This window comes from Hyla sarda, chromosome 4, assembly GCF_029499605.1.
Source record: "Hyla sarda isolate aHylSar1 chromosome 4, aHylSar1.hap1, whole genome shotgun sequence".
Taxonomy (NCBI): Eukaryota; Metazoa; Chordata; class Amphibia; order Anura; family Hylidae; genus Hyla; species Hyla sarda.
The window spans coordinates 379055425-379199603 of NC_079192.1; the positions used below are offsets into that span (position 1 = coordinate 379055425).

Consider the following 144179-nt stretch of genomic DNA (forward strand, 5'->3'; position numbering starts at 1 on the left):
AAAGGGGTTGTGAACAGCACAAAAAATATATTGTATATATATTGTCATGTAGTGGATTGTCCAGTTTTTGATGTACTTATGTCTGCTTCAATCTAAATTATGCTGTGCAGAAACTTCTTGCTGTGAGAGGGGAGGAGAGAGCTACAAACAAGTGAGTGATCCAGCTCACCTTCCCTGATGTGCGGCACTTGGACCGGTGCCGGGCAAGGCATCCAATATTGAAGAAAGAATATACGGAGGGTCCAGCACTTCGTATCAAGCAGCTTTATTGAAGATACATCACACCATAAAAACGACAGTCAGTCAGACATGTTTTGAGCGCAAGCGCTCTTCCTCGGTGACCACCGAGGAAGAGTGCTTGCGCTCGAAACATGTCTGACTGTCGTTTTTTATGGTGTGATGTATCTTCAATAAAGCTGCTTGCAACAAAGTGCTGGACCCTTCGTATATTCTTTCTTCAATATGGGAGGAGAGTGCTGTCTCATTCAGTGTCTGGACACAGAGCTATTCACATGGAAATATTGAAAAATAAACTGGATTTTCTTTTTTTTTTTTGTGGGGTGGGGGTGTGAAGATCATTTTAGTGTTTACAACCCCTTTAAAAGCTTTCGTACCTGCATCATTAGTGCTGCCATAGGAGGCATGTTAATAACTCAATACACTGCTTGCACCAAACTGTACACTACTTACAAGGGTAATAAAGGGTTTCACTCAACCAAATATCACATTCAGTTATCTATGTGACCTCAGGATTCCAAGAAGCAGCTTGGAAACGATTGCAGTCTCTTTGTAGGAAGACCAGGAAATATTCTTGAAATACATGGTATTTCGTAGCTTAGTGGCACTTCCATCCAGTACAGCGTGATTTTCTTGACACTAGCCCACATTGTTGGACAGTTCAGACCTATCCACAACTACACGTTGCGCGTGTCATTCCAAATCATTGGGGCTCTTTTATTAATACTTATATAAGTGGATGAGTCCAAGTACAACAGTCACACAAACTTGCAAGACCCTAGAAAGTAGAGGATCCTACACAATATAAACCAGGCCTCTAAAACAGGCCTTTCAGGATGCATATCAGTTGCTGTGTGATGCCTTCAGGAGTTAAGGACATCTATGTAGACGACGTTTTTCCATTGAAGTCACTTGCTGAGTGGGTAAGGCCATATAGTTCCTTGATGCCGTATCAACTTGATCAAATTCTTAAGATCTTATCTTCTTCCCAAAAGCAGCGGCCAACAGCTACCTCGTGTTCTGAAGCTCCTCCCTTAGCCAGGTGGGTAGCGTCTGACCCATCTTGTACAGAAGCTTGGAGAGCTCAATGTTATGGTCCCTATAATAATCTGTCAAGAAGGCTTGTGACTGAAAAAAGAAAAAGGAAGTCAAGATTACTCAAGGAAATCTGAACATTGACCGCTGTATATAGATAAACAGACTGTGTTTATTCATGCAGTGAATATTGTGTCTTTTTGTGTGACAAAGTGCATAAATATTGTCATTTTCACCACTGTATTGCAGACATTTTAATATATGACACACTCAAAAGGTGTTGTCTGGACAAAAAACAAACAAAACAAAAACAACATATTCCAGGGCTGAAGGTGGGTTCAAAATAATAAACATGCTATACTCACCTCCTACTGTCCACCACAGCTGATTCTCCACTGGTCTCTGCTTCTTCCTGGTTCCTGTGTAGTCCCATCCACACAGAAACTGGTCTGCTTGGCCAATAAGTGGCTGTAGTAGTGTCCACCTTGGTTAGTGATTAACTGAGCAGGCCAATTCCTATGAGTTGGGACATCACAGGAACCCAAAAAAGAAGAGACCAGTGAAGGACTGGGAGCATCGCACGGCACTTGCAGGGGACCGGAGGGCGCAAGTATAACATGTTTATTTTTATACCACCCCTCCACTCTGGAGATAATGTTGGTTTTACATACCATTGACTGGAGGGGGATATGTAATGATATAGATTTTTTTTTTACCCAAAATTTTATTTTTTGGTGAAGTATCAACACTGTCCCCCCAACAGGCCACAAAAGGCCATTTAGGGACTTATTTTTTATATCACTCACAACTAGAGCTATCATATTCCTGTCAGGGCTTACTGTGGGCCATGTGACCTTTTACTTAGCAATCGGAGGTTGCCAGAACCAATGAAAGCACTGGCCGGGCAACTGCCTCCATTGCATACATAACACTGTGAATGGAACAATCTTGGAGTCACAAATGGTAAAATACCATTGCTGCCCCCTCTTTTGGGTCCCTCACTGTCTCTGACTGTACCTGACCCATTACACAATCTCCCATGCAGCTCTTGTTCTAGAATTCCATAAAAGCAGAGCCCTCTAGAATAAAGCACATTATGAAAAGGGACCAAACATGTGAAGAAGGAAGAAATGTCGGCACTGCCGCACTCACGGTACTGCTGGAGTATACTGGATCACTGCACAATCAGGTCCAAATGCCACTTATCCGGTGCTCAGTACGCCATAAGCATAAGCGTAGGTAACTTGAAAGAAGAAATCGCAGATGGCACTCACGGAACAGCAAGATGTTTTATTCGGGATCGCTGGTCCACACAACCTGGTTGTGTGGACCAACGATTCCGAATAAAACTTCTTGCTGTTCCGTGAGTGCCGTCTGCGATTTCTTCTTTCCCATTATGAAAAAGGGTATTCCACTGAAAAAAAAATTCTTAAATCAACTGGTGCCAGAAAGTTAAACAGATTTGTAAATTACTATTTAAAAATCTTAATCCTTCCAGTACTTATCAGCTGCTGTATGATCCATAGGAAGTTCTTTTCTTTTTGAATTTCCTTTCTGTCTTACCACGGTGCTCTCTGCTGACACCTCAGTCCATTTTAGGAACTGTCCAGAGAGCACTGTGGTCAGGCAGAAAGGAAATTCAAAAAGAAAAGAACTTCCTGTGGATCACACTGCAGCTGATAAGTACTGGAAGGATTAAGATTTTTCAATAGAAGTAATTTACAAATCTGTTTAAATTTCTGGCACCAGTTGATTTAAAAAAATAAATAAATAAAAATAATGTTTTCCATAGCAACCAGATTGCTTCTTTAATTTTTAACAAGGCCTCTGAAAACTGAAAGCAGCAATCTGATTGGTTGCTATGGGCAACTTTTCTGGACAGGTTTTGATAAATCTCCCCCCATAGTGTCAACCATGATTTGTTTATGGAAATAGTAGATTGTCCAGCACAGAAGCTCGGTAAAATCCTTATATCTTTATTAGTTTCCGAACACAGGCATACAGGAAAATCAGGTGACGCGTTTCGGCTATCTTCCGTAGCCTTAGTCATATGTATGTATATATGTATGTGTATGACTAAAGCTACATAAGATATCCGAAACATATTACCAGTTTTTCCAGTATGCCTGCGTTCGGAAACTACTAAAGATATAAGGATTTTACTGAGCTTCTGCGCTGGACAATCTACTATTTCCATTGTTGAATATGAGGAGTTGGTCCGCTCCAGTCTGTGCTGCAGTGGGGCTTATACCAGGGGTGAGCTGGAGTGTTCTTGCTTGTAGATTTGTTTATATCTTATTAAAGCCCTATACTAAAACCTGTTCTAGTTTTCTAATCTTTATTTTCAAATTATTATTTTTATTTCACTTTTACACATTATTTCGGGAGCAGTCATCTTGCCTGAGCTTTTTTTTTTTTTTTTTTACAGCACTTAGAGATGTACATTACCCCATGAACCCAAACAGCAATCATTTGGAGATGACCACTTAACGGGAATAAGAGGTTTCTGGGCATGCTCTGTGACCTGTGCAGAGGTCATTCCACAGGGGAGGGGAGGCTGAGCTGTGAACATCACCTATTGTGTTATCTATATACTGGTGTCTCCTTTGATTGTAACCCTATCTGTGATGAATAAAAAAGCTGGAAATTTTTCTGTACAGAACAGGAAGTCTTAGCTTAGTTTTAAGCCCTTCCGGCCACAATGGAAATGGCAAGATTTTCGCATTATTTTGTATAAAGAAAAAAAAAAAACTTTAATTTAAATTAAAAACATGATTTAAACAAGAAGTCATTTTCACATTCCCTTTGAGGAGTTGAAAGCAGAACTCTGCCATAAAAAAATAAAATAAAAAAAAAAGCCTTTGTGTGTGAACATGAAATAAGGGTGAAAAACAGGAAAACAGTGCAATATAACAAGTTACTAACAAAACAAATACAAAATACAATGTGTACTTGGACTTTGTTAATTAATGGAATGTCACTGAAAATATACGGATTAGTGGTGTAAATACCATAGAGGCAAATACTACAAGGGCCTGTGGTGAGAGTAGGCAGAGCCATGTGCTGCTTCCTGTATCACAGTGGTAGCAGATACCTGCAATTGCCAATAGGGGGAGCTCAATGAACACGTATAGAGTTTCATAGAGTTCAATCCTAGCAGTGTAAGTGCATATGTGGTTAGGCTCCTAATGGTAGCTGCATGCAGTCAGAATTATAGAATTTATCAAGGCAAGAGGAACTCCTCTATAGATCAAGAAAGTAGACAAGAGTTAGTAAAGTGATTTCAAAAGAGTGTGCCTCCAGCTGTTGAAAAACCACAGCTCACAGCATGCCCGAACAGCCTTTCGGCTGTCCGGGCATGGTGGAAGCTGTAGTTTGCAACAGCAGGAGACACACTGTTTGGAAAAGACTAAGCTAGTAACTCAAGGACCTGACCTGTTGAATATAAAGGGGTCCCAACCCCCAAAAAAATAACTAAATATAATGTCATACAATCACTTGTTGTTTACTTTAACTAAACTTAACCCCTTAAAGGCCAATTTTCATTTTTGCACTTTCGCATCTTCCTCCTCCCCTTCTAAAAATCATAACGTTTTAAATTTGGCGCCTACAGACCCATAAAAGGGCTTGTTATTTGAGTCAATCGTACTTGGTAATGACATCACTTATTTTCTAACAATTTGCGGCAAAACAAAAAAGAAAAAAAAAAACATATGTTTTGAGGTGAAAAATTCAAATATGCCATTTTCTAACTTTTGGGGGCTTCCATTTCTACGCAGTGCACTTTTGATGGGACTTTTTGATCGCTTTAAATACATTTTTTTATGATTTATGAAGTGACCAAAAATACACGATTTTGAGATTTTTTTCTGTGTGTACACCATCAACTAAGCAGTTTACCTAAACACGTGTTTATACCACACGTTTAGGTTTATTTTTGATTACATTGTTTTATTTAAAAAATGGGAAAAGGGACATTGCTATTTCATCGAGATGGTCCTGATCAGCTCCGCTATGCTGCCGGGATCGTTTTGCTTTAAATTTTTAGACACTGCAATAAACTTTAATCGCAGCCTCTAAAGCTTCTGATAGCAGCCGGGACCCAACGGGCTTGAAGCATGCCCAACTCGTGAGCATGCATCAAACAACGGTAATGGGATTCAGGACATACAGGTATGCCCTGCGTCCTTAAGTACCAGGACGCAAGGGCGTACCCATACACCCAGTGTCCTGAACGAGTTAAAAAGTACTATTTGACAAACATCTGACACCTGAGGAGTTCTATTCCATGGGAGTCAGGCTGCGGAGATCCCACCGATCCCGAAAACAAAGGGGTAGAAGCAATCAGCTGAGCTCTGCGCCGCTTCAATTCCAATCAATGTATAGATTCGTAAAAGTTCATATACTGCTTTCTTGTCTAGCAGAAACAAAGAGTCACAGTGCTCAGCAGAGCTCTTCTACCTCTTATTTAACGATCAATGGGGATCTCGGCACCTGGACCCTCCACCGACCAAAACTTCACTATGACATGTCAGAAGTTTGTCAAAATGATACACAGTACTAATCCACAGTATTAATAGAAGTTGGTAGGTAGTAGTAGTTTGTCACACTGAACTCTTGGGACTTACATCGGAGTCCATGTCTGGATACTTCCTCCCTTTGCTCTTTCCCAAACATTTGGTTTTCCCACCATCCAGAAGTTGGCACCAAAATCCCTTCTTGGCATCAAACCTGGAAAAAAATAGTAAGAAGTGAATTTGAGATAATTGCAATAATCACATGGCCGCGTTGCCAAATAAAAAGCGTTAAAATGAGGGGAAAGTTATATTTTTGAAGGCAATTAACAATTTTAAATGAAAAATACTAAATGCCGGAGCCAACATGCTGAGCCATTAAGACATGTCAAGAGGGTCTTCAGTGAAGTGCCAAATGTCCTTCTGAGTGGCAAGTATACTTTAATGAGGCCACATAAAAAAATAATGAAATTCAGATGAATTTTCTATTTAACAGTTTAACCCCATGGTAGCTGGTTCGTTTTTTAGTCAGCTTTTGGCCCGTTTTGCAACATAAGTGTCTGGGGTTGGGGCGTGCGGGGGTCTGACCACTCGTCCATCTCTACTTTAGAGATGTATGAACGGGGTGTGTCGACCCCCAATCCATGCATGAGGAGAGCCGGAGCGCGGATTGGACCCTCGCAATAAGACACTTATCTGACTTAATAAACAAGTTCAAGGGGGTCCTAGATTGTTTTTTTGGGGGGATACTAGATTTATGGAGATAGAATGTTGTGGATACTAGATTTATGGGGATAGAATGTTGATCCAGGGATTTATTCTGATGCCAAATTGGAGTCGGGAAGGAATTTTTCCTCTGTAATGGGGCAATTGGCATCAGCCTCATGGGAGGTTTCACCACAGTAGGGTTTTAGGTTGAACCGGATGGAATCTTGTCCTTTTTTCAACTAACTATGCTACTATGTTACTTTGTGATGATTGCTATGATCCTACTTTTAACGGTGCATTAATGATCACTTCTGACTATCCTTTTATTTTACGCTATGCTGTCACATATATGAAAGTTTTGTATGGACGGCACAACTTCTAAACTTCTGGATGTCAGAAGCCATGAACAGCTGAGCTGGCCAGCCATTTTAGACAGACATAAAACTATTATAGGGGTGTTCTGGTATAACAAATATATTGCTGGGGTTGGTGTGAAGATAAAATTATACTCAACTACCCCAGTCCCCAGCAGCTCCTGTTCCAGAACCTTCTGGTCCTCCGCTGCTCGTCTCTTCAGAGACTAAATGCTGGAACAGGACCTGCCAGCTCAGTTAATCCGTGGCCACATCGGTGCCATGTTTCTTTTTAAAATCGACCCCGAATTCCGTGCAGATATATTTCATATTATATCCTTTAAGTGGCCTGGGTCAGTTTCTCTGTTACAAAGCCCGAAATCCATTGTATGGACAAATTGAATTGTAAACTTCTAAGCGCTTGCGACCTCCACTGATATTTCCATCTTATAAAGTAATGGGATACCTCTAAGATAAGCCATCACTTTATGATTAGTGGGGGTCCGACCACTGAGACCCACACCAATCCTGAGAATGAAGTGTCCGTAGCACTGGTCTATGCTGCATCTCTATCTAAGGCTACCTAGCTGTGCAGGAACTACAGATGGCTCCCTTCACCTAAATGGCGATGTGCTGCATTTCCCTGCACAGTAGTCTGCCGGGCTGTGACTGTGCAGAGAAAAATCTGTGAAAGGGAAAAAGCACGAAACCAGAATTGTTGACCCTTGATTTTCAGAACTGGTGATGGCTTCATGGATTGGACCCCCTCGATCATACCAAGATGCCATCACTTTATAAAACAAGAATACCCCTTTAATTCTATAGCTAGGCCAAAAAAAAAAAAAAAAAAGCAGGGGATTTGGGGCGCTACATAGATACTTTATGGACTGGGCACAGAATTTTGGATCAGTGTTAATTTAAACAAACCCTATAACCTAAAAATACAAGTGGGACACATAATGACTGATTAGGTACATGAACTTACGCCAGAGTTTTGTGGTAGTCTATGACATTTGCCACTCCAAGGAATTTTTGAACAGATTCCATTACGTTGGCAGGCTCAGTGCGCAGCAGCTTCCCATCTAAAACCAATATCTATAAAGAAAACAATTTCATTTAGAACTTTTTTTTATTAAACTTTTTATTTTTATTTTATATAAATAATTACTAATTAAAAAAAGGAATCAGAGCATTTCTTATAAATTTCCTTTTTCCATTATCTATGATGATCAAGGCACCACAGACCCCCAAACACTAAGATAAAGATACAGAAGTGCTCAGCTTCAAGGGGGTACTCCCCCCTAGACATCATAAGATGTCTGATCGCAGGGGTCCCACCGCTGGGGACCCCCACCATCTCTGCTGTGGCACCACTGTCATCCGGTGCACGGAGCGATGACTGGCGATGCGGCGCCGGAGGCTCGTGATGTCACTGCCAAGCTCCTTGTGATGTCACGGCCACGCCCCCTCAATACAAGTCTATGGGAGGGGGAGGGGGCGTGACCGTGACGTCACAAAGGGGTTTGGCAGTGACGCCACGAGCCTCCGGTGCTGCACCCAACATTCAATACGAATGCCAGGTGCAGCAAGGAGATCGCGGGGGGGGGGGTCCCAGCGGCAGGACCCCCACAATCAGACATCTTATCCCCTATCCTTTGGATAGGGGATAAGATGTCTAGGGGCGGAGTACCCCTTTAATGCTGGGCCCCATTGGCTGTTATAGGTTCTGCATGGCTGATCCTTAGAATGGTGGCTTTGGCAGTGTAAATGCTCATACAAACACAAAAAGCCCATACACCACTCTACTCGGCTAAGTAGAAGTGATCACAGCTCAAGGGGGCGCTGTTTTGGCTGTGTGCACTTCAGTGGTCAGGGGGGTTATGGCCCGGATAAAGACTTCTGGCATATTACTATAAAATGTCAGAAGGTATCTGAAATGACAAATGTACTTTATGTAGCACATGGTGTAATAAAGACTATTTTCAGATGAACACCCTAGAAATATCCTTTCCTCGTAGACATGGATTCTACGCAGAAAAGCCACAGCACATATTTATGGGGATGGGGCTTTCAGAACCCATTCACATATAAAGGAAAAAACCTGCTAGCAGTTTCAGGGCACACAGATGATTTCCAAATCCACAGTACGCCTATTATCTTGTGAAACTGCTGCAGATTTTACCCTTTGCAATGCCAAATCCACATGTAATACTCACAAATTGTTTGTTGCTATCAGCCTACATACAATAGTGTAAAAGTTAAAGGGGTACTCCACTGGCCAGCGTTTGGAAGTAAATGTTCTGAACGTTGTTTTTTGCGCTGTGAGGGTCGGCCACGCCCCCGTGACATCAAGGCCATGCCCCTTCAATGCAAGTCTATGGGAGGGGTGTGACGGCTGTCACGCCCCTACCATAGACTTGCATTGAAGGGGCGTGGCCTTGATGTCACGGGGGGCATGGCCGACCCCCACAGCGCAAAAACAGCGTTCGGAATATTTACTTCCGAACGCTGGCCAGTGGAGTACCCCTTTAAGGCATCTCTAACTCACCTGGTTAGCGTGAAAGTGGTTTAACCATCGTTCGATATGAGTGGAATACCATCCTGGGACAAGGCACCTGCTCTGCAGCGCCCGTAGCTTTGGTGAAGCATCTGATCCAGCAGTGATGACTTCTTGGAAAGTGTATTTTAGGGCCACAGGGTCATCATGGGCCCTTTGATGCTAATAACAAAACAAGAAAAATATGTCAGGCCACCTACTTGTTTCACAGGACATTCTATAACAAAAGTTTTCACATTCTATAAGACTTGTGGTCCGCACAATCTATGCAGATCAAAGGGGAGGGGAACTTTTTTTTATTGTGCCGAAGGCCAATTGGATATTTCTGAGATCATTTGGGGGCCATACAAAATTATCAATGTAAAAATTAGCCACTATAGTTGATCAAACATTTTATTAACTTCCCTTAATGTAATGGCTGGAACCGCTTCTTTTTAGTGAGGCATGTGATGTTACCTATTGCTACTCCCAATGGTTTTTCCAAGATTGTCAGTCAGTCGGGAGGTAGTTCGACATCCCACCCCCTTCCCTCATGTAGCTTGTCCCCTGAAGGTATCTTTTGCCTACTGTACATAGGACCTTCCTGTTGGTAGTTTCCCCCCCCTGTAGTAAGCTTACACCCTATAGGTAGGAACACCCCTTGAAAATAAAATGGAATAGAAACAAAAAAATAATGCAGCTTCCTGTAGCCCCTAGAGGCAGAGGGCTTCGTAACGTGCGCAATGACATCACTCATTGTCCACCTACTGGAGTATGATGTTCCAGGCATCTAGTGGCCACAGTGTCACAGGAGGCCGGTGTTCATCCTAGGAAGAGTTAGAAAGCTCCTGGAGGTGCTAAACCACAGGAGTCCTTACTAATCCAATGAGACCAGTATACGTAGGGTTAAATAAATTAATTCCGCTAGATCACCTTGGGTGATCCAATAATGCCCTAAATCTCCCATATACCTACATACAATAACTTATCTTTATTAATTTATCACACCAAAATAAAGGGAGTTAAAATTATTGGTCTATCTCCTCTGTAGAAGTCTTCATTAATACTGATGGTGCATTTCACTGTGCTACCGAATGTATAAATAGCTGTGGCTGAAGTCCACACACTATATGTGTATAGGAATTAGACGATTATTAAAGGGGTTATCCAGGAAAAACATTTTTTTTTTATATATCAACTGGCTCCAGAAACTTAAATTGATTTGTAAATTACTTCTATAAAAAAATCTTAATCCTTTCAGTACATATGAGCTGCTGAAGTTGAGTTGTTCTTTTCTGTCTAAGTGCTCTCTGATGACACCTGTCTCGGGAACTGCCCAGTTTAGAAGCAAAACCCCATAGTAAACGTCTTCTACTCTGTGCAGTTCCCGAGACAAGCAGAGATGACCAGAAGAGAGCACTGTTGTCAGACAGAAAAGAACAACTCAACTTCAGCAGCTGATAATTATTGGAAGGATTAAGATTTTTTAATAGGAGTAATTTACAAATCTGTTTAACTTTCTGGAGCAGGTTGATATATATATATATATATATATATATATATATATAGATATATATATAGTTTTTTTTCCTGGAATACCCCTTTAAAACCTCACACCATGCCCCCCTCACAGCCACAGGAGTCCATACACCATTTTCCCCACCAGAATGCTGTGGCACCCGTAGCAGGTTCATGCAGCACTTTGGTTGGGAATCACAGGTGGGACACAAAAAATGGTCTGCAGGCCGGACGTTCCTCACCCCTGACACAGAAGTGCATGTAAATGGGTTAATTACCTGATACCAGGAGTAAGCACGGTCTGCAGGATTAATAAGGATTGTAATGAGTTTAGCCTTAGGCAGAAGTGCTGCCACCCGACGAGGAACAACTTCTGAGTCAAAGTAGTTGGCGCTCTTTTCAAAATAGAAGTCCGATGTTGTGTTCGATGGAATTGGAAAATACTCCATGTACCTAGAGAATAGGCAAGACAAGAAACCATTCACCTTCAAGCCATGTGTGTATGGTGGAAACCCTCATTCTAGTCATAGTATTAAATTGGTTTTCGGTCTGTAAAAATTGTTAAAAGTTAAATGCTGTTGACTAGACAAATACTAATGTATTGTCTGCAGCAGAGAGGACTGTAAACCAGACTAAGGCCCCTTTCACACTATACATTCATCCGTTTCTAAAGATCTGTTATATGTTCCGTTATGAAAACCCTGAAAATCGGCAGTAAAAAAAAATCCCATTATAGTCTATGGGATTTTAACATTATCCGTTTTAACCCATCATAGCCCGTTATTTTTTGACGGGAGAAATAGTGCACGCACTATTGACTCCGGTCGGCTCATTAAAGTGAATGGATTTTAGCGCCAGTCTGGCTGGGGTATGGGAGTGCCCGGTTTTCCCCTCCCCCAGCCGGATCCGGCAACCGTAGGCTGCAATCGTGGTGTGAATGCAGCCTAAGATGGCAGTCCCAAGGCCATACTCCAGGCATTTATTTCCTGGCAGGTTAGGTTTCAAATCCTGGGCAACAGATTGGGCAGACTCATTGACCAGCAGAGCAGTGTCTTCTATCTGCATTGTTTGTAAAGACAAGGAGTGATTAACAGCAACACTTTACAGCCTGTAATAGAAAGGCATGAAGGCAACTGAAAATTGACATGATGTATGTGAAAGAAAACCGTAACTGTAGCTCTTTACACTCTTAAAGGGGTACTCCGCCCCTAGACATCTTATCCCCTATGCAAAGGATAGGGGATAAGAAGTCTGATCGCCGGGGTACCGCTGCTAAGGGATCCCCGCGATCTTGGCTGCGGCATCCCAGACATCCGGTGCACAGACTGGTGATGCTGGGTGGAGGCTCGGGACGTCATGGTCACGCCCACGCCCCTCAATGCAAGTCTATGGGAGGGGGCGTGACGGCAGTCACGCCCCCTCCCATGGATTTGCATTGAGGGGGGCCTCGATGTCACGAGCCTCCAGCACTGCACCCAACACTAAACAAATGCCGGGTGCGAGCCCCCCGCTGATCAGACATCTTATCCCACATCCTTTGGATAGGGGATAAGATGTCTAGGGGCGAGGTACCCTTTTAATTCTGCCCACAGCAAGCTCTGGCAGCATTAAAACAAAAATTCTGCACAGAGCCGAGAAAGAATTGAAAAAGGAATCCATCTCCAGTAAACATCCTTCATTTTATCGCAACATGTACATTATATAGAGAATTATACTACCGTATTTATAGATATGCAGCCAGTAAAATGCAACTTACCAGTCAATCCCTTTGTGGTAATTCTGCCCATTGAAGAACTGGATTTCCTCAAAGGTCTCAGAGCTGGGGTAGTTACTGCTCAGATCCGGGTGCATTCCCAGGAAAAGGTACAATGCAGTGGTTCCTGAGGAATGTGATGGAAACAAGGTTCATATCACAGATCGCAGCATTCTGTGAACGTAACATTGCACTGATCCCCGTCTTACATCTCTTGGAATGATTCCCCATTGTGCTGACAGACAACCCCGACAGCTAAGCCTGAGACCATTATTTAAGGATTTCTACTGCGGTGTGTCTGGAGAGTTACTTTTTCTGTATCAGATTTTACAGTATAAAGGCTAATGCTCCCGAATTCAAGAAGTCAGAGCTGGCGCTGTGCGGGGTAACAGCAGGGGGAGCAGAGTAAAGCGCCGGTTACCACAGGTCATAAGATGTTTCCGAGCTCAAATCTTACCGGAGAAGTAATGCTACATATTTTCCAACTTACTCAACTGGGTCATAAATGTTTGGTTACACTCATAGGATATTAGGTAGTGTCTATGCCCCCAGTCTGTACCCTCAGCTACAAAGAGCACCCCCTCGAATGCAGGAGGACATAGCATATCTTCACAACGGATCTCAATGAGCAAAAAGTCCAAATAGAATTACTACCAGGCCTACGTGTAGTTTGCAGATATAGATGTCACTTGAGGCTGAACGGGGGGTAAGTATGGATTGCAGTCCCAGGGTGCTACACGGCCGTAAGCAAACAGGACATAACTTCAAATAGAAAAATGAAAGATCGGAGCACTCAACAGGGAATCCTGATGCATAGACAGCCGCTGTTTCACGCCACAAGGCGTTTCATCAGGCTCCCGGTGACCGGGAGCCTGATGAAACGCCTAGTGGCGTGAAACAGCATCTGTGGTCCGGGTGTATCCTCCTACTGTCCCAGCACAGCTTGTGACACAGGGGTAATGTTTGCTTCAATGTTCCACGTTTGAATCAGTTCCACTATGCATCAGGATTCCGTGGTGAGTGCTCCGATCTCTCAATCTTCTATTTATAGTTGTGATCTCAATGAGCACTGTGTACTGCTGTTTCCTGCGGTGGTATTGCAGGGAAACCGAACACTTTGGGTTCATGCATACTGCGGAAATTTCCGTACGTAGAATTGCACCGTCTGAAACTGGAGGTTCATTTTGTGCATTGTTCATTTTTGCTGTGAAAATTAACCCTTGAAATTTAAAGTCCCATTGACAATGGGCAGAATTCAGTCAAAAGAATTAACTTGTTATAATAGTCTATGATCCCTTTCAATGCAAAGAGGTCTGTCCAAAAAGCAGGCAAATATTGCAATGTGATTAATGTGAGCGTGAGCTTGCGGCACGAGCGACGTTTGCTTTCGGCGCAAGCGACGTTTGCATACGGTGCGAGTGATGTTTATGATGTTTGCTTACAGCGCGAGTGATGTTTGCTTACGGCGCGAGTGATGTTTGCTTACAGCGTGAAACTTTTTTTGCTTACAGCGCAAAAGATGTTTGCTTACAGGGCAGCGCAAAAGATGTTTGCTTACAGCATAAGTGATGTGATGTTTGCTTACTGCATGGGTGATGTTTCGTTCACATTTTATATGTATGCTGCACACATACCAGAATATTTAATTCGGCTAGAAATGTGTTGCTTACACAATATCCATTGTTCACACTACACAGATTAATGCTATGTGTCCGGTATATGTAGTGTGTGTTTAGGGCAGTGTTTCCCAACCAGGGTGCCTCCAGCTGTTGCAAAACTACATCTCCTAGCAAGGCTGTCTGGGCATGCTGGGAGTTGTAGTTTTACAACAGCTGGAGGCACCTTGGTTGGGAAACACTGGTCTAGGTTATGAAAGCGGGAAAGTGCAGCAGTTGTATGCTATATACGAGGTATACGGCATTTGTCCTATTGTCCAAATAACGTGTGTGTCATGGTTCTAATATGTTAGCGGTGCCTGTGCAGAATGAATAGTGTGTGAGCAGTCATGTGAATAAATGCTTAGGGGGTGGAAAACTGGGCAACTTCTAACTAAAATCACCAGGTATTGTTTAGAATGGTCCTGCTGGGGAAGTTTTCACCGAATTACGGCCTTCATGTGTTTACACACACTGGGGGAGATTTATCAAAACCTGTGCAGAGGAAGAGTGGTGCAGTTGCCCATAGCAACCAATCAGATTGCTTCTTTCATTTTCCACAGGCCTCTAAAGAGGCCTGTGGAAAATGAAAGAAGCAATCTGATTGGTTGCTATGGGCAACTGCACCACTCTTCCTCTGCACAGGTTTTGATAAATCTCCCCCACTGTGGCCAGACTCCATGGAAAAATCTGCTCTATGACCTTAGTGTGTGAATACAGCCTTACCTTTCAGACTACGGAGATCCCAAAGTCATAGGAAATGTATCATTTCTCGATATGTAGAAGCATTAATGGCTATATCCTCCAGACATGAGTCCACTCCAGCACCCTCGCATGGCGTTCATTATTCAGTCTCACTCCTAACAAGCATCCGCTACAGCTGCCACTATGCACCCGCACTACCCAGCAGCTGTGCCAGCTTAAAATAAAACCCACAACAGAACAGGGGGTACCAGCTCCACATTCTGTACAATGCCATCCCTAGCGCTGACCACTTTTTTTTTTCCCACACTAACTCGCACACCTCCCGACATCCTGTACTAATCCCGACTCCCACTGTGAACACGCCACATCCTGTATTCATCTCGCTTTCCCCTCTTTTCATACTCATCCTCTTGTAATCCTTCCTGCCCCTCTGCGCTAGCTAATAATCCCACCTCCCATGGGACATATATAACATCCAATGGTTCGAGGTGTGATATGCTTGCAGATCCCCCCCCGCCCCCCGTGCACACATATGCGGACCATTACTGCAGACAGGCATCTGGCAGCTCTTAAAGAGACATACCTGTTTTCTGAGGTCCGATTATGAGCAGCTTGGGGAAGCGGTCACAGGTTTTCTCCTTGGACCAAATGTCTTTATGCCGCTTATCCTCACAAGGATCCTGCAAGGAAAAAAAAAACACATTGCAATAGTTATAAGCAGACACAGAGAGTCTATCTGAATCTGGAAAAGTTGGGTGACAAAAAAGGGTTCTTAAAGAAGTACTTTAGAGGTTAAAAAAAAATAATAATAATAATAATAATAATAATAATAAAAAATGTTTTTAAATTAAATGAAGTCAGTGATACAGATTTGTAAATTAAAAATCTTAATTCTTCCAGTACTTATCAGCTGCTATATGTTACAGAGGAAGTTGTGTAGTTATTTCCAGTCTGATCACAATGTGCTCTCTGCTGACACCTCTGTCCGTGTCAGGAACTGTCCACAGTAGGAGCAAATCCCCATAGCAAACCTCTCCAGCTCTGGACAGTTCCTGGTAGATTGGAAAGAACAATACCACTTCCTCTGGAGCATACCACAGCTGATATGTACTGGAAGGATTAAAGGGGTACTCCAGTGGAATTTTTTTTTTTGTTTAAATCAACTGGTGCCAGCAAGTTTAACAGATTTGTAAATAACTTCTATATACAAATCTTAAACCTTCCAGGTTTTCTATGGGGGGATTTGCTCCTGCTCTAGACAGTTCCTGACATGGACAGAGGTGTCAGCAGAGAGCACTGTGGTCAGACAGAAAGGAAATTCAAAAAGAAAATAACTTTCTGTGGAGCATACAGCAGCAGATAAGTACTGGAAGGATTAAGATTTTTAAATAGAAGTCATTTACAAATCTGTTTGACCACTGGTGTCAGAAAGTTAAACAGATTTGTAAATGACTTCTATTTAAAAATCTTAATCCTTCCAGTACTTATCAGCTGCTGTATGCTCCACAGGAATTTCTTTTCTTTTTGAATTTCCTTTCTGTCTGACCACAAAGTTAGACAGAAAGGAAATTCAAAAACAAAAGAACTTCCTGTGGAGCATACAGCAGCTGATAAGTACTGGAAGGATTAAGATTTTTAAATAGAAGTCATGTACAAATCTGTTTAACTTTCTGATACCAGTTCATTTAAAAAGAAAAAAAAAAAAAGTTTTCCAACGGAGTACCCCTTTTAAGATTTTTATATAAAAGTAATTTACAAATATGTATAACTTTCTGACACGAGCGGATTTCAAAATGTTTTTTTTTTTTTTTTTTTGCGGAGTACCCCTTTAATATAGTTTCGACAGGGATTACTCACAGCTTTCCAAGACAGCAAAGAGGCAAATCTGATAACCCTTGTTTTGATGCAAAAGACAGACTTTTCAGTAGTCTAGGAAAACTGGGTAAAAACCCCTGTGTTAGGATCGAATCGAATAATCGAATAATCAGAATTATTAACAAAATATTCCAGTAAACCCTGAGCAACAACCACGGTTTTGCAATGTGGTACGTTGTTATTTAACCATTTTCATCGCCTCGTGTCGCAGAGGTGAAACCTGCTTTGTAAATACGCGGCATTTTACAGCTCACTAGTGCTACGTGTAGGGGAATTAGGTGTCGAGCTGATGTAGGAAAGGGCTACAGATGTGCAGGTTAAAAACGTGTTTCATCTGTGTGAATCGCAAAGCCAAAAAAAAATAGGGTGTGAATATATCTAGAATCCAATAGTTAAAGGGAACATGTCCAATAAAAACAGTATATTCCTGTATCACTTTTTAAAGGGGTACTCCGGTGAAAACCTTTTTTCTTTTAAATCAACTGGTGGCAGAAAGTTAAACATATTTGTAAATGACTTCTATTAAAAAATCTTAATCCTTCCTGTACTTATTAGCTGTTGAATGCTACAGAGGAAATTCTTTTCTTTTTGGAATGCTCTCTGATGACATCACGACCACAGTTCTCTCTGCTGACGTTATTATAATAATAATAACGCTTTATTTATTGTTGTCCTTAGTGGGATTTGAACCCAAGTCCCCAGCACTGCAAGGCAGCAGTGCTAACCACTGAGCCACCATGCTGCCCTTAGCATACATCTGCTATGCATGGTTGCTAAAATGGACAGAGATGTCAGCAGAGAGCACTGTGCTCGTGATGTCATCAGTGTTCCAAACAGCTGCTGAATGCTACAGAGGAAATTCCTTTCTAAGAAGTACTGGAAGGATTAAGATTTTTTTAATAGAAGTAATTTACAAATATGTTTAACTTTCTGCCACCAGTTGATTTAAAAGAAAAAAGGTTTTCACTGGAGTACCCCTTTAACCTGTTAGTGCCTGTTTGTGGTCAAAAGCTGAGAATGCAGAAGGAATTTATCATTTGCAAGTTTTTTTTCAACCATAATTCAAGCTTGTGCTGTAAATCGTTCAAATCGCACCAAATTTTTAGAAATCGAATATGATAAATGTTGCTAAAATTACACTGCAATTAAATGTATCCCTTTGAAGAGTTAGGCTGCATTCACATCTCGTTTTTGCAATACGGTTCCCGTATCAGGTTTTTTGTAAAAAAAAACGTATGTCTCAAAACCGGACCAAACCGTATACAACCGTATAGACCTCTGCACGGTTTTAAACCATATACGGTTTGAAAACGGATGTCCGGTTGTATACGTTTTAATACGTTTTTTGGAAGAAAAAAAACTGATACGGTTTTATGTTTGTCCTTAATAAAATAAAGTTCTTCTTGTTCTATTTGTGGGAAGAACTTTCGGCGTGCACTGCACATGTGCAAACTGCTAAACCGTATTGTGCAAACCGGATGGAACCGTACGCACATACGGTTAAGTACGGTTCCCATAGACCACCATTTTTTTTTTTAAAACTTATACGGGTTGTATCCGGTTTTTCACCCGGACATAGAAACCGTAGTAGACTACGGTTTTGTGTACGGGAAAAAAACGGATAAAGCCGTAAATGATGCAAAACGTACACAACCGGATGCTACGGTTGGCATACGGTTTTCTATTAAATGTCTATACATACGGTTTTCAATACGGTTCCACATGTTTTTTTTAATGGAAACCGGATACGGGAACCGTATTGCAAAAACGAGATGTGAATGCAGCCTTAGGGGTCATTTGTAACAACATCTGGCATGCCCCCCCTGAGACTTGCTGCGATTGTGAGAAATAGCCAGGTAAAATAAGTGGTGGCGCGTGTTTCACTTCCCAGCTGTCAATCGAATCAGACTCTCACACTGCATTAGTCTATGACAGTGTTTCCCAACCATGGTGCCTCCAGTTGTTGCAAAACTACAACTCCCAGCATGCCCGGACAGCCTCTGGCTGTCCGGGCATGCTGGGAGTTGTAGTTTTGCAACAGCTGGAGGCGCCCTGGTTGGGAAACACAGGTTTATGGAGTGAAAGACTCTGATCAGGCGGCTAGCCAGGCAGTGAGGCGCATGCTGCCGCACACTTCAGCCAGCTATTACTCACAATTACAGCAGGTCTCAGGACCATAACCATAGTTGTTAGACCGTGGTGATGGAAAAAAAAACGAAAAAAAAAAAAACATGTTAATGTTGTCATCCAGACGTGTCAAAAGCTTATACTGAACAGGGTTACGAGTCCTAACCCAATGAAATGCGCGGCACCGAGCATCACTGCCTGGCCGGCTGATTGGACTAATTCATTTCATTATATTCTATGGAGTAAATGAGTCAGATTTGACTGACAGCCAGGCAGTGACGAGTACTGCCGCACACTTCCCCCTGTTGTAGCTTGCAATCGCAGAGAGTCTAAGGACAGAGACCCTGGCCGATCTAAATTTTTGGATGGCATGTCAAAAATTTATGTTATTGACACAAAAGCTTTAGGGTGGGTTCACATGTGCTGCATTTTGCTGCCTATTTGCTGCTGAGTATTTGCTTACCTATTGGAGTCCATGGGTAGCAATATCAGCTGCGTATTTTGCTACCCATTGACTTCAACGGATGGGATAATAGGCAGCAAAATATGGCACGTGTGACCCTACCATTAAGAGGGGATTGATCCAACCTTGTGTAGACAAAACGGTGGAGTGGTTGCCCATAGCAACCAGATTGTTTCTATTTTTGAAGTGGCTTCTGAAACACGAAATGTTCACATGCCAGAATTTCTGTACGGAATTCAGCAACAGCGTTGGAGTCTATGAGACGGCGCATTGTCGAGTGGTCCTAGCGCCGCCATGACAGTCTGCGCGCATTCTGACATGTGAACATAGCCTTAGGGCAGGGTCACAAGTGCCGTACTTTGCTGCATATTTTCTGCAGCCGATTTTGCCACCCATTGACATAATGGGTAGAAAAATACGCTGCAGAAGATTCTCAGCAAAATTTGGTACGTGTTACCCTTCCCCTTATCTCTTTGGTTGCTATAGGCAACTGCTGTACTGTTCCTCCTCTCTATCTTAGTTTTTATAGGCCCAAATTGTCAGCCTCCTTAAAAAGGGTGTTACCTCAAGATTAAAAGTTACCCTGTATCCACACTATAGGGGTACATTTCTTATTAGTAGGGGGGGTCCGACCATGACTTCACATGTCGTTCTTATGATCAGTGGTAGTATCACCCGCCTCCTATTTATGTAATCCTTTAAACTGTGTACCACCAAATGTTGCAAAACTACAACTCCCAGCATGCCCGGACAGCCGTTGGCTGTCCGGACATGCTGGGAGATGTAGTTTTGCAACCTCTGGAGGTCCACCATTTAGAGACCACTCCTTTACTGGATTAACACAGACTAGAGATGAGCGAATTTACAGTAAATTCGATTCGTCACGAACTTCTCGGCTCGGCGGTTGCTTATCCTGCATAAATTAGTTCAGCTTTCAGGTGCTCCGGTGGGCTGGAAAAGGTGGATACAGTCCTAGGAGACTCTTTCCTAGGACTGTATCCACCTTTTCCAGCCCACCGGAGCACCGGAAAGCTAATTTACGCAGGCTAAAGTTAGCAACTGCCGAGCCGAGAAGTTCGTGACGAATCGAATTTACTGTAAGTTCGCTCATCTCTAACAAAGACTGCTCTAAATTCCCCGTTTTTGCTCTGCAAGTCAATTACTGGAAGAACAAAAGAAAAGTGCGTTATATGGTCGTCTGTAAATAAACTACAGGCGATCAGAAAGCGGCTGGGAAAAAAGAAAAATGCAGAAAACCGAATATCTATGCAGCTTTGCCCATGATTTAGAACAGACTCCAATCAAAGCGCACTATATTAAGGATCTGTTATTGTAGAGCTCCCCTTATATACTGATGTATGGTCACCTTGCGCTATAAATACGAGTAATGATTCCCTCATCGCTCTGTATCACCATGTACTCTGCTTTGTTCGGCGATGAGATGATAGATGTGCGTAGTAAATAACCCCTCACCTTCCCTCAGGAGCTGCGCTCAGCAGATCTGGACGCTGTTCAAGCTCCAGTCTGTTTTTATCTTGCCATGGGACAAATAATTGGAAGGAGACATAATGGACCCGTAACCTTCATACAAGGCGTGGGTTAAAGGGTCTCCAGAGGCTTGGGGTACAAGTGATGTGGGAAGGGGGGGGACAAGGCAGTAATGTGTCTCTACCTGAACGCAGTAAAGACAAAACCCCCGCTGATGTAAAGACTTGGATTAAAGGGGTTATCCAGGAAAAAACTTTTTATTTATATATATATATATATATATATATATATATATATATATATATATATATATATATATATATATATATCTCAACTGGCTCCAGAAAGTTAAACAGATTTGTAAATTACTTACATTAAAAAATCTCAATCCTTTCAGTACTTATGAGCTTCTGAAGTGGAGTTGTTCTTTTCTGTCTAAGTGCTCTCTGATGACACGTGTCTCGGGAAACCGCCCAGTTTAGAAGCAAATCCCCATAGCAAACCTCTTCTACTCTGTGCAGTTCCCGAGACAAGCAAAGATGTCAGCAGAGAGCACTGTTGCCAGACAGAAAACAACAACTCAACTTCAGCAGCTGATAATTATTGAAAGGATTAAGATTTTTTTTTAATAGAAGTAATTTACAAATCTGTTTAACTTTGTGGAGCCAGCTGATATATAAAAATGTTTTTTTTTCCAGGATAACCCATGTAGTTCATCATTGATGGGAAGTCAGAGTTTCCAGATATAATTATTTATTAGGGAGCAGCGCTGTTAAGTGATAAGAATATGTTGCCTAGCAACCAGGGATGTGGACTATCAGTGACAGCACTGGAACCTCTATACTTTCAAATTACCCTCAGGAGAGAGGTGTACCGCCATAAACACAATGGGGGAGATTTATCAAAACCAGTGCAGAGGAAAAGTTGACCAGTTGCCCATAGCAACCAATCAGATCACTTCTTTCCTTTTTAGCAAGGCCTCTGCAAAATAAAAGAAGTGATCTGATTGGTTGCTATGGGCAACTGGTCAACTTTTCCTCTGCACTGGTTTTGATAAATCTCCCCCAATAACGCTTGTAAACACTCCCAATTTTGCAAGGTCCATCCCTGGGCCACCCAAGATTTTCATACCTCAGGGGTGTTTCCCAAGTAGGGACAGGGCCCGAATGTCTCGATTTTGGCATCTATGCAAATTTCATTACGTATTTCGTGCAGATCTAGATTTACCAGTCTGCATTATTTAAGTGCTGCATTAATAGCGGAGAATTTCCCGCAGGCACTCACGAGCTGACATACAGAGCTAAATAGTAACTCTGTGACTGCCGGCAGCGTATCCGCAGCGTCCAATACGCTGCGGATGCGCTGTGTGTGACCCTACCTATAAAGTGTAATCTTACAACACTTTATAGGGTGCAATTTATTAACTGAGTAGGCCAGCGTCAAAAGGATGATGTTTTTCTAGTGCCAAAAGGTTTGACTTTTTAAAATTTTATGACATGCTAACCAAGTGGGCGAGGCTTAGCTGATAGGGGCCTGGCCTCCAGCACCTACCAGATTTACTAAAACTTATGCCTGCAAACTGGCATAAGTTTTTGCTGAAATCCACGCCAGCTCAAGCGTGCACAGGACAGCCACAGACTACCAGATTTATTATACCGGCATGTGAAATGCTGGTCTTACTAAATTTCCTCGTTATACTTATTTAGTGTAGGACAATGTAAAGGTGATTGTACACATTACAGGACTGTTGGCAGAAGCCGCCAATATTGGTGGGACCGGCAGACAATCTAATGTATATGGCAACGTTGAGACTCTCACCTAACAACACGTTAGGGAAAAGTTTGGATATATAGTATTTCGAAAAGCCTTTTGTTCTAATGGGAAATAAAACACTAATAAAGGTGTCTGGCAGTGGCTTTCCCCTCCTTTCCCCACCTAGAACACAAGTACACTCAGATGAATTGAGTGTGCATAGGTGTCAACCAAATGGGCATTCTGCTGAAAGCCATAAAAAGTGTAGGAATAGAGAGGGCGCTACCTAGCGCATTACCACTAAAAACCAGGGTGAACAGAGGTAATTACAAAGCTCACCCAGAATGTTACACTCGCCAAGTGTAACAATGGAAAAGGGCTTGTGTGTAAGTATGCCGGCAGCCGGTCCACCTTCGAAAAGATGCACAAAGAAACAAGGAGCCTCCAAGGAGGTGGCGGACATCAGGAGGCGCTGGACACACTCGGAGGGTAAAATCAACTTTAATCACCCATCATGCAACGCGTTTCACAGATTATCCGCTTCATCAGGCATCAATGCCTGATGAAGCAGATAATCTGTGAAACGCGTTGCATGATGGGTGATTAAAGTTGATTTTACCCTCCGAGTGTGTCCAGCGCCTCCTAATGTCCGCCACCTCCTTGGAGGCTCCTTGTTTCTTTGTATAAAAAGTGTAGGGCCACCTTAAAGGGGACACCCAACTTTCCAAAATTTAAATCAGCATGTGTCCCAATTTTTTTCTCTGTAAGGTTAGTCCATCATAGTGTTTCCCAACCAGTGTGCCTCCTGCTGTTGCAAAACTACAACTGCCAGCTTGCCCGGACATACAAAGGCTGTCGGGGCATGCTGGGAGTTGTAGTTTTGCAACAACTGGAGGCACGCTGGTCGGGAAACACAGGTCCCATCAATTGTGTTTTCCTCACCTGCCACAAGGGGTCCTTCTCCTCTGGAAAAATCTGGAAATACTTGTGCGCCAGCTGTACAGGAGGCAGGGTCTGCAGTTTAAGGTTTGTCCAGGTGTTAAGAAACTTCACCAAGTGCTTGAAGGTGTAGAGTCCCAGGCGGTCATTGCCATAGTTCGACAAGTGAGTCATGAAAATGCTGATCTGAAATAAGACATCACAGGTCAGGAAAGAGAGAAACACAAAATAAAGTTCAGATAAAAGATCAGAGTGTGGCGTACAGATGTTTTTCATACAAACTTTCTGCGACCCACCCAGGATTGTTTCTTCTGACGTCTCCTAAATGTTAGGCGTAGACAATGATGACTACTATCATAAGGCATCTCTGCATCTTGCTGGGGTTTAACATTGTACTTGTATTTTTGAAAACCTAACACCAACTTTGACAGGACACTTATTCATCGGAAGTGGTCATTGGGCAATACTATCCAGCCTTGTGGTGTTCATAAACAAAATCTTTCAAAGACTGTAAAGGGGTACTCTGCCCCTAGACAGTGACCAGACACCAGCGATCATACATCTTATCTGGTATCCTTAGCAGTCGGACCCCCCCCCCCCCCCCCCCCCCACGATCACCTATTTATCACCAATCCTGCGCTTGCCTGCTGTTACTATTTTCACCACTAGGGGCATACTGGTTGGCATACAGCTGTACCTACAGACCTGAAACGGAGCTGCAATGAGATCATCCCCTATTGGAGACAAAACGTAACAGACTTAGTATTGTGTAATGATCTAGGCAGATGGACCAGGTATTTTAAGTGCACTTCTAGGCTTCCTCTTACGTCAGTATATACCTGGCAATTGAAAATGTTGTGGTGTGCTTTATACACATTGGCTAATCTGACAAGTAAAGCTGCAGTGTAAAGCATGGTAAAGGGACAGCAACAGCCTGAGCTTCCAAAAAGACAGTAAAGAATCTTTTTTAAACGACCTCCGACTTCGACGGACAATGCATTAAAGTGCAGTCACTGACCATAACTGTGCCCCTATGGAATACAGCTAAAAGGGCATCCAAACAACCAATACTAGACTAAAGAACCAGTCTGGCATTTAAGCTGAGCTCCATTGAAGAGGCTGATCTGCAATACCACACACAACCTGTGTATAGAAGCCAAGCTGTTTTGGGAAATAGCAGCCATGACTGCTTAAGGGACCTCTTAAAACACTACAGGACATCTCTCCATATTGTGGGCTTCTTCAGGCTCTTTGACAGATATATACATTACAATGATCCTGTGGTTACAGCTACTGCACCCACAAGTGTAAGAAAAAGTGAAAGTGTAAAAAAAATGTTCAAAAACATATTTTTTAACAAACCAGAGAAACGTTCCCACCAAAGGCTTAGTTCACACTAAGCCAAAAGAAAAAAAAAAAAAGTGGCAGTAAATGTTACAATGTGAGGCCTAATACCTGGCATTATTAAATAAATAAGTAAAAATACATTTAAAAAAATAAGTAACATTGGCCCTGATTTTCTAAGAGTGTTGTGTAGTTTTGTTTGTGGGTTTTAATTCCCTTCAATTTTTTTCCACGGTATTTACTAAGGTTTCCCTTTTCCCTACATTTTTTTAATTATTGTTTTTTTTTTACACATGCTCTGATGTCGGGTTCACTCCACTTAAATCCACTACATTTTCTGCGGAAACCTTAGTAAATATGTTGGGTTTGTGTGTAAATGTCGGGGACATGCCCCCTTTTTAAGGCCCACAACCACTTTTCTGCTGACCACGCCCCTTTTTTGGGTTTTCCCAGTAAAATGCAGAGCTAGGCTGGGTTCACACCACGTTTTGTACTTACGGTTCTGTATATGGCTGGGGGGAGGGGCGGGGGGCGGGGGGGAATCGCGGCGCCCGGACTCAGCTGTATTCAGGAACTGTATTTAATGCATGTCTATGAGCCGGCCGGAGTGAACCGCAGCCTCCGGTCGGCTGCGTTTTCGGCCGTATGCGGTTTCCCGACCGCAGGCAAAAACGTGGTCGACCTCGTTTTTGCCTACGGTTGGGAAACCGCATACGGCCGAAAACGCAGCCGATCGGAGGCTGCGGTTCACTCCGGCCGGCTAATAGACATGCATGAAAACTTTAGCTTGTACTACAAAAAACATCATCTATGGAAAAACAAACACTGTGACTCCAAAAAACTAACTAAAAAAATCAATCAACCAACCAGTTAGTGTGTAACTGTAGTCATGGCCCAACATAGGGAAGTCCTAAGGCTGTGTCGACACATTGTGGTACTGCAACCAATTACTGCAGGCATTTTTTGCTCCCAATGTGTGAATCCATGTAAAAAAAAATTCACGGTAAAATGTGGTGCAGCAACTTGTGAACATAACCTAAAGGGGTTAAATGTAGCATGAGGCCCAGAGGTCACGACAAATTTTGAGGGTTAGAAATCCAATAATATAGCCAGGAACTTGCAATAAATAAAATCCCTGCAGTTAAATCAGAAGATACTGGCGTCTTTATGGCCACCAGCGCCAGCTGCACCACAGGACCATGTCAGGGAGCTGGCTTACACACAAACATATTATATATATATATATATATATATATATATATATATATATATATGTGTGTAAGCCAGCTCCCTGACATGGTCCTGTGGTGCAGCTGGCGCTGGTGGCCATAAATATATATGTATATATAATACTGATATCTAGCGAGGACATCAGAATGCCCTATATTTTTGTAATTGGTCTCACATACTCGCCAATTCCAGAAATGAACTGGGTCACGTTCAATTCCCAGCGCACAGCAGTACAGGGACTGATGGGTTTACAGCCTTGAGCTTCTGTATGGCTCTTGCAATTTTTATGCTTTAAAGTAAAAAGTGCCAAATGCGATTACATTATAGACGCCGACTCTACTGCAGCGTGATCGCACATATGGCACATTACGATGAATCTCCATGGAGCCTCAATCCAAGGAAATGTCTCCTGCTGCTGAGGAATGGAGAGGTGAGGAGCGGAGATAATCTGTGCAGCTCTATAATAGAGACTTGTCTTGGTAACAAGTGGTCTTGTACTGTGTAACCACTCACTGCATAATGCAACCTCTGCAGGGGCGTATACAGAGATAAGGGGGCACAGAAAAGATTAGAATGGGGCTTATCACCACATAGAACACCTGGAACAAGGGGATTTGTGCCCCCTTGCTGCTCCCACCTCTTCTACTTTCCAAGATCTTTGGGTTACCATCTCATTTTAATTGTTGGTCCTATGGATTCTCGCATCCTAAACTATTGCGCATCTTGAGTGTCGAAGATTTTTAAAAGAGTAGCACAGCCATAGAACACTTATTCCCTATCCACAGGAACGGAGGGATCACGTCTGTCGACCTCTTAGTGAAGTCGACGACACAAACATTAGCCGCACAGAGCTGTGGCAGTTCAGGAGCCCCGTATGGGTGATCTCAAGGGGTCCCAGTGGTCGGACCCCTATCCCGATACTGCAGATAGGGGATAAGTGTTCTATGGCTGCAGAACTCCTGTAACCCCTTGCCGTAAATGGCCGTCCATCTGCGGCTCCTGAGGTATGACGTGCGCTCAGCAGGTGAGCGCGCATCATACCCGGTGGGTCCCGGTTGCTATAAGCAACTAGGACCCACGGCTAATACCAGACATCGCCGATCGTGCTGATGTCAGGCATTACCCTTTAGACACGGTGATCAAACAAAAGTAAATATTGCCGGTTAGCTCAGTGTGCTGTTCGGGACCGCCGCGGTGAAATTGCGGCATCACTAACAGCTTGCAGAACGCGAGGAGGATCCCTACCTGCCTCATCGCTGTCCGATCGCCGAATCCAGGAAGGAGCAGACAAGCGTCAGAAACACTATCAGAAACAGTATCAGAGATCAATGTCATACATGTTATAATCCCCTACAGGAGCTATAACATTGCGGGGAAAAAAAGTGGAAAAAAAAGTGAATAAAGATCATTTAACCCCTCCCCTAATAAAAGTTTGAATCACCCCCCTTTTTCCATAAAAAAACAAAACAAAAAAAAAACAATTTAAATAAAAAATAAAAAAACATATGTGGTATCGCCGCGTGCGGAAATGTCCGAACTATAAAAATATATAGTTAAACCGCACGGTCAATGGCGTACGCGCAAAAAAAATTCCAAGATAGCATATTTTTGGTTGCTTTTTATATTATGAAAAAATTTATAAAAAGCGATCAAAAAGTCCGATCAATACAAAAATGGTACCGCTAAAAACTTCAAATCACAGCGCAAAAAATTAGCCCTCATACCACCCCCTACATGGAAAAATTTAAACGTTAGAGGGGTCAGAAGATGACAATTTTAAACATAATTTTCCTGCATGTAGTTATGATTTTTTCCAGAAGTACAACAAAATCAAACCTTTATAAGTAGGGTATCATTTTACCAAAAAACTGCGTAGAAACTGCGTAGAAACGGAAGCCCCAAAAAGTTACAAAATTGTGTTTTTTCTTCAATTTTGTCACACAATGAGTTTTTCTTTTGTTTCGCCGTAGATTTTTGGGTAAAATTACAAAGTAGAATTGGTGGCACAAAAATAAGCCATCATATGAATTTTTAGGTCCAAAATTGAAAGGGTTATGATTTTTAAAAGGTAAAGAGGAAAAAATTCAAGTGCAAAAACGGAAAAAACGCTCAGTCCTTAAGGGGTTAAGGGTAGGGATCGACCCGATAATCCCGATTTTGGACATTATCGGTATCGGCAATTATTTTGCCGATATGCCCATAATGCCCGCCCCCCGCCGCCCCATAGGCTCCGCCATCCCGTGTTATAATTTCCTGTTACCGGGGCCCGCACTACTCCTGCGACGTCGTGTACGCTGCGCAATGATGAGTGACGTCACCATCAGTGCGCACAGTGACAGCTGAGGACGCAGCCGGAGCCAGAAGTAACGCGGACCCCGGGAACAGGTAATTATAACACCGGGGATTGGGGAGGCAATGAGGCAGCGGCGGGGGCGGTGCGGAACAGGTAATAATAAAACCGGGGATGGGGGAGGCAATGGGGCAGCGGCGGTTGGACTAGGGAGGACCCCAGGACAGGCAGAGAAGCGAGCGGCGGCGGTCTCTGGCCCCGCAAAAGCCGCTGCAGTTCATTGATTTTAAGTGCCCGCTTTAAATCATTGGGGGGGGGGGGGTGTTAAATAGCCAATAACTTATACCGGAATATTGGTATAAGTTATCGGCTATCGGCCTGAAAGGTTACAGGTTATCGGTATCGGCCCTAAAAAAATCGATATCGGTCGATCCCTAGTTAAGGGTAAAATAAACACTACACAGGTTTAGTACAAATTATTCTCATGGATTCGTAAATGGAAAATCTAGCAGTGTTGGGTCATGATGCAGAATTTCCTTTTGTATGCCATGGGTATAGCCCTGTTCAGTGAGGCCAATCTGTCCCAGGCTACCCAATACAGTTTTTATGTAAATAACTGATAGGTCACTAACTTTTCTTCTGCTAAGTTGATTTCAAGTCTGCACTGTAGTTTATTCCAACTGAAAACAATAGGCATATGCAGGAGCCAATCTGTGGTGTTATTATGCTATTAAAAGGGGTATTCCCGTATTTAATTACCGTATTTATACATTGTCGAGTCCGAGGTTACTTTAAAAGGAAAAAAAACAAAAACATACCTACCTCACTCCCAGCTGTGGCTTCTTCCGGTCCTGTCTCTTCACCCTGCCTCTAAAATGATACATTGGAGCAGAGCCTGCCCTCTTAGCCAATCACTGGCCAAGACGGTACACAGCTGCAGCTAGTGATTGGATGAGTGTGCAGGTACTACTCCAGCCCATTGTCTCGGAAGCAGGGAGAAAAAGAGATAAGCAGCGGATGACCAGAAGTCCCTGGTACATTAACTGTGGGGAACTGGGATAGGTAAGGATCACTTTTTTTTCCCCGAGGGCTCAGCAAAACATACATAAATTTGTATATATAAATAACATTAATACTAGAATATCCCTTTAAATCCACAGTATGTCCATCTAGATCATGATCTGTTCTCAAACTTCTTGATCCCCATGTCAAGTCCACAAGGAACCGTATTGCTGCAGATTTTGCAATGGATTGCCAGCAGCAAAGTCTGCTTAGAGACATGCGACCTGGTATGGATTTTTTCTCGCAGTAATTTCCCAGCAAATCTATCTAGCATGCATTTGCCATAGGTGTATATTCACACTATGTGGCAAAATACATAGCAGAAATTCAGAGAGCAGACTCAGATTTCTGCAGGGTATTTTGACATTTTGGACTCCATTTTCGAAAGCAGATTCAATGGGGCTCCATCTGTGTCCTCATCTCAAGCGCTTCCTTCCGAGCGATACTAACTTTGGATAAAGTAATTTAAGTACCCACTGCAGTTCACAGTGTGAAATGAAACATGTATTCCCATAGAAAAGATTGCACACTTTTTTAGGCACATATTTTGGTGTCCAATTTGAGCCATATTAGGTACAGAATGTGTGTGTTAAGGGTTAGTTTACACAATATAGAAAAGCTGTGGAGACTTTACCTGTGGATTTGGGTAAGTTAAATCAACAGTGGATACAGACAAGACTTTGTTAGAACAAAAGATACAAATGGCTGACGGGCCGTTTCACATCGCCACGGGTGCTTAATTGTGACCTCTCATGAGGTCAAGAGTAAGTACCCTTGGCGGTGTGAAACAGCTTGTGGGCCTTTTGTATCTTAGACCCATGTTTAAGAAACTGCAATGCTACGTGGTGAGTGCCATCTTTTGTTCTAACAAGGAGTGATGTTGCAGAAGTGTATGTGATTGAGCACCACTGAAGAGTTAGAGTTATTTGGGACGGAGGAAAGTGATACCGCACAGTTGGAAAAAACATACAGTGTGTAGGGCAGCAGTGCCGTCTGGATTCTCTTTGATAGACAAGTGTCCACAGTGAAGGACTTTCCCAACCGACCTCAACCTTTTCAATGTAGCAGGACTGGAATCTACATTGAATCACACATTGATTTTGCTGCAGAATTTTCAGTGAGCTCCACAGTGTAAATTTCCATCTTAGCCCAATAGTAGTAGATAGGTACCATTGTCCCCGTTCGCTTCTATTGAAGTGTGACATACCCAAGTTACATGAAAGGACAACTTGAACAAGGTTACAACTAAAGAAGTCGTATCACCCAAACTTTAGGCCAGAACTTGACTATGAAAAAAGTTGGATGTCGCTGCAGTGTTTGATGGAACTGCAATGATCATTTCAGAAATTCCAGAAACCAAAATCTCCAAAAATGTCTTTTTGTTCTTTCTTGAAACATAACATAGAACCTATAAGTGAGGCTGTTTGCCAAGGTCTCCGCTCTCTGACTTCATTCCAGGTAGTATGCCCCCATGGTCCTATAAACACCAACCAGGAAACCAAGTTCACGTTCCTGTTATCTAACAGGAATATATCAGAGAACGCTGGAACAAAGATAAGGTTATTGGTGTGCTGCAATGTATATGATCTGGAGAGGAGTCTGGGAAACAATTACTCCTTCATCAAATATTGATAGAGCATTTAATGGCTTTTTATAGTTTACGACAGCCTGGCAGCTTATTGATCTGATTGACTGGAACTGTCTTAACGCCAGCACCTGGGATTGGCAGCTGGGACGTTGCAGCCTCATGTATTCCGCTATATATCTGAGGTTTTATACAAAGCCACAGTAAAAGGGGTCAGGCTGCAGCACTAGATCACACGCAGGACACAAATAGCTGCACAGGGACAGGGATGAGCAGTACAAATGATATCACGAGGGGATACAAACAGACACGGAAGACAAACAACACAGCTGGCGGCAGAAGCCCACACCCAAAGACATCATTTTTCTTTCTTTGGAACTCACAGGATTTAGCAGTACGGTGAGGAAGAGTTCGCCTCCATTAATAATCTTATCCAGTTCCACAGGACCCCCGGGATATTCATTATAGAATATAGTGTGCGTGAAGAGGCCGCAGGTTTGGCGGGGTAGGACCTATGGCAAAGAAAGCAAATTGTTAAAGATGAGCACGTCCTCCTCGAAGTGACCAGAAGGTTTATCCTGCAGGTGGTAAAATTTTAATACCAAAGCCACAATCATTCCAAAATTCTATATTTCCTGAACTCTGACCTTGACTAAGTCCAGAAGTCCTACAGAGAGTGAATAGAACTGTGGCCAAGCATGCAGGCTACTGTTCTATTCACTCAGGGTGAGGGACCCAGCAGTCAGACCAAAACAGATAACGCCCCCTTCCATAGACATGAATGGAGGGGGCATGGAGTGACGTCACGAGGGGCGTGATGAGACGTCACGTCTCCATCTCGGAAACTCAGCATTTCCGGGACTGGAGCAGCACCGGCACATAATGTCGGGTGCTGCATGGAGATCAGGGATCAAAGGATAGGGGATAATATGTCTAAGGGTGGAATACCCCTTTAAACATTAAACCAAACCCCTTAACTAAGTCCTACCCCTCAGAAGGTCCCAAGTCTATATAATTAAAAACATCAAAGTACTAAGTTCAGGAAGATGATGAATTTCCTATTTTTCATTCATATGAGTAAGGTCACACCACATCACCATCATATATGGTCAAGTTACATGACTGATGCTTCTCCTCCATCTGAACTCCCTGCAGAGTGGTGGTACTGCTGACTGGCACCTGACAAAAAAATAATGTGTGACGGTCTGCAGTATTACCACTCAGTCTGGTAAAAGAAGAGAAAAAAGGTCCTACATTTCTTACTTTAGAAGCTGCAGTGGTAGAGGTCATAAATGGACAGTGAAGTCAACGGAGCTTCCTAAGGTATCGGTTAGAAAGATGCCTATGATGGACTCAATACTTGGCACCTGTCACTTATAGGCTAATATGATATCTGTTTGATTAAAGCGGTAATCCAGGGAACTGGACTTATCAGAGACGTATCACCTATGTACTGGATAGGGGATAAATGTCTAATTGTGCTGGGACCTCCAGTGATCTCCTATAGGTCCCTGGCTCTTTACCAGTCTTCGGCACGCTCTCCGGTCCCCACCTTCCTGGACAAGAGCAAGTGACGGCATGTTCAGCCAATCACTGGCTGAGGCGGGACATTGCTGCGGACTGCCAGTGGGGGCTGTCACTTGCACTTGTCCAGGAAGGTGGGGTCAGAGAGCCCCTTTTTAACCCCTTAAGGACCAAGCCCATTTTGGCCTTAAGGACCAGGCCAATTTTATTTTTGCCTTTTGTTTTTTTTCTTTGCCTTCAAAAAATTATAACTCTTATATTTTCATCCACATGAGGGCTTGTTTTTGCGTCACCAATTTTACTTTGTAATAACATCACTTATTTTACCATAAAATGTACGGCGCAATCAAAATTTATTTGTCTGAAATTTGAAAAGAAATACGCAATTCAGAACATTTTTGAAGGTTTTGTTTTCACGTTATACACTTTGTGTAAAAATGACATTTTTTTTATTCTGTGGTTCAATACGATTAAATTGATACCCATGTTATATGCCTTTTTATAATTGTACAGCTTTAAAAAAAATCCTACTGGCCCTACTTTGACCACCTATAAATTTCTCATTTTTCCGTATGCGGTACGAGTGCAAATTTTTTTGTGCCGTGATCTGTAGTTTCTTCGGTACCACTTTTGCTTACATTTTACTTTTTATAAAAAATTTTATAAACTTTCTTTGGGAATAAAATGTGACAAAAAAGCAGCAATTTTGGACTTTCCCTAGAGGGGACTATTTATAGCAATCATTTGATTGCTAATACTGTTCAGTGCTATGCATAGGCATAGCATTGATCAGTATTATCGGCAATCTTCTCTGGTCTGCTTGATCTAAGACCAGAGCAGAAGGCCCCTGGAGACAGCCAGAGGCAGGTGAGGGGACCTCCGGCTGCCATGCTGGCAATCCAATCATCCATTTTAAGTACCGCACTGCTGCGATCTGTATTGACCACGGCATCTGAGGGGTTAATGGCGGACATCAGTGCGATTGCTCATGTCTGCTATTACCGGCGGGTCCCTGGCTGCTGATAGTATCAGTTAAGTATCACTGCACCATGACGTACATTTATGTCCATTGTCGTTAAGGGGTTAAAGGATTCTGGAGGTATGGATTAGCGTAATGTACTGGTATGGAATAGCGTAGTGAACTTTCAATTTTTGCACTATGCTGACATATACAAGCCAGACGGTCCAAAAGGAAACTTTTGGCCTTTGTCATACAGGGTGCACCCCTATGGACACATTTTCCAAATAACACACTAAATGTAGGGAAAAGAGGTGCATGTACCCTAAAGTACATATATAGATCTTTACATAGTTTAGCGATTGGTGCTAAAAACTATAAGAATTCTTTATGACAAACCATAATGCCACTGTGGATGAATCCTCTTCGGAACCGTGCAGGTTTTAGGTGTGGATACTCCTCGGTACTCGTAACTTTTATTCCCCAGATTTGCTTCCAGGCTTCGTATAGTTGTACATGTATGGGGTACACCCCAGAGTGATGAGGGGCCACGGCGTACCCCATATCAGTTGGTATTCCTTGCTCCTAGAATGCAAACAACAGGTTATTTTCTTAGAAGAAATCCTGCTTTCCCTTTTTGATGTTCCAAACTAAAAAGCTTTAATACAAACAGAAGGCAACAGAAGAAAGTAATGAAGATAACATGCTAGAAACAATCCTCCTGACCCATAAGAACGGCTGAAAGGGGTACTCCACTGGCCAGCGTTCGGAAGTAAATGTTCCAAACGCTGTTTTTCACGTTGCAAGGTCCGGCCACACCCCTCATGACATCATGACCACACCCCCTCAATGCAATTCTATGGGAGGGGGCATGACAGCCGTCACCCCCCTCCCATAGATGTGCACTGAGGGGGCGTGGCAGTTATGTCACGAGGGGTGTGGCCGACCCCCGCAGCGCAAAAAACAGCTTTCGGAACATTTACTTCCGAACGCTGGCCAGTGGAGTACCCCTTTAAAGTCACACAGGCAGGCAAGGGATTTGAGAAGACTAAAGACATTTAGACCCATCTTCAAGAAAGCAACGAGCCATTCTGATTCACACTCACCACAGCAAACTTCCGGTTTAAGGCCATCTGCTCTGCTAGCACCGACTGGTTGTGGAAGAGGTGAGGCTGCATGTGACTCCACATGTGAGGGAACCACCAGAACTGCTTCACGTAAGAAAGCAAAAGGTCATCTCCTTCATCTTCAGCATCTGTACCTGAGAGAACAGACCAAGTATGAAAACTAAAATGGCCATACAAGCAAAAAATCCTTCAACTTGCACTAAATGTTTTGTTATGACTCCCATAAAAGGTCACAGACACACAAGGCCCTTTTGATGGCTATAGAGAAGACTTTCCAAGCATTTAGAAAAACTAATCTTATTAAAAAAGTTTCAGAAAGGGGTGTATAAATGGGAAGGGGTACAGATTCTCCATGGTTGCCCAAAATATCCTTCAGTAGACTGTAAGGAAACGTCTATGGTGGTCTATAAACTGACTATAACCTGATACAGGAGGTAACAGATCAAATAATCTCCTTCACAGATCTATCCTTTTCACGTATGTGTTGTACTTTATTTTTTTTTCTACACCTTAAAGGGGTACTCTGCTCCCCAGCGTCCGGAACCATTAGTTCCGAACGCTGGATGCAGGCTTCCAAGGTCACCCCGCCCCCTCGTGATCTCACGCCCCACCTCCTCAATGCAAGTCTATGGGATGGGGCGTGACGGCCGTCATGCCCCCTTCCATAGACTTGCATTTAGGGGGCGGGACGTGATGTCACGGGGTGGGGGGCGAGCCGTGACATCACGAGGGGGCAGGGCAACCACGGAAGCCCGCACCAAGCGTTCGGAACTAAACCCCTTTAAGGTTATGCCTACATATGGTGCATATTTTTTTTTTGTGGGGGGGGGGGGGGGGGGGGGGGAGGGGGGGAAACGGTACAGCAGCAGCAAAATGGATGAAATTTTACAAAATTTTATCCACATGAAGTCGCAATCTGCAATGAAAAGTACTGCTGCAGAAACACCGCAAAACAAAATAAATAAATAAAAAATAAAAAAAGTTTAGCGTTTTTTGCATTTGCATTTTTTCCTCGTTTTCTAAAAGGCCATAAGTGAGCTTGTTTGACTTATTTTACAAAAAAACAAATACAAAAGTAATATATACACACACACATATATATCTATATATATATATCAGTAAAAATGACATGTAATCTTTTTTCTGTAGGTCAATACATCTTCATACGTCCTTTTCCTCGTATTAGGATTTACATGTATATCCTAACGTGGGAAGGGTTTATACCCTTGACAGTAAAAAAAAAAAAAAAAAAATGTGGGGTAAAATAAAATAAATAATGCAATTTATTTTTTTTGTTTGTTTTTACATAGTGCACTTTACAATAAAGCTGACATGTTAGTTTTGTTCTGTGGATTAGTATATTTACAGTGGTACACAATTTTGTTTTATTTTACAACTAAATGTGACATAAAAAAAATGAATAGGGTATATACCACTCTATTCTGACCCCTATAACTTATTTATTTTTCTGTCCACATTTTTGCGCCATTAACTGTAGTTTTTAATGGTACAATTTTGTGTGTAGATTGAGATGTAGATTCTTCTGATTTATTATGTGAAACAAAAACAAACAATCATGACATTTGGTCTTTTATTTATGCTGTTCACCGTGTAGTTTTGATAAGGTTTTATTTTAATGGCACGGACAATTCCACACAGGATAATACCAAATAGGTTTCCTTTTGTTTGTTTATATTTTTATTTGAAAATATTTGAGAAATATTTATGGGAATAAACAAAAAAGGAGTGATTTAAAAAAAAAAAAAAAAAAAAAAAAAAAAACATTAGGGGACTTGCATAAGCAATCACCCGATTGCTCATAAAGATCAACTTAATGCTATAGCAGTGTTTCTCAAGCGCGATCCTCAAGTACCCCCAACAGGTCATGTTTTCAGGATTTCCTTAGTCTTTCACAGGTGATATAATTATAGTAAGTGAATCAGGAATCCCCACAGGTGAAAGACTAAGGAAATCCTGAAAACATGACCTGTTGGAGGTACTTGAGGATTGCGCTTGAGAAACACTGTGCTATAGCATTTCACTGATCCATTAGAACGCCATTCTATTGCTACAGCCTGCAGAAATAGACGGGTCATGGCAATTTAAACAGCATGATACACTCCCTAGCCTAAAGTTTACACAATGTAAGAATTCGGGTAGGTTCACGCGTAACTAATCATACGCAACAGATTTTGATCCTGTTGACTTTAATGGGTCTACAGAAAATCTGCAATAGTAGCAGATTTCTGGATTTTCTGTGGACCAATTAAAGTCAACGGTATCAAAATCCGCTGCGGCTTTCCGTTGCAGGCTAAACCGACCCCTAGACATATTTAATAAATCTGCCCCACTAACTTTTCTTTATACAACTCTGCAAAAAAAAAAAAATTAAAAGCAAGAAAATCCCGAACAAAGTTGCAAGATTTGAAGGGGGCTTGCCATTGTGGAATTACCTAAATAGCTACATCATGTACACCAGCAAATACAGACAGAAAATTGAAGCATTTTTTATTTCATAAATACAATTATCATAAATCCTTAATTCATAGAACTCACCAGTGTGAAAAAACTTTCCAGAAAAGCCAAGGTTAAAAGTGAAATTGGGGATGTGCTCTCTCAACTTATTCTGGGTATCATAGAGGGCCTAGAGAAAAAAGTGGGGTCAGTCACTTTCGGATACACACTTAACAAAAGTCTACTCCAGAACGAGAACAAATAGACTAAAAAAAAAAAAAACTCAACGAACGGCTCCTACCTTCACATCTTCCACTTTCATGCGAGTTCCCTCCTTGCCAACGAAGATATCATCAATGTCGACGAGTACATAGCGATTCAGCGGAAGAGACAACCTCTTTCCGGTCAGGAATGACACAGCGTCCACAAATATTAACTTATGAAGCCAAAAGTTCAAGTTGTTACCAAAAAGGACCCTTTGGATACCATCATGTAGCCCCAGATCCTGTACCACAGTCGTGTGTAGGGCCGCGTCCACGCTCAGGTGAGGTATGGTCTCGGCCGACTTAGTCTTGGCGAGAAGAATCGGTTCATATGTGGAATGATTGGACTGAAAAACGGTCCAGTCTTCTCCCGGTAGATCGCCCTTTTCCACCTGGTTGGGCTTGGTTATATACAAGAGAGGAGACTTGGGGTTGAGACTGCAGTCTTTGAGGCCTAGATTTGAGTGAAGATATAGGGGGAATCCTTTAAGTTGTGCACTCAGTAGGCTGTTTTCGTTGGCCTGTGGTGGAAAGAGAGAAATTTATGTCTAATGTAATCATGACCGCAGCTATTTTTTGGCAGAAGATGATTAAATAATGCCTGGTCAGCACGCCAAGAAGCAGGCAGCAGGAATAAAGGCTCACTTTGTAGTGTAGGCCTACGCTATACATCAAGAATGTAATTCTATACATGCTGAAAATCCATTACCCCCTATCCATCTCTTCTTGAGTCCCGTCCTATTCCATTTACAACAACACTTTAGCACTGTTTCTGTTTACACTGGAGATATCGCTTATGCACAAATACACAGCTATGCTTACCCAGCACCAGAATTATTCAGACCAGCTCGGATAGGGCACAAACCACAGAGCCGCTTCAGGTGACAACAAGGAGAATATTTGCTACATTTTGCAGCTTTCAGATACAAGAAACTAAATTGCAGATGATTTTTTATCACTTTTCCTTGACAAACATCACACATCGAAAGAGGAAGCGGTTGTGTGGTGTGAATAACACTCCTACTCCTACTGGTAATGACAACTCTAAAAAGTTCTCTTCTGCTGGATAAGTACAACGCTGACCTCAGGCATATCGATGATCAGCTTAGAGGACGGATGAACATTAGATATGCTGCAATAGGACAGTCAATTTGTCTTAAGGGGCAAAAATAGAACTGACACTTCCTTTTGTTTTGTAAGAGTTACACCTCATTCTTGGGTGTCCTCAGATGGTTAAAGAAGCATGCTGTATTTATTTCTTATATAGTTCAGAATAGGCTATTAAAGAATAATGTAGAGCTACCTGTGCACGCCTTTTGCTTACCTACCCGTTTTAGCTGATGTGGCAGGCAAGAGATTTCACCCATACTGATTGCACATTCTGTCTTAGAAATAATTTCCTTATGCTCCCTAATGATTTCTCATGAACCCTCTGGCTTTACAGAGAGAGGGATGGAGCCTGGTGATCTAATGACCTGGCAAAACGTTCAGCAGGTGAGACTCATAAGTAAGTTGGGTCCGTTCACATCTTGTGCAGTTTTGATGCAATTTCTTATTCAAAGTGTATTCTTTAGAGAAATATTGGCATGAGGGGAAAGTGTTTTAACTTATAATCACAACTGAGTTGTGTTATGAATATCTGAAATCTTCAGGCTATGTTCACATGTTGCATTTTTACCACATTTTTTTTTTTACCTCAGGGGAGGGGATATAAGAACTATCTATCCTGATCCCAGAGAAATAACTGCAGCCACAGTATACAAATAGAGCTGGGAAGGGTCTTTCAGCTTCTAGGCGGGATCTGGAAGATGATTATGTCATCACCACCAGATCCCGCTTAGAAGCTTAACCCTTTAAGGATCAAGCCCTTAACGACCAGAGCGTTTTTTGCACATCTGACCACTGTCACTTTAACCCCTTAAGGACACATGACGTACTGGAACGTCATGTGTCCACTCCCGATCTATAACGCGGGGCCACGGCGTGGCCCCGCGTCATAGCGGTTCGGGCCCGGCCTCTAACAACGGCCGGGACCCGTGGCTAATAGCGCGCGGCATTGATCGCTGTGCCGCGCGCTATTAACCCTTTAGACGCGGCGTTCAAAGTTGAACGCCGCGTCTAAAGTGAAACCGAAAGCATGCCGGCTAGCTCAGTGGGCTGTTCGGGATAGCCGCGGTGAAATCGCGGCATCCCGAACAGCTGACAGGACAGCGGGAGGGCCCCTACCTGCCTCCTCGCTGTCCGATCGCCGAATGACTGCTCAGTGCCTGAGATCCAGGCATGAGCAGTCATGCGGCAGAATCATCGATCACTGGTTTCTTATGAGAAACCAGTGATCAATGTAAAAGATCAGTGTGTGCAGTGTTATAGGTCCCTATGGGACCTATAACACTGCAAAAAAAAAGTGCAAAAAAAAAGTGAATAAACATCATTTAACCCCTTCCCTATTAAAAGTTTGAATCACCCCCCTTTTCCCATAAAAGAAAAAACACAGTGTAAATAAAAATAAACATAAATGGTATCGCCGCGTGCGGAAATGTCCGAATTATAAAAATATATCGTTAATTAAACCGCACGGTCAATGGCGTGCGCGCAAAAAAATTCCAAAGTCCAAAATAGTGCATTTTTGGTCACTTTCTATATCATGAAAAAATGAATAAAAAGCGATCAATAAGTCCTATCAATGCACAAATGATACCGTTAAAAACTTCAGATCACGGCGCAAAAAATGAGCCCTCATACCGCCCCATACACGGAAAAATAAAAAAGTTATAGGGGTCAGAAGATGACAATTTTAAACGTATAAATTTTTCTGCATGAAGTTATGCATAAGTTTCTGCATAAGTGCGACAAATTCAAACCTGTATAAGTAGGGTATCATTTTAATCATATGGACCTACAGAATAAAGGTAAGGTGTCATTTTTACCGAAAAATGTACTACGTAGAAACGGAAGCCCCCAAAAGTTACAAAATGGCGTTTTTTTTTTCAATTTTGTCTCACAATGATTTTTTTTCCCGTTTCACCGTAGATTTTTGGGCACAATGACTGACGTCATTACAAAGTAGAATTGGCGGCGCAAAAAATAAGCCATCATATGGATTTTTAGGTGCAAAATTGAAAGAGTTATGATTTTTTAAAGGCAAGGAGCAAAAAACGAAAATGCAAAAACGGAAAAACCCCCGGTCCTTAAGGGGTTAAGCATTAATAACTCTGGGATGCTTTTACTTTTCATTCGTTACATATTCTACTTTATGTTAGTGGTAAATTTTCGTCAATACTTGCATCATTTCTTGGTGACAAATTACAAAATGTTATGAAAATTCTATAAAATGTTGCATTTTTCTAACTTTGAAGCTCTCGGCTTATAAGGAAAATGGATATTCCAAATAAATAATATATTGATTCACATATACAATATGTCTACTTTATGTTTGCATCACAAAGTTGACATGTTTTTACTTTTGGAAGACATCAGAGGGCTTTTTCACAAAATTTTTAAAATCGGAATTTTTCAGGGACCAGTTTAGTTTTGAAGTAGATTTGAAGGGCCTTCATATTAGAAATACCCGACAAATGACCCCATTATAAAAACTGCACCCCTCAAAGTATTCAAAATGACATTCAGTAAGTGTGTTAACCCTTTTGGTGTTTCACAGGAATAGCAGCAAAGGGAAGGAGAAAATTCAAAATCTTAATTTTTTTACACTCGCATGTTCTTGAAGACCCAGTTTTTGAATTTTTACAAGGGTAATAGGAGAAAAGGCCCCAAAATGTGTAACCCAAATTCTCTCGAGTAAGGAAATACCTCATATGTGTATGTCAATTGTTCGGCCGGCGCAGTAGAGGGCTCAGAAGGGAAGGAGCAACAATGGGATTTTGGAGAGAGTGAATTTTGCTGAAATGGTTTTTGGGGGGCATGTCGCATTTAGGAAGCCCCTATGGTGCCAGAACAGCAGAAAAGCTGCCACATGGCATACCATTTTTGAAACTACACCCCTCAAGGCACGTAACAAGGGGTCCAGTGAGCCTTAATACCCCACAGGTGTTTGACGACTTTTCATTAAAGTCGGATGTGTAAATGAAAAAAAAAAAAAGATTTTCACTTAAGTGCATTTTCCCCAAATTTACCATTTTTACAAAGGGTAATGGGAGAAAATGCCACCCAAAATTTGTAACCCCATCTCTTCTGTGTATGGAAATACCCCATGTTAGGATGTAAAATGCTCTGTGGGCGAACTACAATGCACAGAAGAGAAGGAGTCATATTTGGCTTTTGGAAAACAGATTTCGCTGAAATGGTTTTGGGGGGCATGTCGCATTTAGGAAGCCCCAGTGTTGCCAGAACCGCAAAAAATAAAAAAATAAATCACATGGCATACTATTTTGGAAACGACACCCCTCAAGGAAGGTAACAAGGGGTACAGTGAGTCTTAACACCTCACAGATGTTTGACTACTTTTTGTTAAAGTTGGATGTGTAAATGAAAAACAAAAATGTTTTTCACTAAAATGCAGTTTTTTTTCCCCCATTCCCCATTTTTCCCCATTGTTCTGGCACTATGGGGGCTTTGTAAACACACGTGGCCTTCAATTCCAGACAAATTTTATCTCCAAAAGCCCAATGATGCTCCTCCTCTTCTGAGCATTGTAGTTCACCCCCAGAGCACTTTGCATCCACATATGGGGTATGTTCTTACTCAGAAGAAATGGGGGTTACAAATTTTGGGGAGCTCTTTTACTATTTTCCCTTGTGAAAATGAAAAATTTAGGATAACACCAGCATTTTAGTGAAAACATTTTTTTTTCCCATTTTCCCATCCAAATTTAATGCAAATTCTTCAAATAACTGTGGGGTGTTAAGGCTCACTATACCCCTTGTTACGTTCCATGAGGGGTGTAGTTTCCAAAATGGAGTCACACGTGGTGTCACGATCACACCCTATCGGTCCAGCCAAGACGCTAGAGAGAGTGTGATGGTGCAAGGGTTAAAGCCACCAGACCTCTGGGTATCCACTACTAGTCCCAGCAAGTCACCAAATTAACCCTTAGATAAACGTGTTTTACCAGAGCTGCCTTCAGAAAGGTGAGCTCATATATTTAGAGATCAAAGACCAGAGCGGATTAATTAAACATTTAATCTTATAAAAGGTATCACTGTGCTAAATATATAAAAATACAGGAACAAATGACATACAGTTACAAAAATGTATAAAAGAGTTTAGCAAGGCAAGTTCAGAAAACAAAAGATGAAGTTCTTACAGCATGATGGTATAGCAGTTCCAAGAGAGTGAGTTTCAGCTGTTCTTAGGATGGTCTTGTCAGCTTGTGGCTCAGCTTTTTAACAACCAACTTTGAGTCTAGCATTGTTTTTAAATAACATCTGTGCTTTCTTGGGAGGGAGACTCCATTCCCCCCTCCCCTCTGGTCCCACCAGGGGGTCTTCTCTCTTCCTGGCCCCTTATCTGTTTTATTATATGATGGGACCAGAGTGCACAACTTCAAAGGCGATACCAAGACAGCCAGACCTCCAATAAAATGCAATACACAAAACACAGTCTGAATGACCCCTCACCCATGTCTTAGTTTATACACAGATATAATTTATAATACACATATAGGATTTTAATAATCAGGCCTTGGGCCTGACACGTGGGTAATAATTTTTTTGCATTTATGTCAGAACCGCTGTAAAATCAGCCACCCCTGTGCAAATCACCAATTTAGGCCTCAAATGTACATAGTGCGCTCTCACTCCTGAGCCTTGTTGTGTGTCCGCAGAGCATTTTACGCCCACATATGAGGTATTTCCGTACTCCGGAAAAATTGTGTTACAAATTTTGGGGGTCTTTTATTCCTTTTATCGCTTGTGAAAATAAAAAGTATGGGGCAACACCAGCATGTTAGTGTAAATTTAATTTTTTTACACTAACAGGCTTGTGTAGCCCCCAACATTTTCTTTTCATAAGGGGTAAAAGGAGAAAAAGCCCCCCAAAATATGTAGTGCAATTTCTCCCGAGTACGGAGATACCCCATGTGTGGCCCTAAACTGTTTCCTTGAAATACGACAGGGCTCCAAAGTGAGAGAGCACCATGCACATTTGGAGACTGATAGGGGTGGGGATTGCATAGGGGTGGACATAGGGGTATTCTACCCCAGTGATTCCCAAACAGGGTGCCTCCAGCCTGGTCAGTCAGTGGCTGTCTGGAAATGCTGGGAGTTGTTATTTTGCACCAGCTGGATGCTCCGTTTTGGAAACACTGTTGTACGATACGTTTTTCATTTTTATTGGGGGGGGGGGGGGGGAGACAGTGTAAGGGGGTGTATATGTAGTGTTTTACCCTTTATTATGTGTTAGTGTAGTGTTTGTAGGGTACATTCTCACTGGGGGTTTACAGAGTTTCCTGCTAGGAGTTTGCACTGCAGCGAAAAATTTGTTGCAGCTCAAACTTGAAGCAGGAAACTCACTGTAAACTCGCCCGTTTTCACATGGGGGGGGGGGGGCAAACCTCCAGCTGTTTCAAAACTACAACTCCCAGCATGTACTGACAGATCGTGCATGCTGGGTGTTGTACTTTTGCAACAGCTGGAGGCACACTGGTTGGAAAACCTTCAGTTAGGTTCTGTTACCTAACTCAGTATTTTTCCAACCAGTGTGCCTCCAGCTGTTGCAAAACTACAACTCCCAGCATGTACTGATCGCCGAAGGGCATGCTGGGAGATGTTGTTATGCAACAGCTGGATGTACGCAACTAAAACTCCCAGCATGCAGAGACAGCTGATTGTTGTTAGGGCATGCTGGGATTTGCAGTTTTGCAACATGTGGTGGGCTACAGTTTAGAGACCACTGCACAGTTATCTCCAAACTGTGGCCCTAAAGATGTTGCAAAACTACAAATCCCAGCATGCCCAGACAGAAAACAGCTGTCTAGACATGATGGGAGTTGTAGTTTTGCAACATCTGGAAAGCTACAGTTTAGAGACCACTTTATAGTGGTCTCCAAACTGTAGCCCTCCAGATGTTGCTAGGCAACTTACCAGCTTCCGTAGGATCCAGGGAGCAGCATCGCTGTCCTCTGCTGCCGATGGGTAAGTGGACCTTCGGCACTGGTCACCGTCGGTACCCCCCCTCTGTCCGGGCTACAGTGGGTGGGCAGAGCGCGGGAACCAAACGTTAAATTCCCCCCCCCCCCCCCCCCGATCTGCTATTGGTCGTCACTTCCTAACGACCAATATCAGGGATAGGAGGGGTGGCACCCCTGCCACCTCACTCCTATCCCTTTAGGGGGATCGTGGGTGTCTTGGAAAACCCTGATCCCCCTTATTTTCCGGGTCACTGGGGAACCGTATAACCCGGAATCGCAGCAAATAGCCGGTGTGAATTCAACGGCGATTTGCGAAGATCCCCGACATGGGGGCGTCTCAGGACCCCCCTGGGCATTTGCACAGGGTGCCTGCTGATAGATATCAGCAGTCACGCCGGTCCCTGCCCGGCGCGGACCGAAATTCCCACGGATGTACAGGTATGCCCTTGGTCCTTAAGTACCAGCAAGCAAGGGCATACCCATACGCCCGTGGTCCTTAAGGGGATAAAAACCCTTTTTTAGCTCTATATACTGTGGCTGCAGTTATCTCTAGAAAGTCAGCTGATATAGAACTGACCACTTCCTCTGACAGATTAAAGCACTATGATTTCCAGTCCTGTGTGTCAGACTGCTGATCACATGACCCAGTTACTGTGCTGGAATGAAAAATAGTGCTGTAGGTGATCAATTCAGTAGGGACACAGTAGGGATATAGGTTAAACTTGATGGGGACTGGTCTTTTTTCAACCTTATGTTACTATGAGTGAGTAGGATATGAAAAAAAAAAAAAGAAAAACACAACTCTAGTGTTTCTTTAAGGATACTTTCACATAGGGCTGGGCGGTATGAACAAACCTGTGTATCACGGTATTTTTGTAACTTTCGGCGGTTCCACGGTATATAACGGTATTTCCTCCTCCCCTACCCCGCCCCCCCCAAATTAATTATCAGCCCAGCGCTGCCCCCATCGGGGTAAATATTCACATGTCACCCGCTAGCGCTGCCCTCCTCGTGCTGTTAGATGTGGCCGCCGGCACTGACACAAGGTAAACAAAATAAACTAACGCATGTTCCGACGTCGGCCTTACGCTGGGGACGGGAACGTCGGACAGCCGTCAGCCTATTACCGGATGCAGCGATGTTCCGCCCCGGCCGCTGATAGGCTGAGCCCACTGTCATGTATGGAGCTCTGGACGGCTTATTACATGACAGTGGGCTCAGCCTATCAGCGGCCGAGGCGGAACATCGCTGCGGCCGGTGATAGGCTGTCGGCTGTCCGACGTTCCATTCCCTAGGAAGCAGATGAGGCTGGTACCGGACCAACGGGAGGTGAGTTAAAGTTTATTTTGTTTATTTTTTGCAGCCCGGGCATAGGGATACCACACAGTATAGAGCAGTGGTCTTCAACCTGCCGACCTCCAGATCTTGAAAAACTTTTTCAACTTCTGGAGGTCCGCAGGTTGAAGACCACTGGTATAGAGTGTCAGCGCCAGCAGCCGCAACAAACAGGAGGACGAGGAGGGCAGCGCATGCAGGTGACATGTGAGTATTTACCCCGATGGGGACAGCGCTAGGCTGATAATTAATTGGGGGGGAGAACAGCGCTCGTGGGCGACATGTGATTAGTTCCCCGATGTGGGGACAGCGCAGCGCTGGGCTAATTCATTCATTCCCAAGGGGGAGGGGCCAAACCTGTATTGCGGTATGGGTTAAAATTCTTATCATGCAGCACAAAAATTTCGGTATTCGGTATGAACCGGTACACCGCCCAGCCCTACGTTCACACGTACACAGATTGGATGCGCAGGATTTGATGCTGCAGATTTCAATGTAAACTGAATGACTGAACACAGCTTCTAATCTTCAGTTACAAATCGTGCGCCTCAAATCTGTGCAGGATCCTGTACATGTGAACGTACCCTTATACAACAAAAATTCACAGTCAGCAATGTGTGCAGCATTATGACCATCGATGTCCATACAACTTTCATCGCTGTCACCCAGTAGGGGACTGGAGGTGGCTCATGTGTCTGGCCAGCTCAAAGCATGAGGAGGCCATATATATATATATATATATATATATATATATATATATATATATATATAAAAAAGTCTCCTGAAAACAGAGCGCCGGGGAGACATCTCAGTCCTCACACTTCATTTGTCGTCATTAGGCAAAGACAGCCAAATTACCAATATTTTCCAACTTTAGGACATAGATCTGATCTGACCTGGAATATTGGGGGACATTTATCTATAGCAACCAGATTACTACTTTTATTTTTTGGAAGGACTCTTAAAAAAAAAAATAAAAAAATAAAAAAACACGATTGGTTTGGATAAATCTCCCCCCATTGTCCCTATAAGCCTCATTCTCACATGGGTCTCATACGGCCAGCCTGGAAAATCGTACACAGCATGTGGGATGGGTAATGTCCCCTTGTCTACCAAGGTTCCGGTTTAGGTGGCCGGACAGAAATTACACTGATATAAAAGTGCGTCCCCTCCCGGTAGAAAAACATTAGATAAATAAGGTGATCCAAACTAATTCAGAAAAGAACTTGTATGATTTTAGTTCTTTTCCTCCCTTCACATAAAAGGGGAAGGCGAAGCCAAGTCATGCAGAACATGGCAGCATATTATGTCACATACATGAATTTCAAAAGGAAGGATAAAATCTGTTTATTTTTCCCTTCACCAGAGTGGAGTCCACAGGATTACTTCTGAAAAGTTATGTAAACAGGTGGCCCTACATAGTCCGACTGCTAAAGTACAGATCTTGTTACAGAGAAATCTGATGACATTGTAGGTCTCATGTTGTGCAACACAGTCATAGCTATTACATGGGGCTGCACCGAGAGGTAGAACTCCTGGGCCTTAAAGGGGTATTTCAGGATTGTTTAATTTGACTATGCTACAGGGGCTGTAAAGTTAGTGTAGTTCATTATATAGTGTCTGTACCTGTGTGTGATGTTTTCTCACAATTCTTATGTGATTTTCACCCCAATATTTATTTTTACCAGCATACAAAATGACTGCAATGCGGCCGAGACCTGACATTACTAGTCAGCTGATGACAGGGAGCATGTCTGCTTCAATGGGTGGACCGATCGCTTGGTGGGAGAGAGATCAATCTGCAACTAATGCAACAGCTGTAGGCACCCTGATCGAAAACCACTGGTCTTTTGAATGGATGCAGTCCAATGCGTTAGGGCTGCATGATATATCGCAAAAGCAACCGAATCGCGATTTTTGCGATATAGCGATACGCCCCCCGGGAAAACTTGCGCTTATCTGCTCGGGCCGGCTCCCGTGTGCTGCTGCAGGTGGGGGGCAGGCCAGAGCAGGTAAAAACAAATTGAAATACTAAAAGTCAGTGTTTCCCCACCAGGGCGTCTCCAGATGTTGCAAAACAACAATTCCCAGCGACAAGGGGAGAGGGAGAATGCGACAAGGGAAGAGGGAGAATGCGACAAGGGAAGAGGGAGAATGCGACAAGGGAAGAGGGAGAATGCGACAAGGGAAGAGGGAGAATGCGACAAGGGAAGAGGGAGAATGCGACAAGGGAAGAGGGAGAATGCGACAAGGGAAGAGGGAGAATGCGACAAGGGAAGAGGGAGAATGCGACAAGGGAAGAGGGAGAATGCGACAAGGGAAGAGGGAGAATGTGACAAGGGGAGGGAGAATGCGACAAGGGGGGGGTTGAGAATGCGACAAGGGGGGAGAGGAGATGCGACAAGGGGGAGGGAGAATGCGACAAGGGGAGGGAGAATGCGACAAGGGGAGGGAGAATGCGACAAGGGGGAGTGAGAATGCGACAAGGGGGAGGGGGAGGGAGAATGCGACAAGGGGGAGGGAGAATGCGACAAGGGGGAGGGAGAATGTGACAAGGGGGAGGGAGAATGCGACAAGGGGGAGGGAGAATGCGACAAGGGGGAGGGAGAATGCGACAGGGGGAGGGAGAAAGTGACAAGGGGGGGAGAATGCGACAAGGGGGGGGGAGAATGCAACAAGGGGGGGAGAATGCGACAAGGGGGGGGAGAATGTGACAAGGGGGGGGAAGAATGTGACAAGGGGGGGGGAAGAATGTGACAAGGGGGGGAAGAATGTGACAAGGGGGGGAAGAATGTGACAAGGGGGGGAAGAATGTGACAAGGGGGGGAAGAATGTGACAAGGGGGGGGAAGAATGTGACAAGGGGGGGGGGGAGAATGTGACAAGGGGGGGGGGGAGAATGTGACAAGGGGGGGGGGGAGAATGTGACAAGGGGGGGGGGGAAGAATGTGACAAGGGGGGGGGAAGAATGTGACAAGGGGGGGGGGGAAGAATGTGACAAGGGGGGGGAAGAATGTGACAAGGGGGGGGAAGAATGTGACAAGGGGGGGGGAAGAATGTGACAAGGGGGGGGAAGAATGTGACAAGGGGGGGGGGGGAAGAATGTGACAAGGGGGGGGGGAAGAATGTGACAAGGGGGGGGGAAGAATGTGACGGAGGGGGGGGTGTGACGGGGGGGGGGGGGAAAGAATGTTGACAAAACCCCTGCGGAAGTCGCTTGGAAGCAACATAAGGCTTCCAAGAACATGTTATTGTTGTGGACAGGAATAGGGAAGTTGTACAGTGACTTTGCTACATTACCATCGTTTACTTACGGACAGGTGTGTTGTTCTCAGTGCCATGTTTAATATTTTCTGTGTAGAGACCTCTCAACGTAGGTGCATAAAGGATGGTGTTGCGGCGCTCACCCTTGTAGTCTGTAATATCGGACAGACTGAAGCAAAACATAAAAGTAATAAACCAAAAGGCGATTTATTAAAAAGATATGAGCGCTACAGGACTACGCATTTCAATGGGTGGGACCCCTCTTCCTCAGGTCCAATTATTACTATTATGGTTTGCTTCGGTCTGTCCGATATTACAGAATACACTGGCGAGGGCCGCAACACCATCCTTTTTGCACCTACACTGAGAGGTCTCTACACAGCTGCATAGAACCACCAGGACAAGATTCCAGTGACGGGACGGATGGAGGCAGCACCCTGGTCTAATTACCACTGACAGGGACCCATACAAGCTACAGGGGGTGTTATGCTCTAAGTACAACACCCCAAGGTGAGCACACTTCCTTTACTCCTGTTTAGCACTAGTGGGAAGAATTGCTGCACTTTTGTCGGCTTCCTTTTTTTTGCATATTAATACTGGAACCTATGTTTAATATTTTGCAATGATAAAGTCTACCATATTCTATTCACAATATGTGTGTGCCTATCTTCATTGTAGGGGCAATAAAGGGGCATTCTGTGTGTGTGTGTGTGTGTGTGTGTGTGTGTGTGTACGAGGATAAAGTGTGCTTCATTATTGCAAGGGGGTATTACTACTACAAGTGCCCTAAAATAACACCATCACTCTTTGGGGCATTATTACTGTGTGTCAGAAAAAACGAGCATTATGATAGTGTGAGGGGACAAACATGGGCTTAACTACTGTGTGGGAGGACAACTACTGTGTATGGGGCAGTATTACAGTATGGGGCACTTAGAGTGCAGAGCGAATATGGGGCACAATACAGGAAACTATTACTGAGTGGGATAAAAAGGAGGCCATATGACATTATTTAAAGGGGTACTCCGACCAATAGCAGCCGGCAGAGGAGGGGTTAATGTCCCCTTCTCTCAGCTCTGCTAGCCCACCGAGCTCAGTCAGTGGGCAGAGCTGAGAGAAGGTGCCAATGACCCCCCCCCCCCCTCCATTTAGCGTTGATGATGAGCCCCCTGGCACGACGGCGGAGACGCAGCCAGGCAAGGCAAACCCCCCCCCCCATAATAGTGACTCAGTGGCCGACACTAGTAAGAGCATCCGTGCCGCTCGTAATAGGAGTCCGACCGCCAGACAAGCGTACCGGAGCTCCCTTCTGGTAAACCTGTCTGGAGACCCCCAGAGGGATATCAGCCACGGATTCCTGAGTTTGTTGGCAACTCAGGAATCCAGATTGACATAGTCAGATACACTGAAATTGACTTTTTTCGTTTTTATTTCAGTGACGACTTTGTGGATCTAATGGTGGAGCAAACAAACTTGTACGCCCAACAGTTCATTGCCCACCACCCTGATTCACTTTTGCCTAGGTTCAATGGATGGCACGCCATCAATGCCGCCGAAATGAGGACATTTTGGGGCCTCGTGCTGCATATGGGCCTGGCAAAAACAAACAAACAGTGTCAGGCAGTACTGGAGTGAGGACGTCCTCTACCAGACCCCACTCTATAGAATGGCCATGATATGGGGACGGTTCGAGGCCATATGGAAATGTCTGCATTACTCTGATAATGCGGTATGTTCCCCCCAAACGTATCACTCAGGGAGCTCTCAGTAGATGAGTCTCATCAGTTTTAAGGGGAGACTCATCTTCCGCCAGTATATTCCCTCGAAGCGGGTGCGGTATGGCGTGAAACTCTACAAACTTTGTGAGAGTACCTCCAGGTACACTTACAAGTTTAGAGTATATGAGGGACGGGATTCCCGTATTGAACCCCCAGACTGTTCCCCCACTCTGGGTGTTAGCGGGAAAATCGTTTGGGACCTTGTGCACCCATTGCTGGATTAGGGTTACCACGTGTACGTAGACAACTTTTATACCAGCATCCCTCTCTTCACATCCCTTGCCGCCAGATCCACGTCCGCTTGTGGGACTATACAGAAGAACCAGAGAGGCCTCCCTCTAAATTTTCTCCAGACACCTATGCCCAAGGGTGAGTCCCGTGCCCTTACCCATGAAAACCTGTTGCTGGTCAGGTATAAGAATAAGAGGGATGTCCTTATGCTGACCACAAGTCATGGTAATGGCAGCTCACCTGTCCCTGTGCGAGGGACCACAAGAAAGGTCCTCAAGCCCGATTGTATTCTGGAATACAATCGGTATATGGGGGGGGGGGGTTCTTATCTCTGATCAAGTCCTCAAGCCATACAACGCCATGTGGAAAACCTGGGCATGGTACAAAAAAGTTGCGGTCTACTTGGTACAGGTTGCCATGTACAACTCTTTTGTACTGTACCAGTACGCTGGCAGCACAGGGACATTCCTCCAGTTCCAAGAAGAAGTCCTAAAGGTCCTGATCTTTGGTGACCGGGAAAGAGCAGGCCAGAATTCCCAAGGAACTGGAGTTATAGGTGCCAGGATCGTCCCAGACAAACACTTTCCAGATGAAGTCCCCCACACTGGAAAGAAGGAAACAATGCAGTGTTTCACAAGATGGGGATACGGAAGGATACCACCACTCAATGTGACACTTGCCCCGATCATCTGGGCCTCTGCATTAAAGATTGCTTCAGGGAGTATCACACTTTCATGGAGTACTACATTTTCCCTATTCATTTTCATTTCCCACAATTTGACCCCAGTGTGCCAAGTCCAGAGTACATTCCAAATTTTAACCCCATAAACCACTTAATTGCCCATAATACACTTTCATAAAATAAAACAAAAAACAACTAAAGGATGGCCACACACATCACATTCCCAGAATAATGATTCAGAGTATAGGGTTTGGGGCGGGCATATTTTTTACTTTGGTTATGCTCTTTGTCATCATTCTGGGAACATAATTGGCATATATGGGGCACATATGGGGTATTTCCATACTCAGAAGCAATGGGGTTACAAAATTTGGGGGGCATTTTCTCCTATTACCCTTTGTGCAAATGAAAAATTTGGGGTAACATCTGCATTTTTGTGAAAAAAACAACTATTTAGTCATTTTACGGCCCACTGTTCAAAACACCTTTGAGGTGTAAATACTCACTGTACCCCTAGTTATGTTCCTTGTGGGGTATAGTTTCCAAAATGATGGCACTTGAGGGAGGGTCCCGCTGTTCTGGCACAATGGTAGCTCTGTAAACGCTCAAGGCCCCTGACCGATTCCAATCAAAATTCTCCAAAAGCTGAATGGCGCTCCTGCTCTTATGAGACCTAGTCTGCACCCGCAGAGCAGTTTACATCCAAATATGGAGGTATGTCCTTACTCCAAAGAAATGTATTTATAAATTGTGGGGGACATTTTCTCCCGTTACCACTTGTGAAAATGAAAATTTGGGGTAACCCCAGCATTTTAGTGTAAAAAATCTAATTTTTCCTTTTCTAATCCCAATTTAATGAACATTTATCAAACACCTGTGGGGTGCTAAGGCTCACTGTACTGCTTGTTACATTCCTTGAGGGGAGTAGTTTCCAAAATAGTATGTCATGTGTTTTTTTTTTCTTTTTGCTGTTCTGGCACAAACTGGGTCTACAAGAACAGGAGAGTGCAAAAAAATGAAGCTTTAGAATTTTCTCCTTCACTTTTCTGCTATTCCTGTGAAACATCTAAAAGGTTAAACTTTCTGAATGTCATTTTGAATACTTTGAGGGGTGCAGTTTATAATGGGGTCATTTATTGGGTATTTCTAATATGAAGGCCCTTCAAATCCACTTCAAAACTGAACTGGTCCCTGAAAAATTCAGATTTTGAAAATGTCGTGAAAAATGTAAAAATTGTTGCTGAACTTTGAAGCCGTCTGATGTCTTCCAAAAGTAAAAACATGTCAACTTTATGATGCAAACAAAGTACAGGGTGGGCCATTTATATGGATACACCTTAATAAAATGGGAATGGTTGCTGATATTAAACTTCCTGTTTGTGGCACATTAGTATATGTGAGGGGGGAAACTTTTCAAGATGGGTGGTGACCATGGCGACCATTTTGAAGTTGGCCATTTTGAATCCAACTTTTGTTTTTTCAATAGGAAGTGTGTCATGTGACACATCAAAACTTATTGGGAATTTCACAAGAAAAACAATGATGTGCTTGGTTTTAACGTAACTTCATTCTTTCATGAGTTATTTACAAGTTTCTGACCACTTATAAAATGTGTTCAATGTGCTGCCCATTGTGTTGGATTGTCAATGCAACCCTCTTCTCCTACTCTTCACACACTGATAGCAACATTGCAGGAGAAATGCTAGCACAGGCTTCCAGTATCCGTATACACTGCTATATACTACTATATACACTGCAGGAGAAATGCTAGCACAGGCTTCCAGTATCCGTAGTTTCAGGTGCTGCACATCTCGTATCTTCACAGCATAGATAATTGCCTTCAGATGACCCCAAAGATAAAAGTCTAAGGGGGTCAGATCGGGAGACCTTGGGGGCCATTCAACTGGCCCACGACGACCAATCCACTTTCCAGGAAACTGTTCATCTAGGAATGGAAATAGCAATAGTCATGGAAATTATACCCCCCAGACTAATACCATGATAGTATAGATGATGATACGTGTAATGCAGCTGTACTTTTGGCTGCTCTTTATCAGTCTTTATCAGCAGGAAAATAGTTTTATCTTGCGGTCAGCAACAGTCAGATAGGCGTGGCTGGGGATCGTAATGCCCCACCTCCGCCACTCCTATCCCCTGTAAGTGAGCGCTGGACCACTGTGTGATTGACACACAGGTCCCCACCCCCGATGTCCATGATGTGCGGGCCGTGACTCCACTGAGCCTATACATATAATGTGCACCTTTATGATATACAGTGCCCGTACTCCTTTCTTCTCCTGGTGCCGGAGATGCGCTGCTTCTGCTTTCACTAGAGGCACAGAGCTCGCTCCCTGCCTCTAGCACTGCGCAGGTGCACTGAGCTGTCGGCAGACAAAGGGAGCGAGCTCACTGCCTGTAGTGAAAGCAGAAGCAGCGCGTCTCCGACACCAGGAGAAGAAAGAAGGAGTACGGGCACTGTATTTCATATATCATAAAAGATGTGGCCGATAATCACGATTTTGGGCATTATCGGTATCGGCAATTATCTTGCCGATAAGCCGATAATGCCCCGCCCCCCGCACCGCCCCCACCGCACCGCGACCGCCACCCCCTCGACCCGACCCACCGCACCGAGTCGCACCCCCCACCGTGATGCTAGGCGGTATACCAGTATGGATTTTTTCCCATACCGCTATACCGGTCGGGCCCCTCCCCCACCCTCCGAGTCAATAAAAAAATTAAACTTACCTGTAATGGGGGTGGTCCAGGCCATCCTTCCTTCATGTAGTGTCCGGGGGCGTTCCGGGTGGAGGGTGGTCCGGGCTGTCCTTCTCCCACGGTCTTCTTCTCCACTCCGGGCAGGCTCCGGCCTAGTACGTTGCATAGACGCCGCTACGCCGTGACGTCAGGTGTGTCGCTGCGCACGGGCGTCACTGCGCAGCGACGTCTATGCAGCGTACTAGGCCGGAGCCTGCCCGGACTGGAGAAGATGACCGCCGGAGAAGAAGGACAGCCCGGACCGGACCACCCTCCACCCGGAACGCCCCCAGACACTACAGGAACGATGGATGGATGGCCCGGAGCACCCTGGCAGGTAGGGGGAGAGAAGTGGGTGGCGGCGGCAGTCTATGGCCCCGCAAAAGCCACTGCAGATCATTGATTTCAAGCGCCCGCTTTAAATCAATGATCTGCAGCGGTGTCGCAGGGGGTTAAATAGCCGATAACTTATACAGATATTCCGGTATAAGTTATCGGCTATCGGCCCTAACCTGCACCGATTATCGGTATCGGCCCTAAAAAACCGATATCGGTCGGTGCACATTATATGTATAGGCTCAGTGGAGTCACGGCCCGCACATCATGGACATCGGGGGTGGGGACCTGTGAGTCAATCACACAATGATCCCAGCGCTCACTTACAGGGGATAAGCGTGGCAGAGGTGGGGCATTACGATCCCCAGCCACGCCTAACCGACTGTTGCTGACCGCGCGATAAAACTATTTTCCTGATGATAAAGAGTGATAAAGAGCAGCCAAAAGTACAGCTGCATTACATGTATCATCATCTATACTATCATGGTATTAGTCTGGGGGTACAATATCCATGACAGTTGTGCTATAAATCACCCCCATTTCCCAAATTCCATATAAAAAATATATAAACATTATAAAAATCAACATATGTGGTATCGCCGCATGTCCGAGCTATGAAAATATATTGTTAATTAAACCGCACAGTCAATGGCGTACACGCAAAAAAATTCCAAAGTTCAAAATAGCTTATTTTTGGTCACTTTTTATACCATAAAAAATGTATAAGATGCAATAAAAAGTCTGATCAAAACCAAAATGGTACCAATAAAAACTTCAGGTCATAACGCAAAATATGAGCCCTCATACCGCCCTGTACGTGAAAATTTTTTACAAAGTTATAGGGGGTCAGAAGGACAATTTTAAATGTATTAATTTTCCTGCATGTAGTTATGATTTTTTCCAGAAGTCCGACAAAATCAAACCTATATAAGTAGGGTATCATTTTAATCTTATGGACCTACAGAATAAAGATAAAATGTAATTTTTACCGAAAAATGCACTGCATTGAAACGGAAGCCCCCAAAATTTATAAAATGGCATTTTTTTTTCTTAAATTTTGTTGTACAATGATTTTGTTTTCCGCTTTGCAGTAGATTTTTGGGTAAAATGACTGATGTCATTACAAAGTAGAATTGGTAGTGAAAAAATAAGCCATCATATGGATATTTAAGTGCAAAATTGAAAGGGTTATGATTTTTAAAAGCTACGGAGGAAAAAACGAAAGTGCAAAAACAGAAAAACGCTTGGTGCTTAAGGGGTTAAGGTCATAATGGGCTGTGTCCTTAACCCCTTAAGGATCAAGCCCATTTTGACCTTAAAGGACCAGGCCAATTTTATTTATGCATTTTCGTTTTTTCCTCCTCGCCTTCTAAAAATCGTAACTCTATATTTTCATATGAGGGCTTGTTTTTTGCGCGACCAGTTGTCCTTTGTAATAACATCACTAATTTGTGTGGGGAAATTAAAAAGAAAACCGCAATTATGCTAATTTTGGAAGGTTTCGTTTTCACGCTGTACAATTTACGGTAAAAATTATGTGTTCTTTATTCTGTGGGTCAATACGATTAAACCGATACCCATGATTACCGTATTTTTCGTCCTATAGGACGCACCGGCGTATAAGACGCACCCAATTTTTAGGGGCAAAATCTTAAAAAATAAAGATTTTGAACCCAATAGTGGTCTTCAACCTGCGGTCCTCCAGATGTTGCAAAACTTCATGCTGGGAGTTGTAGTTTTACAACATCTGCAGGTCCGCAGATTGAAGACCACTGCAGGAGGAGGTAATACTCACGTGTCCCCGCCGCTCCGGACCCGTCACCGCTGCCCTGGATGTCGCTCCATCGCTGTCACCGTGTCCCCGTCGTTCCGGAACATCTCTGCTGCCGGCCGGGTATCCTCGCTCTCCGTCGCCGCCATCACGTCGTTGCGCACGCCGACGTACGTACGCGACGACGAGGAAGGAGAGCGCCGGCATACAGGGGATCCCGGCACGGAGAAGACACTTAGGAGGCAGGTAAGGTCCCTCCCGGTGTCCTGTAAGCACTAACCCGGCTATTCAGTCGGGCTGTTCGGGACCGCCGCGGTGAAATCGCGGCGGTCCCGAACAGCCCGACTGAACAGCCGGGTTAGTGTCACTTTCCCTTCAGACGCGGCGGTCAGCTTTGATCGCCGCGTCTGAAGGGTTAATACAGGGCATCACCGCGATCGGTGATGTCCTGTATTAGCCGCGGGTCCCGGCCGTTGATGGCTGCAGGGACCGCGGCGATAGGGGTGCATTCGCCGTATAAGACGCACCGACTTTTTCCCCCCAGTTTTGGGGAAGAAAAAGTGCGTCTTATACGGCGAAAAATACGGTACATATTTTTCTATTATTGTTGTGCTTAAAATAAAAAATAGAAAACAGCAAACTTTTTAACGAAATTAGTATGTTTACAATCCCTTTATTTTTAACACCTATAACTTTTTCATTTTTCTGTATAGCGGCGGTGTGAGGGCTCGTTTTTTGCGCCGTGATCTGTACGGGATCATTAACATTATATTTTATTATTTCGGACATTTACGCACATTTATTTTTTTTAACACTTTTTGGGGGGGGGGGGGGGGGTAAAATGGGAAAAAGGGACATTTTACATTTTTATTGGGGGAGGGGATTTTTCTAAATGAAAAAAAACCCCTTTTTTTAACTTTTTTTTTTCAGCACTTTAATAGTCCCCATAGAGGACTATCTATAGCAATCATTTGATTGCTAATACTGTTCAATGCTATGAATAGGGCATAGAACTGATCAGTGTTATCGGCTATCTTCTGTTCTGGTCTGCCCAATCTCAGACCAGAGCAGAAGAAGCCGGGAAGGCGGCGGAGGCAGGTGAGGGGACCTCATGTTAGCTTATATGATCCCCACGGTCATGCCGTGGGGGATCAGATCAACATAAAATGTAGCCGAAACGATCGCGGATGTCGGCCATTACCGGCGGGTCCCTGGCTGCGATCAGAAGCCGGGACCTGCCGCGCATGACCAGATCATCCTCCGATGCTTGCGGTCATGTACAGGACGTAAATGTACGTCTTGGTGCGGAGTACCACCGCACCCGGAAGTTCATTTACGTCCGTGGTTGTTAAGGGGTTAAGAATTGTTTTTTATCCACCAGAGTACCCCCTAAGTCTATTATATCTGCCCAGAAAATAAGTAACAGCATAAGTTGTTGTTCTTTAAAGGGTTGTTCTCATCAGAGACATGACACTACTGTCTGAATGGTGCCATGACCCTGGTTATACTAAATGGCCATCCTCACACCCTAATATGCCTTTAGGCCAACAGGGCCAATTACACATTGGTCTAACATCACATATGTCCTAGCAATAAATAATATGCGTTTGGTCACCCTGTACATTAGTAACAGAAGGGGTCAACTGACTAATCCTTCAGCCTATAGTTATATTATATCCATGGCCTTGACCTGCTATATACTAGGCTGTAGGCATATAGCCATGGTGGGCCTTGGAACGATTTTTAGGCCCTCTTTGGCCTGGATCGGTAGGAGCCCAGCAGGCAATCATCCCTGTTTGCCACGGTGATCACAAGGCATAGTCTCTGTGATATAATAGTAGGATACTGAGGGTTAAAGGGGTACTCCGCCCCTAGACATCTTATCCCCTATCCAAAGGATAGGGGATAAGATGTCAGATCGCCGGGGTCCCGCTGCTGGGGACCCCGGGGATCACTGCCGCAGCACCCCGCTATCATTACTGCGCAGTGCGAGATCGCTCTGCACGTAATGATGGGCAATACAGGGGCCGGAGCATCCTTACATCACGGCTCCGCCCCTCGTGACGTCACGGCCCACCCCCCGTCAATACAAGTCTATGGGAGGGGGCGTGGCGGTAGTCACGCCCCCTGCCATAGACTTGCATTAAGGGGACGGGCCATGACATCACGCTGCTCCGTCCCCCGTATTGCCCGTCATTAAGCACAGAGCGAACTAGCTCTGTGAAGTAATGATAGCGGGGTGCTGCAGCGGCGATCCCCGTTGTCCCCAGCAGTGGGACCGCGGCGATCTAACATCTTATCCCCTATCCTTTGGATAGGGGATAATATGCCAGGGGCGGAGTACCCCTTTAAAGAGCACCTGACAGCTCTACTCACATGTGTATTTTAGCACATACTTGTGTGGTGCCGGGGTGGAAGGATGCAAAGGGGTGTTGCGGGGTGGTAGTGTAGGGTATTGGTATTAACCCTTTATACAAATGGTAGGGAAAAATAAAATCATGTCCACAGCAGATGTTGATGAAAACCGGAGTAAACTTTACTGCATATTTTATGCAACTACATGTAACAAAACGGTCTTTGTATAGAGGACCGGAGTTTAGGTTCCTCACAGGTTTGCTGGGACTTCTGAGGGCAATGAGCTTTGATTTGCTAGCCCCTGTGCTACTGAATTTATGATAATTGAGTTGCAGTAGTCACACAGGATTTTTGTAGTTTTGAGCTGGATAACTCACGGTTTAGTGGCTTCGGAAGATAAGGCCCATCTTGAATTGATGATTTGTGCTGAGATTAGTGCTGCTTGTTAGTCCGTCAGGAAGAGAGAGAGTTTAGTGGCAGCAGCCCCTTATATATTGAGGGGGTGGGAAAAAAAAGCTAATTGGCTAGCCAAACCTAGGGCTGGGCGGTATGACCAAATACGTGTATCACTGTATTTTTTTTTAACTTATGGAGCGCGGTGTTCGGCTCCCCCTCCCCCAAATCATGTGACCCACCAGCACTGTTCTGCACCCCCCCCAATAAATGATCAGCCCAGCGGGGTACTACTCACAGATGTCAAGCACTGCCCTCCTCCTCTTTGTTGGGGGCTGCCGGGCGCTGGAACTCACTGTACGCTAGTGGTCTCCAACCTGCGGACCTCCAATTGTTGCAAAACTACAACTCCCAGCATGCCCGGACAGCCAGTTGGCTGTCCGGGCATGCTGGTAGTTGTAGTTTTGCAACAGCTGGTGGTCCGCAGGTTTGAGGCCACTGCTGTACGCTGTATCCCTATGCCTGGGCTGCAAAAGATACAGAAAATAAACTTTTAACTCACCCACCTCGGCCACAGGTCCTTAAACCATAGCATAACAAATTAAAGGCACGTGAACTCTAAGGTCCTATACAGAGGTATCCTAGATTAATTAAATATATAAATACATATATTAAATATTACCATATTAAGAGGAGACTAGGGGTTAGCCCTTCAGGAGAGCCCATTAGCATGGAGGGACTCTGGCTGAGGGGACTCCAGACAAAGGGACAGGACCAAGTCCTGTACCGGGATACCACACTTGTATATTAATAAAATAACATTTATATTACTTTGTGCAATTCCTTCATTTTTCCTTTTAGAAGTTTTATGAGTAACTTGACAAATGGGCATTATCATTTTCCTGTCTGACACTATACAGTCTGATGAAATCAGCAGACTTGTGTAAGGACATGCCCCAATCTGGTAACACCCAATTTATGTTTACATTTCTAGGAGGAAAAATGAGGAATTCAAAAATATGGGGAATGCAAATGTGTTCTAAAGTGTTAATGTCAAGAGCCAATGGCATGCGGCCATTTAGGTCAATAGGAGTTACACAAATTGCATAAAAGTCGGCTCAGATGTTTTCAGCTACCTGACACTTATCATAGCAACAAGCAGGCCAGATGGGGGCCAAGGACCTAGTACCAAGATGAAAATACCCCTTGAAAGAGGTATTCCAGTGAAAACCTTTTTTTATATCAACTGGCTCCAGAAAGTTAAACAGATTGGTAAATAACTTCTATTAAAAATCTAAATCCTACCAGTACTTATCAGCTGCTGAAGTTGAGTTGTTCTTTTCTGTCTGAGCACGGTGCTCTCTGCTGACACCTCTGTCCGTCTCAGGAACTGTCCAGAGCAGGAGCAAATCCCCATAGCAAACCTCTCCTGCTCTGGACAGTTCCTGAGACAGACAGCACTGATGGCAGACAGAAAAGAATAACTCAACTTCAGCAGCTGATAAGTACTGGTAGGATTAAGATTTTGTAATAGAAGTAATTTACAAGTCTGTTTAATTTCTGCAGTCAGTTGATATATATATATATATATATATATATATATATATATATATATATAAAAAGTCACCGGAATACCCCTTTAACCAGGGTGACAACCTAGACTTGCTGACTTAAGTTCAGTAATCTCAAATTGTGGCTCTACAGATGTTGCAAAACTTAAACTCCCAGTATGCCCGGACAGCCAACGGCAAAGGACCTAGTAACAAGAGGGGGCCAAGGACCTAGACCTTTAGCAGGGTGCAGAGATGTGGAATTCCTATGTCCCGATGCTCGAGACATGCAGTTTCGGGCATCGGGTAGGTGAATTTTTCCGACCCTTAGTCCTGCTTTGGGCAAGCAGGTCTGGACCAGACAAGCGTGGTGGCACTCAGCAGTCTGTATGGAGCGGGCTCCGGACTCGTGCCCGCTCCATATTCTGCAGTCCCCGGCTGTTCTCAGTAACTGGTGGGCTAGATCGCAACCCCCCCCACGGCGTGATCCACTATGGAGTGGCTCTGCCATAGATCGAGCCTGGCTACACTAGGCTCTATCAATGGATTGCAGAGCACACAGATCAATGGAGTTCAATAGAACTCAATTGATCTGTATGAGGAATCTAATGATTCCTCCTAAAAGTCTAATAAAGTGTAAAAAAAAACAATGTTTTAATAAGTTTAAAAGACACACATTAACCCCTTCCATGTTAAAGGTTCAAATCACCCCCTTTTCCTATATAAAAACATATAAACATAATAAAAAGAAACATAGTATCGCTGCGTGCGTAATTGTACGAACTATTAAAATATAACATTATGTATCCCGTACGGTAAATCACTTAAATGTAGAAAAAAAATACCAAACCACAGAATGGCAATTTTCATAATATCCCAGGAAAAAAAAGTTAAAAAGCGATTAAAAAGTCAGATTAATACCGAAATGGTACCGATACAAAAAACCTATTATGGCGCAAAAAATTAGCCCTCATACAGCCTGGTATGCAAAAAAAATTTTTTTTTTAAAAAGCTACAGGGGTCAAAAAATGGCAATAAAAAAAAATTCTAAAAAGTCAAGAATTTTTTTTTAAATAGTAAAACATGACGGAAACTATACAAATCTGGTATTACTGTAATCAGGCGCCTAAAGTATCAAAAACAACATGTTAGCTCAACCACAAGGTAAATGGCGTAGAAAAGACGACAACCAAATCTGCTAAATTATCTTTTACTATTTCAATTTCACTTCACCGAATATATCTTTGGTTCGGAGAATGTTATTAAAAAATTAAAAGGTATCATTATAGTAGGTAGTTACGGCTATTATAGGGCGAAATTTGGCCCGGACAAGTGGATCGTCATGAGGGACAAGTAGATTTTGCTCCGTTTTAGTCCCAAGGACAAGTAGTTTTTTTTATTACATTTCCACACCCCTGAGGGTGACAACTAGAGATGAGCGAATTTACAGTAAATTTGATTCGTCACAAACTTCTCGGCTCGGCAGTTGATGACTTTTCCTGCATAAATTAGTTCAGCTTTCAGGTGCTCCCGTGGGCTGGAAAAGGTGGATACAGTCCTAGGAGACTCTTTCCTAGGACTGTATCCATCTTTTCCAGCCCACCGGAGCACATGAAAGCTGAACTAATTTATGCAGGATAAGTCATCAACTGCCAAGTCGAGAAGTTCATGACGAATCAAATTTACTGTAAATTCGCTCATCTCTAGTGACAACCTAGACTTACTGACTTTAGTGCAGTGGTCTCAAATTGTGGCTCTCCAGATGTTGCAAAACTTCAACTCCCAGCACAGCATGCTGGGAGTTGAAGTTTTGCAACATCTGTAGGGACACAGTTTGAGACCACTGCTTTAGCGGTTATCTCTCCTCTTTAATACTTAAAATCTGCCGTAATTTGCAATTCAACAACATATACTCAACAATTCCACAATAAACGTTTTTGATTGGCCTGTGTAATTATCAGGAGGATGAGAAGCGCCCACAGGATGAGCAGCGGTAAAGGTTCTCCGCAAATAGATTATTGCACTGCCTTGTTATTTGCAAAACAGGTGGCAGCTTTTTTAGAAGCAACATCCTACTGATCCATTAGGATCTAAAGGATGCATATGACAGAAAAGTATCAAATGAAGAGGTTAAAGGGGTATTCCAGGCAAAAAAAATTTTTATATATCAACTGGCTCCGGAAAGTTAAACAGATTTGTAAATGACTTCTATTAAAAAATCTTAATCCTTCCAATAGTTATTAGCTTCTGAAGTTGAGTTGCTGTTTTCTGTCTAACTGCTTTCTGATGACTCACGTCCCGGGAGCTGTCCAGCTCCTATGGGGATATTCTCCCATCATGCACAGCTCCCGGGACGTGACATCATCATTGAGCAGTTAGACAGAAAACTTCAGAAGCTAATAACTATTGGAAGGATTAAGATTTTTTAATAGAAGTAATTTACAAATCTGTTTAACTTTCCGGAGCCAGTTGATATATATAAAAAAAGTTTTTGCCTGGAATACCCCTTTAACTGCAGTTTTGTGAATATTGTATTAGCTCACATGAGGATTTTATGACTCTACGTCATTGTAGACAAAATATTCATAGCATACAGGATACAAGGGAAAAAAACTCTCTTAATGTAATGTGTTAGAGTACAGTACTTTATGGGATTTTGGCTATGCTGAGGGGGTGTAGTGGTCAGCACAATGCTAATGGTACCCGAACCCAAACTGGGTATGAATGGAGTGTACGTGACGTAACTAAGGATCAGCCCACAATACATTAAGAAAAGATTGCATTAACGTATAAACTTATACATTAAATTCTTCATTACACATCGGACTGCTATAAAACTGTGTAAACACTTTCAAAAACTTTACAATCTAAGTTGCATATACACTGTATACTATATAAGTGCCTTCACAAATATATGTAAGAAATGGAAGGGTTAATACAAATATAAAAAGAGCATTCGTAAGCTCATGTACTCTGTGCGTGATAACTGCGGCACTGAAAGTTAAATAAAATAAAAGTCTAAACCCATCGAGCATAAATAGGACTTAAAGGCCATGTGTTGTCTAGTAGACTGGGAGGGAGAGGAAGGGAAACTGAATGAATGGAAAGACATCAGCTGAAAGGGGCCGTCCGGCAAGACCCTGGTCCAAGAACAATGTCCCTTTTACAGCTTTGTCAGAGGATTAAGGCCACTCAACTGGACTAAATAAGTTGTGTCTTGGGGACAGAGAAGAAAAGAGAACGAATGAGTCGACCACAAAAGAAACACATCCATGCTTTGAGAAACCAGATTTCCATAGACTGGGGAATTTCAGGGCATCGATCCTACAACTATCAGACACTGAGAATTAGAGTAGTCAAGTATTGTACCAGCAATGGATGCATGGTCTCTGAGGCTGTGTATCTAAGATCTAAAATCTAGAAGAGACTTAGAAGAATATAAACCCATGACCACCTTACCTTGAAGAAACCGATGATGCCCACGCCATACTCCACACAGTACTTGTCCAGTAACTCTCGGTTCCATGCATCCAGGTTAACATATTTTAAAATATTTTCATATACGATTAGTGCAAATCGCCCCCTATCTTTATCGGTGAGTGTAGGCATATCACCCTTGCCTGGAGCTATCTCGGTCCGATACTTAAAGCGGCTTGACTCCAATATTGCCACTATTTCCTGCCCAAGTTGAGAGTATAGGCTTTCCACGAAGACTAGCACCAGTGGGTCCGTTCTAGACATGTCCATTGATCTCATGGGCTTCACAGGGAGCAGACGTGAAGGGCTAATCTTGGGCTCATCACAGTCCTGTGCCTCATTAACCGAAGGCTCCAGTCCCCTTTTCCATCCATAGAGATAATAGGCTGAGATGAAGACACTCAATAGACAGAAGGCAAACAGAAGTAAGAGAACTAGTTGTGGGCTTACTGGCCTCCCAAACCTGCGTAACTTCAGCGACAAGCTCATGGTCCTTGCACCTTCCCAGGAGGAGCGGCACAAGAGCTCACTAACACAAGCCCACACACCTTGGTTATGTAGAAAGTACCCTTAACTCATCCTGTTCATGTCACCATGGCATGTCCATCGAAAGTCCAAGCCTAGGATGAATCGGGTACACAAGGCTTGTAATTCGCAGGATTCTCCGGCAGCGTTGGGGAGATGATGTGCCGGAGAAAGGCTTACGTGTAACTGGCTGCCATTCATCATTTGTGGAATCAGGATTGCAACGGTGCAGGATATTGATGGAATTCATTGGCTGTAAGAGAAAACATCAAAGTTATTAGCATCAAAAGGGGGTCCGACAACTTCTCGAGAGTTCAGTCAAGTGATAACTTAAGCAGTACATCAAACAAGCATAGTCCGTAACATTGGAAGCTTGAAAGACACTCCATCCGCTCATATCTTTTCTCATGTACATGAAAACGGTTGTAACTCACAACATCAGTAAATCCTTAGATATTCAGAAAAATAACTTCAGGAACTGGAGAAACAACATACAACATTAAACAGTTTTCATCAATGGTAAGACAAAAAGATAAGGCCAGAAGCCAAAGCAAAGCAGACAGAAAGTAGAACAGTGCTTTCCAAAATGTTTGTCGCAACACAGTGTGTCGGCGGCAGTGAGTAAGGCGTCGTCCTGTCCCGTCCCGAAGCAGTCGGCTCTGGTCACTGTTCTTAAGTGGCCATGGTCCATTATGCCTGATGTTGCACTGGCAGCCGATGCTGTGGTCACTTTAAATCAGTGAGCAATGGTGACTTAATCCCCTGATGTTGTGTCTGAGGAGTGGAGCAGAAGGACGTTACTCATCAGGAGATGAGTGAGTGTCACCTAGACTGCACCTGGGCCTGCCGGGGTCAGGTGATAAATCGGCACAAGGGGTGAAGATGTTTAATAAAATGGCACAGGGGATGATGAAGGGGGTTAATGAAATGGCACAGGGGGTAATGAAAATGGTTAATAAAATGGCACAGGGAGTGATTAACAGGGTTAATGAAATGGCACCTGGTGTGATAATGGGGGTTAATGAATGGGTTAATGCAGTGGTTCACAACCCCAAAGGGTGAAAATATGACCACGGGTACCCCTCGCGCGGAACTTACGTGCGATAAGTACCCGCGGACAAAAGTCATAAAATTACTTATTTTCATAATGGCGTGTGCTTACTTTTATACTAATGCAATACTTAATCCCCTTGTGACATTTTCCCCCCTCCACTTTTATCGGATATGGCAAAAGGGGATCAGAGGGAGGGGTGAATAATGGCACAAGAGATTAAGATATGGGGGGGGGGGGGGGGGGGGGAGAGGATAATCATTACTCACCCCCCCCCCCTCCATATTAATCCTCTTGTGCCATTATTCCCCCCTCCATCTTAATGCCATTGTGCCATTATTTATCCCCCCCACCCATCCCCACCTCATCTCCCCTGGGCTAATATATACATATACATATATATATATATATATATATATATATATATATATATATATAGACACACACACACACACATATATACAACTCCCATACACTTATTTTTAACTTTTTTTTTATTTTTTAACATTACCAGGCCTGTTCGGGTATATAGCGTGTCCCGTGTGGCCTGTCCGGGTATACAGCGCATCTCAGAGTCCCGTTTTGCGGGGCCGCACTGAGGTGTGACGTCCTCCTGTGCTATGCGGCACCTCCATGCAACATCAGGGGAGGTCACACGTCTCACCAGTAGCCACGGTCGCGATACTATACACGGAGAGCTGCCGCAGCCATTCTCTGCTATGCACTGACAAATACTGGCCAATGCATGGCCGGTATTTGTCAGCTTATTGGCGAACCCCTGCACAACCCGTGGTGTACCCCTAGGGGTACGCATACCACCGGTTGAGAACCCCTGGGTTAATGAATTGGCACAGGGGTGATGAAGGGGGGGGGGGGGGGGTTAAGTGGCACTCCACTGGGCAGGGGACAATAGCTCGTCCCATTCACTTGAATGAGGCTATATTGCAGTTCTCTGCACAGCCATGTGGGTTGGAACATCACTGTGCAGGAGAAAAATAGTGCATTCTCATTATCATTGGTTGTCCTAAAGGTCAGACCCCCATCGATAAAGTGATGGCATATCCTAGATGGTGACACTTCTTTAATTTATTGTTGGTAACTGATGAACTACATAAGATCAAGACCCCAAATACAGTGGTTGTATGGGGCCTCCCGACAGCTTCACAAGGCAGATGTGAGAGAACAGGGAGAGAACAGTTGGGTTAGCTGGATTTCAACATGCTCAATCCATTTGTTTGTGAGATAAGTCGTTGCCGAAAGGTGTCTGGCTGCAGCTTTCTCCCATTGGAAATACATGCATGCTCAGCTATACAGAGTGTTCATCTGTATGGGTGGATTGCAAGATGTATCCTGAATGAAAGGAGGAATAGGATTTGGGCCAATGCGTGGACATCACCAAACAGAAATCTCTCCTTTAGATGTTATACATATCAGACTAATGTTAGCCGGACGTGCCGATTTTGGTGGGGCTGGGTGACTCTCTTATAATATTAGTTGTTGGCCAATAATAATCTGATAACAGGAAAAAGAGTGTTGGGCAATTCGAATTATACGGTGTCCAGTCCTTTGTTCTCAAGGGAGATAAACCACCTCTAGACGTGGTTGCCAGTGTCTTATTCCCCTGTAACTATTGAGAACGCATGCATGTTCAGCTGAACTGAATGTTCATGTCTATGGGGTAGTGGGGACAAACAGCAATAGGGTGAAAGAGCACTTAGATCCTGAAGTCCAATAGATTAAAATGAGTTACCACAGCATGATGTGCCATGTGGTTGGAGAAAGCCTTGGTCCGAGTTGGTTAAAGGGGTATTCCAGGAAAAAAACATTTTTATATATATCAACTGGCTCCAGAAAGTTAAACAGATTTGTAAATTACTGCTATTAAAAAATCTTAATACTTTCAGTACTTATGAGCTTCTGAAGTTAAGGTTGTTCTTTTCTGTCTAAGGGCTCTCTGATGACACCTGTCTCGGGAAACGCCCAGTTTAGAAGAGGTTTGCTATGGGGATTTGCTTCAGAGAGGACTTAGACAGAAAAGAACAACCTTAACTTCAGAAGCTCATAAGTACTGAAAGGATTAAGATTTTTTAATAGAAGTAAATTACAAATCTGTTTAACTTTCTGGAACCAGTTGATATATATATAAAAAAGTTTTTTCCTGGATAACCCCTTTAAGGTCTAATTATATTCATGAAGTACCCCAAACAGTGTCTACGGCAGAATGACTGATGTAAACCTAGGCCTATAGTAGGGGTGTGAATCGCCAAGGATTTGGTGATACGATTCAAATCGCGATACCAGTGTAGGTGACGATACATCGCCCACCAGGGAGCATTCACAGATCCCTTTAGACGCTGCTGTCAGCTTTGACAGCGGCGATCTAGTAGTCCAACGCGCACTTTTCTCATTCTATCCCGTCCGGGCTGCAAAATAAAAGAAAACACACTTTCTCTTACCTGCCAACGAGCCCCCGGAGCTCCGGTACACTCCGGTACAGGTGTCCGGTCCCCAGGCTGTATTCTTCTTACTTCCTATTAGCCCGGCACGTCACACGGAGCTTCAGCCTATCACTGGCCGAGGCGGGACATCGCTGCGGCCGGTGATAGGCTGAAGCTTCGTGTGACATGCCGGGCTAACAGGAAGTAAGAAGAATACAGCCCGGGGACCGAACACCTGTACCGGAGTGTACCGGAGCTCCGGGGGCTGGTTGGCAGGTAAGAGAAAGTGTGTTTTCTTTTATTTTGCAGCCTGGACGGGATAAAATGAGAAAAGTGCGCGCAGAACTACTCCTTTAATAGCCAGCCGCGGCGATCGCCGCATGCTGGCTATTAGCGGCGGCCCCCATGCAGAGTACGGAGCGGGCAGGAGTCGGAGCCCGCTCCATACACCCAGAGCGCCGCCGCGTCAGATCCGGCCTGCCCGGCTCCACAAATGTGGAACCTGTATCTCCTGATACCTGGGACATGCTGTTCCGGGCGTCAGGAGATACAAATTCCACATTCCTAAAAGAATCGATTCAAAATTATTTTGAATCGATTCAGTATCGCCAAGTGAAAAAAATAAAGATAATCGCGCAAATCAATTTCATTTCTTCCATCCCTAGCCTATAGATATAATCACATCCCAATGGCATTCATGGGCTCACATGTTCCGCCAGGTTCTGTGGTCTATGTCGCGCCAATACATTTCCCAGCTCGTAACGCCATCTCGCCATATCTGCTGATGGATTTCATTATATCAATGTAGCCGCACACACATTTCAGTAGCTTTTATTCTTCTTGCATTCACCCACAAGCTACTATCAGACCCGGCAATTTATGACATTGAAATGTTTCAGGGCTGACACTAATGAATGGAATATCAACCCTAACACTCATATACTGCCCACAGTGTTATTACCGCTACAGACGAATTTCCATTTATTACTAGGAATTAGTGTCTGAGCAATTAGGTGGCATGAAAATTTCTGGCAGGGCACCCCATAGCTTTAGTTTACGGCACAAGCCTCCTGGGGCTCCCCATTTTTGGAGAAACTACAAGTCTCAGCATGCATGCAGCAATCACATTCAACAGATGTTTACCGTGGCTTTGGGTGAAATATTACCCAAAATGTAGCAGATGACGGGAGTATTTGTAGTCTAACTTTCCTTCAGAGAACATTTTGCACGGCAATTCCTATTATACTACTGTAAACCCAAAAAAGCACAAAATGGATCAAAGTTGGGTTTGGCAAGGTTGGTTGAACAACAAATGTTTATGTTTATGACATATTTTTTTTTTTTTTATTTAATTTTTTTTTTAGGACATTGCGTGTTCTGTACAGCTTCTGTCGTCTACATAGACCAGTGTTTCCAAAAGAGGGTGCCTCCAGCTGTAGCAAAACTACAACTCCCAGCATGCCCGGACTGCCAAAGGCTGTCCAGGCATGCTGGGAGTTGTAGTTTTGCAGCAGCTGGAGGCACCCTGGCTGGGAAACACTGAAATAGACAGTGATCACAGCTCCCAGCAGATCTTTATTACTTTTATATGTAAGGATTTGCTTTATCTGTATTAGTTATCTACTTTTTCTTTAATCCTGACTTTTTCCTATTTATGGATGACATTTTAGGGCTTCAGAACCAATTACCAGGTTTCCATAGAGTCATTGTCTCAACATACAATGGTTTCAACATACAATGGTTGTCCTGGAACCAATTAAAGGGGTTATCCAGGAAAAATTTTCTATATCAACTGGCTCCAGAAAGTTAAACAGATTTGTAAATTACTTCTATTAAAAAATCTAAATCCTTTCAGTACTTATGAGCTTCTGAAGTTAAGGTTGTTCTTTTCTGTCTAAGTGCTCTCTGATGACACCTGTCTCGGGAAACGCCCAGTTTAGCAGCAAATCCCCATAGCAAATCTCTTCTAAACTGGGCGTTTCCCGAGACAGGTGTCATCAGAGAGCACTTAGACAGAAACAAACAACCTTAACTTCAGAAGCTCATAAGTACTAAAAGGATTAAGATTTTTTAATAGACGTAATTTACAAATCGGTTTAACTTTCTGGAGCCAGTTGATATATAAAAAAAAAAAAAGTTTTTTCCTGGAATACCCCTATAATATCGTAACTTGAGGGACCACTGTAAATAAAAAATTAGACATGTTGGGTTTCAGTTCAGTCAATTCTTCATTGTAGCAACTTACTTTCTTCGTTCAAGTAGAGATTGCAAATTTACTGTGATTCGATTCGTCACGAACCTCACGGCTCGGCAGTTGCTGACTTTAGCCTGCATAAATGAGTTCATCTTTCAGGTGCTCCGGTGGGCTGGAGACCCTCTCCTAGGACTGTATCCATCTTTTCCAGCCCACCGGAGCACCTGAAAGATGAACTCATTTATGCAGGATAAAATCAGCAAACGCGAGCGGTGAAAATCGCTGTAACTTCGCTCATCTCTACTTTCAGGGCAATAAATGTGCACTGATTTATTGGGATGGGGGGGGGGGGGTAGGATATAGTGAAGAGAGATGGTTATCTGATAAACAAGAGTTCGACTGATAGCTTAGTAAACTATAGCAAATATAAAGGCCCTTGTACAAGTCAGAAAAACAAGGCAGCGAAAAATCTGGCAAATTAGTGGAGTCCAGCAGTGGATTACTCCCGACACGATGAGAAGCAAAACTAGTTCGGTAATCGATCAAATGGTAAACTAGTAAGGGCTGGTTCACATCACGTTTTCCGCAATACGGCACCGCACACGACAGGGGGGAGCTAAAAACCAGCGCTCCCGTATTGAGCTGTATGCGCTCCCGTATGTCATTCACTTCAATGAGCCGGCCGGAGTGAAACGTTCGGTCCGATCGGCTCATTTTTCCCCCGTATGCGCTTTTACAACCGGACCTAAATCCGTTGGTTGACCACAGTTTTAGGTCCGGTTGTAAAAGCGCATACGGGGGGGGAAAAATGAGCCGACCGGACCGAACGTTTTACTCTGGCCGGCACATTGAAATGAATTACATACGGGAGCGCATACAGCTCAATACGGGAGCGCTAGTTTTTAGCTCTCCCCTGCCGTATGCGGTCCCGTATTGCGGAAAACGTGATGTGAACCAGCCCTTAGTTATGTCTAAACCCGGCCGGCATTACCCTTTTCGGCTAGGTTCACACTAAAGAATTTTCATCTAGAACAATTCCAGCTGGAGATTTCGAGTGTGTCCAGTGATGACTGAATCAGTTGGCACTAGGATTGTATAGACATTGGGGAAGATTTACCAAAACCTGTCCAGAGGAAAAGTTGCTGGGTTGCCCATAGCAACCAATCATATTGCTTCTTTCATTTTTGAAAAAGGCCTCTGAAAAAATGAAAGAAGCGATCTGATTGGTTGCTATGGGCAACTCAGCAACTTTTCCTCTGGACAGGTTTTGGTAAATCTCCCCCCATTGTCTTTTACCATAGACCCCAATGTCTTCCCTGCAGATTCGGCCTAAAGAATGCCCAACATGAATCTTTTGGTAGCAGAATTTCCTCTGCAGAATATCCGCCGCTGAAATTCCTTAGTGCGGACTGTGCAGTGGAATCGCGCTGACAGCAATGGGACAGGAAAAATTCAAATGGGAATTCTGTTCAGAAATTCCGTCGTGTAAATAAGTAGTGAGTGGGTGAGGTAACACTCACACTACAGAATTTCTGAGCAGAGAAATTCCTCTCATTGGATGAGATTTATCAAGACCTATCCAGAGGAAAAGTTGCTGAGTTGCCCATAGCAACCAATCAGATCGCTTCTTTCAATTTTCAGAGGCCTTTTCAAAAATGAAAGAAGCGATCTGATTGGTTGCTATGGGCAACTCAGGAACTTTTCCTCTGGACAGGTTTTGATAAATCTCCCCCCATTGTCTTTTACCATAGACCCTAATGTCTTCCCAGCAGATTCGGCCTAAAGAATGCCCAACATGAATCTTTTGGTAGCAGAATTTCCTCTGCAGAATATCTGAAATCCGCTGAAATTCCTTAGTGCGGACTGTGCAGCGGAATCACGCTGACAGCAATGGGACTCTGCTGCTACGGAATTTCTGACAGGAAAAATTCAAATGGGAATTCTGCTCAAAAATCCCATCGTGTAAAAAGTAGTGAGTGGGTGAGGTAACACTCACACTACAGAATTTCTGAGCAGAGAAATTCCTCTCATTGGAGGAAAAGTTGCTGAGTTGCCCATAGCAACCAATCAGATCGCTTCTTTCATTTTTCAGAGGCCTTTTCAAAAATGAAAGAAGCGATCTGATTGGTTGCTATGGGCAACTCAGGAACTTTTCCTCTGGACAGGTTTTGATAACTCTCCCCCATTGTCTTTAATGTGTATTTTGTTGCATCGTGCACAACACCACAGAAATTTCAAGCATAATTATTCTTCCTGTGGAATCCGCATTGCCGTCTACGGAGATGGTGCACATCAGAGTGGTCCTAGATGTGCACGGAATGTCGGTCTGGAATTTCTCCAGATCCATTTTCCATAGTGTGAACCTGGCTTAAGGCTATTTAGAAGCAAATTTGTGAGATGCTCCTGAGTGACACAGTAGTATTGATTTATAAAGCCCCATCGCCATCATAAGAGCCTACGTACTGGAAAAAAAGGCTGGCGTACACTATAGGCCAAACGGCTTAAAGGGGTACTCCGGTGGAAAAAATGTTTTTTTCTTAATCAACTGGTGCCAGAAAGTTAAACAGATTTGTAAATTATCTGTATTAAAAAATCTTAATCCTTCAGTACAGTGGTCCCTCAACATACGATGGTAATCCGTTCCAAACGGACCATCGTTTGTTAAAACCATCGCATGTTGAGGGATCCGTGCAATGTAAAGTATAGGACAGTGGTCTACAACCTGCGGACCTCCAGATGTTGCAAAACTACAACACCCAGCATGCCCGGACAGCCAACGGCTGTCCGGGCATGCTGGGTGTTGTAGTTTTGCAACATCTGGAGATCCGCAGGTTGTAGACCACTGTTAGAGGAAGTTGTACTCACCTGTCCCCGCCACCGCTGCCCTGGATGTCGCCGTCCATCACTGTCGCCGCGTTACCGAGGTGTCCCCGACGCTCCGGCAAGGCCTCTGCTTCCTCGGCATCCTCGCTCTCCGTCACAGCCATCACGTCGCTACGTACGCCGCTCCTATTGGATGACGGGACGGCGTGCGCAGCGACGTGATGACGACGATGGAGAGCGCCGACGATGCAGAGGATCCTGAAGAGGACGCGCCAGAGCCCCGAGGACAGGTAAGTGATCGTCAGCACAGGGCACGGGGCACCGTAAACAGCTATCCGGTGGTAGCTGAAGCAGTCTGCGCTACCGGATAGCCGTTTATGCGATGGCCCCGACATACAAAAGCATTGTGTATGTTGATGCTGCCTTCAACATGCGATGGCCTCTGAGAGGCCATCGCATGTTGAAATTATCGTATGTCGGGGCCATCGTAGGTCAAGGGGTCACTGTACTTATTAGCTGCTGAATACTACAGAGGAATTTTTTTCTTTTTGAAACACAGAGCTCTCTGCTGACATCACGAGCAAAGCGAGTTCCATTTTAGGAACTGCCCAGAGCAGCATATGTTTACTATGGGGATTTTCTCCTACTCTGGACAGCTCTTAAAATGGACAGAGATGTCAGCAAAGAGCACCGTGTCGTGATTCAGCAGAGAGCTCTGTGTTCCAAAAAGAAAATAATTTCCTCTGTAGTATTCAGCAGCTAATAAGTACTGGAAGGATTAAGATTTTTTTAATAGAAGTCATTTACAAATCTGTTTAACTTTCTGGCACCAGTTAATAAAAAAATAAAAGTTTTCCACCGGAGTACCCCTTTAATTTGCCCAATGGAGGCCAAAAGAGTCCCGTTGACCTTGGTTAAGCCAGTAAGCCTTTTTTTTTTTGCATATGAAATAACGTAGTAAGCAATACCAATGCTATTGCATAGACAGTTATACATTTTTTTAGAGAAACAGAACATGTGGTTTATGGCTTTTTTTTATATAATAGAATTCTATGAGCGACGTATGTCTATACAGTGGGATACTTCAGATATATTTTGAGAGATCTTCCTTGGTTGTTTTTTTTTTAAATAGAATTCTATGAGCGACGTATGTCTATACAGTGGGATACGTCAGATATATTTGGAGAGATCTTCCTTGGTTGTTTTTTTTTTAAATAGAATTCTATGAGCGACGTATGTCTATACAGTGGGATACGTCAGATATATTTTGAGAGATCTTCCTTGGTTGTTTTTTTTTTTTAAATAAAATTCTATGAGTGACGTATGTCTATACAGTGGGACACGTCAGATATATTTTGAGAGATCTTCCTTGGTTGTTTTTTTTTAAATAGAATTCTATGAGCGACGTATGTCTATACAGTGGGATACGTCAGATATATTTTGAGAGATCTTCCTTGGTTGTTTTTTTTTTTTAATAGAATTCTATGAGTGACGTATGTCTATACAGTGGGATACGTCAGATATATTTTGAGAGATCTTCCTTGGTTGTTTATTTTTTTAATAGAATTCTATGAGTGACGTATGTCTATACAGTGGGATAAGTCAGATATATTTTGAGAGATCTTCCTTGGTTGTTGTTTTTTTAAAATAAAATTCTATGAGTGACGTATGTCTATACAGTGGGATACGTCAGATATATTTTGAGAGATCTTCCTTGGTTGTTTTTTTTTTTTAATAGAATTCTATGAGTGACGTATGTCTATACAGTGGGATACGTCAGATATATTTTGAAAAATCTTCCTTGGTTGTTTATTTTTTTTTTTTACAAAAGTGTAGTTAAAAAAATTGATTGTAAGTTTCACTGCGGACGTCCCGTCCGCAGTGAAACTTACAATCAATTTTTTTATTTTTTTAACTACACTTTTGTAGATGCTAAATTCGTGGATGCTAAATTCTGCCAATACTTAATATGCTGTCAGTTTGAAAGTAACAGATTAGCATAATTCCCTTTTAGCCCTATATTATCCCTGGTAGATTTCAATGGCTCCATCATATCACCTCTCCTCATTTACAAACCCCCTTTCAGCGTCAGATTAGGCATGGAGCACATACACAATGCGGCCCGGCTGGAATTCCTAAACCCTCATTACTTGAGGCTCATTTGCATTCTAAACTCCCAAAACAATTTTTTTTCCTTTCCGCCTCCCGGTCCTCCACATGAATCAAACCTGCCTGGTGACAGGAGAAAAAGAGAGGGAGCGACTATCTAGGTCATGCGCCCTCAGGGGAGAAGCCGGCGAGATACTTCTTGCTGCGTCTCCACACCTTGACAGGTGCTTCTCAGAGATCTAATCTCTCACTGCCAAGTGGCCAGGGCAGGACTCCCCAAAGCATTTCGAGAAGGCCACCGTATACGCTTCCCAGACACCTACACGACTAATGCGCATTTGTAAGGGCATCCTAAATCCGCCCTGCAGCTTTCTCCCTCTACTTACCGAATTAGCATTCTGCAAACACGGCTCCATACTGCACCCTAATCCTGTCCTACAGAGCTCATCTACCCTAGCAAAATCCCACACGCTGCTCTGCCAATGCTCATCAATGCCGCAACAAGCCACTACTCCACTTGAGGGGGAGGCTGGAGATAGCAGCGCCGGCTCGTATTTATATTCCATACCCTTAGAGCACAGCACAATACAGAAGCATGTAGTGTAGAGATGAGAGACAAATTATTATTCCATCCATTACCTTTTGTCAGAACGAAGAAAAAAAAAGAAAAAATGCCCCATTGTACCCGTCTCCAGCAGTTGAGAGGGTGACATGGTGAGGAGCCTCCGGGGCCAGCATTTTCTAGCATGGCACAGAGAGCTGCGGAATACCAGCATATGGAGCAGTGTTTCTAAACCAGTGTGCCTCCAGCTGTTGCAAAACTACAAGTCCCAACATTTCCAGTAGGGATCGACCAATATCGATTTTTTCAGGGCCGATATAGATAATCTGTCACCTTTCAGGCCGATAGCCGATAACTTATTCCGGTATAAGTTATCGGGTATTTCAACCCCCCGGCGGGGCAGAAGCCGTTGCAGATCAATGATTTAAAGCGGGCGCTTTAAATCAATGAACTGCAGCGGCTATTGCGGTGCCAGAGACCGCCGCCTTCTCGCCTCCTGCCGGTCCTGGGGTCCTGAGTCTAACCACCAGTGTTGCCCCATCGCCCCCCCCCCCCCAATCCTCTGCCCACATACCGCCGCCGCCCCCCACCCTCTGCCCACATACTGCCACCGCCCCATCGCCTCCCCCATCCCCAGTGTTATAATTACCTGTTCACGGGGGTCCGCGATACTTCTGGCTCAGTCGGCGTCCCGCGCTGTCACTGTGCGCACTGACGGTGACGTCGCATTGTGGACGTCACTCGTCATTACGCAGCGCAGCAACAGTGCAGGAGCCAGAAGGATCCCAGACCCCCGTGAACAGGTAATTATAACACCGGGGATGGGGGAGGCAGCGGCGGTATGTGGGCAGAGGATGGGGGGGAGGCAAAGGGGCAGCGGTGGCGACGGTTGTCTCTGGCCGGGGGGCGGGGCATTATCGGCATATCGCAAGGTAATTGCCGATACCGATAATGTCCAAAATCGTGATTATCGGCCGATAATCTGTCAATCCCTAATTTCCAGACAGCCTTCAGCTATGCGTATACATGCTGAAAGGCCCCATAAACCCCTAAAGACCTCATTCCTTTACCATGGGGGCCTATGGATGATCTATGCCAGTATGGGGGAGATTTATCATTGCATTTACAGCTTTATTTTTTTGCCTAAGCCTTTTTTTTTTTTTAACTTTTGTGGACATGCAGAAAGTACCAAACAGCCTTACCTAAGCAGCTTTCACTTTGCAGTGGTCACACATTTATGAAGTGCAAATGTCACACATTGGAATAAAAAAAAGTTGCAAATCCCTCCCAAAAAAGCTACAAAACCTAAGCCAGGTCAGACCTGGTTTACAAAACTGCCTTTGGAGAGCACTATTGAAAAAAACAACAATAAAAAATGCCCTCTTATATGCTTTACAATGACGTATGATGTGGTTTCTGTTTGAAACATAGAAGATTCGCTAGATTACCCAGTGTACATGCCGGCAGTAGCCCCATAATGTGATGTGAACCGAGAAGTATATACTCGAGTATAAGCCGACCCGAATATAAGCCGAGGCCCCTAATTTTATCCCAAAAACCAAGGAAAAGCTATTGACTCTACTATAAGCCTAGGGTGGGAAATAAATACATCATCCCCCCCATGTAATCATCCAGACCCCCGTCATCATACCCCCCTTTCTCTTCATCATCACCGCCTGTCAATCCCTTTCTCAGTGGTCTTCAACCTGCGGACCTCCAGAGATTTCAAAACTACAACTCCCAGCATGCTGGGTGTTGTAGTTTTGAAACCTCTGGAGGTCCGCAGGTTGAAGACCACTGCGGCCTTCGTCATCATTCAGCCCCCCTTTTGTTTTGTACTCCGCTCCCCTCGGCGGGAAGTTAGGGTGAGCTGGTCCGGTCCATCTATGCAGCAGGGACCGTCCGGTGGGGAGGATTAGTCGTTGTGGGCAGTCCATTTTCTCCGGAGGTTGCGCATGAACGTCCCTCTGCGTCGTCGTTAAGGCAACGTCACTAGTCCAGGGCCGGGCCCGAAGCGCGGAGAAGAGGCCCCCCGCCGGTGAAAATGGACTGCCCACAACGACTAATCCTCCCCACCGGACGGTCCCTGCTGCATAGATGGCCCGGACAAGCTCACCCTAACTTCCCACCAAGGGGTGGTGAGTACAAAACAAAAGGGGGGGCTGGATGATGACGAAGGCCGCAGTGGTCTTAAACCTGCGGACCTCCAGAGGTTTCAAAACTACAACACCCAGCATGCCCGGACAGCATGCTGGGAGTTGTAGTTTTGAAACCTCTGGAGGTCCGCAGGTTGAAGACCACTGATGAAGGGATTGACAGGCGGAGAGTTCACTTGAGTATAAGCCGAGGGGGGCGTTTTCAGCACGAAAAATCGTGCTGAAAAACTCGGCTTATACTTGAGTATATACAGTACTCCAAAAGTTACCCAAGATTCAGGTATTTGTGACATTTGTCGCCGAAGTGCGAATTGCACCCAAGCCACGCACTGCCAAAATATTTGTGCAACTTGCGTACGACTTGCCGTCGCGTGACTTTATTACAGTTCGCAGAGGAGTCGCAAGCAGGTCCCAGTCATATGTGATTTGCATTGAAGTCTATGCAGGAAAAGTCACTTGCGACCTAAAAAAACAAGTTGGATTTTGGAAGACTGTCAAGTGGTTGGTCGCATTATGTCGCAATATGACCACATTGACAGTGATTAAATGCAACGTTGCAATATGACATTGTGGCCTTCGGGTCATGTTACCAATATTGCCATGTAGCCCTAGCCTAAAACATATTACCTTTCCATAGGATAGTGGGGGTCCGAATGATGGGACCACCAATTACAAGCCCGTTGGATCCAAAGCTAATGTAATGCCACCAAGTGTTCCCTTTTATAGCAGTAGCTATGCTACTCTGATAGTAGTAGGATAGTGACTCTCACAACCAGAACCAACGTGCAGGAAAAACAGCACCTGCAGCATTTTAGAACTACACGTCGTAACTTTCCACAAACAAGAGGAATCCATGACTGCGGGGTTAAAGACTCCTCATGTGATACGTCTCCTGAAAAGTGCTGGCAACTGGAGGATCATGGTGCACGCTAACTTTATAGCCAATACCATGGCCTTTATTGCAGGACATGTGTCACCCATAGGTCTTAAAGAGGTTGTCCCACAAAAAACATTTACCGTATATACTCGAGTATAAGCCGACCCGAATATAAGCCGAGGCCCCTAATTTTCCCCCCCAAAAAAACCCAGGAAAAAAAATAAATAAATAAATAAGAATAAAAATAAAGTTATTGACTCCACTATAAGCCTAGGGTGGGAAATACATCATCCCCCAATGTCATCATCCCCCCCCCCTTCATCATCACCGCCTGTCAATCCCTTCATCAGTGGTCTTCAACCTGCGGACCTCCAGATGTTGCAAAACTACAACTCCCAGCAAGCCCGGACAGCCATCGGCTGTCCGGGCATGCGTAGTGTTATAGTTTTGAAGCCTCTGGAGGTCCGCAGGTTGAAGACCACTGCGGCCTTCGTCATCATCCAGCCCCCCCTTTTGTTTTGTACTCGCCTCAGCGGGAAGTTAGGGTGAGCTTGTCCAGGCCATCTATGCTGCAGGGACCGTCCAGTGGGGATGGTTAGTCGTTGCGGGCTGTCCATTTTCACCGAGGGGGGCCTCCTCTCCGCGCTTCGATGATGATGAAGGCCGCAGTGGTCTTCAAACTGCGGACCTAGAGGTTTCAAAACTACAACACTCAGCATGCTGGGAGTTGTAGTTTTGCAACATCTGGAGGTCCGCTGGTTGAAGACCACTGGTGAAGGGATTGACAGGCGGACAGTTCACTCGAGTATAAGCCGAGGGGAAAATTGTGCTGAAAAACTCGGCTTATACGCGAGTATATACGGTATGACATACCAACTGCATATGCTATAAATGTCTTTAGGTGGGTGTCTCACTATTGGGACCCCCATGAATCCAGATAACACCGACACTATAGCATTCCAGGACCTGATCTTTGAGCGATACATTGTATACTAAGCAGATTTCATATAAATATGCATACGCTATAGTGCAAAGTAACCTAATAATAGCGTATCATTCTCTAGTGTGAACAAAAAATTTTTGATTATGGTGTATCGGACATTGTTCTTAACTGCACAACTAAAGCCACGACTTGGGAAATGTTCAAAGCTAATATAATAGCCATCTGCACTTTCTGTCAGTGCTGGAGACTATGAATAGAGTAACAGCACAGGCTCGGCCGCCAACCCATTTAATACTCCTCCTTAGCTCAGTGTTTTCCAAACAGTGTGCCTCCAGCTGTTGCAAAACTACAACTCCAAAAGATAGGGGATAAGTTTTAGATCACGGGGGTCCCTGCGGTGCAAGGTCACTGCTTCTTGCGGGGGTCAATTCACCCAGTTTACGGGCAGAGACGGTGTGAAGTGATGTGCGGTGAAAAAAATCAAACCCATGGCTCTGCCCTCGCTCCTCCACGCTCTGCCCTCGCTCCTCCCCGCTGTAGCTTCGGCAAACTTGCTCCTCCCCCCCTAGCTTTGTCAAACTTCAGAGAGGGGCGGTCCGATTTTTTCACGGGTTTGAATTTTTCACCTCACACCGGCGTCCGGTGGAGGAGATCAGTCTGGGTTCGAGTGTTCAAACCGGGACCAATCATTAGATCAGTGCACACTAAGGGGGGCCTTCTGTTAAAACCTTTGTAGAGAAGGAGTGGTGCAGTTGCTCATAGCAACCAATTTAGATTGCTTTCATTTTTCAGGTCTTTTTTTTTTTTTTATAAATGAAAGAAGCAATCTGATTGGTTGCTATGGACAACTGCACCACTTTTCCTCAGCGAGGAAGGGCCAAGCCTTGAAGCTCCGATTGACTTCAATGGGAGCTTAAATTTGTAACCATTAGGAAAACAAGTAACATGCCACTTCTTTCACACGGTTCCCCATCTCCCAATGAAGTCAATGGGAGCAGGGTTTTCAAAGCTGACGGAAATCAGTTTGGTTTCCGTGCCAAAAACCATGTGAACAAGCCCTTAGAATAGATGATGCCTGCAGACTGCCTTATCAATGTGACCGCCCATCCGCTTTGGTACCGCACCAGTCTGACTGGTAGACTACTTATGGTCTATTAAGGTCAATGGGCAAGTCACAAGTCGACTAAGGTATACATCGACATGCCAGTACCGACATATACCACCAACGTACCCCGAAAACATTTTGTGAAAGGGACCCAATACAGTAAGAGCAAAATAGTCACCAGTTGTACACACAAACTTTGGGGGAGATTTATCAACACCTGTGCAGAGGAATAGTTGCCCAGTTGCCCATAGCAACCAATCAGCTCGCTTCTTTCATTTTGCAGAGGCCTTGTTAAAAATGAAAGAAGCGATCTGATTGGTTGCTATGGGCAACAGGGCAACTTTTCCTTTGCACAGGTTTTGATAAATCTCCCCCAAAAAGTATATCCCGCCTATTGCAGCTGCACAGATTGCTTTGTTCTATACACGAAATAGACAGCTTACGAGACATCTTTTATCTTATCAGCAGACTGCCCAGAACAGGATGTCTATGTACGAAGAACAATAGAGTCTAGTAAGTGAACGGCTCTCATACAGGAACCCTTCATTTAATAGGTGATAGATGAGATTCCAGGTCTCCTTGAGGTGTAACAATAGATGGTACTTGCAGGTGTCTGGCGCAGTTCAGGTAGACATATTGACAGGCATTTATCAAGCGATTTAGTTCATTTTTTTTTTACTAAAAATGACGCAAAAATGTCGCACCTGCGACTACGCGATTTTTCGTGCGACATTTTGACTGAAAAGCGAGAAAAGCAAGTTTTCCAAAACTTTACCCGTAGTTCATTTTAAAATTATTACTACGTAGTTGTCAGGTATTTACTAACTGCGACAGTCGCAACTGCGCAAAAAAAAAAGTCGCAACAAGGGTAAAAATTGACTAAATTTACTCCACCATGGAGCAGAAAAAGCTACTACCAAAGTAAAATAGAAAAAATTGCTTACGTGAAAGAAAATTATCAACAGGCTGAAACCAGTTGACAAATAAGTCACACATAAGCGAAAAAAAGTAAAGAAAAAATTACTAAAAAAAGGAAGACATAAGCAAACATTGATAAATGGCCCTCATTGCTAATCGATCTTTTCTCCACATATGTTGGATTTCATGTGACACATACTTGTAGAGCTGGGCGGTATGACCAAATATGTGTACCACAGTTTTTTTGTAACTTATGGCGGTTCCACGGTATATAACGGTATTTCATTCACCCCCACCCCAAATCATGTGACCTGCCAGTGCTGTTCTGCTCCTCCCCCCCCCCCCCCCCAATTAATTATCAGCCCAGCGGGGTACTACTCACATATGTCACCCGCAAACACTGCCCTCCTCCTCTTTGTTGGGGGCCGCCGGTGCTGGAACTCACTGTACGCCAGTGGTCTCCAACCTGCGGACCTCCAGCTGTTGCAAAACTACAACTCCCAGCATGCCCGGACAGCCAACGGCTGTCCGGGCATGCTGGGATTTGCAGTTTTGCAACAGCTGGAGGTCCGCAGGTTGGAGACCACTTACGTACGCTGTATCCCTATGCCTGGGCTACAAAAGATAAAGTAAATAAACTTTAACTTACCTACGTCGGCTTTACGCTGGGGACTGGAACGTCGGACAGCCGTCAGCCTATCACCGGCCGGAGCAATGTCCCGCCCCGGCCAGTGATAGGCTGAGCCGGCTTCTTACATGACAGTGGGCTCAGTCTATCACTGGCCGGGGCGGGACATCGGTCCGGCCGGTGATAGGCTGACGGCTGTCCGACGTTCCAGTCCCCAGTGTGAGACCGACGTAGGCAAGTTAAAGTTTATTTTCTTTATCTTTTGCAACCCGGGCATAGGGATACAGCGTACAGCAGTGGTCTCAAACCTGCGGCCCTCCAGCTGTTGCGAAACTACAACTCCCAGCATGCCCGGACAGCCGTTGGCTGTCCGGGCATGCTGGGAGTTGTTGTTTTGCAACAGCTGGAGGTCCACAGGTTGGAGACCACTGGCGTACAGTATAGAGTTCCAGCGCCGGCGGCCCCCAACAAAGAGGAGGAGGGCAGTGTGCTTGACATCTGTGAGTAGTACCCCACTTGGCTGATAATTAATTGGGGGGAGCAGAACAGCGCTGGCGGGTCACATGATTTGGTGGGAGGAGTAGAACAGAGCTGGCGGGTCACGTATGATTAGTTCCCCGATGTGGGGACAGCGATGCGCTAGGCTGATAATTCATTCCCAAGGGGCAGGGGCCAAACCTGTATTGCGGTATGGGAAAAATTCATATCGTGCAGCCCAAAAATTTCGGTATTCGGTATGAACCGGTATACCGCCCAGCCCTACTTACTTGCAAGGAAAATAAGAGGCTAGCAGATCAACGGATGCAGATTTTTGTGGGGTCCAGGCAGAAACCTGCGTCAAATCCAACAATGTGAACTGGGGCTGACACTGATGCTGCAGGAGAACTGAGCAGCTGATTTCTGGGGGTCCGAGCAGACGAACATTGTATTATCAGCTTATTTTCTGAAGGCTCCTTTAACAAAAAATGGGTGGCCCAAACCAGACAATCCTTATAATAGACATTAAGCGGATCCCTCCAGGGAACAAACCAGGATAGAGGCAGCGCACAGGACTTCAAAGGTAAAATGGTTTATTTACCCGGCATGCAACGCGTTTCGCTGGATAACCAGCTTCATCAGGCATCATGATGCCTGATGAAGCTGGTTATCCAGCGAAACGCGTTGCATGCCGGGTAAATAAACCATTTTACCTTTGAAGTCCTGTGCGCTGCCTCTATCCTGGTTTGTTCCCTGGAGGGATCCGCTTAATTCCTTCGCCTGTGTGTCCAGGAGCAGCTGCCGCTCTTCGCCCGTTGCAGGGTCACTTCACGCCTTCACCATAGTTGTACTTGGTCGCAGTACAACTAGACTTGGTGAGCAAGTTTTCTTGTCTATTATCTTTGCTTTTACATTACGCTATCACACTAGGAGCGCTCTCCTTGTTTGTCTATTATAATAGACATAGCACCCTTAGAAATAGGAATAGACTTCATGGGTTTCTTCAAAATATCTCTCTCCTGCTCCCCCTCCATATAACTTGGTGAACATTCACGGATTGTGAATAAAGAGAGGTGGGCTAAGCTGCTGCCCCCCAGAATAATAAGGATCAGGATGGTTAAAGGGAAATAATCATGAGATTTTAACATATTTATAAAGCTTGGCAAAGTGTTCTATATATCCCAGGGAGACATTCCTGCCCACAGGGATGGTGAGGATATAGGGGGGTATTTATCAAAGGATTTATGTGGGGGGGGGGGGGGTTTTCACGTAACTTTGGCGCAATACTTTGGCGCAGTGTCTTTTTGCGCCAAAGTTTGGCACATCATCTCCACTGTCATTTTTACAACTTTCTCAAAATCACACGGTCCTGTGTGTGATTTTAACTTTAGTCAGTAATTCATCATTTGCGCCAATCGATCTTTGGCGCAATTTTGGAGCAAATCCCGTTTTTGCTCCAAAGAAATTGCTCCAAGAAATTTTGCACATGGAAAACACACTTAAAGGGGTATTCCAGGCAAAACCTTTTTTTATATATATCAACTGGCTCCGGAAAGTTAAACAGATTTGTAAATTACTTCTATTAAAAAATCTTAATCCTTCCAATAGTTATTAGCTTCTGAAGTTTTCTGTCTAACTGCTCAATGATGATGTCACGTCCCGGGAGCTGTGCATGATGGGAAAATATCCCCATAGGAACTGCACAGCTCCCGGGACGTGAGTCATCAGAAAGCAGTTAGACAGAAAACAACAACTCAACTTCAGAAGCCAATAACTATTGGAAGGATTAAGATTTTTTAATAGAAGTCATTTACAAATCTGTTTAACTTTCCGGAGCCAGTTGATATATAAAAAAAAAGTTTTGGCCTGGAATACCCCTTTAACAATGTCAGAAAATGTAAAGGTGAAAGCAGCGACGCCTCCAGGGCTGCGCAATACTGTCCTGCGACATAGTTGTCTCTGAGGAACCTTCACCCTCCGTTGAGCCAGAATTGGACATGGCCGCACAGGTTCAGGAAAGGTAAGCACTAAAGCAGTGGTCTCCAACCTGCGGACCCCCAGATGTTGCAAAACTACAACTCCCAGCATGCCAGGACAGCCAACGGCTGTCCGGGCATGCTGGGAATTGTAGTTTCGCAACATCTGGAGGTCCGCAGGTTGAAGACCACTGCACTAAAAGTAACAAAAAAAATAAACTACCCAAGTTGAAAATAAAATCCATTTCACATGGCGGCTATAAACCCCAAAAAAGAAAATAACTCACGTCGCTTGCTGATATACTGCAGGAGTGACTCCGAAATGGCTGCTCTACAGGGTAAAATACGCGTCCTCTGTGGCGGTAAGTTCTGTGTAAAAGGCGCTGTGAACAGCTGATTTCAACATTTGAGCCAAAATTACTAACAACTTGCACCACATGATAAATTTGGTGCATGTCCACGAAAACCAAAGTGAAAAAAAAAAAGGGTAAAAAGAAACTGTCAACAGGCAAAATTGATAAATACCCCCCATATAGTTTAAAAGTCTCCTTTGCCAGTGTAATGAAGAAAACAGAGCCCTTGTAGCCGAATTTGACCCAGGCAGAGATTGGCAGAGGAGCGTGCACAACCTCTGCTACAGGGACACAGTTTTCTTCTTTATAACGGGGCACAGTTACCAGCATGCCCGTCCCTTCTCACTCCATCCCGGCTACCCTCTCTCACAGGGACAGGGACACAGTTTGTAGCGAGGGTGTGTGCGCGTGCCTCAGCCAATCACTGCCAGGGTGACATTCGGCTACAGGGACACAGTTTTCTTCTTTATAACGGGGCACAGTTACCAGCATGCCCGTCCCTTCTCACTCCATCCCGGCTACCCTCTCACAGGGACAGGGACACAGTTTGCTTCTTTATAACGGGACAGTGTTATCAGCATGCCCGTCCTCTCTCACAGGGACAGGGACACAGTTTGTAGCAAGGGTGTGTGCACGTGCCTCAGCCAATCACTGCCAGGGTGACATTCGGCTACAGGGACACTGTTTTCTTCATTATACCGGTCCCGCCAAGATTGGCAGGTATGGCGACACACTTCTATTGTGTATGGCCAGTTTTATAATTTTATTGACAAGCAACCAAATGCTTTTTTTATTGCTTGAAAAGATAGAAAATACATTTTTTAAAAAAGCAACTTGCAAATAGTCTTGTTAAAAATATTCTACCATTCTCAGTCTACAGTTCCTAGGCAAACATACATTTCTATAGGAACAATGCAAACAATTACCAATAATAAAAAAACGGTATCAGTAGTCTTCCCAATGTGTACTGGACAGGATCTCCATCTCTCTTTGCTGCACAATGTGAAGCCCCTAAAAACTGATGAATGGAAACCTGCTGCACATGAATGAGCGATTTCTGAGATATTCAGCTCCGTAGCCCAGGGCTAGAGATACATCAACCATCTTTTACTGTAATGTACTTGTACTTTGACAAGAATGTACTTGCAGGAGCATTGCCCGTGCAAGACATGCAAGTGACCCAAAGGCTAGAACTATGTAACCTCTCAAAGTAATAGGATTTTAGAAGCATTGTGATGTCTGGTATCACTGTACATGCAACGTGTTTCCCATGATCAGAACAATATGCTCATGGCCCATTATAACAATATCCGTGCTTGTCTCTTGGCTGCCACCAACCTGAGAATTACTGTATGAATCTGTCACATTCATGGTTCGATTAAATAGGGTTTTCCATCCCACAGTGATGATGTATTAATAGGATATGCCATCACTTTATGACTGTGATTGCAATAAAGGGATATGCTGCCCACCTGAATCACTTAAAGGGGTACTCCGGCCCCCTCCCATAGGCTTGCATTGAGGGGCTGAGCGCAAAGTCACACGGGGCAGGAGGGGTGACGTCACACGCCGCCTGCCCGTGGTCGCCGGTAATCTGACCCGGAGCGAACATGCTCCGGGGACTGATTTTAACTGGGGTGCTGCGTGCAAGATCACGGGGGTCCCCAGCGGCAGGACCCCCGCGATCAGGCATCTTATCCCCTATCCTTTGGATAGGGGATAAGATGTCTAAGCGCCAGAGTACCCCTTTAAATGGGGCAGTTTCTTGCACAGCCCGATGGTTTGGAGAGGCGCAGGGTGCAGAGGGGAAAATACAAAAGGGACAAAGAGCTACATGTGGGAAAACTGGATTTTTTATTTTTTTTTAAATGGGCACTGTCAGATCAGAGAACTTTTGTAATATGGTTGTTTAAACAATTTTCAATATAAAAAAAGAAAAAGAAAAAAAAAAAAAAAAAAGAAAAAAGCCCATGAAAATCCCCCCACTAGGGGTCGCCATATCATCTGGGACACAAATCAGTCCTGCAGCAGTATCAGGCTTGTCCATGAGTTAAGGACAAGAGATGACTCATGGACAAGGCTGCATGAGCAGACACACCAATCACCTCTCAGCACCACAAGGGAGGGACATACCCCCTTCCTCATAGAGAATTTCTAACACTGAGGGGGGCGTGTCTGCCGCTTTGTGCGGTGGTCAAACGTGCCTTAAAATCAAGGATGACTGTTTTTAGACAACAACAAAGGGCACCATGGTGGTTCAGATGGGCATCACCATGTCACATTCCCCCGGTCACATTCTCTTCCCCATATCACATCTCCCCCTTGTCACATTCTCCCCCCCCCCCCCCCCCCAATGTCACATTCTCCCCCAGGTAGGTAGCTTCCTGTACTGCTGCAATACAATAGGTTTCCTGGACGGTTTTCAAATCTTCCGCGGGATCCGGGAAACCTAGTGTGTTTGCAGCCGAAAAAGACCTTTCCCCATCAGCCAATCGCTGGCTTGACACGTGACACCGCTGTGGCCAGTGATTGGCTGAAAAGGGAAAGGTCCTACTGCTTGTATGGAGAAGAGAGGAAACTCCGGACTGCACGGAGGGAAACAGCATCTGCAGGGACTGGGAATAGGTGAGGAGAATTATTATTTTTTCTCCCTGCGCCCTTAGCTCAGTGTTTTTCTACAAGGGTGCCTTCAGCTAATGTAAAACTACTACTCCCAGCATGCCCGGACAGCCTTTGGCTGTCCGGGCATGCTGGGAGTTGTAGTTTTACAACGACTGGAAACACCCTGGTTGGGAAACACTGAATTTTAGTATTTAAATTTGTTTTTACCTGCTCTGGCCGGCCCCCGCCTGCAGCAGTACAAGGGAGCCGGCCCGAGCAGAGAATCACAAGTTTTCCCGATATCGCAAAAAGCAAAAATCGCGATCCGATTGCTTTTGCGATATATCGTGCAGCCCTTAGGCAGATACAAGATGTATACAACGCCATGCAATTTGTTGGCATCATATACCTAACAGGAAAAAAAATGATCTGTTCCACTAGATCCTAAGTGGTCTGAAATCACAGCGATGGATGACTCCGCTCCTTTAAGAGAAAGCCATTCTTCTTCTAGACGATGGGTCAGACCGATAGAGTCTTCCTTACCTTTTTTTCTATTCCATCTTCGCACTTTGCCGTGAAAACTATCCCCTAGTCATCACTTTCAAGTATTGGCGTAAAGTAATATTTGCACGATGCATTAACAATAGCCAGCATTGTATACTCCCAATGATTTCTATGTCTGTCTGGTCTCAGCTCCAGGAGCGGAGGGGGGACGGGTTTAACCCTCTAAGTTCCCTAGCCGTTATCAGGTACATCATTACCGCCGCCCCCTTCCCATAGCTACAGACTATGAAGAGAGATTTAAGGCATTTTCCGTATTCAAATCCATCAAATGCCGGCGCGCACCCCGGAGCAATTAGTTCCAGGCCGCCATCGATTGGAAGATGCTGGAGTAACAATGCCTGAAGCCGATTATTTTCGTTATCACGCAGCAGGCATCCACCAGATAATTTTTTTTCTCCCTGTATGTCTTATCACAAAGAAGACACACGGTTGGGTGCCTGCAATATCTGGAGAGAGTTGCCGCTGCCGAACGATTCCTAGACTTGGAAGATGGATACAGTGGAATCTGTGCTCCCTGTCAATTAACCGAGCCCCATTAGACGTGTGAACTGTACGTGAACCTCCGCCTCAGGAAAAAGCATATCTAAACCTATAGAGCAGATATCGACGGAAAGATTCCGGAATGGCTGCAATGCTCCGATGGCAATTTGTGACTCTAAGAAGTCAATAGTTAGTGAATGTCTAAGACTGGTCGCCCATCAGCCACCGGGCGGCACGTCGCCAAAAATAGCCTGCTTTGCTTTTATTCTTCCAAAGACCGACTGTCATTGGAGAATTCATTGCAGAATTCAGCGCTTCTGCTCCCTGGAGAGACAATCTTCCCCCTACGTTTCCTAGATCTGAAACAATCGGAAATGTATTCACATTAAATTCCACCAACACATTTCTTCTGACTGCCATGTGGCTACCCTGGTGCCCACAGCTGTACGGACATTTGGTGTGGTCAAAATAGCTTTATTTTAAGGTGCTTCCTAGAAAACACACAGGTTTATTTCTACCTTCCTTAAAAGGGGTACTCCGGTGGAAAACTTTTTTTTTTAATCAACTGGTAACAGAAGGTTAAACAGATTTGTAAATTACTTCTATTAAAAAATCTTAATCCTTCCAGTACTTATTAGCTGCTGAATGCTGCAGAGGAAATTATTTTATTTTTGGAACACAGAGCTCTCTGCTGACATCACAAGTACAGTGCTCTCTGCTGACATCTCTGTCCATTTTAGGAACTGTCCAGAGCAGCATATGTTTGCTATGGGGATTTTCTCCTACTTTGGACAGCTCTTAAAATGGACAGAGATGTCAGCAGAGAGCACTATGCTCGTGATGTCAGCAGAGAGCTTTGTGTTCCAAAAAGAAAAGAATTTCCTCTGTAGTATTCAGCAGCTAATAAGTACTGGGAGGATTAAAGGGGTAGTCCGGTGGAAAACTTTTTTTTTTTTTTTTTTATCAACTTAGTACTTATTAGCTGCTGAATACTACAGAGGAAATTATTTTCTTTTTGGAACACAGTGCTCTCTGCTGACATCATGACCACAGTGCTCTCTGCTGACATCTGCTGTTTTAAGAACTGTCCAGAGTAGAAGAAAATCCCCATAGCAAACATATGCTGCTCTGGTCAGTTCCTAAAATGGACAGAGATGTTAAACCTTATTAGAGCATATAAATATAATAAAGGAGCTTTCTTTCTACAAGTAGGGTTGGTAACAAATGGGGGCATGCTGCTGAAGACTTTGAACACCTGTCCATGTAATATATCGATATATATGTTGTACATCTTGACAAAACATTAACCTTTCTAATATACTTTTATATACTACACTTAAGTTAGTGTCGTTCATAATATAGTGTTTGTACCTGTGTGTGATGGTTTTCTCACAATTCTTATGGGATTTTCACCCCAATATTTATTTTTAACAGCATACAAAATGACTGTTGTCTCAGATTTTTCCCAGGTGTCAATGCGACTGAGACCTGACTCACTAGTCAGCTGATGACAAGGAGCCTGTCTGCTTCAATGGGAGGAGGGTTCGCTTGGTGGGAGAGAGATCAATCTGCAACTAATGCAACAGCTGTAGGCACCCTGATTGAAAACCACAGGTCTTTTGAATGGATGCAGTTCATTTATGTTTCGATGGGTGAGGTGGCTGGTGTGTGGGAGAGAGGAAAATGGAATTATGGGATTTGTAGGCAAAGAAGAAAACTCAAACAGGAAATACCAGTTCACAAAAAACTAGCCACAGTGTTATGGTAATCTTGTGACATAGCCATTTAGCCCCAAAACAAGCGCAGGTCCTTCCTAAGCACGTTCATTACTGTCTTCCAGGTACATACTAAAATAACCTTATGGTGGATAACCCCTTTACGGACTCATTATGAGGAATAACAAATGGAAAGGTTTTAGCCCGAAGTTTCCTTCTACTGAGGGGTTAGCAGTTTAGCAACCATCACTTTGTATTCTAATTCATCTGAAGTTACAGCGTGTGCTCGTCTGCCGCGTAGCTGAAAGATTTGGGCATCAGCCACATGTCACATTAGGAAACATCTTGTTCCGTTCCCTCACATAGACTGCATGATATATTATCAATTAAGGTGTCCATATATAATCACGGTTAGATAAGTCATTAAATATTTTTCAATACGAGAACATTAAAAGGGAAACTGACAGTGTGTTCACCCAATACACAGGGTTATAGTGCGGCTGAGCCGGATTATAATAACATATTACTTACCCGGATCAACGGTCCTATTCCGGAGATACCCTTTGTGTTAGCCAGCATTGCTAATCTTGAAATGGCCAACATTGCACAATGGAGGAAGGACCTGGCATACACAGCTTCCCTGCCTCCATTCCTCTAGACCAACATGTCCGCCCATCTTATGAATATGCATGGAACTCCTTCGCCTATGTGAGTGTGAGGTGGGAAGGCATATTGGTGCAGAGGGGATGGTGGCAAAGAAGTTGGGTATGTTGGGTCCTGCCTCCATTGCACATTTCCGTCAATTTTCGGATTAGCCATGCTGGCTAATACACCCTTTATCTCGAAGACCAGACTGCGGATCCTTATTTTACGTAATCAGTTCACCCACACTATAACCCCATGTATTGTGTTTAACCCCCTGTCAGAGTTTATATACACAAGCGTTTAGGTATCTTCCTATTAAAAATGATACCGGTGGAATGACCGTAATGCTTCCCAAAGGAAGCTTAGATAACGGAACTAGTGACTAGGAATCATGAAATCGTAACAGTCCAATACAGGTTTCCACTTCAGATGACACTGGTGGTCCATCAGTCATTTATACGTAAGAGTTCTGATATACTTATAGGGTGCTATCCGATAAAAAGCATTTATCACCTACACCTATCCTATACTCTATCCATAGGCTCTGAATTGAGCGGAAACGCAAATACATGACCACCACTCAGTTCAAACTTCTCCTGAATGGAAACTTGTAACCCTATTTTAGTGAACATGGGGGTCCCAGTAGTCAGACCCCCAGCAATCACATATTTACCACCTATCCTGTATGCATTAAACATTATCAGTCCTGTCCCCACTGCCACTGTATAGGCTTACTGTAGTGGATAACCACTTAAGGAAACCCATTTTGAAACAAAGTATAGGGACATTTTGCATTGATAAAAATGTTTATTAGCCAGAGAAGAGTAACTACAAGTAGTGCCTCTCTTTTTGGGGGACCAGAAAGAAAGGGATAAGCTTTCCATAGAATAGTATTGTTTGTACCCACGGTGTGAGTTTAATGTATAAATGTACTGCTCAACCTGGGTGGTTGTGTAGGCACATACACAACAATGCAAAAAGGCATGTACGGTAGATCATCTGCGGGATAAGTATGGCAATAGGATATTTTGGCTTCAGAAGAATCCGGTTCCCAGCGCTGAACGACCGGACAGGTGTGTAGATTCAAGGTAAGTTTATTTGACCAGAATGCAACGCGTTTCGCTGCGCATGCGCAGCGAAACGCGTTGCATTCTGGTCAAATAAACTTACCTTGAATCTACACACCTGTCTGGTCGTTCAGCGCCGGGAACCGGGTTCCTCTAAAGCCAAAATAACCTTTTTGGGGGACCAGACACATCTATACAATACACAGATGGCACATTGATTTCAACAAGCACCATGTAATGCTTTATTTGGCCTGTGGAGGAGCTGCAGGGAAAAGGTAGTTTACAGATGATCGATAAGAGTCCCTGTTGTGAAACAACCCTTTATTTATTTTATTTTGTTTTAGATGAACGTCTACCAAGGGATTAGAAAATGCAGAATGACGAACACTTTGCTACAGTTAAGACTTTCTGAAGTCCCTACGATCATAAGCTCTTTCAACATGTGGTCAAAAGAAAATCACTGACCCAAAATAAAAAGCAGAACAGGAGGCTCCGCTTTCCTTAGCAGCTCAACGGCTCCTGGTTTTCTCGGTAGATTTACCGGTAATACTTGTTCCACTTTACTGAAACATGGAAGATTAGGATAGATCTCAGCCCACACACAGCATTCTTCATATGTAGCTTGGAGAAGGAAATGAATAAGAAAAAAAAAACGCCCCTCCCTATTCAGTTTCTATATCAGTGCTACTCTATAGTATCCATACGGTATTCATCTCTACTGATGGTTACCGGTCATTGCCTCAGCATGACGGCAATCCCCCACCGCCAAATAATGAAAGATATTCCCCCGTCGCAATTTCCACAATCACCACTTTCGGAGCTCATACCCAGGGGATGCTGAGGTAATGACAAGCTCCTCTAACTGCGTCTGTTTTGTGTTCTCGCTTGAAAATTTCTTCCCCTACTGGGTTATACTCTAAATAAAATCGAACAAAAAAAAAAAAAAAAATTGGGGCAAATATTTTTTTTTAAATGCAATAGAGGATGTCACCTTCAGCAGCATGTTTTATAATAACCAACAAGTCATCTCAGACAATGATCTGAATAAACAATAACTACCATAAAAAATATAAACCCAGTACAAGAAACAAAAAGAGAAGGATATGTTACCATACAATAAGCTAAAAAATTATAAAAAATAAAAAACATATTTTCAATAATATAGAATTTTTTTAAAATTTGCCCTGTCCACCTTCGACCAAGGTCTTCATACATCTCACTAGACTTTAATATTTTGGCTCCGGCACAGAAAGTCACTTGGGAGCCTCGCATTTGTAAATGTGGTGTTTACCAGCATCTGTTGATCTCTCAGGATACCTGGAAAGATTATAACACGTTTCCCTTGGGAAGACGTCTGGAAGACAGGCTGTCAACGTTGAGCACTAGTCGGAATTAGTCGCATCCCGCTGGGAAGAGCCAGAGACAGGTGATGACCCCCCCCCTCCCCCTCCAAATGCAGAGCTGTTTAGACATAAACAAAGCCGTTTTGAATGTAAAAGACATAATAAAATAAAATAAAAACATCAAATAAGGAATATAAAAAAGCCCAAACATGCAAGTATTCTACCCGCAGGAGAGGAAATAAGTGCACTGCACCCCAAATACACACACCTCCGGCATAATATGCTTATTTATCGGGGCAAAGTTTTCACATTTTGAGAAGGAATTTAGGAGACACACAATGGAGCTTGGAATTTCGAAGCATAAAACAAGATAAGCAACCCTGAGGCCTTCCATTATAAACCAGCTATATCACGGATGACCACTGGAAGGTGGGTGTTGGAGGCAAAAAAAAAAAAAAACAGGTCAATAACCAAAACCAGTTTAAAGACAAAAGCAAAAAAGTATAAAAAAAACCAGTAAAAAATTTTAAAATAAATTATACAATAAAATATTTGCTTTTTGGACTAACCGAAATATTTCACAGTTTTTTTGTTAGCAACATGTCTGTTCAGTGTGTATTTGAGAGCTGACACTTTTAGTCCATAATTTATTTCAAATTTGCCACAGTAGATTTCACTGCAGATCTCTAAAAGAAATGTCATGGGGGAAGGGGATACATTCATTTAAAGGGACTCTGTCAGCAGATTGGAATTTGAATTGCAGCTCTGTTAGATTATGCCATTAGAACAAGGAGACACATGGCACCATTCATATATCTGTCTGGGCTTTCAAAACACAGAAAAAGGCTTTTATTCTCAAGTGCCAAGAGTCAAAGAGGCGTTCCCAAGACCTGCGAAGTCCTAAGGGCTGGAATGCATACTTCATCCCCCCTCCCATCCCTGTCCTTGCTTGATTGATAGTAAGGGCTCAGCTTCCAGTACATACAAAGAAGGGTTGAGCGGTATGGCGAAATATGTGTATCGCAGTATTTTTGTAACTTATGGCGGTTCCACGGTATATAACGGTATCCCCCCCCCCCCAAAAAAAACAACAACAAATTATTAGCCTAGGGTTGCGCGGTCCCCATCGGGGTACTACTCACGTCACCCGCAAGCGCTGCTCTCTTCGTCCTGCTGTTTGTTGCAGCCGCCGGCGCTAACACTCTATACTGTATCCCTATGCCCGGGCTGCAAAAGGTAAACAAAAATAAACTAACGCATGTTCCTACGCTGGCCTTACGCTCTTCCTGGGGACCTGAACGTCGGACAGCCGTCAGCCTATCACCGGCCGCAGCGATGTTCCGCCTCGGCCGGTGATAGGCTGAGCCCACTGTCATGTAAGAAGCCGGCTTCTTACATGACAGTGGGCTCAACCTATCACCAGCCGAGGCAGAACATCGCTGCGGTCGGCGATAGGCTGACGGCTCTCTGACATTCCATTCCCTAGGAAGCTGGTCCGGACCGACGGGGAAGGTGAGTTAAAGTTTATTTTGTTTACCTTTTGCAGCCCGGGCATAGGGATACAGTATAGAGCAGTGGTCTTCAACCTGCAGACCTCCAAATGTTGCAAAACTACAACTCCCAGCATGCCCGGACAGCCAGCAGCTGTCCGGGCATGCTGGGAGTTGTAGTTTTTGCAACATCTGGTGGTTGAAGACCACTGGTATAGAGGGTCAGCGCCGGCGGCTGCAACAAACAGGAGGACGAGGAGGGCAGCGCTTGCGGGTGACATATGTGAGTAGTACCCCGATGGGGACAGCGCAGCGCTGGGCTAATAATTGACTTGGGGGGGCAGGACAGCGCGCGCGGGTCACATTTGATTAGTTTCCCGATGTGGGGACAACGCGCTGCGGCTGACAATTCATTCATTCCCGAGGGGGAGGGACCCAACCGGTATTGCGGTATGGGTTAAAATTCATATCGTGCAGCACAAAAATTTCAGTATTCGGTATGAACCGGTATACCGCCCAGCACTAATACAAAGTGTGCGCACATGTAGGCTTCGGAAGCAGGGCTCAGCTTTCTGCCGACTGTCAATCAAGCAAGGACAGGGATGGGAGGGGGAGCAAGGAGACATTTCAGGGACTTGGGAATGCCACTAACACTTTGAACAGGAGAATGGAAACACTGACAGCTATATGAAAGGTGCCATGTGTCTCCTTGTTTTAACAGCTCACAGTGTCCGCAGTTTGGAATGTGAACTGCAGCTGATCCATAATTGTGGAATTTGCTAAAGGATTTTATTGCCAACAAGCAGAGTATCCAGCATTACCTGGTCTTCCTACCAAATCTTTAGAGGAAAAGTAACAAATGATGCTCTTGTCCTCACATCCCGTCTTCAGGTGGGGTTGAGCGCTGATGAAAACATTGTGGGTTATACATGTAAAGAGTGTGGCTTGTGGGTGTATCGAGAAACAATTGTGTTTTCGGCCTTGAGCAAAAATGAAAAAAAAAGACGAAAATTTACATGGATTGTAGGAGGTGCGGCTTGTAAGATTTGGACTTTCTAATTCAGGTAGAAAAATCTGCATAAAATCCACAACATTAGGCTGGGGATACACAGTGATTTTGGCGATGACATGGGTTGTTCAGCCACTGATGTCACACTCAATGGATGGTGCTGCAAACCAACTTGGATAATTTGGTCGAGTTAAAGGGGTACTCCGCCAAAAAACATCTTATCCCCTATCCAAAGCATAAGGGATAAGAGGTCTGATCGCGGGAGTCCTGCCGCTGGGGACCCCTGTGATCTCCAGGCCGGAAGTGGCGGCATCCAGAACACGAAAGCTTGGAGCTTCCGCGTTCGTGATGTCACGCCACCACGCCCCCTCCATTCATGTCTATGTGAGGGGGCGTGACGTCTAGTCCTTAGAAATTATTATTTTTTTTTTATTATTATAATAATTTTCATACACAAATCCACACTGAAAATTTTAACAACTTTGACAAGAAGACAACCAATCTTACCAAAACATCTCCGATACGTAAGCCGGTGAACAAAAGCAATTTGTTTTTATTTATTATCAGTGCTATTACTGTCATTTTCAAGTCAAACCCTTATGACATAAGACTGTAATGTTAGGGCTGGGCGGTATACCGGTTCATACCGAATACCGAAATTTTTGTGCTGCACGATATGAATTTTAACCCATACCGTAATACAGGTTTGGCCCCTCCCCCTCGGGAATGAATGAATGAGTAATCAGCCCAGCACTGCGATGTCCCCATCGGGAAACTAATCATATGTGACCCGCGAGCGCTGTTCTGCCCCCCAAATAAATATCAGCCCAGTGCTACTACACACATATGTCACCCGCAAGCGCTGCCCTCCTGGTCCTCCTGTTTGCTGCGGCCGCCGGCGCAGACACTCTATACCAGTGGTCTTCAACCTCCAGATGTTGCAAAACTACAACTCCTATCATGCCCGGACAGCCATTGGCTGTCCGGGCATGCTGGGAGTTGTAGTTTGGTGTAGTTTTGCAACATCTGGAGGTCTGCAGATTGCAAACCACTGCTCTATACTGTATCCCTATGCCCGGGCTGCAAAAGGTAAACAAAATAAACTTTAACTCACCTTCCCTGTCGGTCCGGACCAGCTTCCCAGGGAATGGAATGCCGGACAGCCGTCAGCCTATCAGCGGCCGCAGCGATGTTCCGCCTCGGCTGGTGATAGGTTGAGCCCAATGTCATGTAAGAAGCCGGCTTCTTCCATGACAGTGGGCTCAGCCTATCACCGGCCGAGGCGGAACATCACTGCTGCCGGTGATAGGCTGACGGCTGCCGACGTTCACGTCCCCAGCGTAAGGCCGACGTAGGAACATGCATTAGTTTATTTTGTTTACCTTTTGCAGCCCGGGCATAGGGATACAGCATTTGTCAGCGCTTGCAGGTAACGTGAGTAGTACCCCGATGAGGACAGTGCGGCGCTGGGCTAACAATTTTTTTTGGGGGGGGGGGGGGCAGGGGGGAATACTGTTCTATACCGTGGAACCGCCATAAGTTACAAAAATACCACGATACACATATTTGGCCATACCGCCCAGCCCTATATAATGTCTTGTAAAGCAATGAAGAAGTCCCAACAACAGACTTGCACAGCTAAAAACTGCAGGTCAAGGCATAAAAATTGAGCCATCATATAGCTCCACAGATGAAAAAAAGTAAAAAATTAAAATAAAAAGTTATAGGGGTCAGAATTGTAATTATTTTTTTGAAGTAGTTAAACACAATAGTATATTAATTTGGGTATCGCTGTAATCAAAACTGATCTGCAGAATTAAAAAAAAACATATTTTTACTGCAAAGTCAATGTAAATCCATCTAGTTCAACCTACATCCCTAATCAGTCCCTACTGAGTTGATCCAGAGGAAGGCAAAAACCCCTCATACTAGAGGTAATAATTCCTTCCCGATTCCAAATATGGCATCAGAATAAATCTCTGGATCAACATTCTGTCCCTATAAATCAAGAATCCATAACCTGTAATGTTATCATTCTCCAAAAATACATCCAGACCCCTTTTGAACTCTTTAAGTGAGTTCACCATGACCACCTCCTCCGGAAGATGAGCTACAAATCATTTTAAACATATAGGGAAAGTGCTTCTTCATGATCCTGTACGGTGCACATAGTGTATCGGAGATACAAAATAGAGCCCTCACCTTGTGAAAATATATTAACCAGAGGCCAATGTAACTCGAGGGATCACTGTACATTTTATTGTAAAACTAGCTAAGCATGGCCCGGCCTTCCTACCAAACCTTGTAGAAGAGAACAATGACGCACTCAACCTCATCTCCTGACCTTATACTCCAACCCGCATTAACTATTCTCTGCATCTGCCTGCCAGACAGTTAAATCATACTTTACCATCCTGTTGGTCCAATGACAGGCTGTTTAAAAGTCCCGGGCCATATCTGCAACCCAAGAGTAACTCGATCAGGAGATAAACTGGAAGTTCCATAGACTCGCATGGGACTTCAGACAAAAAAATCCCACCCTCACAAACGGGAGTGGGCTACGGTGGACCTACGGTGCAATTGTCATGTGATTCTACCCCCTTAAACTAATCACAGTATGTGGAAGCTGTTTAAACATGTAATGCAGTCACACCTTTTGCTGATTTTACTGAAGTCTTTATCATCCTAAAAAATGCTTTTGCATGGAGTCAGCAACAGTTAGGTGGGCGTGGCCAGGGGTGTGGAGTGCCCCAGGGCGGCCATGCTTCTCTCCTTTACATCAGCGCTGGGACCACTGTGTGATTGACACACCAATCCTAGTGCAAGTACCAAATTACAGATTTTTTTTTTTTTTTATGTTTATAACATTATATCCCAGAAAAAAATGTGTAAAAAGTGTTCAATATCAAAATGGTACCGATACAAACAGCAGATTACGGCCCAAAAAATTAGCCCTCATACATCCCAGTATATGTAACAATAAAAATGTTATAGGGGTAAGGAATTTTTTTCAAAACTTAAAATTTTTTATTTAATTAGTAAAACATGACGGAAACTAAACAAATTTGGTATTTGTGTAATCAGGGCGACCTAAAGTATCAAAATAACATGTAAGTTTGACCACAAGGTGAATGGCAAGAAAAAGAAAAACCCCAAATTTTTCTTTTTTTTTCAGTTTCTCCTCACTAATATTTTTTTTTATGTTTAGGTTGTGTTCAGTTTTAGTCCCTTGAACAAGTAGTTTTTTTCCCCCTAAATTTCCACACCCCTGTATGTATGTATGTATATATGTAAGTAAAGTAGATATATGCAGCACACCAGGTTAACATGAAATAAAATTGTGATTTTATTATCTGATGCAGCAGACAACATTTCGGTGATCTCACATCGCCATTTTCAAGTACCGTATATACTCGAGTATAAGCCGACCCGAGTATAAGCCGAGGCCCCTAATTTCAACCCAAAATCCCAGGAAAAGTTATTGACTCGAGTATAAGCCTAGGGTGGGAAATACATCATCCCCCCCCCTGTCATCATCCAGACCCCGTCATTAACATCCTCATCATCATCACCGCCTGTCATCATCCAGACCCTCATCATCATCACCTGTCATCATCCCCTTGTCATCATCCCACACCCCCCTTCATCATCCCCTTGTCATCATCCCCACCCCCCTTCATCATCCCCTTGTAATCATCCCACACCCCCCCTTCATCATCCCCTTGTCATCATCCCCACCCCCCTTCATCATCCCACACCCCCCCTTCATCATCCTCTTGTCATCATCCGCCCTCAGTGGTTTTCAACCTGCGGACCTCCAGAGGTGTCAAAACTACAACTCCCAGCAAGCCCGGGCAGCCATCGGCTGTCCGGGCTTGCTGGGAGTTGTAGTTTTGAAACCTCCGGAGGTCCGCAGGTTGAAGACCACTGCGGCCTTCGACATCGTCCAGCCCCCTCTCACCCCCTTTAGTTCTGTACAGTACTCGCCTCCGCTCGGCGCTGGTCCGGTGCTGCAGGACTGTCCGGTGAGGAGGTCATCGGGTGGAATAGTGGTTCCGGGCTGCTATCTTCACTGGGGGCGCCTCTTCTCCGCGCTGCGGGCCTGGAATAGAGGGCCTGGACGATGACGCAGAAGTACGTTGGTAATGAACGTACCTCTGCGTCGTCGTCAAGGCAACGTGACTATTCTGGGGCCGGGCCCGAAGCGCTTAGAAGAGGCCTCCCCGGTGAAGATAGCAGCCCGGAACCACTATCCCACCGGACGACCTCCTCTCCGGACAGTCCTGCAGCACTGGACCAGGGCCGAGCGGAGGCGAGTACTGTACAGAACTAAAGGGGGTGGGAGGGGGCTGGATGATGTCGAAGGCTGCAGTGGTCTTCAACCTGCGGACCTCCGGAGGTTTCAAAACTACAACTCCCAGCAAGCCCGGACAGCCGATGGCTGCCCGGGCTTGCTGGGAGTTGTAGTTTTGAAACCTCTGGAGGTCCGCAGGTTTAAGACCACTGCGGGTGGAGAGTTCACTCGAGTATAAGCCGAGGGTGGTGTTTTCAGCACGAAAAATCGTGCTGAAAAACTCGGCTTATACTCGAGTACATACGGTAAATACAAGTGATAAAAAGGGGGTTTAAATACACTCCCCCAATTAGTGAAATCATATAAATTTGCATAATTAGTCACATCATAGAGTTTATAATGATATAAACAATCTAAAATTCATGCTACAGTGCCAATAAAGTATATATACACATACATACATACAGTAAAAGGCAAGTGTGACTCTTACAATCTTAATATACAGTCATGGCCATAAATGTGGGCACCACTGAAATTGTTTAAGAAAATTAAGTATTTCTCACAGAAAAGGATTGCAGTAACACATGTTTTGCTATACACATGTTTGTTCCCTTTGTGTGTATTGGAACTAAACCAAAAATGGGAGGGAAAAAGCAAATTGGACATAATATCACACCAAACGCCAAAAATGGTCTGGACAAAATTATTGGCACCCTTTCGAAACTGTGGAAAAATAAGATTGTTTCAAGCATGTGATGCTCCTTTAAACTCACCTTGGGCAAGGTGCAGGTGTGGGCAATATAAAAATCACACCTGAAAGCAGATAAAAAGGAGAGAAGTTCACTTAGTCTTTGCATTGTGTGTCTGTGTGTGCCACACTAAGCATGGACAACAGAAAGAAGAGAACTGTCTGAGGACTTAAGAACCAAAATTGTGGAAAAATATCAAAAATTTCAAGGTTACAAGTCCATCTCCAGAGATCTAGATTTGCCTTTGTCCACAGTACTCAATATTATCAAGAAGCTTGCAACCCATGGCACTGTAGCTAATATCCCTGGGTGTGGACTGAAGAGAAAAATTGATGAATGCAGGATAGTCCAGATGGTGGATAAGCAGCCTCAAACAAGTTCCAAAGATATTCAAGCTATCCAGCAAGACTATGGGGGAGATTTATCAAAACCTGTGAAGAAAAGTTGTCCAGTTGCACATAGTAACCAATCAGATCGCTTCTTTCATTTTTCACAGGCCTTCGTAAAAATGAAAAAAGCAAGCTGTTTGGTTGTTATGGGCAACTGGGCAAGTTTTCTGCTGCACAGGTTTTGATAAATCTCCCCCTACATTTTGCCAAAATGAACTTGAGTAAGCCAAAATCCTTCTGGGAAAATGTCTTGTGGACAGATGAGACCAAGATAGAGCTTTTTGGTAAAGCCCACCATTCTACTGTTTACCGAAAACGGAATGAGGCCTACAAAGAAAAGAACACAGTACTTACAGTGAAATATGGTGGAGGTTCAATGATTTTTTATTTTTTTTTGCTGCCTCTGACACTGGTTGCCTTGAATGTGTGCAAGGCATCATGAAATCTGAGGATTACCAATGGATTTTGGGTCGCACCAAACATATGTCAAAAAGCACCCAGAAATGGATGGCAACAAAGTGGTGGAGAGTTGTTGAAGTGGCCAACACTGAGTCCAAATCTAAATCCCATTGAACACCTGTGGAGAGATCTTAAAATTGCTTTTGGGAAAAGGCGCCTTCCAATAAGAGAGACCTGGAGCAGTTTGTAAAGGAAGAGTGGTCCAACATACCGGCTGAGAGGTGTAAGAAGCTTATTGATGGTTATAGGAAGCGACTGATTTCAGTTATTTTTTCCAAAGGGTGTGCAACCAAATATTAAGTTAAGGGTGCCAATAATTTTGTCCAGTCCATTTTTGGAGTTTGGTGTGACATTATGTCCAATTAGCTTTTTTACCTCCCTTTTTTGGTTTAGTTCCAATACACACAAAGGGAATAAACATGTGTATAGCAAAACATGTGTTACTGCAATCCTTTTCTGTGAGAAATACTTCATTATCTAGAAAAATGTCAGGGGTGCCAACTAGAGATGAGCAAACTTACAGTAAATTCGATTCGTCACGAACTTCTCGGCTCGGCAGTTGATGACTTTTCCTGCATCAGCTTTCAGGTGCTCCAGTGGGCTGGAAAAGGTGGATACAGTCCTAGGAGACTCTTTCCTAGGAATGTATCCACCTTTTCCAGCCCACCGGAGCACCTGAAGGCTGAACTAATTTACGCAGGAAAAGTCAACAACTGCCGAGCCGAGAAGTTTGTGACGAATTGAATTTACTGTAAGTTCGTTCATCTCTAGTGCCAACATTTATGGCCATGACTGTAAATATATATGCCGATACATAAATAATATCAGCAGATCTACAAATTCATATAAATATATGTAACAATGTACAGGTGTAAATACTAAAATTAATTACCAGTCACGATGTCAGCGGAAACCAACCGACCTCTTGGCGTGAGACCCCAATGTCCGAAAACCCGGGACTCCGCCGGCTCAGGCTGAGAGCCGCTTCCAGGTACAGGGGAGCTATAGCCAATCACATCGGAGCATCTTCCGTTACCATGGTAGAAGGGGAGGAGATATCTCAAGAGCAGTTCAGCATTACTTAGCTCATGTTTGGGACTAACTGCGGATGTCACATGGCATTCAGTGGCTCCATATATCTGTATGACATGCGCAGTTAGTCACAAACATGAGCTAAGTAACGCTGAACTGCGCTTGAGATACCATGGTAACTGACGACGCTCCGTTGTGATTGGCTATAGCTCCTCTGTACCCGGAAGCGGTTCTCAGACTGAGCTGGCTGAGTCCCGGGTTTTCGGACATTGGCGTCTCATGCCACGAGGTCGGTTGGTTTCCGCTGACATCGTAACTGGTAATGAATTTTTGTATTTACACCTGTACACTGTTACATATAGTTATATGAATTTGTAGATCTGCTGATATTTATGGATCGGCATATATAATTATACTAGCTGAGTACCTGCCGTTGCCCGGTTTTTCCTTCCTAATCCTTGTTGTGGAGGAAAATCAACAAAGGAAGAAGCTTTTGACTTCATATCCCGTCCTCATATATTGTTGTCCTATCCCGACCTCCTATCCCGTCATTCCATCCTGTAATATGTGTACCAGGTATTGAAATATCTCCAGCCATACGGAAGTTATGTGGGAACATTTCCCATTGACTTGTATGGGACTTTAAACATAAACCCCGCCCCTGGCAAATGGGGGCGAGTAAGGGTTAAATCACCTATCCTATGTTTGTTGTTGACATATAAGTAACATGTGGCCAAGTTTCATGTTAATATCTTTAGCCGTTTGGACGTGATGCAGGAACATGCAGATACACACACATTGGGGGACATGTACCAAAGTTTTTACCCGTTTTGAGTTAAAATTTTTGTGCAAAATTTTGCTCAAACTGTTTTTTTGTGTCTTTTTTTGCGCACATTCTGGTGGAGCATTTCCTCCAGATGTGTAGGTTTCGGTGAACCTTGGAGTGACATATTTAGTACGCACTCATTTATTAACTCCGTACATTTATCCGCAGAAATCTTGCACAATGACCATATTTTAAACGCAAGTATAAGCCATCTTGGACTGCACGTAGCAAGATGCTCTAAATCATCGATTACAAGGAGATTACTATGTTCTGCCACCAGTCAGATTATCTCTGGGCTACTTCAAACCTTTCCATGTACCTATTAAAAACAATGCAATGTTTATGGACCGCTTGTGATCACCCCCTCACCCGCAGTCTAACCCCAAACACCGAGATAATACACCGGGTTATAGTGCGGGTGAAATACTTCCCGGCACAGTTCATACTTCAAACTGTGTAAAATTCAAACTCCCTGAGAGCAGGAGATTGCACCTGTGTAGTGTAACCATGGTTACAGCATGGTACAGTTAAGAATATACCACTGTATGTGCAGGGAGGGAGAAGGAGGTACAGCTGTTAGGTTTATGTGTGTGTATGCAGCAGAGGTGAGTGTGTGTATGCAGCAGAGTATGTTATGTGTGTATGTATGTAGCAGAGTTGAGTGTGTGCGTGGTCATGTTTACACAGAATCACACATTCAGCTCTGCTGCATACCCATGTCGCACAATAATTTATGCTACCAGGGTGCCTCCAGCTTTTGCAAAACTGCAACTCCCAGCGTGCCAAGTCTTGCAACTCTTAGAGGCATTCTGGTTGGTAAACACCGATACAGAGGGAAGGGGACAGATTGTTCAGCAAAATTACATATTTTTTAAACCCATTCTGGGGGAGATTCTCAAAAACTACTGTCATTTCTGTTCCAGCGATATTATTCACACCATTTTTTTTTCTCCTCACATTTTCAAAAAGGTCTATTTTGCTGCTTTGAAAATGTGAAAAATTTATTTTTGCACTTTTTTTTATTATTTTTCTTTGCACCAAAATATATATTTTTGTTTCAGCCATATTGTTTTTTTTTTTTTTTGTGCCAAAATTGTACATTTTTGCGCCAACTTTTACATCCAAGAAAATTCTGGTGGAAACATCTCACGAAATATTCCATGATTACTAGTGCCCAGGCAAGCGATAACCGTATAAATAAAACATTTCTGAGCTTAAATGTGAGTGCAGGTGCAGTGACCAAGAAAAAAAAAAATATCTAAAAAAATTTTATAAAATGTTTTGATAATTATTATTTTTTTAAATAATTAATTATATAACACCTCCCCCCCCCCCCTCCCAAAAAAAAAAAAAAACCACAATAAAACAAACCATTTCTCTGCAGCACCCGGCATATTAGACGACCCCCGACTTTTGGGAACATTTTCCAGGGTTGAAAAGTTATCTTATATGCCAGAAAATACGGTAGGTATGTATATGCCTTTTAACCCTTGGGGACTCAGGGTTTTTCCACTTTAAGTTTTTCCCCCTCACCTTTTAAAAATCATAACCCTTTCAATTTTGCACCTACAGACCCAAATGATGGCTTATTTTTTGTGACACCAATTCTAATTTGTAATGAATCCAGTCATTTTACCCAAAAATCTACAGCAAAACAAAAAAAAAAATATTCATTGTGCACAGAAATTGAATAAAAAACACAATTTTGTTACTTTTGAGGGCTTCCGTTTCTACGCAGTAAATTTTTCGGTAAAAATGACACCTTATCTTTATTCTGTAGGTCCATACGATTAAAATGATACCCTACTTATATAGGTTTGATTTTGTCAGACTTCTGAAAAAAATCATAACTACATGCAGGAAAATTTATACGTTTAACATTATCATCTTCTGACCCCTATAACTTTTTTAATTTTCTGAGAATGGGACAGTATGAGGGCTTATTTTTTTGCACCATGATCTAAAGTTTTTATCGGTACCATTTTTATTTTGATCGGACTTTGTGATCGCTTATTATTCTCTTTTTTATGGTCTAAAAAGTGACCAAAAATACACTATTTTGGACTGTGGAATTTTTTTGCACGTACACCATTGACGATATATTTAATTAACAATATATTTTTATAGTTCGGACATTTATGCACGTGGCGATACCACATATGCTTATATTTATTTTTATTTACATGGTTTTTTAAATGGGAAAGGGGGGGTGATTTTAACTTGAGGGGTATTCCAGGTATTGAGGGGTATTCCAGGATAAAAAAAAAATTTTCTTTTTTTTTATATATCAACTGGCTCCAGAAAGAAAAACCGATTTGTAAATTACTTCTATTAAACAATCTTAATCCTTCCCAATAATTATCAGCTGCTGAAATTGAGTTGTTCTTTTCTGTCTGGCAACAGTGCTCTCTGCTGACATCTCTGTCTCGGGAACTGCATATAAAGTAGAAGAGGTTTGCTATGGGGATTTGCTACTACTCTGGACAGTTCCCGAGACACTTGTCATCAGAGAGCACTTAGACAGAAAAGAACAACTCAACTTCAGAAGCTCATAAGTACTGAAAGGATTAAGATATTTTAATAGACGTAATTTACAAATCTGTTTAACTTTCAGTAGCCAGTTGATATATAAAAAACTGTTTTTTCCTGAATAACCCCTTTAACTATTTTTTTCCAATGTTATAGCCCCCATAGGGGACTATAACATGCAGTACATTGATTGCCAGCACTGTTTAATGCAAAGTCATAGCATTGCATTGATCAGTGTTATCGGTGATCGATTGCTCAAGCCCGAATCTAAGGCTTGGAGCAATCGCCGATCGGACGTGTGGGAGGCAGGTAAAGGACCCTCTGCTCGCATCCTAGGTGATCGGGACATCATGGTTCCACTGTGACTGTCCTGATCAGCCCAACTGAGCTGCCGGGAATGTTTTTTTTTTTTTTTTTTTTTTTACAGTTTAGACGCTACGATCAACTTTGAACACCATGTGTAAAGGCTTAAAGGAGTCCTCTGGTGCAGAGTACTCCTGCTCCAGGCTGCAAAACAAATGAAAATAAACCATCACTCATCTTCCTGGGTTCCCGCAGAGCACCACTACAGCTGATCGGTCCTCCGGTCCATCTTCTTCATACTTCCGTGTGAACAAAGAGTCACATGGCGTTCAGCCTATCGCCGGCCGCCGCCATATTCTGCCTCGGCCCATAATAGGCTGTTCACACGGAAGTATGAAGAGGATGGACCGGAGGACCGATCAGCTGTAGTGGCACTCCGCGGGAACCCAGGAAGGTGAGTGATGGTTTTTTTTGCAGCCTGGGCAGGACGGAGCAGGAGTACTCCTTGAGGGTGCATTCCCACGTGGCGTATTTTGCTGCGTATTTGCTGCTTATTTGGTGCTGCGTATTTTCCTACCCATTGACTTCAACAGGGAAAATAAAATACGCAGCAGCAAATACGCCGTGTGGGAACGTACCCTTAATAGCCTTCAAACAGTCAGGTCAGTTAAGCTGGGACATCCATATGACAGAGGCCACGTTCTGTATGGGGGTAAACCCAGAATTACTACTTCCAGACATCACCTGCAGCTGCACTACCCGTCTCCGGCACATTCCATGTATAATGCACATGTGCCTCAGGCAGCTAATGACTACGGCAGAATCGGCTCAGCCCATCAGAAGTCTCGCTCTCCCTAAATAACTCACCTTGTGCTTCCATCTGGTGCCGGAGATATCCAACACAGACAATGCACCGATACCTCGCTCTCCCCAGAAGAAACCCAGTCCTGCGCTTCTATTATTCTTCATAATAGCCTCAGCAAATGGCTTACAAAGCTGGAAAAATTGTTAGTCACGTCACCGCCGGACCAGCAATGCTTTGCAGTAAAAGGATTTAAATGTCATAATTGCCTCTGGGATGCAAAAGCATTAAATTTCATAGAGAGCGCTTCTAAACAGCGCCGGAGTCTCACAAGGTCTGTGCCGAGCGCCGCTGTCACCGCCAAACACTGTCACTTTTTGACTGAGACACAAATTATCATCCTTTATTTAAACAGAGCAAATATATTCAGCGGCGGCAGCGTACATTGAAGAACAATACACGGGAGACGCAGACAAAGAAGTTTATAGAGGATTCGTACATGAGGTGTTGGCTGGGATTGTGACAAGCGGAGGCAGGGGGCACTTACTTAATTGGTGACAGTTTGCCGAATGATGGATATATTTGATTTTTTTTCTCCTTTTTTCGTGCAAAATATATTATCATAAGGAATCTCTTTTGTTCCTTTAGAATACGGCAAATCTCTATGGAAATTCTTATCTGTATAGAAAGCTTAAGATTGTATAGCAGGCTTTATATTTAGGGATCCGAATTCCAGAGCTGCAGTGAAGACTGATACAGAAGCAGTAAAATGGGATCTACCGGACAAGTATGAAGAATACCGGGGGGGGGGGGGGGGGGTTTAACTACCTGATTCTCTTCTTCTTGGTAAGATAAGGCAGTATCAGAGGTGTCTCCTCATTCAGAACACAAAGGTTCGGCTAAGGCCCCTTTCACGCTACAGGTATCATCCTGTAAAAACCTCCGTTATTGCTCCCGGCAAAAAGTCCTGAAAACTAGGGATCGACTGATTATCGGTTTGGCCGATATTATCACGATTTTGGACATTATCGGTATCGGCAATTACCTTGCTGATAATGCCCCGCCTCCCCGGCCAGAGACCACCACCACTGCCTCCCCCGTCCCCGGTTTTATAATGACCTGTTCTCGGGGTCCGCGCTACTTCTGGCTCCTGCACACTGCGCAGCGCAATGACGAGTGACGTCCTCAACGCAACGTCCCCGTCAGTGCGCACAATGACAGCTCAGGACGCCGCCGGAGCCAAGTAGCGCGGACCCCGGGAACAGGTAATTATAAAACCCGGGGATGGGGGAGGCAATGGGGCAGCGGTGGTGGTTGGACTAGGGAGGACCCCAAGATAGGCAAGGGGAAAAGAAGCGGTGGCGGCGGAGGTCTCTGGCCCCGCAAAAGCCGCTGCAGTTCCTTGATTTAAAGCACCCGCTTTAAATCATTGATCTGCGGGGCCGGGGGTGGGGGGTGTGTGGTAAATAGCCGATAACTTATACCGGAATATCGGTATAAGTTATTGGCTATCGGCCTGAAAGGTCGCAGATTATCGGTATCAGCCCTAAAAAAAAAATATAAAAATAAAAATCGATATCGGTTTATCCCTACTGAAAACGCCCATCAAAAAATCCCATTCATGTCAATGGGATTTTTTTGAACATACTTTTGTATCAGGCATGTCCGTTTTTACTAATGTCCGTTATTTTTGCCGACACCAAAGACGGTGCAAGCACAAATTTTTGGTCCGGCAAAGATAATGGTGAAAAAACGGCCGTTAAAATTTAACATTGAAGTCTATGGGCAACGGATGTCAAAAAAAATAAAAATAAATACGTTATCCATTATTGTCCATTTTTTTTACATCCGTTTTTTGTACTGAGCATGCTCAGTACAGCTTTACTAAAAAGGGTTAAAAACCTGATTTAAAAAAAACTGGTAATAACAGATGATAATGGATGAACTACATCAGGTTTTTTAAGGAAAAAAAAAACATCAAAAATAATGGATGGTGGTCATCAGTTGTCATCCGTTTTTACCAGTTATTGCATCCTTTTTTTCATCCGTTATTGTAAAATAACGTCAGTAAAACAGCAGGATGATACCTGTAGTGTGAAAGGGGCTTAAGACTGGGGGAGAGAGCTATTGGCTGAACAGCTATCTTCTTTATTAGCAATAGAGATCAGAGAATTTTAAAGGAACACTCGAGGCAAAACAAACTCATGTTCAGGGTCTGAGGGGGCGGGGCATGACACAAGTATTCACAGTCCCTGAGATAAGTATAGCACAGCATATCAGTTCTGCCTGGAGTGCTCCTCTAACAGGCTTCACATAAGACGATAGCTCAGGAACTAAATATTCCCATAAATTTCTCAATTAAAGGGGGGATTTCGACTCGGACATTAATAACTGTAGACTACAATATAGCTAAAGATTACACTGTAGGCCATCTCTGCATCCTGTCAGTAGCCATTTGTGACTAATGTTGGCCATAGAGTAATTGTGATGACCAATTTGTTCTTTGTGTAATCCCATCTGTTAGCAGTCTGAAATTGGCAGTAAGTGTTCAATTTCCTACAGTGCCCCCACAGGTGGAATTAAGTATTACACTGTGCTCGAAATAAAATAAAATAAAAAGCCTGTATTTAAAAATGCCAAACCCAACAAGAATATTCGTTTTCAGCTTCACCAAACCATGTTTGCCAGTAGTCCCAGTTTTAGTGGGACAAACACGAAAACCTAACCACAATAGGGTGCAGTTACTGTAAACCTTACAAAAAAGTGGCTGTTTTAGAGGCGCTCCGGATGCAAGGTTTAAAAAGGTCCCAAGTTTGATAGATATTGTTAAAGGTGTACTCCGGTGCTTAGACATCTTATCCCCTATCCAAAGGATAGGGGATAAGATGCCTGATGGCGGGAGTTCCGCCGCTGGGGACCCCCGTGATCTTGCACGCGGCACCCCGTTTGTAATCAGTCCCCGGAGCGTGTTCGCTCTGGGACTGATTATCGGCGACTACAGGGCGGGCGGCGTGTGACGTCACGCCTCCGCCCCCGTGTAATGTCAAGCTCCGCTCCTCAATGCAAGCCTACATGAGGGGGCGTGATAGCTATCACGCCCCCTCCCGTAGGCTTGCATTGAGGAGCGGAGGGTGACATCACACGGGGGTGGAGGCGTGACGTCACACGCCGCCCGCCCTGTAGTCGCCGGTAATCAGTCCCAGAGCGAACACGCTCCGGGGACTGATTACAAACGGGGTGCTGCGTGCAAGATCACGGGGGTCCCCAGCGGCGGAACTCCCGCCATCAGGCATCTTATCCCCTATCCTTAAGATAGGGGATAAGATGTCTAAGCACCGGAGTACCCCTTTAAGTTTGCCATACATGTTAAAGGGGTACTCCGCTGCCCCTTTGTTCGGAACATTTTGTTACGAATGCTTGGAGCGGGCAGCGGGGGTTGCGATGTCATGACCATGCCCCTCATGACATCACACCGCGCCCCCTCAATTCAAGTCTATGGGAGGGGGTGTGGTCTCCCATTGACTTGCATTGAGGGAGCGTGATGTGCCGTCATGAGGGACGTGGTTGTGACGTCACGACCACTGCCGCCAGCACACATCGTTTTGCAAGAACACTGGGAGCTCCACAGAGATTGCGGGGGTCCCAGCTACAGGACCCCCACGATCAGACATCTTATCCCATAGCCTTTGGATAGGGGAAAAGATGTCTAGGGGCGGAGTACCCCTTTAGGCATCCATATGGAGAAAAAAAAAGTATATGCTGCAATCAGATGCCATCTATGCCAGCCAGATCTAGACATTCACTGGTGGCATTTATAAAGAGAACAGGATCAACAGTGATGTATAGAGAGACCATACCGTGCAACTGTCACATGGCGATATGGTAACGGGGATATACAGCCATACCATTGGCTGTATCTCAATAAAAAAACAAAACAAAAAAAAGGCTTTATTCAGCAGTCATGAACAGTCAAAAAAGGTGTGGCCAGTGGTTGGCAGTGCCCCAGGGCTGCCATGCCTCTCTTCCCTTAAGTCATCCCCATGCCACTGTGTGATTGGCACACAGGTCCCCCACAGACGCGCTGTTGTGCTCACTCCGTCTCTAGTGTTGGGTTTTTTTCTACGCATTGCCGGCTATTGTATTCTTCCTGGAGCCGCACATGTCCGCGCAGAGAGTGAGCACCGTAATACTGAGAAGCAGCGCATGCATGATGGACCTGTGTGTCAATCACACAGCAGGGATGGGGTGACACTGCAAAACCCCTGTCCACACCTCTCTGACTCTTCATGACTGCTGAATAATGTCTTTTTATGAAGATAAAGTCACAGAATAAACAGCCAAACGTATAGCTGCAATAACAGTACGGACAGTTATATATGCCGATTTCATGTGAAAGTTGCGCTTTAAAGCATGCCAAGCATACCAGAAGGCCAGAGCACCATATGGTTTAAAGGGGTACCCGCTCTTGATGTCACATCACGCCCCCTCAATGCAAGTCTATGGGAGGGGGCGTGACGGCCATCACGCCCCCTCCCATAGACTTGCATTTAGGGGGCGTGGTCGTGACATCACAAGCGGGTGTTGCTGTGACGTCAAGAGCCTCCGGCGCTGCACCCAACGCTCTAAACGAATGCCGGGTGCAGTAGGGAGATCGTGGGGGTCCCCAGCGGCGGGACCCCAGCAATCAGTCATCTTGTCCCCTATCCTTTGGATAGGGGATAAGATGTCTAGGGGCGGAGTACCCCTTTAACATGTGGTGTAACTGGGTATATAGGGTATGTTCAGGGCCATGCCCACAAAATTATCAAATATGGTAGTCTGTCAAGTCTCTTTTAATCGCTCAGTAGTCAAAAGCTGGCATGGCTGGGTAACAAATGAAACAAATGAGAGAGTACAGAGGACAGGTGAGACATCCCCTCTAAGGAAGGTTCCCTTTCTCCCTTGTAGAGTGGATTTTCCAAACCTGTCACACAAGGGTCCTAATAGATGGCATGTGACCAGATGGCATGTGCTTTTGATTTGCAATGATGTGTAATCCTAAGAATTGGGAGGTCAAGTCCCTTATTCCTGGTGACGAGTAGGCCGCAAGGTTACAGAGGATTAGGCTAGAGCTTCAGGGTGACTCCGGTTGTGTCACATGTAGATTCCATTGTTGCACTTTGATATCACAAGCAAATGACTGTGAAGGTGGCTGTGGTGCGACATACAACCTATGGTACTGGTATCCAAATCCGAATTTTAGGTCGCAGGTAGAACGAGACTCTGGAAGCATGGGGGAGATTTATCAAAACCTGTCCAGAGGAAAAGTTGCCCATAGCAACCAGATTACTTTCATTTTTTCAAAAATGAAAGAAGCGATCTGATTGGTTGCTATGGGCAACTCAGCAACTTTTCCATTAGATAGGTTTTGATAAATATCTCCTATGGACTTCAATGATAGTCGCATGTAACCAACTCATTTGCGACATGTATATACTGTATTTTTTTTAACATAATGAGTGCTGAAATAACTAAGGCTGTGTTCACAATCGCCATTTGGACATCAGAATAAGATTAAACTAAAAATAACCTACAGCCATCGACTTCAACTGAACATCTATTTTACGTTTTGCATCTTATTTTACAATCTGACGTAAACATAGGCCGAACTGCATCCTAAAATAAATGCAGATAAGATGCACAGATTTCTTGGTTGGCAACTTCATACTAACGAAAGTCAGTGTAGCCCTATAGGTTCACTTTACACGAAAGACAAGTATAAAAATGATTTATTTATACATGCACATATATATATCTCATCACATGAAATCCTAGGTATCACTAAATCCAGGATTTGTTTTATCTGACTATGCTACAGGGGCTGTAAAGTTAGTGTAGTTCATAATATAGTGTGTGTACCTGTGTGTGACGGTTTTCTCACAATCCTTCTGTGATTATCACCCCAATTTTATTTTGAACAGTATACAAAATTACTCAGGTCTCAGGATTTCCCAGGTTGCAGTGCATCAAGACCTGACATCACTAGTCAGGTGATCAGAGGGAGTCTGTCCTGCTTCTATGGGTGGAGCGACCGCTGGGTGGGAGAGAGTTCATTTTGGAACAGCTGTAGGCTCCCTGATTAGGAAACACTGGTGTATTGCATTGAAGGGATCACAGGTGTTTTTAATGGGTGGGGTGGCTGATGTGTGGGAGGGAGGAAAGTGACCTCATACTTACAAACTATGGGATGTGTAGCTTAGAGAACGAAATTTAACAGGAAATACCCAGTTCTGGCAGGTATGTACTACTAAAGTTACCTCTTTAAAAGGAAAACTGTCAGCTTGCTCCCCCCACACTAACCAGGGGTACAACGAGAGTCTATGGGAAGGGGGCGCCACCGCTGTCACGCCCCCTTCCCATAGACTTTGGTAGAGGGGGCGGGCGTGACGTCACAAGGGGGCAGGCGAGACGTCACAAGGGGGCGGGCGAAGCCCGCACACAGCGTTCGGAGTAATGAACTTCCGGACGCAGTAAACGGAGCTCCGAAAGTCAGGGCAGCGCACAACCCCTTTAAGGCTACAGTCCTACGTAGCACCTACGCAGCGTATTTCACGCTGCGCAGTGGGAAATGCACTGCGTATTCTCTGTTGAGCATACACAAGGCTACCCGGCGGCAGTGCTGTGTATTCAGTGAGGTTTAGAGGCATGGCCACGTGCCAGCATAACCGTGACACGAGGCCACGCCTCCAAACCTCACTGAACACACAGGACTGCCGCCAGGTAGCCCTGTGTGTTTGCTCACGGGAGAATACGCAGCGCATTTTCCGCTGCACATCTGTTTTTGTGCTGTGTAAAATACATTGCATAAGCGCTTTGTGGGACCAAAGCTTTACGATACGTTCCCAGGTGCGTATTTTCTGCCCATTGACTTTAATGGGTAACAAAATCTGCTATAGCAAATCTGCAGCAGAAAATATACACGTGTGAACCGTACCCTAAAACTGTAACTGTCTATTGGCCCTCAATTATACTAATGTATCTCACACATCTAGAATATAACTAATGCATCTCATACATCATATAACTATATAGTGTATCTCACACAGTGAGGTCTCATAATTTGCACGCAATATATATATATATATATATATATATATATATATATATATATATATATATATATATATATATATATATAAAAAAAAATGATAATAAATGGTCGGACCTACGTGTTCAATGACTAGGAATTTTGACAGCCAAAAGGACATGAGCAAATACTGTACAAGTAGAGGCGGAGAAGGGTGTCACTAATGCTCATTCTCAGAGACTACCCCTGAGGGCGAGTTTTCCTTATATTACAAACCTTTTCACAAGGGTGAATAAAATTTGCAAGTCTATCACCTTCTAATCCCCGCTTTACTCGGTAATGAATTGCACTGCGCATAGATTACAAAGGGGGGGGGGGGGGGCGCTATAAAACCTAGGGGCCCTTTACAACTCTTCAAGAGGCAATAGTAACCTTCTACTAGCGATAGTCCAAGAAATCATTGGCATACATTAAAGTGGGGCACCATAGGAAGATTAAATTTAGGTTGCTATGGCGCCCAAGTAAATCCATAGACCCAATTTTCCACTGCAATTCTCTTCACCCAAAATGTGAGATGGTACCAACCAAAGCTGGTTCCCCTCTCTAAGCGCCCCACATGGGCTTCCGTGGCATGGATGCCCTTGGCTCCAAAACATTCCTAAGCACTCTAACCCCTGGGATTTGTCCATATAGCAACAAAACGAACACTGGCTATAATTTTCCACCAGTCCTATGTGGAAAAAGTTACAAAACTGGAGCATAGTAAAGAAAATATAAGTCCCTGAATGGCCCACTTTCTTCACGTCTTAAAATTCTACCTCCTACAAGGGTAACAACCAAACATGGCAGCCATTAGAGAGCCCACAGAGGTTGTGACTCTGGGCCTTCTACCTTGATATACAGAAATACTGCTCCCCACCTTTTCTAGCCTACTACACTTTGTATGTCCAGCATATCATAGACCAGTACTTCCCAACCAGGGTGCCTCCAGCTGTTGCAAAACTACAACTCCCAGCATGCCCGGACAATGCTGGGAGTCGAAGTTTTGCAACAGCTGGAGACACACTGGTTGGGAAACACTGTCAGACAGAACAGCTCTCGGACCAGTTGACTGGTCACTATCTAATAGTGGTTGCCAGGTCTTTGACACTGCTTATCTTAGTAACGCAAAGAATCAGATAAGCAAAGATCTAACCCATCCTTAACCTGATGCCCCCATTGTAGACATCAAAGGACAAATGGGATCCAAAGCCATTAGATTGCTGGCAAATAGGGAATCCAAAATCTGGTGTCTATAGCCATCTTTAAGGGGTCTCCTAATGTGGACATGCTATGTCTGATCGATGCAGGTCCCACCTCTAGGACCCCTACCAACATGTAAAACAGGGGTCCTGTGGATATGCCATAGATGTCCATGTTAGGTATAGCCCCTAAAGTGCCAGTGTTCACCGTAATTCACCAAAGATCAACACGAGCGGTGCTATGGATCCTGTGCATGTACCTTTTGATACATTTCAGAGTTATTGTGGTCTTAAAGGGGTATTCCAGGAAAAAAAACTTTTTTTTTTTTACATATCAACTGGCTCCGGAAAGTTAAACAGATTTGTAAATTACTTCTATAAAAAAAATCTTAATCCTTCCAATAGGTATTAGCTTCTGAAGTTTTCTGTCTAACTGCTCAATGATGATGTCACGTCCCGGGAGCTGTACATGATGGGAGAATGGGACATGACATCATCATTGAGCAGTTAGACAGAAAACAACAATAACTCAACTTCAGAAGCTAATAACTATTGGAAGGATTAAGATTTTTTAATAGAAGTAATTTACAAATCTGAAGCTAATAACTATTGGAAGGATTAAGATTTTTTAATAGAAGTAATTTACAAATCTTTTTAACTTTCCGGAGCCAGTTGATATATAAAAAAAGTTTTGGCCTGGAATACCCCTTTAAACATAGGTGACCACCAGCAGTTGTGATACCGCCCATAGTCAGAATCACCCGTGTCCCACAAATACATCAAAAATAAACCTGGACTGTACCTCTACATAACAATGGAAAGTCGTACACTAAGCGGGTCACAACCTCATGAGCGCTAAGATGGTCTATAGTGGCGGTCACCAGTAAGGTCTACATAAGGACCTTGGGGATCCAGGAGAACATCAGCCAGCACCTGTAGGTTTCCGAAAATTGCAAAGGTGTGTCCCAGTGATTCCCAACCAGGGTGCCTGCAGCTGTTGCAAAACTACAACACCCAGCATGCCTGGGCAGCCGGTCATGCTGGGAGTTGTAGTTTTGCACCATCTGGGAGGTCCACGTTTGGAGACCACTGTTCTATATAAATGAAGACACATCCAGTGGTCAGACCCCCTTACCAGGGAAACGGGTACCTGTGCCCAGCAAAAAGCTCCAGCAGATCTGGCATAAGGTTAGCTGTATACTATGTCAGGGCATGCTGAGAGTTGTAGTTTTGAAACAGCTGGAGGCACCCTGGTTGGAAACCACTGGTGTATCCTCTAGTGCCGCTGGTACCCCCATAATTTACTCTCTACAATCAGTGGTCTCTAAACTGTGGGCCGGAGATTCTGGTACCTGTGCCCAGCAAAAAGCTCCAGCAAATCTGGCATAAGGTTAGCTGTATACTATGTCAGGGCATGCTGGGAGTTGTAGTTTTACAGTACCCTGATTGGCATATCCTCTAGTGCCACTGATACCCCAATGATTCACTCTTTACAATCAGCGGTCTCCCAACTGTGGGCCTCCAGATGTTGCAAAACTAGATTAGGATATAGGCACCTACTGGTACCTGTGCCCAGCAAAAAGCTCCAGCAGAAGTGGCATGTACGCCATACATAATTTTGAGAACCCAGGACTACTATTAATCTCTATGGCGAAGGGGGGTCCCATTCATTTATGTCTCCTGGGGGGGTATGCCTGTTACATTGAGGGCACAGGCAGCAGGCAGGGGGCACTTCACTGATGTAATAGAAGGATTAATGGGGGGCAGAGCCCCTAACCCTAAACTTCCTAGGCCTGTGTTTCCCAACCAGGGTGCCTCCAGCTGTTGCAAAACTACAAATCCCAGCATGCCCGGACAGCCAAAGGCTGTCCGGGCATGCTGGGAATTGTAGTTTTGCAACAGCTGGAGGCACCCTGGTTGGGAAACATTCCTAGGCTGACAGCTCTGCCCCATACATTCTCCTCAGGCCTCCCCCAGGCACAGCTCCAGGGCTCCAGCCTGTAGCCAGAACTTTATCCCCAGGATGTGGCCTATGTGCCCCCCTCACCTGCCCAGTCCCATCAAGGCTGAGACAAACAACTGGTGCCACACGTGGAGGCTTCTCCCCCCACTACTGCTGAGACACATGCCCCTCTCTCCGTACAGCGAGGGTTACATTCATATACAATGTATCAGATCTGCAGCACTGCTATATATAGCCCCACACTGTAAACATATACATGCACTGCCAGCCTGCCCCCTCACTGTCACCCCTGCCTGGCACATCCGGTGCCACCTTACCTGCACTGTCCATGGCTGTGGATCTCCTGGGCCCCGATCCCTGGATCCCTTCCCTGTGCAGGGAGAAGGTTTCTCAAGCTGCAATAGAGGGAATCCAGCGCCTGCAACACAGCTCCAGAGAGGGAGGGAAGGGGGAGGAGGAGAGGCTGAGAGGAGGGGGAGGTTAGCAAACCCTTCACAAAGGCTGATTCACATTAACCCATGCTGTGCTGCAGAGTTGGGAGTCCACCCTGCTGCTTCATGGAGGGCTCATCACACCCTACCTGCCATCCAGTGCCCATCTACTTCTACCAACATTCCCTCACCTGCTACCTACAATGATAACCCTTATATGAATAAATCCCTGCCATTGAATGCTTGCATGGCACGCCAGGCACTGCCACCATATAGTGGTCGATGGCGACAGGCTGGCGTCATGTAGAAGCATGTCCGATCACATACAATGTCAATAGTTTATAATTAGTTTATTGATATGTCCGTCAGCGTTTTACTGTAGAAAAGGCACCGAAGGGAAACTGATGGGGATCCCATTCATTTAAATGGGACAGTTCACATTCATCCGGCATCTCAAATTGGGGGCCTGATGGTTGGACATGTCACACTAGTACCTACATCCCCCCCATCCAGGGTTCAGAAATAATGGGCGCCTGATGCTAAACTAAATCAGGACCCTAGGCAAGCAACCCCCCCCCCCCCCCCCCCCCACACACACACACAGCAGTGTTCCCCCCACATTAGGTAGGCAGCATAGTTCCCCCACATTAGGTAGGCAGTATAGTTCCCTCACATTAGGTAGACAGCATAGTTCCCCCACATTAGGTAGGCAGTATAGTTCCCCCCACATTAGGTAGGCAGTATAGTTCCCCCACATTAGGTAGGCAGTATAGTTCCCCCACATTAGGTTGGCAGTATAGTTCGCCCACATTAGGTTGGCAGTATAGTTCCCTCACATTAGGTAGACAGCATAGTTCCCCCACATTAGGTAGGCAGTATAGTTCCCTCACATTAGGTAGACAGCATAGTTCCCCCACATTAGGTAGGCAGTATAGTTCCCCCCACATTAGGTTGGCAGTATAGTTCCCCCAACATTAGGTAGGCAGTATAGTTCCCCCCACATTAGGTAGGCAGTATAGTTCCCTCAAATTAGGTAGACAGCATAGTTCCCCCACATTAGGTAGGCAGTATAGTTCCCCCCACATTAGGTTGGCAGTATAGTTCCCCCAACATTAGGTAGGCAGCATAGATCCCCCACATTAGGTAGGCAGTATAGTTCCCCCCACATTAGGTAGGCAGTATAGTTCCCCCCACATTAGGTAGGCAGTATAGTTCCCCCCACATTAGGTTGGCAGTATAGTTCCCCCACATTAGGTTGGCAGTATAGTTCCCCCCACATTAGGTAGACAGCATAGTTCCCCCACATTAGGTTGGCATTATAGTTCCCCCACATTAGGTTGGCAGTAAAGTTCCCCCCACATTAGGTAGACAGCATAGTTCCCACCACATTAGGTATGCAGCAGTGTTCCCCCACATTGGGTAGACAGCATAGTTTCCCCAAATAAGGTTAGACATCACACTACCCCCCCCCACCTCTGCCTGACCGACTGACCAACACACACTACATACATACACTTACAGACACACACTACAGACACACACTACACACACACACTACATACATATACTTACAGACACACACTACACACACACACTACATACATACACTTACAGACACACACTACACACACACACTACACACACACACTACATACATATACTTACAGACACACACTACAGACATACACTTACAGACACACACTACAGACATACACTTACAGACACACACTAACAGACATACACTTACAGACACACACTACAGATATACACTACAGACATACACTTACAGACACACACTACAGATATACACTTACAGAATACACTACAGACATACACTACAGACACACACCAGAGACATACACTTACAGACATACACTACAGACACACACCAGAGACATACACTTACAGACACACACCAGAGACATACACTTACAGACACACACCAGAGACATACACTTACAGACATACACTTACAGACACACACTACAGACATACACTTACAGACACACACTACAGACATACACTACAGACACACACCAGAGACATACACTTACAGACACACACCAGAGACATACACTTACAGACACACACCAGAGACATACACTTACAGACATACACTTACAGACACACACTACAGACATACACTTACAGACATACACTTACAGACACACACTACAGACATACACTACAGACACACACTACAGACATACACTTACAGACACACACTACAGACACACACTACAGACATACACTTACAGACATACACTACATACATACACTACAGACACACACTTACAGACACACACTACAGACATACACTTACAGACATACACTTACAGACATACACTTACAGACACACACTACAGACATACACTTACAGACACACACTACAGACATACACTTACAGACATACACTTACAGACACACACTACAGACATACACTACAGACACACACTACAGACATACACTTACAGACACACACTACAGACACACACTACAGACATACACTTACAGACATACACTACAGACATACACTACAGACACACACTACAGACATACACTTACAGACATACACTTACAGACATACACTACAGACACACACTACAGACATACACTTACAGACATACACTACAGACACACACTACAGACACACACTACAGACATACACTTACAGACATACACTACAGACATACACTACAGACACACACTACAGACATACACTACAGACATACACTACAGACACACACTACAGACATACACTTACAGACACACACTACAGACATACACTTACAGACACACACTACAGACATACACTACAGACATACACTTACAGACACACACTACAGACACACACTACAGATATACACTACAGACATACACTTACAGACACACACTACAGACATACACTTACAGACACACACTTACAGACACACACTACAGACACACACTACAGACACACACTACAGACACACACTACAGACACACACTTACAGACACACACTACAGACACACACTACAGACACACACTACAGACACACACTACAGACATACACTTACAGACATACACTTACAGACATACACTACAGACATACACTTACAGACACACACTACAGACACACACTACAGACATACACTTACAGACACACACTTACAGACATACACTTACAGACACACACTACAGACACACACTACAGACATACACTTACAGACACACACTTACAGACATACACTTACAGACACACACTACAGACATACACTTACAGACACACACTACAGACATACACTTACAGACACACACTACAGACATACACTACAGACACACACTACAGACATACACTACAGACACACACTACAGACATACACTTACAGACATACACTTACAGACATACACTTACAGACATACACTTACAGACACACACTACAGACATACACTACAGACACACACTACAGACATACACTTACAGACACACACTACAGACACACACTACAGACATACACTTACAGACATACACTACAGACATACACTACAGACACACACTACAGACATACACTTACAGACATACACTACAGACACACACTACAGACACACACTACAGACACACACTTACAGACATACACTACAGACATACACTACAGATATACACTTACAGACATACACTACAGACACACACTACAGACACACACTACAGACACACACTTACAGACATACACTACAGACATACACTACAGACATACACTTACAGACATACACTACAGACATACACTACAGACATACACTACAGACATACACTACAGACACACACTACAGACATACACTTACAGACACACACTACAGACATACACTTACAGACACACACTACAGACACACACTACAGACACACACTACAGACACACACTACAGACATACACTTACAGACACACACTTACAGACACACACTACAGACACACACTTACAGACACACACACTACAGACACACACTTACAGACACACACACTACAGACACACACTTACAGACACACACACTACAGACATACACTACAGATATACACTACAGACACACACACTACAGACATACACTACAGACACACACTACAGACACACACTACAGACAAACACTTACAGACATACACTTACAGACATACACTTACAGACACACACTACAGACATACACTTACAGACACACACTACAGACACACACTACAGACATACACTTACAGACATATACTTACAGACATACACTACAGACATACACTTACAGACACACACTACAGACATACACTACAGGCATACACTACAGACATACACTACAGACATACACTACAGACACACACTACAGACATACACTACAGACATACACTACAGACATACACTAACAGACACACACTACAGACATACACTTACAGACATACACTACAGACACACACTACAGACACACACTACAGACACACACTTACAGACATACACTACAGACATACACTACAGACATACACTACAGACATACACTACAGACACACACTACAGACATACACTTACAGACACACACTACAGACATACACTTACAGACACACACTACAGACACACACTACAGACATACACTTACAGACACACACTTACAGACACACACTACAGACACACACTTACAGACACACACACTACAGACACACACTTACAGACACACACACTACAGACACACACTTACAGACACACACACTACAGACATACACTACAGATATACACTACAGACACACACACTACAGACATACACTACAGACACACACTACAGACACACACTACAGACAAACACTTACAGACATACACTTACAGACATACACTTACAGACACACACTACAGACATACACTTACAGACACACACTACAGACACACACTACAGACATACACTTACAGACATATACTTACAGACATACACTACAGACATACACTTACAGACATACACTACAGACATACACTACAGGCATACACTACAGACATACACTTACAGACACACACCAGAGACATACACTTACAGACATACACTACAGAAGACATACACTTACAGACATACACTACAGAAGACATTCACTTACAGACACAAACTGGAGGAATGACAGGGCCCAGGGCAGCTGCTCCTTTTGCCCCGCGTTAAAGACGGCCCTGAATTAAATAAGCATTGTTATCAATTGTGTCGAGGTTTACACTAGATTCACTGAGGCTGGGTTCATATCACGTTTTTGCCATACTGTTTTCAATCAGTTTTTCTAAAGAAAACCGTATGGCAAAAAAACGGATGGTCAACCACGGTTTTGACTCCGGTTTTAAAACCTACTGCAACCGCATAAATTTTTTTTTAACATGGACTTCAATGGGAAACGCACATGTATAGTTCCATATGGGAAACCGTATACGGTTTTTACTTTGCACATGCGCATTTGCATCCTAAAGTCCCCACCCAACACCCCTCCCATTAAAAATGGACAAAATTTTCAAAAACGTATGGGTTTTTAAAAACAATAAAAACGGACAGAACTGTATGCACTTTTAAAAACAGTATACAGTTTAAAAACGCATACGGTTTACTTTTTCCCATACTGTTCTATCCGTTTTTTTGCCATACAGTTTTCTTTAGAAAAACTGATTAAAAACAGTATGGCAAAAACGTCGTGTGAACTCAGCCTACGCTGGACACCAGCCAGCCATGGTCTCCTACATGGGTGACCACCAGAAGTCATGACAATCACAAAATCACCCTGTGTCCCACAAATATATCAAAAAGCCTTATAAACCTGGACTGTACCTCAAAATAACAATGCTGAGTCATTTGGCTGGTACTCCCATGATTCACTCTCTACAATCAGTGGTCTCCAAACCGTGGACCTCCAGATGTTGCAAAACTACAACTCCCAGCATGCTGTCCGGGCATGCTTGGAGTTGTAGTTTTGCAACATCTGGAAAGTCCACAGTTTGGAGACCACTGCTCTACAAAGGTAAAGGCACATCCAGTGATCAGACCCCCTCACCAGAGAGAAAACTGATTGCAGAACTGATCCCATTCATTTCAATAGGACAGTTTACATTCATCAGGCATCTCGAGTTGGGCGCCTGATGGTTGGACACACCGCACGAGTACATGTGTTCCCCCATCCGGCGTTCAGCATCTATATGATGCTATAAGTTCAGGTCTGTAGACGCAGTGTTGGGCTAGGTTTCCTTGGGCCTAACAGAAGAGATGATCCCGAGGGCCCCCTCAATCTCTACACATTATATCATGTATCTGTGATAGCCTGGGGGTGTAGGGTATATGGGGTGTAGCTGTGCGGTAATTAAAGGGTGTCTGGTTAACCCTTTCTACTTGTGATGCCAGGGTGAGTTCTCCTCTGCAATGCTTGTCCTACCGCCACCCTTCCCAAGAGTGATAGGGAGGTATGAAATAATTGAATGTCCACAACTGGAGAGTTTGCTGAAAACGGAACTTTTACTGAATATTTTATGCAAGCTTCATAACCGGAACAGTCTCTATACAAGCAAAGTCTCTTAGAGATTGACAGTGGTTGAGACCTTAAGCGCTTTAGAGCCTGTAGACTGATATGCGCTGTTCCGCTGGATTTAGGGGATTTAGTTGAGGTCCAGCAGTCATGCGTTTTGAGTTCACGCTGAGGCTGGCAGGCTTCTGGCCTAGCTTGTCTTTGTAAGTTGCGCAGATCCGTCCCAATAGTCCAGCATCCACAAGGGCAGCAACCCAAGAGAGCGATTATTGGCTGCAGCTCCCTTATATGGGCAGGGGCTGGACTTAAGCTGATTGGTCCAAAACTTCTGTCAATTATCTTTACAAAGAGTTATGGGTAATCATGTGACCCAAGGACCTCCAAAGGTCCTCCAACATACCATAGAGGAATTAACATAGTCACATGACCGAAGGTCCTGCTACGGTACTAAGTTAAGTTTACTAATATACATTATATAAAATATATACATTATTAAATATATACACATAAACACTATAAAATTAGAGAAGGAGGAGGCGACTAGGGGCTGTCCCACCTAGGGGACCCTACCTGAACGTAGTAACTCTGACTTTGGGGACCACCATACAAGGTACGGTATGCAATACATATCCACATGTAATCGCATGTTGTTCTCCCTGTTAAAAGGACATACTATATCAGTAATAATATTTATTAGTTTTTTTTACGATTCATCCCATAAGAAATAGACTCTAGTGCAGTGTTTCCCTCCCAGTGTGCCTCCAGCTGTTGTGAAATGACAGCTCCCAGCATGCCCGGACAGCCGAAGGCGGTTGGGAAACACTGCTTCAGTAACAAGTGGTTGGCACTATGATTTGTTCCAAATAGGATAATAGGACTGCTTGCTCAGGTCGCTCCCTGTGTAGACCCAAATATCGGCCATTACACTCGACCTATATCTGAAAAGTAAAAAAAAATTTGACCCAGGATTAGTGATAACCAGCGGGTGCAATATTTCGGTGAATTGGGTTCTGTTCACTTACGGTAGTTTAACAGTAATGAGGGTCAGGAGGTATGATACTTTAAACACAGGCATGCCTATGAAAGATTAAACCAGTGGACCCTTAGCAGGGCCACTGTACTGCACCCTCAATCTAGTGTTGGGAGGTGTTGTTCACCAGGTATTCTTCCTGGGGGAAAAGGCTTTTTCAATTTGGGCAATCCTCAGTGCCCAGTCACACATCCTCTGGAGCCTCCATAAACTCATTTTTGGAGGCTTAGTCTCTGAACTAGGGATCGACCGATTATCGGTTTGACCGATATTATCGGCCGATAATCACGATTTTGGGCATTATCGGTATCGTCAATTACCTTGCCTAGATGCTGATAATGCCCCCCCACCGCACCACGACCGCCCCCCCCACCGCCCCCCCACCGACCCGGCGCACCGCATCGCACCCCCCACCGCACCGCCCCGGCCCCATTGCCTCCCCCATCCCCGGTTTTATAATTACCTGTTCCCGGGGCCAGGGGTCAACGCTACTTCTGGCTCCTGCTGCTTCCTGCGTTACGCTGTGCGCAATGACGAATGACGTGACGCGACGTGATGTCACCATCAATGCGCACAGTGACAGCTCAGGAGGACGCCACCAGAGTCAGATGTAGAGTGGACCCAGGGCCCCGGGAACAGGTAATTATAAAACCGGGGATGGGGGAGGCAATGGGGCAGCGGTGTGTGGGGGGTGCGACGCGGTGCGGTGGGGCGGTAGGGGGCGCGGTGGGGTGCGGCGGGGAGCGGTGGCAGTGATAGGACTCAGGACCCCCGGACAGGCAGGGGGAGAGAAGCGGGTGGCGGCGGCGGTGTATGGCACAGCAAAAGCCGCTGCAGTTCATTGATTTAAAGCGCCCGCTTTAAATCAATGATCTGCAGCGGTGTGGGGGGGGGGGGTAAATAGCCGATAACTTATACCGGAATATCGGTATAAGTTATCGGCTATCGGCCCTAACCTCTACAGATTATCGGTATCGGCCCTAAAAAACGATATCGGTCGATCCCTACTCTGAACACTTTGTGTGCCCACTTCTTTAAGAGGTCCTTGTTTAAAGGAATTATCTGTAAATCCCCTCTGATGGTGATATGGTCATGCCATGATGGTCCTCTACCAACCTGTGACAGTGGTCAACCTCTGGCTACAGTGATAACATCTTTGTGTACGGTATGTGATGTGTGATGTGGTCCTGTGATGGTGCGGCAAGATATTATTGCACCAGTATAAATAAAAACCATACCCAGTGATTGGTGACACACGTCTTGGGAACACGTAAACAGAGATCAATAGAGGAAAATTATTGAAAAACTTTTGTGCCTATCTATTACAGTTGTGTCACACAAATTATTAAAATGGGTACCATCAGAATCAAAAACTTTTTATATGTTGTACATCTTGGCAAAACATTAACCTTTCTAATATACTTTTTTATAGAAATCATGGCTTAATAAAAAAAAATAATAATAATAATAATAATTAAAAAAAAAACACTAGGGGTCCCCATACCATTCAGAACATGGTCCTGTCAGGCTACATCATCATCTTTGTCCCAGTTGAAGCACAGACTGGGACAAAGTCTCGGAAGGGAGGGCGGGACTAGCACTCCTCTGTGCTCACTCCTGTCCTATCAGACTGTAGTATGAAAACAGAGGATGGATTACAGAGCAGCCTGCTGTGATTGGATGAAGAGTATAACACAGTACATCAGACTCAAGGAGGAAGTGAATGCATGGTGAGTGAGGACGGGCTCAGTGCTTGCCTTGGACATGCCCATTCCTGAGGAGTTGATGTCAGAATGAGTGAGCAGCAAAACAGAGGGATCTGTGAGACATATACAGAAGCTTTATTGAACAAACTACCCTAGGGTAGTAAGGGGCCAAATTCAAACTCAATAACTAAACCCCAAGGCCGAAGCCCGGGGTTTAAACTCTTATTGCTTACCCCTTAAAAATTAGCTTTTATTATTTATGGTTAAATAATAATACCCACAGCAAAAAGATTAAAACTGACAACTGACTAGGTAGCCCTGCAGTGGCTGCCTATTCAGGGGATCACTCTGGTGTCGCTTAAAAGATACACACAATTGCCGCCTCTACATGTTTCGCTGCCTCCGCGACTTTCTCAAGAGGCAATGGTGGCAATGGCCATTGCCACCATTGCCTCTTGAGAAAGCCGCGGAGGCGGCGAAACATGTAGAGGCGGCAATTGTGTGTATCTTTTAAGCGACACCAGAGTGATCCCCTGAATAGGCAGCCACTGCAGGGCTACCTAGTACTTGAGAGGACATTGATCCTATTTAATGCACCTACTGCTATATTTGGATCACATGGACATATACAGAAGCTTGACACATAAAAAAAGGCATGTAAAGCATCTGCATGACCTTGTGAGTAACATATATAATCATTATTCTTTTCTGTGATATGACAGGTACGCTTTAAAAATTGTTCTGAAAAAAATGCAACAACACATGTGAACACAGCCTAAATCTGTTAAATATGACCGAGGGCCATATCCGCCTGGAGTGTGTCCAGAGACTGTGTGGACTTCCTACAGGTACATCGCTTTCCTTCCACATTCTTTCCATTACAAATTCTATACTATTGGCTGCTGAGTGATAAGAAAATTAGATTATGAGCCCCATTGGGGACAGGGATTGTTGTGAGTAAAGACAGAATGTGTACAGCGCTGTGGAATATGTTCATGCTATGTAAACAATGGAAAATAAGGAATAAGCATCTCCTATTACACACGTATTCTGACCTTAAAGCATTTCACTACAAGACACCAAACTCAGGATCAATTCAGAACCATCGTAAACACATAAAGCTCTGGTGGTCTCACTGAGTGTCTCACTGCTGCTCTATTCAAACAGGGATTATATGTGGAAATATAAATGGGACATGCAACGGCGCACCCTGTGCCTTTACCTCGTGGTGGCAGTTAAGAAAAATGTGTATAGTATGTAGTAGAACTGCTCACCTTGATGTGTTGCGCTTTGGGCGCAACACTGTTGTCAGCCTTAAGCAGGGAACAAGCAGCAGCAGCCCGTGTCTGTCCGTGCCCAGCGTCCTGGGGCGGTCTGGCAATGTAGGAATCCTTGCAGAAAAATGACACTTTTCCGGCGCTTGCTGGGTCAGGAGACGGCATGGAATGATGCAAAGACTTCAGGTAGTGATGAACAGCGTTCTTTTATTGCAGTGTACAAGTAGTGGACAATGCATTTTGAGGGGGTCTGCACCCCTCTTCCTCAGGTCAGGGAGCTCCCTGACCTGAGAAAGAGGGTGCAGACCCCCTCGAAACGCATTGTCCACTACTTGTACACCGCAATAAAAGAACGCTGTTCATCACTACCTGGAGTCTTTGCATCATTCCATGCCGTCTCCTGACCCAGCAAGCGCCGGAAAAGTGTCATTTTTCTGCAAGGATTCCTACATTGCCAGACGGCCCCAGGACGCTGGGCACGGACAGACACGGGCTGCTGCGGAAAAGTGTCATTTTTCTACAAGGATCCCTCTATTCAAACAGAGGAATTTAGGATTCCCATTCTTATGATCAGAGGAAGTGGGGAGGTCCCAGCGGTCAGACACTGTATGTGTATCACGTAAAAATTGGTTAAATAAGTTATCTGAAGATTAAAATATGTCCTCTATCCACAGGTTTGGACACAATTAGCTGTTTGGTAGTGGTCCACCTGCTGGGACCTGCAGCAATCACAAGAGCGAAGGCATCTTGTCTTATGAGGGAATGGAGTGGCAGCACGCATGCTCAGCCACTGCTCTGTTCTCTGCTGGACTAATGAATATAGCCGAGTGTACTGCAATGGTAGGAAATGCCATGGAGAATGAAAAAAGCAACGGTTGCGCATGGGCATGCTTCCACTCCATTCCCCTGAGGAACAATTGATCTCTGCTCCCCAGATTGTTGGGGGTCCCAGCAGGTGGACCAGCTTAATTAGGCTGTTACCATGTGTGTAAGAGGGTCCACTTGTGGCCGCTGTCACAGATTCCCTTCATCAATGGAAAATGGAGCTGCCCGATTGTTACGCCGAGCGCTCCGGGTCCCCGCTCCTCCCCGGAGCGCTCGCAGCGTTCTCTCATTCGCAGCGCCCCGGTCAGACCTGCTGACCTGGTGCGCTGCGATATTACTCCCAGCCGGGATGCGATTCGCGATGCGGGACGCGCCCGCTCGCGATGCGCATCTCGGCTCCCGTACCTGACCCGTTCCCCGTCTGTGTTGTCCCGGCGCGCGCGGCCCCGCTCCTTAGGGCGCACGCGCGCCGGGTCTCTGCCATTTAAAAGGCCGCTGCGCCACTGATTGGCGCAGCAGGCCTAATCAGTATTCTCACCTGTGCACTCCCTACTTATACCTCACTTCCCCTGCACTCCCTCGCCGGATCTTGTTGCCATTGTGCCAGTGAAAGTGTTTCCTTGTGTGTTCCTAGCCTGTGTTCCAGACCTCCTGCCGTTGCCCCTGACTACGATCCTTGCTGCCTGCCCTGACCTTCTGCTACGTCCGACCTTGCTCTTGTCTACTCCCTTGTACCGCGCCTATCTTCAGCAGTCAGAGAGGTTGAGCCGTTGCTGGTGGATACGACCTGGTTGCTACCGCCGCTGCAAGACCATCCCGCTTTGCGGCGGGCTCTGGTGAATACCAGTAGCAACTTAGAACCGGTCCACCAACACGGTCCACGCCAATCCCTCTCTGGCACAGAGGATCCACCTCCAGCCAGCCGAATCGTGACACCGATCCACTGTATGACAGACACTAACAAAGCTCTGTATTCATTTTATTAAATTTTAATTCTTTACCAAGGTTAGAAAGCCTCAGTTTATTATACCACATCCTTTATGAAACGCATATCATATCAGGCCCTAATAATACAATCATGTAGTCTCAAATTATGTATCCACTGTCTGTCGATCTATCTATTCATCTCACATCGATCTCTGTCACATCTATCTATCCATCCAAAAGATGAATGCAGCAAACCAATAAAAAAACAAACAAAAAAAAAAAAAACAGACAACGTTTCGGCTACCTTTTTCCAGGAAATCCATTTTTTCCATTCATTCATCTCTCTTGTCTATCTGTCTATCTATCTATCTGTCTGTCTGTCTGTCTATCTCATATCTATCTATCTATCTACCTATCTATCTATCTATCTATCTGTTTCATATCTATCTACCTTATATCTATCTCATATCTATCTATCCATCTATCTGGGGTGTCCCGGTACTGTATTTCATACTGTACCTTGTGTGCTGGGTCCCCAAAGTCAGAGTTCCTTGGTACCATTGGAGTCCGCTTGCTGAGATAATCCCTAGTCTCCTCTTCGTCCTTTAATTTTATGTGTTACATGTATATAATTAGTGTAATGTATTGATCTATATATTGTCTGCAGAACCTTAGGTCACATGACTAATGTTTCTACTGTTATGGTATGCTAAAGGACCTTCCAGGTCACGTGAGTAGTCACATGTTCTACCATTATCCTTTGTGTAAAGGACTGACAGTTGGGATGACCCAATCAGCTCAAGGCCAGCCACTGCCCATATAAGGGAGCTGCCAGCCAATCCTCGCTCTCTTGGGTTCCGGACATAACCAGGCCTGAAGCCTAACAAACCCACAACTTACTTATCGTGAGTTACTAAATCAAATCCCCGCTAAAGCTTGCGTGACTGCTGGAGCTAAAACCAATCCCCGAAATCCAGCGGAACAGCGTAAATCCATCTCCAGAGCTTATACTCACAAGGTCCCAACCTTCAGGATCCTCATAGACTGTACATATGTAAAGACTGTTCCTGTTTTACCTCTGCATAAAATCTGCAGTAAAATTTCCTACAGTTTTCTGAATCTCCAGTTGTGGACAATAATTTATTCCTCCCTATCTTTCTTGGGACGGGTGGCGATAGGACAAGTATATATTGAGGAGCCCTAACCCTGGCGTCACGACAGTTAAGGGTTAAACCAGCACCCTTTCATCACTGCACAGCTACACCCCATATACCCTATACCCCCACAAGCTTACCACATATCAATCTATCTCATATCTATCTATCTCATATCTATCTATCTCATATCTATCTATCTCATATCTATCCATCTCATATCTATCTATCTCATATCTATTTATCTCATATCTATCTATCTATCTATCTATCTATCTCATATCTATCTATCTCATATCTATCTATCTATCTCATATCTATCCATCTCATATCTATCTATCTCATATATATCTATCTATCATATATCTATCTATCTATCTAATATCTATCTATCTCATATCTATCTATATCATATCTATCTATATCATATCTATCTATCTAATATCTATCTATCTCATATCTATCTATCTATCTATCTCATATCTATCTATATCCTATCTATCTATCCATCTAAAAATCCAGAAAGCAGCAGCACACAAAGGATCTTGTGAAAAAAGATGTGATTTATTCCATTTCCAGTATACAAAAACGGAGCAACGTTTCCACAGCCTCTCGCTGCCTTTCTCAAGCTCTTGAGAGCTTGAGAAAGGCAGCGAGATGCTGTGGAAACGTTGCTCCGTTTTTGTATACTGGAAATGGAATAAATCACATCTTTTTTCACAAGATCCTTTGTGTGCTGCTGCTTTCTGGATTTTTATATGAGAGTGGAACCACTAACCCTGGATCCCTTACAGCGTGCACCTCCTACAGAGTTACGTTTATAGGTTGTGCTGCTCTCCTGGGAATATATCTATCTATCTATCTATCTCATATCTATCTATCTATCTCATATCTATCATCTATCTATCTATCTCCTATCTATCTATCTATCTATCTCATATCTATCTATCTCATATCTATCTATCTATCTATCTATCTCATATCTATCTATCTATCTGTTATCTATCTCTTATCTATCTATCTCTTATCTCTCTATCTCATATCTATCTATCATCTATCTCTGTCGGCCCCTCCCTGTTTGTATATCGTATGCTGGAGGTTGAAGATATAAATATCCCTAGGAGCTGTGACAGTTTTACACATTGTGCATTAGTGTTTGTGGCTGTGAGCTGGAGCCGCACTTTATGGTTCTCATCAGTATGGAGGGGAGGCCGCCTCGTGTGTTCAGACTCCAGCATACACTTTACTAGGCTGTAAGTCATCAGGACCTCGCTGCGGATTGTTAATTAAAAAGAAAGTCACAGGTAAAAGTACACACTGGGTGGAGTTATCCATAAAGTGAGCCTCTAACTTTAGATACTTAGATTGTCCAGGAATAGAAAAGTAGGCCTACTTTTTAGTTTTCTCAACACAACTCCGCTCTTGTCCATGGGCTGTATCAGACATTGTTGTTCATCCATATTTTCTTCACTGGGGTTAAGCTGCATTACCAGACACATTCTATGGACAAGAGTGACGTTGCGGAAAACAAAAAAAACAAAAACATATTATTTTGTCTAGGCTGTTAAAGAGTTATTATTTAGGAAGTGGATATTTATTGTCACAGGCTAGTGGACTCATTGCATTGCCATTGGGCTTACAACTAAAGATAGCACAATGGCTATCTCTCCTGATCACGCCATATACATGAACGCTCAAAAAGATTGTTCATTCTTCACCTTAAATTGTCCCTTAGGTTGTATGGACTTTTCCTAACTAATTCAGTGGTCATAAAAAAACCATTCTGTCAGAGTTCATTTAATGCCAGGCACAGGTCAGGGTAGGCAAATCCAGATCCAGGGCAGTGCGTTTAGCAATTGTTGTCCTCGTATAACGGGAACAACAAGTGGAATCCTTGGCAAGTTTCATGAACATCCATTTTCTTTTATTCAGAAAATATTAAAACAGCAGACCATAGTGCATCTTGCTTATATGTCACAGAACAAACTGACGGGTTTCCAGCACTTGTGTGCTCTTAGTCATAGTTTATTGCTAAGAGCATATAAGTGCTGGAAATGCGTCCCTCTGTTGGCTTACAGAAACCAAGGCTGGAAGGACACATGCCTAATAAGGTGAAGATTTTAATGCAGATTATTAAGGGTTAAGCCAGAAGAGAATCCAACAAGAAAAAGTGGGGCTTTGTGTTCACACCATGTAATGTCCCCCATGAATTCTGCTCTAAAACTATGTCCCACCATCACCACAATTCAGTGAGAGTTTTCAGTTGCAAAAAAAGAAATAAGTGACAAATCACTTCTTGATGTATTTCCCTGGAGATTCTGCAAGAAAACTACACCAGGTTACCAGAAGATGCACCCAAAATTATTTGGGAAAAAAATCTGTATCCATGGGAATGCCCTCAGATTTCTGACATGGATAAAGCAGTGTTTGCCAACCAGTGAGCCTCAAGCTGTCGCAAAACTACAACTCCCAGCATGCTGTGTTGGGAGGTGTAGTTTTGCAACAGCTGGAGGCGTACTGGTTGAGAAACAGAGTCATAAGGCTTAGGAACCTCCTTTATATTTCCTATTCCTCTGAAACCCACCCTTCACCTTGACTAAAAAATGACATGAAAAACTGCAAGTGTGATTCTAGCTCAAGCAGTATACAGGCATCATAATATCTCTATTAATACTCAGATGATGCTGGCTGTCAATGCCTGTTAGCCATAGCCTTTGTAGTACAGGGACAGTATATGTGCTACATGTATAGTGGCCATACTATCTATAATAATCTATAGCACATAGTGGCGTACCTACGCTTTGGTGAATGCAGGATGCCAAAGCATTGCTATGCCACTGCCTCCATGTCTGGCACACCCAAGTCAGAGGAATGGACCTGCCCAGCACAGGCACTTGTTCACAAATTGGGACACTTGCCCCGGATCCCCAGGTGAGTGAACGCTGCTTTCATCTGTATGCACACACACATACTGGTGAAAGCTTCCTCTCAGTGTAAGCAGCAGGACCTACAGCCTACACTGACAGGAAACCATGATCTCTGCCCCAACACAGTGCCGGCGCGATGACCTACCTACTAAGCTGCATGAATATGTACCCAGATAAATACCTGTGTTACGCCGAGCGCTCCGGGTTCCCGCTCCTCCCCGGAGCGCTCGCTTCACCTCCTCCGCTGCAGCGCCCCGGTCACGTCCTCTGACCCGGGGCGCTGCGATCCTGCTGCTAGCCGGGATGCGATTCGCGATGCGGGTAGCGCCCGCTCGCGATGCGCACCCCGGCTCTCCTACCTGACTCGCTCCCCGTCTGTTCTGTCCCGGCGCGCGCGGCCCCGCTCCCTAGGGCGCGCGCGCGCCGGGTCTCTGCGATTTAAAGGGCCACTGCGCCGCTGATTGGCGCAGTGGTTCCAATTAGAGTTATCACCTGTGCACTCCCTATATTACCTCACTTCCCTTGCACTCCCTTGCCGGATCTTGTTGCCTTAGTGCCAGTGAAAGCGTTCCTTGTGTGTCCCTTGCCAGTGTTTCCAGACCTTCTGCCGTTGCCCCTGACTACGATCCTTGCTGCCTGCCCCGACCTTCTGCTACGTCCGACCTTGCTTCTGCCTACTCCCTTGTACCGCGCCTATCTTCAGCAGCCAGAGAGGTGAGCCGTTGCTAGTGGATACGACCTGGTCACTACCGCCGCAGCAAGACCATCCCGCTTTGCGGCGGGCTCTGGTGAAAACCAGTAGTGGCTTAGAACCGGTCCACTAGCACGGTCCACGCCAATCCCTCTCTGGCACAGAGGGTCCACTACCTGCCAGCCGGCATCGTGACAGTAGATCCGGCCATGGATCCCGCTGAAGTTCCTCTGCCAGTTGTCGCTGACCTCACCACGGTGGTCGCCCAGCAGTCACAACAGATTGCGCAACAAGGCCAACAGCTGTCTCAACTGACCGTTATGCTACAACAGTTGCTACCACAGCTTCAGCAGTCATCTCCTCCGCCAGCTCCTGCACCTCCTCCGCAGCGAGTGGCCGCTCCTGGGATACGCTTATCCTTGCCGGATAAGTTTGATGGGGACTCTAAGTTTTGCCGTGGCTTCCTTTCCCAATGTTCCCTGCATCTGGAGATGATGTCGGACCTGTTTCCCACTGAAAGGTCTAAGGTGGCTTTCGTAGTCAGTCTTCTGTCCGGAAAAGCCCTGTCATGGGCCACACCGCTCTGGGACCGCAATGACCCCGTCACTGCCTCAGTACACTCCTTCTTCTCGGAAATCCGAAGTGTCTTTGAGGAACCTGCCCGAGCCTCTTCTGCTGAGACTGCCCTGTTGAACCTGGCCCAGGGTAATTCTTCCGTTGGCGAGTATGCCGTACAATTCCGTACACTTGCTTCAGAATTGTCCTGGAATAATGAGGCCCTCTGCGCGACCTTCAAAAAAGGCCTATCCAGCAACATTAAAGATGTTCTGGCCGCACGAGAAATTCCTGCTAATCTACATGAACTTATTCACCTAGCCACTCGCATTGACATGCGTTTTTCTGAAAGGCGTCAGGAACTCCGCCAAGATATGGACTCTGTTCGCACGAGGCGTTTCGTCTCCTCGGCTCCTCTCTCCTCTGGTCCCCTGCAATCTGTTCCTGTGCCTCCCGCCGTGGAGGCTATGCAGGTCGACCGGTCTCGCCTGACACCTCAAGAGAGGACACGACGCCGTATGGAGAACCTCTGCCTGTACTGTGCTAGTACCGAACACTTCCTGAGGGATTGTCCTATCCGTCCTCCCCGCCTGGAAAGACGTACGCTGACTCCGCACAAGGGTGAGACAGTCCTTGATGTCTACTCTGCTTCTCCACGTCTTACTGTGCCTGTGCGGATGTCTGCTTCTGCCTTCTCCTTCTCTACAGTGGCCTTCTTGGACTCTGGTTCTGCAGGAAATTTTATTTTGGCCTCTCTCGTCAACAGGTTCAACATCCCAGTGACCAGTCTCGCCAGACCCCTCTACATCAATTGTGTAAATAATGAAAGATTGGACTGTACCATACGTTTCCGCACGGAGCCCCTTCTTATGAGCATCGGATCTCATCATGAGAGGATTGAACTTTTGGTCCTCCCCAATTGCACCTCGGAGATTCTCCTTGGACTTCCCTGGCTTCAACTTCATTCCCCAACCCTGGATTGGTCCACTGGGGAGATCAAGAGTTGGGGGTCCTCTTGTTCCAAGAACTGTCTAAAACCGGTTCCCAGTAACCCTTGCCGTAACTCTGTGGTTCCTCCAGTAACCGGTCTCCCCAAGGCCTATATGGACTTCGCGGATGTTTTCTGCAAAAAACAAGCTGAGACTCTACCTCCTCACAGGCCTTATGATTGCCCTATCGACCTCCTCCCGGGTACTACTCCACCCCGGGGCAGAATTTATCCTCTCTCTGCCCCAGAGACTCTTGCCATGTCCGAATACGTCCAGGAGAATCTAAAAAGGGGCTTTATCCGTAAATCCTCCTCTCCTGCCGGAGCCGGATTTTTCTTTGTCTCCAAAAAAGATGGCTCCCTACGTCCTTGCATTGACTACCGCGGTCTTAATAAAATCACGGTTAAGAACCGCTACCCCTTACCCCTCATCTCTGAACTCTTTGATCGCCTCCAAGGTGCCCACATCTTCACTAAATTGGACTTAAGAGGCGCCTATAACCTCATCCGCATCAGAGAGGGGGACGAGTGGAAAACGGCATTTAACACCAGAGATGGACACTTTGAGTATCTGGTCATGCCCTTTGGACTGTGCAATGCCCCTGCCGTCTTCCAAGACTTTGTCAATGAAATTTTTCGTGATCTATTATACTCCTGTGTTGTGGTATATCTGGACGATATCCTAATTTTTTCTGCCAATCTAGAGGAACACCGCCGGCATGTCCGTATGGTTCTTCAGAGACTTCGTGACAACCAACTCTATGCCAAAATTGAGAAATGTCTGTTTGAATGCCAATCTCTTCCTTTTCTAGGATATTTGGTCTCTGGCCAGGGACTACAGATGGATCCAGACAAACTCTCTGCCGTCTTAAATTGGCCACGCCCCTCCGGACTCCGTGCTATCCAACGCTTTTTGGGGTTCGCCAATTATTACAGGCAATTTATTCCACATTTTTCTACCATTGTGGCTCCTATCGTGGCTTTAACCAAGAAAAATGCTGATCCCAAGTCCTGGCCTCCTCAAGCAGAAGACTCCTTTAAACAACTCAAGTCTGCCTTTTCTTCGGCTCCCGTGCTCTCCAGACCTGACCCTTCCAAACCCTTCCTATTGGAGGTTGATGCCTCCTCAGTAGGAGCTGGAGCTGTTCTTCTACAAAAAAATCCTTCCGGGCATGCTGTCACTTGTGGTTTTTTCTCTAGGACCTTCTCTCCAGCGGAGAGGAACTACTCCATCGGGGATCGAGAACTTCTAGCCATTAAATTAGCACTTGAGGAATGGAGGCATCTGCTGGAGGGATCAAGATTTCCTGTTATTATCTACACCGACCACAAGAACCTCTCCTACCTCCAGTCGGCCCAACGGCTGAATCCTCGCCAGGCCCGGTGGTCTCTGTTCTTTGCCCGATTTAATTTTGAGATTCACTTTCGTCCTGCCGATAAGAACATTAGAGCCGATGCTCTCTCTCGTTCCTCGGATGCCTCAGAAGTTGATCTCCCTCCACAACACATCATTCCACCTGACTGCCTGATCTCCACTTCTCCTGCCTCCATCAGACAGACTCCTCCAGGAAAGACCTTTGTTTCTCCACGCCAACGCCTCGGAATCCTCAAATGGGGTCACTCCTCCCATCTCGCAGGTCATGCGGGCATCAAGAAATCTGTGCAACTCATCTCCCGCTTCTATTGGTGGCCAACTCTGGAGACGGATGTTGGGGACTTTGTGCGAGCCTGCACTATCTGTGCCCGGGATAAGACTCCTCGCCAGAAGCCCGCTGGTTTTCTTCATCCTCTGCCTGTCCCCGAACAGCCTTGGTCTCTGATTGGTATGGATTTTATTACTGATTTACCCCCTTCCCGTGGCAACACCGTTATTTGGGTGGTCGTTGATCGATTCTCCAAAATGGCACATTTCATTCCTCTTCCTGGTCTTCCTTCTGCGCCTCAGTTGGCTAAACAATTTTTTGTACACATTTTTCGTCTTCACGGGTTGCCTACGCAGATTGTCTCGGATAGAGGGGTCCAATTCGTGTCTAAATTCTGGAGAGCTCTCTGTAAACAACTCAAGATTAAATTAAATTTTTCCTCTGCATATCATCCCCAGTCCAATGGACAAGTAGAAAGAATTAACCAGATCCTGGGTGATTATTTGCGACATTTTGTTTCCTCCCGCCAGGATGACTGGGCAGATCTCCTTCCATGGGCCGAATTCTCGTATAACTTCAGGGTCTCTGAATCTTCCTCCAAATCCCCATTTTTCGTGGTGTACGGCCGTCACCCTCTTCCCCCCCTTCCTACCCCCTTGCCCTCTGGTCTGCCCGCTGTGGATGAAATTTCTCGTGACCTTTCCATTATATGGAGAGAGACCCAAAATTCTCTCTTACAGGCTTCTTCACGCATGAAGAGGTTCGCGGATAAGAAAAGAAGAGCTCCCCCCGTTTTTTCCCCTGGAGACAAGGTATGGCTCTCCGCTAAATATGTCCGCTTCCGTGTCCCTAGCTACAAGTTGGGACCACGCTATCTTGGTCCTTTCAAAATTCTGTGTCAAATTAATCCTGTCTCTTATAAACTTCTTCTTCCTCCTTCTCTTCGTATCCCTAATGCCTTTCACGTCTCTCTTCTCAAACCACTCATCCTCAACCGTTTTTCTCCCAAATCTGTTCCTCCCACTCCTGTTTCCGGCTCCTCGGACGTCTTCTCGGTCAAGGAGATTTTGGCTGCCAAAAAGGTCAGAGGAAAAAATTTTTTTTTAGTAGACTGGGAGGGTTGTGGTCCTGAAGAGAGATCCTGGGAACCTGAGGACAACATCCTTGACAAAAGTCTGCTCCTCAGGTTCTCAGGCTCCAAGAAGAGGGGGAGACCCAAGGGGGGGGGTACTGTTACGCCGAGCGCTCCGGGTTCCCGCTCCTCCCCGGAGCGCTCGCTTCACCTCCTCCGCTGCAGCGCCCCGGTCACGTCCTCTGACCCGGGGCGCTGCGATCCTGCTGCTAGCCGGGATGCGATTCGCGATGCGGGTAGCGCCCGCTCGCGATGCGCACCCCGGCTCTCCTACCTGACTCGCTCCCCGTCTGTTCTGTCCCGGCGCGCGCGGCCCCGCTCCCTAGGGCGCGCGCGCGCCGGGTCTCTGCGATTTAAAGGGCCACTGCGCCGCTGATTGGCGCAGTGGTTCCAATTAGAGTTATCACCTGTGCACTCCCTATATTACCTCACTTCCCTTGCACTCCCTTGCCGGATCTTGTTGCCTTAGTGCCAGTGAAAGCGTTCCTTGTGTGTCCCTTGCCAGTGTTTCCAGACCTTCTGCCGTTGCCCCTGACTACGATCCTTGCTGCCTGCCCCGACCTTCTGCTACGTCCGACCTTGCTTCTGCCTACTCCCTTGTACCGCGCCTATCTTCAGCAGCCAGAGAGGTGAGCCGTTGCTAGTGGATACGACCTGGTCACTACCGCCGCAGCAAGACCATCCCGCTTTGCGGCGGGCTCTGGTGAAAACCAGTAGTGGCTTAGAACCGGTCCACTAGCACGGTCCACGCCAATCCCTCTCTGGCACAGAGGGTCCACTACCTGCCAGCCGGCATCGTGACAACCTGCCTACCAGTTACTTACCTAGCTTGCTACCTATCTGACTATCTACCTACCTACTTATCTGCCTAGCTACTAGGCTACCTAACTTCCTATCTACTAACCTACCTAACTAGCTACCTACCTGGCTACCTATTTACCTACATACCTGGCTTCCTACCTACCCATCTACTTGGCTGCTTATCTACCAACGTATTAACCTACTGGGTGGGATCAAAATACCTACCTACCTAAGAATGTATTTGCCTATTGGTGCAGACTACCTATCTAAGGCCATGCCTGCCAAGGGGGGGACTACCTATTAAGGGAACTACCCTGGGACATACCTACCTAATAAGGGAACTACCTGCCTACTGGGGGATATACCAACTAGCCTACCACTTTTATTATGTGGACCACCAAGAAGGTGTCCCAACCTAATGGAGAATCAAAGGAAAGAGGACGACTGATCAAAGAAGACATCAATTATGAGCGGGGGTGGGGTAGGGTGTTGCTGCGGGGTGGATTTGTCAGGGTGAAAATACAGCACCTCGCCAGGGGTGCAAGGGGCAGTAGGTACACCTCTGATAGCACACACTTACCTACTCCATTCTTCTTCACCATTCTCTTCACTATTGTCCACCAGGACATTTTCCCAGTTCTTTGCATTGACATGTAGTAGACACATGTTCTGATACCCGGTAACTGATGTCTGTGGCATGTAGTGTTCAGTACTGTAGACTTTGTAGCACGCTGCGCCTGTAATACTATAATTACAACTCAGACTGGTCCTTTGGTTAAGACATATAAATAACTGACTGGGACAGAATTCTATGTGTAGGAGCCTGCTCAGACAAGTCTCCTGCCGCTGCAGTCCATAAGGAAGAAGGAAGCTGCACTGGTAATAATGAGAGCTAACACGGGCGTAAGCTGAATCTCCTGGTAACACGTATGCCCACCAAGCTGGTAAACAACTGGTCCAGACAGTATTAACACCAGTGGGTCGGTCCAGTTAGCCTTTTTTTACAATTTACAAGTGGAGGTAATTGAAAATAGTCTGATCTGTAGGCCGCATGGTCATATAGCAGGAGGTGCTGAGAAGATTGCTATTCATATTTGTAGAAAAAAAAGTAGTATAACTGATCATTTATTCATTTATTTATTCCTCTTCTTATTATGGGCTTAGGAGTCCAGTGGGCGGTCCTAATTGGTTTACACTTATGCAGAAAGACTGCCCTTAAACTGAAAGGACAGCGAACTGGACTCTTAAGCCCAGAACAAGCAGAATATACTACATGGTAAGGTACGTTCACATGTATAATGATTTAATACCTGTCACCTAACACCTTCTCACGGCTCCATTCTACTGTGTGGTGCCCAGCGTACGTAACAAAGTCAAGGTCCACAATAGTTACAGTCATATCCGGAGCATATATAAGTCTGCGGCACTCACCAGAGAACTAAATACAAGGAGTTTTTTTTGTATCCACAAGATAACAGACGATGATCAGACAGCCGGTTTAAAGGGTACTCCACCCCTAGGCATCTTATCCCCTATCCAAAGGATAGGGGATAAGATGTCTGTTTGCTGGGGACCCCCACCATTTTGGCTGCATCCCAGACATCCGGTGCACGGAGCAAAATTCACTCCGTGCCGGATGACTAGCAATGCGGGGTGGAGGCTCCTGATGTCATTGTTATGCCCCTTCAATGCAAGTCTATGGGAGGGGGCGTGACGGCAGTCACGCCCCCTCTCATAGACTTGGATTGAGGGGGCGTGGCCGTGACATCCCATGCCTCTGGCGCTGCACCCGGCGCTCTAAACAAATGCCGGGTGCAGCAGGGAGATCGCTGGGGTCGCCAGCGAGATATCTTATCCCCTATGCATTGGATAGGGGATAAGATGTCTAGAGGCAGAGTACCCCTTTAAGCTCTGTGCTTCCTCTAACCTGACGAATGGCTAAAACTGGGTTAATTGGCACTAGGACTGCACATTGCTATTCCCCATAAACCACAATTTAATCTGCACGCTATTCCGCCATGGAGACTGGCAGATCCTAGTGCCGACTGACCCAGTGGGCACCAGTTCCATAGTATGCCCTGTGCAGCGGAATCTTATTGACGGCAATGGAGACTCTACTGCTCCGGAATTTGTGAGCACAATTCTGATTGGAAATTCTGTCCTGTGAACCCGGTCTTCTGGAAATGTTTTGACAAAACTATATAACAGTCTTCTCAGCTCCTCTTGCAGCTAATCTGATGTTCTCTGTGACTCAACTACAATCTTTTGTCAAAGAAGCCGTTCCCATATGCAAAGTGCAGAAATGAGACCTCTGGACACTAGTATTCTGTGAAAAAAAACTTTACTTAAACTTCTGGTGCTATACCATTAAAATGCAGTTGCTTTAGGATAGGTTGAAATGTTGCAGCTTCTGAGCCAGAAGAATGGAAATTTAGTCACTGTCCCTTTAATTAGTGCTTTTACAGCAGCTTTACTGAATTTACCAACGTTTTCAGTTCTTCTTATACAGATGTAATATGTTCTTAGATCCTTGAGTTCTAAATCAAAAGTTCGTGAAACTACTGTAGAAGATCTTTACTGGATGGCTCAGTGTGGTGCAACATGTAGGTGTTACGCCTAGCGCTCCGGGTCCCCGCTCCTCCCCGGAGCGCTCACGGCGTCCTTCTCCCTGCAGCTCCCCGGTCAGCGCTGACCGGGAGCGCTGCTCTGCCATGGCCGTTGGGGATGCGATTCGCACAGCGGGACGCGCCCGCTTGCGAGTCGCATCCCAGGTCACTTACCCGTTCCCGTCTCCTGCGGTCATGTGCTGGCGCGCGCGGCTCCGCTCTCTAGGGTGCGCGCGCGCCAGCTCCCTGAGACTTAAAGGGCCAGTGCACCAATGATTGGTGCCTGGCCCAATTAGCTTAATTGGTTCCCACCTGTTCCCTGCTTATATCTAGTCTCCTCCCTTGCACTCCCTTGCCGGATCTTGTTGCCTTAGTGCCAGTGAAAGCGTTCTTGTGTGTTTATACCCTGTGTACCAGAACTATTGCTATCTCCCCTGACTACGAACCTTGCCGCCTGCCCCCGACCTTCTGCTACGTCCGACTTTGCTTCTGCCTACTTCCTTGTACCTCGCCTATCTTCAGCAGCCAGAGAGGTGCCGTTGCTAGTGGATACGACCTGGTCACTACCGCCGCAGCAAGACCATCCCGCTTTGCGGCGGGCTCTGGTGAAAACCAGTAGTGTCTTAGAACCGGTCCACTAGCACGGTCCTCGCCATCCCTCTCTGGCACAGAGGATCCACCTCCTGCCAGCCGGCATCGTGACAGTAGATCCGGCCATGGATCCCGCTGAAGTTCCTCTGCCTGTTGTCGCCGACCTCCCCACACTGGTCGCCCAGCAAGCCCGACAGATTGCCCAA

General features: G+C 44.6%; 1 protein-coding gene across 2 annotated transcripts; it reads right to left on the reverse strand.

The window, feature by feature from the left end:
* Positions 1-538: 538 nt before the first annotated feature.
* Positions 539-118663, reverse strand: NDST1 (N-deacetylase and N-sulfotransferase 1). 2 transcript variants are annotated; one of them, XM_056516895.1, is made up of 15 exons: positions 118527-118663; positions 64490-65285; positions 37534-38016; positions 37335-37422; positions 34758-34912; positions 34051-34236; positions 31553-31681; positions 23662-23844; positions 15598-15694; positions 12658-12781; positions 11180-11354; positions 9396-9566; positions 7833-7942; positions 5901-6003; positions 539-1365 (listed from the first exon to the last, which is right to left on the reverse strand). In XM_056516895.1, exons 2-15 carry the CDS (start codon positions 64994-64996, stop codon positions 1246-1248), a joined length of 2631 nt encoding a protein of 876 aa, XP_056372870.1. In that variant the 5' UTR covers positions 64997-65285; positions 118527-118663; the 3' UTR covers positions 539-1245. The 2 variants fall into 2 exon arrangements, with proteins under 2 accessions (XP_056372870.1, XP_056372871.1); XM_056516896.1 differs by lacking the exon at positions 118527-118663 and adding an exon at positions 103340-103486.
* Between the last annotated feature and the right edge of the window lie 25516 nt (positions 118664-144179).

Excerpts from the sequence above, each read along its gene's own strand:
- NDST1 (XM_056516895.1), bottom strand. The coding sequence starts at position 64,996 with ATGAGCTTGTCGCTGAAGTTACGCAGGTTTGGGAGGCCAGTAAGCCCA. Across the intron at positions 11,355-12,657 it reads TACCACAAAGGGATTGACTG|GTACATGGAGTATTTTCCAA; the intron begins GTAAGTTGCATT and ends CCTATTCTCTAG. Across the intron at positions 9,567-11,179 it reads GTGCTTACTCCTGGTATCAG|CATCAAAGGGCCCATGATGA; the intron begins GTAATTAACCCA and ends TTTTGTTATTAG.